The sequence below is a fragment of the Jaculus jaculus genome, chromosome 4 (assembly GCF_020740685.1).
Source record: "Jaculus jaculus isolate mJacJac1 chromosome 4, mJacJac1.mat.Y.cur, whole genome shotgun sequence".
Classification (NCBI taxonomy): domain Eukaryota; kingdom Metazoa; phylum Chordata; class Mammalia; order Rodentia; family Dipodidae; genus Jaculus; species Jaculus jaculus.
Window position 1 is genome coordinate 38,814,640 of NC_059105.1, and position 144,179 is coordinate 38,958,818.

General features: G+C 43.4%; 2 protein-coding genes across 4 annotated transcripts; one reads left to right on the plus strand and one right to left on the minus strand.

The window, feature by feature from the left end:
* Positions 1-4,330: 4,330 nt before the first annotated feature.
* On the plus strand, positions 4,331-35,744 carry Flacc1 (flagellum associated containing coiled-coil domains 1). The gene is made up of 15 exons (XM_045148187.1): positions 4,331-4,547; positions 9,758-9,950; positions 10,442-10,519; positions 13,072-13,120; positions 14,158-14,300; positions 16,644-16,737; positions 18,781-18,842; positions 21,954-22,051; positions 23,377-23,429; positions 25,134-25,233; positions 28,069-28,172; positions 33,267-33,329; positions 33,960-34,049; positions 34,557-34,666; positions 35,615-35,744. The coding sequence occupies exons 2-15, from the start codon at positions 9,838-9,840 to the stop codon at positions 35,715-35,717; spliced, it is 1,260 nt and encodes a 419-aa protein (XP_045004122.1). The 5' UTR covers positions 4,331-4,547; positions 9,758-9,837; the 3' UTR covers positions 35,718-35,744.
* Positions 35,745-49,362: 13,618 nt separating this feature from the next.
* Positions 49,363-101,034, minus strand: Casp8 (caspase 8). 3 transcript variants are annotated; one of them, XM_045147546.1, is made up of 9 exons: positions 100,567-101,034; positions 64,195-64,532; positions 59,101-59,206; positions 56,804-56,960; positions 56,640-56,702; positions 55,304-55,389; positions 54,481-54,613; positions 51,637-52,138; positions 49,363-49,993 (listed from the first exon to the last, which is right to left on the minus strand). In XM_045147546.1, exons 2-9 carry the CDS (start codon positions 64,497-64,499, stop codon positions 49,858-49,860), a joined length of 1,488 nt encoding a protein of 495 aa, XP_045003481.1. In that variant the 5' UTR covers positions 64,500-64,532; positions 100,567-101,034; the 3' UTR covers positions 49,363-49,857. The 3 variants fall into 3 exon arrangements, with proteins under 3 accessions (XP_045003481.1, XP_045003483.1, XP_045003482.1); XM_045147548.1 differs by having other exon boundaries at positions 55,304-55,368; positions 100,567-101,032; XM_045147547.1 differs by lacking the exon at positions 100,567-101,034 and adding an exon at positions 78,152-78,220.
* Positions 101,035-144,179: the final 43,145 nt, after the last annotated feature.

Below are 144,179 nucleotides of genomic sequence, written 5' to 3' on the forward strand. Positions count from 1 at the left end.
CTTTCCATATTATATCATCATTTCTAGCCACTATTCACCCAAACTCTACTTTTTTTTTGTTATTGTTGTTGTTGTTTGTTTTCAAGGCAGCGTCTCACTCTGGCCCAGGCTGACCTGGAATTCACTATGGAGTCTCAGGGTGGCCTCGAACTCACGGCAATCCTCCTACCTCTGCCTCCTGAGTGCTGGGATTAAAGGCGTGTGCCACCATGCCTGGCTCCTACTTCTTTTTGATAATCATAAGACATGGTTCAAATATTTTAATAATTAAATATTAAATTAATAATTAATAATAAATATTTAAATAAATTCCATAATAAACAGAGTCAAAGTACTCTCAATGGAGATAGCTTTGCCTCTACCAAATTTATCAATATTCCTCTGTAATTTTCTCCTTTAAAAAAAAAAGCGTGGAATGTCTGTGTCCTTGTCTATTCATGGCACTTGGGGTCTCGGCAGCCACAGGTCACTATGAGATTTCCCTCAATCAGCACAAAGACTGGCGTGGCTGAGCCTGGTTGCCTAACGAGGAGGCTGGGTCTTCCCACTGGCTGACTGCGTGTCTCTGGATTGTCTGTCGCACAAAACTAACAGACCTCCTTTGGCTTTAAGCCACTCCTAACGAACAGTATGTGTTTCTTCATGAACTCAACTTGAGAAACAGTTGGAGTCTTTTTATTTTGCTTTGTTTTGTGTTTTGAATTTTTGAGATAGGGTCTCACTCTAGTCCAGGCTGGCCTTAAACTCACAATGATCCTCTTATCTCTGCTCCCCAAGTGCTGGGATTAATGATGTGCACCAGCACGTGCTGATAAAATGGTTGCTGTTTTTTGTAGTTGTTGTTTTAAAGAATTCTTTTTATTTATTTATTTATTTGACAGAGAAAGAAGGAGAGAGAGACAGTGGCCTCCAGCCACTGCAAACAAACTCCAGACATGTGCACTCCCTTGTGCATCTGGCTAATGTGGGTCCTGGGGAATTGAACCTGGGTCCTTTGGCTTTGCAGGCAAACACCTCACCCTCTAAGCCATCCCTCCAGCCCGAAATGGTTGTTTTTATAATTCTACATCATCTTGATCGCATCTCCCTATGTGAATTTACCTACTCCCTTCACCTAAAATATACTCTGCTGCCTAACCCTGTTTCTAGCCCAGAGTCATCTTTGAACTCCTGAAACATGGAGCAGACACCAGCACCTGCTTGTCTCCCAGCACCTCAACACATTCAGAACTGAACTATGCTCTCTACCTGAACCTGCTTATCCCCAAGGTGTGCCTAGCTCAGTAAATATCAATACATTTCACCACCACAACTTGAGATTTAGCCACTGGAGCTAGAAATTCAGTTCCCATGTCCTCACTTTCCCCTCGCCTCTGACATCCCAACGATCACCCAGTCCCAATGTGTCTTCTGTCCATTCCTACTGCTGCCCTGGACAGAGGGTGAGGACACCAGCAGGGCACATCCTGCTTCTGCCACAGACTCCTACCAGGGTCCCCCGCTTCCAGTTTTGCTTCCTCCACCTGTTTTCGTTCTTAACTGCCAGTGAACTCTTTCATGCAGTTCCAGTCAGCTCCCTTCTCTGGTAAACTCTTACCTGACTCATGAGAGTCAAAGAATAAGCCAGATGCTCAATTGGTGCACGTGTCTGGACTTTGTTTGCAGTGGCTGGAGGCTCTGGCATGCCCATTCTCTCTCTCTCTCTGTCTCATAAATAAATATAATTTTTTAAAGGTTTGGCTCCGTTTGCTTTACAGAATACAACACCCAGGTGAAAGTAAGGTCACAGCGACATATGACAGATGGGCAATGGTGTGACTGCAAATGTCCGAATTCTACGCAAAGCCCAGATGAGCCTTTGAGAAGCAGAAATGTGTTTGTGGACATGACTGCCAATGAGCTGTGGGAGTTCTTCTGTCATTCCCAAGTCACTCAGGGTTTTTGCCCTTGTCACACCTGCAGGTGATCAGGTGGCTCAGTCTCTCTGTGGCAAGGACACGATCATTAAAGGACTCAGTGTGCATACAGCTAATGCCAAACCCAAGCCCAATAGCAACAGACAGTTAGAAAGAAGCAGATTTGGTGGTGATCCAGTTCATCTCATTTCAATGCTTACGGCAGAAGCACTTCATTGAAAGGGAGCTGTAAATAGTCTGCCATAGGAACACTTCTGTCTACATGCTTTCTCCTCCAGGAATTCATCATCACTCTATGCAGGCTGTGTCTTTGATGGTGGGTGTTCCATCTTTTTTTAACGTTTTATTTTGATTTATTTATTTACTTGACAGAGAAAGAGAGAGAGAGAAAGAGAATGAGCATGCCAGGGCCTCCAGCCACTGCAAACAAACTCCAGACACATGTGCCCCCTTGTGCATCTGGCTAATGTGGGTCCTGGGGAATTGAACCTGGGTACTTTGGCTTTGCAGGCAAACACCTTAACCGCTAAGCCATCCCTCCAGCCTGGATGTTCCATTTTTATCCACTACTCTTTGTTTCATGGAGTCATAGCAATGCTATGAACACAAGGTGTTCATATGCAAGGCAATGATGGAATCAGAAGGCTGTTTGAACTTTTGAAACCTTGTGTGGGATTGGTGGTGGTGCTGAGGCATGAAAGGCTAGATTGAGCGAGAAAGGGAGGAAGCAAGAAAGGGAAGGAGCGACTTGGTGGTGCACCAGGGGTATCTTTCAACTTGGCGAGATGTGTCACCCAGTCCTGTGGCTTTGGTGAGAGAGTGTGTGGGGAGGAATGACAGCAAATAATGTACGAAGGTTTTTGCATTCAAAGGACATCACATCTGTTGGAAGACTTTGAGTTCTGTTCTTAGATAACCCACATTAGCTGAATGTGTTAAGTGAAACGGTACTTGTACTTTCTGTGCCTCCTTGTCAATGCTGTGGGTGCTGTATGGTGTGTGTTCTCCTTTGTTTCTTTCTTTTTTTTTTAGAGAGAGAAACAGATAGAGAGAGAGAATTAGGGCACCAGGTCCTTAGCCACTGAAATTAAACTCCAGATGCTTGTGCCACCTAGTGGGCATATGCGACCTTGCGCTTGCCTCACCTTTGTGTGTCTGGCTAACTGGGATCTAGATGGAGGGTAGAGCATGGGTCCTTAGGCTTCACTGGAAAGTGTCTTAACCACTAAGCCATCTCTCCAGCCCTGTTGTCCTGTGTTTCTGATCCAGAAGTGTGGCAACGTGAACTGAAGTGAAGCTGAGGGGCTGAGAACATGAGCTTCATGGTGTGTTTCCCAGGAGAACTTGGAAGCTGTCTTCACCAGTGAGCTCAGGTATCTCAAAGAAGGGTCGAAGTTATCATGTCTGGCAGCTACCCCATACAAATGCTGCTCACTGCAGTTCTGAGTCCTGTGCTTGAATGCTTTTCATAAGAGTTGCCACCACTAGAAATTCTTAAATAAAACTGATTTCATTTTTAAAATGCATGTTATTAATGAGTTACAATAAAAATCTAAAAGAGGGCTGGAGAGATGGCTTAAAAGTTAAGGCACTTGCCTATGAAGCATAAGGACCCAGTTTTGACTCTCCAGATCCCACGAAAGTCGGATGCACAAGGTAACACAAGTGCGCAAGGTTGTGCATGCACACGAGGTGGCACGTGCGTCTAGAGCTTGGTTACAGTGGCTAGAGGCCCTGTCATGCCAATTCTCTCTCACACTGTGTGGGTCTTGCTCTCTCTCTCTCTCTCTCATAAAAAATATTTAAAAATCTAAATGAATAAGCAAGTACTATTTTCTTTTTTGTGTTTTTTTTTTCTGTTGGTTTTGGGCAAGTACTTTTAGTTTAGAAAAAAACTATTGGTAACTGAGAAAAGACTCCTCCCTCCCCAAGGGATTCAGAGGCTTAAGTTCAGTTTCTGGGGGCACATGACAGAGGAACTGCAAATCCTCCAAAGACTCTGTCATAGGCGGATGAGGACTAGAAGAACAGCTTCATTCTGCTTGCACTGAAAATATACCTTAAGCTTATTTTATCTCGTGACAAATAGTGAAAGTGAATCCGGCTGCTTCGGGACGACATTGATTTGAGTCTTTGGAGAGCTCCACAGGCTGCTGCCCGGCTTTCTGCTGTTGGGAATAGAGTGTCTCCAGCCAATGGGGTGTTACCATTCTGTTTCCATGGCAATAAAAGAAACAAGCCCTCACCTGCCATCTCCCTAAAACAAACCTCACAAGTCAGGCCAAGTCCAAGTACTCTGAGAGGAGGGTGACTTTCTCCTCTGGCCTGACGTTCGTTGAAATACCAGGGGACAACCGGCTTATCTTCAGAGGGGAAGCCCGTAGCCATGCCAGCTCAGCCTTTGTAAGAGCATTCACTGGTCTCTGCACGCCGCACTATGGATTTCTGCTTTGGCATCTCGACTACTGGGGATAACTGCTGAAGCCCTGAGTTTGGGAACCTCTGGATTTGACCTAAGATGAACTCTGATGTTATGTTCATGGGGAATCATTTCTCAGTGACTCAGGGGTTTCCTTAAGACTCTCAACTTGGAAAGGGACCCGTGAGACAAACAAATCTAAGCAACCTAAGGTAAGTTCTTTAGCACAGATGTTTTGTATTTTTTAAATATTTTATTTTTATTTATTTATTTGAGATAGAGAGAGAATGGATGCACCAGGGCCTCCAGCCACTGCAAATGAATTCCAGATGCATGCACTATCTTGTGCATCTGCCTTATGTGGATCGTGGATCCTGGGGAATCGAACCTGGGTCCTTTGGCTTTGCAGGCAAGTGTCTTAACCACTAAACCATTCTCCAGCCCTCTTTTTGCTTTCTGCTGGTTGTTTATCCTACCTAACCAGTGCCTCTGAAGCCTCTGCTGGCTCAGTGGTGACCACAGTGTCATTGCTGTCTTCTGGGACTCAACTCATCAGAGAGGACTGCAGGGAAGGAGCAGAGGAGGGGGAAATCCTAACCACACACACCCTGTATTCTGAGAGCCCTGCAATGCAATGTCAAGTCACTACAAGCATTGTGCTCAATGTGTGCCAATAGGGAAAGAGCCACTAGAGGTCCTGTGACATGAAAAGATCACGGGGCAGCATCAGGTACAGATGCACTGAGTTATGGGGAGGAATAAGGACTTGTACACACATAAAGGCATCCATTTATACACAACCATTTCTGAAAGAATATCCTTTAAAAACTATTAGCCATGGTCCCCTCTATAGAGGGTACTAAAAGTCAAGGACTGACACTGAACTCGTGTGCACCGTTATATGAAATACTCAAATGCTGTCATACTCATCAGTGAGTAGCCATTGCCCAAGGGCCTCAGATTCCTCCTTGCCACCTTGTTTGTTCCTCCCTGACACCCCAGACTGCCTCATCGTTTAATAACGGGGTGGGAGTAGATAGCTTCAAGATTCTGTTCCCACCCTAGAGCCCATGTCTATGCTGATGGTCCCTAACCGTGTGTTACTGGTTTTTAAAAACTCTCACTACAGCCAGGCATGGTAGCACACACCTTTGATCCCAGCACTCGGGAGGCAGAGGTAGGAGGGTCGCCGTGAGTTCAAGGCCACTCTGAGACTACATAGTGAAGTCCAGGTCAGCCTGAGCTACAATGAGACAGTACCTTGAAAACAAAAAACAAACAAACAAAAAAATCTGAGTATGGCTCCAATAAGTCCTTAAGGAAGAGAATTTTACTTTTTAAGAACAAATAAATAAACAGTAAAGCATATTTTTAGAATAAGAAAAAGAACCAACTAAACACTTATCAATACTAAAGTGGTAAAAAATGTAAAGGAAATACATTGATAGAGTGGAAATTTATAGTCATGATAATGTGGAAACTTTCAGACTTGCTTTAAAGATTGTTTTTCTTGTGATTAACTTTTTATTTATTGATTGAGAAAATGAGAGAAAGAGGCAGACAGAGAATGGCCATGCCAGGTCCTCCAGCCACTGCAAATGAACTCCAGACACATGTACCACCTTGTACATCTGCTTTATGTGGGTACTGGGGAATTGAACCTGAGTCCTTAGGCTTCTCAGGCAAATGTCTTAACTGCTAAACCATCTCTCCAGCCCTAAAGATTGTTTTCTTAAGTTTGTTTTAAAATACTCGGCTTGGGCTGGAGTTAAAGTGCTTTCTTGCAAACCCTGCAAGGCTGAGTTTGATTCCTCAGTACCCACATAAAGCCAGATGCACTTTAGTATTTGTTAAAATTTCTCCATTATGAAAGCTTGAGTTTTAAAGATGATTGCAAATGGGCTGGAGAGATGGCTTAGCAGTTAAGGCACTTGCCTGCAAAGCCGACAGACCCAGGTTCGATTTCCCAGGACCCACATAAAGCCAGATGCACAAGGTGTCACATGCATCTGGAGTTTGTTTGCAGTGGCTAGAGGCCCTGGTGCACCCATTCTCCCTCTCTCTCTCTCTCTCTCTGATTTTTTCTCTCAAATAAATAAATGAAATAGTTAAAAATATTTTTTAAAGCAATGACATATATCTACTATCATCTGCATAAAAGAAACTTATGATGTCCAAAATAAGGTTAGCCAGGATATAAATATAGCTTGTTCGCTTTTCTGAGAAATTTTATAAATTTATTTCTTTAGCACATAGATAATTCTGAAAGGCATTAACCAAAACGTTTTTAGTGGTCATCTGTAGGTGTTAGTACTTTGTGTGTGTGTGTGTGTGTGTGTGTGTGTATATAAAATATTATATATATATATTTAACATTATCTATATATATATATATATATATATATATATATATATATATGTATATAAAATCTCCGTAGGGTTTTCTGCTGTGAGTTTCTTTATAATGAGCCTATTTCAATTTAATAAACATATACACAAAAACATATCCTTTTAAAACAAAGAAGGAAAAAGCAGTTCGTGATATTTCTATCCCCAGTCACAGATTTTTACGAACCTGCTGCGTGCTGGCTAGTGCACCGTGAGCTTTCTTGCATGGTCTCCTTTAATACGCACAGCACAATGCCCCTGAGATGTCTAGTGATTAGGATTCAGGGGTCTCTCTAGTATGCCCAGCAGAGCAGCCCCCACCCCCACGAAATCCCACTGCTCCCCTTTTGCAGGTGAAGAAACAGGCTCAGAAAAGGTTTCTTGCAGTCCCACATCTAAGGAGAGGAGTATCTATGAAAGGCCAAGCCCACCAGATTTCAAGGCCCAAGTAAAATGTTACTAAAAGATATCGTGTGTAGGGGGATCATAATTCTGACATTCTGGAACAAGTTTTATGTTTTTAGTGTGTTGTTTTCTAACACTTGTCCACATAGATACATACTTTCACATGATTGTAGCCATTTGCATACATGTGACTCTGTATGATTTTATACACAGTTCTTATTTCCACAAGCTTTGTTTTGCACTGCTGGGTTTTGAATCCAAGGCCTCATGCATACAAGGCATGAACTCTACCACTGAGCAACACCACCATTCCTTTCACAGATTGTAAACAGTGTATGTAAATTACTATATAAAAAAATCCTGTAAGATTTTACTGAGTTATTGCATCACACATACAATTTTGAATACATTCCGGTTTTAAAACATTTACTATCTATAATATTGTAATGACAGTTACAACATTTTGATAGCTTTCTCCTTGCTGAGCTATTTCCTGTGGTTACAATCACCTAGTTTATTAGTGAGGTAACACTGGGTCATCGCACACCCCTTGGGGACAAATTGCAATGCCAAGCTCAGTGGAGGGCATAGAGTGGGTCATGGGGTGGTTCTGGCCTTTAAGAACCAAACAGGCCCTTTGGTCAGGTGAGCTATGTGTTTGGGAGGGCAGTTGCTAGGAGCTGACCGCCCCGGACTCTCACTTCCTGCTAAATCTCCCAGGTTCAGGGTGGATGCCTTGCCTCACAGGACCTAAGCAGAAGCAAACGTTTTTCAAGCTACCGCGCAGCCTCCCTTTTTAGACTCTCCCATGGACCCGAGGCCCTGTGGCCACATGTCACCTGGTTGGCTCAACCCCATCTTCCTCCCTTACCTATCTCCTTGAAACTCCTGACGCACGATAACCCCCAACAGAGTCCCCCACACAGCAGACTCCAGATAGATGATGTTCATCTGGTGGCTCTGTCACCTGATATCCAGGCCTTAGGTGCTTCCTCAGTCTACCAGCCTCGCTTCTAGCACCTATTCCACATGACCTCTGGCCCAGCCTACCACCCCCTCCCCCACTGGTACACTTTGCCTTTCTTCCAAGGTTGCATCTACCGCTCCAGCCCCATAGCTCACTCAGCTCTCCTGCTGACTGCCCAACTGGCTGCAGGCTCTCAGGACAAGGCTCAGGTCTCCAGTATACATATGCGTTTAGCCAGCAGTCATGGGGTGAGCCTGTATTTGTGCTGTTAAATGAGCATTTTCAGAAGGGTAAGTAACTAGCCATCTCAACTTTGAGTGTCAGTGCCCTCCTCAACAAAGGAGATTACTCCCCAGGGCATCCCCTTTACCTCTACAAGGCATCAGTCCACAGACCTGGATTTCTCAAACATCAGTCATGTTATAAAAAAGGCTTACTATGTCCTGACTCTTAAGCAAGTTTATTCCAAGACAGAATTGAAACCAATCACTGACTTAGAAATTGAAGCTATCTATCATTGCAATCCTTCTGTTAAGTTATTGATTTTCATGATTTTTTGGGGGGTGTTTGTTGTTATTTTTTTTTTAATTTTTATTTATTTATTTGAGAGCGACAGACACAGAGAGAAAGACAGGTAGAGGGAGAGAGAGAGAATGGGCGCGCCAGGGCTTCCAGCCTCTGCAAACGAACTCCAGACGCGTGCGCCCCCTTGTGCATCTGGCTAACGTGGGACCTGGGGAACCGAGCCTCGAACCGGGGTCCTTAGGCTTCACAGGCAAGCGCTTAACCGCTAAGCCATCTCTCCAGCCCCTGTTGTTATTTTTATGAACTGACTTGATATCATTTAAAAGTCAAATAACATGAATGAGATGACATTAATGAGTTCATTAGGAAAAGTCACAGCTTCGGTGTTGTGCTTCATACCTGAGAGTTGTACTCAAGATTCCGTAGAGGCAACTATTGCCAACACCTATAGCTAGTTCTTTTAGAATTTAACCCCAAACTTCTAAATAATTTGCCTGTTTTGTTATATTTCTCCCCCCCCAAATAAATAAATTAAAATCCCATAAAATATTTTTAAAAAAATCTTAATTCTAGACCTTCATTGGGGTGGAGGTGTGGAAAAGAGGCAGATAAGCAAGTGTGACCAAGTCTTCAATGTACCTGGTGGCTGTCTCTCCCACAGCCCCTGAGGGTGGCGTTTCATCTTGAGGCACTGGGAAGAAGCGCTCTCCTCTGTAACTCAGCCAGGAGACCAGGACTGAGAAGCCAGGGGAGTCATTTGGACTATAGTGAGAGAAACATAGCTAGTTTTTCATGAGGTTCTTGTGCTGAAGCTTCCAGGGATTTCTTTTCATCCAGGGAGAGTTAGTTGTGGATCAGTGAAGGAACCAGGCTTTAGAAACCTGGACAGTGTGTGCTCCCAACTCTGAAATGTTGTGGCATCTCTGTGTATCCTCAACTGTAAATCTGAACTAGCAATAGTTGAGCACTAATTGTATACCTGGATCACAGTAACAGCTCAATTACGGAATGTGTTTAATTGCTTTCAGATCTGGTAGCAAGCTGTGAGTCTCCTTCTATACAGCTCAGCCTCCTCCACTGTTCTTCGGGCCTTCCCTCGTCCTTCCCAATTTGTCTCTATTTTTGCCTTTATTCTAGGTGCCTCAGCTCTCCGCTCTTGCTTTCTCGTATCAGTAACGGCCTCCTGACCTAGCGACAGGACTGCTCTGCCTGAGACCATGTACCCCAACCCTCTCGTCTACTGTACCTGCTGGGACCCCTGGAACGTGGGACCGCGGAAGCTAATCAAGACTCCCAGGACACTCACGAAGACCTCCTCAGGGAAATCCAAGTAAGTTATCTGGCCTGAACTAGCTAGATGTAAGAGGCATGAATTTTGCTTATAACTTTCTCTGTCCTACAAGTTTTCCCAGTAATCAAGCAGTAGGTTCCCAATGGGCCGGAAAGTCTCGCTTTCTCTGCCTTCCCTGCCAGCCCGAGGGCTCACCTGGCCTTGCCAAACCTGCTGACTTTCAACAGGGAAGTCTCAGCATTGAAGCGTAATGGGAGGTGCAGCTCCCAAATAGAAAGACCTAGAGACAGCACTTCCCATCCCCAGAGACAAGAGCACTGGGACCTGGGAGGCCAAGCTCTGCCTGTTCGGACAGTGGACAAGTTCCAGGGTCTTGGCCCTGGGGTCTCAAAGTCTCAGATGTTCAGGATCCCAGTTGTCACACTATATATTTCAATTTGGGGTAACCATAGGGATGTCCTTATAATGCAAAGTGGAGACAGGTTTTTGAATCTCTAGGGTCCTCTTATTTGTTTATTTTTCATTTTCAGGCTAACTCCTCTGGCACCAACTTCAAAAGAACACATTTACCTCCCACCCCAAACAACAAAACCTGCTGTTGCCCCAAAGTAAGTATCTTTAGGCAATGAATAACATCATCTAACACATGCACACATGAATTTCCAATCCCTGCCTGACTTGAGATAATTTGCTTCCAGGGATGTCAGAGAAATGCTGAAATCTAGTGATTTCCTGAAAACCAAACCCATGGTGATTCATAGCCCTACGTGCAGAGTCTATGTCTTCTGCACTCAGCACTCACGTCGCTACAAATAGTTCCAGGAGAGACTAAGGCTTACCACAGCTGTGGAGCCTGGGCAAGCTGCCCACATATATTGGTGGTGACTCACCTTAGCGAACTGGTCTTTCTGTGTGTGTGTGTCTAAGATTTTCTGTCAATTCCATCTCTGTTTTAGGGCATGTATGATTGGTGGGGTGCTGGTAACCAAGCCCAGGGCTCCATGCATGCTACGTAGACACTCTACCAACTAACCTATTTCACTAGCTGCTGCAGTCAGATTCACGTTGCTGGCAGAAAACACCTGTCCAAGCACAGCTTGTGGAAGAACAGGGTTTATTTTGGCTTACAGACTCTAGGGGAAGCTCCATTATGAGCAAAGGGTGGACATCACTTCCTGGCCAACATCAGGTGGACAACAGCAGCAGGAGAGTGTGCCAAACACTGGCAAGGGGAAACTGGCTATAACACCCATAAGCCCACCCTCAACAATACACTGCCTCCAGGTGGATCTAATTCCCAAATTGCCATCATCTGGGGACCTAGCTCCCAGTATGCATAAATGTGTTTAGGTATCAAACCACTACATTCTGTCCAACTGGTCTTTTAACTGAGCCATAATACCAAAATACAACTGAATGGACAGAAGTTTCTGCCCAAAAATTTCATTTCTGTGTCATATCCCTCGGTTCACACCAGTCCATTTCTATGCAATGCAGCCCTGCATGAGTTCTCAGGACACAGACCTAGCAGTAAGCCTCATACACATACTGCTGCTAGCCCAGTCCAGGCAAAGCTCTTTCTCACCTTCCTAAGACAAACCTCACAGTGCATACTTCTTACTGCATTCAGGTATTTCAACTCTCACCAGAATAGTGCATGAGGCTATACTTAAAGCACTGCAAGGCATCTCTTAGGCCAAGGTTTCAAATTTGTCCACAATCCTCCTGCAAAGCAGTTCCAAAAGTCCAAAGCCACACAATCAGGTTTCTATCAGCAACAACCCACCCCAATTCTGGTACCAATTTTACTGTTGTAGTCAGGTTCATGTTGCTGGCAGAAAAGAGCCAACCAAGAGCAGCTTGTGGAAGGAAAGGGCTTATTTTGGCTTAGAGACTTAAGGAAAAACTCCATGATGGCATGAGCAAAGCCTGGCCAAAATCAGATGGACAACAGCAAAAGGAGAGTGTGCCAAACAAGAGGCAAGAGGAAGCAGGCTATAATACCCATAAGCCCACCCCCAATATTATACTCCCTCCAAGAGACTTTAATTCTCAAATTGACATCAGCTGGGGACCTAGCATTCAGAATACATAAGTTTATGGGGGACACCGAAATCAAGTCACCACACCAGCCATATCTCTATTTTAGTCACAAATTAAAAATTTTACTCACATTTGACAAACTTAGAAATATAACTTAATTTTAGGTCTTTTAGTGAACCCTATTTCATTCATTTATTTATTTGGAACATATCTATTGAGAATCGATGTCTTAGGCGCTGTTTCAGTTATGTATGTCTAGCAGGGTGAGAGGTAACTGTAAACAAGCTTGGCAAGTGCCACGTAGGAAAGTAATGCACAGAAAGGGAGTGGGGAATGTAAGCCTAGGTAGCTGTTTTTTTACAGGGAGATCAGAGCAGGTCCCTGTGTGGAGCAGCTGGTCTGGAACAGGTGACCCTCACAGTGGCGGTGGTGGGGGGTAGGGAAAGACAATGAGACTGAGGTCCCTGAGCAGGAACTGCTAGGGAAGCCAAGAGGCCAGGATGGCATGAGTGGAAAGAGTGAGGAGAGAACTGTAGGAGATGAGGCCAGAGAAAGTGGCAAGCTCTCTGGCATGGTGGTGCACACCTTTTTCTTTTTTTTTTTTTTTAATTTATTTATTTGAGAGCGACAGACACAGAGAGAAAGTCAGACAGAGGGAGAGAGAGAGAAAGGGCGCGCCAGGGCTTCCAGCCTCTGCAAACGAACTCCAGACGCGTGCGCCCCCTTGTGCATCTGGCTAACGTGGGACCTGGGGAACCGAGCCTCGAACCGGAGTCCTTAGGCTTCACAGGCAAGCGCTTAACCGCTACGCCATCTCTCCAGCCCGGTGCACACCTTTAATCCCAGTACTTGGGTGGCAGAGGTAGGAGGACCACTGTGAGTTTGAGACCAACCTGGGAATGTAGACTGAGTGTCATGTTAGCCTGGTCAGAATGAGACTGTACCTCAAAAGATTTCAACCTCTTTAGAGCCCTCTGTCAGAGGGTTTCCCAGCTATCTAGGGGTTCCCCTAAGAAGGTTGAATGGCCGAGGTCAGGGATGGTGGCATCAGGGTGTAGCCCCTAAGCTTTGGCCTTCCTAATGCTCCCATTGATCTGAGTACATCTTTCTCTTGCAGAGAGAAAGTGCATTTGGGAAGGCAAGAGGAGAACAGTAAACTACCTTCTGTGAGTAAAAATGGGGAGAGGGCAGGGGACATTGATCCAGCACTTGTCTGTCACACACTCTCACCTTGATCAACCTTAACAATGATGCTAGGAGCAGTTCTTGTGCTGTTAGTGGTGCATGTTATATGCGGTCGTAAGTAACCAAACCGTGACTAACCCCAGCCACTTGGTCCAGCCTCGTCTGGAGCCTGGGAGTGTCACCAGGAAGTCCAGATGGTGCTATATGGGAACGCCGCGAATCCTGGGGCAATTGGTGTCAGGGCTCCTGAGGCGTGCAGGGGTGAGAGGGAGCTGGGGAAAGAGCTGAGGAGAGAGCCGTGCAGGTGGTGCACACTAACCCAACACTCCAGAGGCAGGGGAAGGAGGAGTACCATGAGTTCAGTGGCTCAGTACTGCCGGGTGTCTATCCCACACACCTCCAGAAGCTATAGTCTCATCCCGGTCCAGCCAGCCAGTGGTCCCACCCGGATTCTGACTTATCATCTAGTGAGGGAAAGAAAATAAACATTTGACATTTTTTGCACGCATCCTAGCCATTTCCTCACATGTTTTTTTTTTTCTTTACAAAAGCACTTTGAGGAAGAATTAGCATTCTGATTTTCTGATGGAGAAACTGAGTCACAGAGACATTAAATATCTACAGGCTGATGGCAGAATTAGAGATTGACACTTGAACCTTCCCAATTCTAAAAGCTGAGAAGTTCCCACAGTGGCTGGCTGCCCGTGGAGTGGAGGGTGTTCCTACATGGCTCTGGTTGCATTGGGGGAATGTGGGAGAGAAACAGGGCCAGGGCAGTGTGGGGTCGGTGGTTCAGCTTGGTACTGATGACCTTAAGTGGTCACTAGGGACATCCAGGTGCCCGTCGAATGTGGGAGTTGGATCTGAAAGAGGCGAGAGGGCGTGGTGGCTAGACGCGGATGCAGAAAGGACTGGTGTCTTGGCACTGTAGTTTTGCTTTTATGAGGTTAAGCAGTCGTAGAAGGTCTGGAGCCATCTCAACCCTCCAGGTCTACAATTTTACTTTACCTCCCACAAGCGGAGCCAGGAAGTAATCAACGTGTCACCTGGCTATCAACTTGTTCGAAATCGGGAGCAGATTTCAGTCACCTTGGGAGATGAGATGTTCACTAAGCCAAAGCAGCTGGACTCTGACATTCTGAGCAAAGACACATTCTCCAGGTAAGATCTTTAGACTCACACCTCCTAAGAGCTGGCTCTGCCCAGCCAGTCTAGCCTGGCCTGGCCTCAGAAGTAAACCCCTGGCATTCACACCCGGAACACAGAGCCCTGCTCTGAAGTTGCTGCAGGGATGAGAACCAGCTAGTGTGACCCTTGCTGAGGAGAAAATAAAATCCCTCCTGGGTCTGAGGAACAAGCGATCATGAAACTGTGGATTTGGAGCGTGGGAACGAAGAGTGAAGTCAGAGTTTCTGGAAGGCTGGAACAGGCATCTCCCCTCTCACTATAAGCAGTCCAAAAATGCCACTCAGTTCATGCCTCCGGGGGATGCCACATGGGAAGTTCTGGCCCAGCTTCATCTAGCTGAGCCATCTTCTCTTTCTCAGAAGCCCAGGCCTGTTGGCTATCCTCCAGTGCCAGGCGGAGTTTGTCCCCACACGTCAGGCCTACCACCTGACCTTTCATTCCTGTCTCTACTTCCCTGAAATCCTGCTCTGTCGAGCACTGCCAACCACCGCCTGGAGCCTTCAGGAGAGGGGCCTGAGCTGCCAGACACAGCCAAGGACCCCTGGGCTACAGGAGGCCACTTCCTCTCCAAGCTGGGCACCCCTGAACTTAGGCTGTGCCCATAGCCCTGTGACCTTTGGCCAGTTGCCTAAGAAACTCCTTATCAGCCAGCACCTCCATGCAGCCCATCCCCCTGAGACCCTGGATCACCTGACACCCCCTCCCCCCCCACGTGCTGGAAAGAACGACCCTAGGCATAGGTCAGCAGCATTTAAACGCACCAATCCCTTTAGGGTCCTCTCCCCCCATCAGATGCTTATAAACCCATTTCCCTGACAATAAACAGAGAGAGCTGTGCACATTGAAATCCTCCCGAAACTCGTTTTCTTTCATGATCTCACCCACCCCAGTTGCCTGGGTGCCTTCAGGGTACCCTGGAGCCTTCAGGGGGACCATGGCCGGCCCCAAAACGAGGATCCAGGAACCCACACTGCTGCACTTCAGGCCTTTTGTTCCTGACCTCCACTACTGAAGTCGTGCCCTAGAGGCCATGCATTGCCCCAACCTGAGCCAGTCAGTGCCCCGTGTCCCTGTCTTCCCATCCAGTGGTGGCATTCTGCCTCCATTTTCTCTTCCCTCCTCAAACCCACCACTCTCTGCAGGAATGAACCGTGCATCCATCATCAAGATAGCGCCACAACTACCTCTTGGCTTGCATAAGAAAGTTGTACCTTTTGTGGGGTAATGAAACACAATAGCTCATGCTGATTTTGTTCCCTGGTAATGCTGTGAATATTGCTTCTAGTGAAGGTCATGTTTAAAAGACAAGGGTTGGGCTGGAGAGATGGCTTAGCGGTTAAGCGCTTGCCTGTGAAGCCTAAGGACCCCGGTTCGAGGCTCAGTTCCCCAGGTCCCACATTAGCCAGGTGCACAAGGGGGCGCACGTGTCTGGAGTTCGTTTGCAGAGGCTGGAAGCCCTGGCGCGCCCATTCTCTCTCTCCCCCTCTATCTGTCTTTCTCCCTGTGTCTGTCGCTCTCAAATAAATAAATAAAAAATGAACAAAAAATATTAAAAAAAAAAGACAAGGGTTCTCTGTCTGTTCAATTTCCCCATACCCTGTCTCTCTCTTCCCTGGCTTCTTCTGCCTCTAGTCTCCTCTTCCCTGGGTTTCTTTGAAGTTAAAGCCTTCCTCGAGGCTCGGCTGTACACAGTGTTACATGTTACCCTGCCTACTCTGACTGATATTGTGATAGCCTGATGCCAAGGAGCACAGAAAGCCCTTATATATTCTGAAAACCACTTATTTTTTGTTGTCCCTTGTTTGGTTGTTGTTGGTTTTTTGCTTTGTTTTGAGGCAGTATATTGCTGTATGCCCCAGGATAGTCTCAAATTCATGGTCCTCCTGCTCTTGAGTGTTGGGGATCACAGGTGTGTGCCTCCACACTCAGCTGAAAGCCACTCATGGCCCCATCTACAGCCTGTTCCCTGGCTGTGATCCAGTGCCAGCTTAAATACTCCCCGCCTCCTTGTTCCCTAGTCCTCTAAACAATTATCATTACCAAGCCAGCCCCCAATAAATCGTCACATACTCCCGTTTCTCTTCTACTTAAAGGACACCTCACTGCCACACCATCCTGGTCACTTCTGGATAGCTTGCCCTAACAGCCAGATCTGAGTGCAGCTGCCCACTATGACATGCTTTAATCCAGGCCACCTGACCAGTCCAGAACATGGCATAACTGTCCCCAGCCCTCGTAGTCAGGTGGCCCAGGGGTCTGGCTGGTACGGAACAGCAGCTTCTGAGAATGATGGAGGTCTTCCTTTCCCCCACCCAGGACTGGTATCATTTCTGACCTCGAAGAGCAGATCTCAGAGCTGACAGCAATAATAGAACAAATGAACAGAGACCACCAGTCTGCCCAGAAATTGGTGAGTGATTCTTGTGTCAGCCTGTTTTCAGGTCATCCATGTGTCAGGGCAGACTCCAGGGACTTCCCTCCAAGAGCCCTGCTGGCCAGGCGACAGGACCTTGCAAATAGAGCTGTGCACCAAGTACTATTTCCCTTGTCAGTAAGTGCAAACACTCACGTGGTAAAAGTCCATTTCCTAGAGCAGCTCTTCAGAGGTGCCTCTAGCCTGTCTCTGGTCACCAGTCATTCTTCCTCGGTGGTCAGGTGAGTTTCCAAGGTTACCAGGCTGTCACTAATGGCACAGGCATGAAGAAGTGTCCCTCCAGAGCCACGCCAAAGCTTCCTGGAAGCCCAGGGCCCGACTGTGACTGCTAAAGCCGCCAGAGCCCCCTCTTCAAAATTGCTGGGGTCCCTTCACACTCTGCATGCTTCCTGGGGGCCTGAGTAACCCTGGTCCCCATGTTTATGATTAGTTTCATCTTGGATCCTTCTCCCTCAGTTCGGGCAGGTGGGCTTGGTGGCCTGGGCTGGAACAATAGGCAAGAGCTATAATCAAAAACATCTTCCCTGGTGTTACTGAAACCTAATGTGTCTCAGGCATGTCTGAATCCATCTATAGTGACCTGGCTCATGACTGAACCCTACGCCCCACAACCACCACCACCAATCCTTTATCTTATTTCTGTGAAAATCCTGCCAGGTTGATGCCTCCTATAGAGGGGAAATTAAAATTGAAACTTGAAGATGGTGCCTCATTTGCATCAAGTCGTTAAGCTCAGCAGTGGGTGGGACATCAGGCAAATTTATTTATTTATTTATTTATTTTGGTTTTTCAAGGTAGGGTCTCACTCCAGCCCAGGCTGACCTGGAATTCACTATGGAGTCTCAGGATGGCCTCGAACTCATGGAGTTCCTCCTACCTCTGCCTCCCCAGTGCTGGGATTAAAGGCATGCGCTGCCACACCTGGCTCAAATTTACATGTTGACTCCCAGGCATGGATCCTACGGAAGACAGCTTTAGAGAGTATTTCTGCGGAGGGTCCTTGCGTCTTGAAAACATCCCCACTTGTAGTGTGGCTAGAGGAGGAAGAAGCATTGGCTGGTGTTGCAGTCCAGTTCGCATTGCTGGTAGAAATCACCCAACCAAGAGTAGCTTCTGGGAAAAAGAGATTTATTTTGGCTTACAGGCTCAAGGGGAAGCTCCACGATGGCAGGGAAAAACGATGGTATGAACACAGGGTGGACATCACCCCCTGGCCAACATAAGGTGGACCACAGCAACAGGAGGGTGTGCCAAACACTGGCAAGGGAAACTGGCTATAAAGCCCTTAAACCCGCTCCCAACAATACACTCCCTCCAGGAGGCATTAATTCCCAAATATCCATCAGCTGGGGAGCTAGCATTCACAACACCTAAGTTTATGGGGGACACCTGAATCAAACCACCACAGCTGGCAAGACCCCAGTCAGTGGCTGGGGCTGACTTCTTGGTTGGGCCAGGACCCCTCTCCTCCCCCTCCTCCTCAGAGAGGGACAGGACAAACCCTGAAGTTGTATCCTAGCTGACTGTGGGCCCTGACCAGCTTTGAGGTCTCCCTTACCTCTGAGACACTGGCCAGAGGATCTGATGTTGTGCAGCAGAGGGTCATCTGAAAAGGGAAAATCCTGTCTGCCAGAGCCCAGCCTGTAAGGATTGGCTTATACTTCCTTGAAGGCAGAGTCTGAGCAGCATTATTATTATTATTATTATTATTATTTGTGTGTGACCTTTTGCTCAGTGATTGCCCAATTGAATTATGTGAAAGACTCTGAAGGTCATGAATGATAGTCTACCAGGAAACCAGATGTAGAGGCTAATGAGTAGAAGAGTTCTTGCCACGCACCAGCAGGATGAGCTGACTAGGTGTAGAACAGTGGAGCAAGGTCCGAGTTGTTCATTCCTCACCGGTAATGTGGGAGAAGGAGGGGAGCACGCTAGTGTGGGAAAGGCTTCCCAGACGATGCAGATCGCAGCAGCCTGGGGACCTCGCTTTCGTATTGTTAACGCTGGTCTCGTTTCCAGCTCTCCAACCAGATGGACCAGCGCTGTGCTGAGCTGAAACAGAGCTTTGAAGCGGTGAACAGGTACGTTCTCTGGCGCAAGTCCTGTGCACTCAAGAGCCCGGGCCTCCTGCCCCCTGGTGGGATTCCAGGGCTCTGGGACTTCAGGTTGGTGCCCAGTAGAGCTGGAGGCCTATGCAGGAGAGGCAGAACTGTTTCCAGAACAAGATGGCTTCACTCAAGATGGAGCAGTTTAGTGTTCTGTAGTCCTGGTTTTATATTTTATCATCCATACTTTCCATTTTATTTTTTTGTAATTTTTTTATTCATTTTTATTTATTTGAGAGCAACAAACAGAGAGAGAAAGAGGCAGACAGAGAGAGAGAGAGAATGGGTGCGCCAGGGCCTCCAGCCCCTGCAAATGAACTCCAGATGCATGCGCCCCCTTGTGCATCTGGCTAACGTGGGTCCTGGGGAATCGAGCCTTGAACCAATGTCCTTCGGCTTCACAGGCAAGAGCTTAACCACTAAGCCATCTCTTCAGCCCCATTTTATTTTTTTAAATTTGAGAGACACAGAGAGAGAATGGGACACCAGAGCCTATTGCCATTGCAAATGAACTCAGATGCATGTGCCACTTAGTGCATCTGGCTTTATATGAGAACTGGGGAATGGGACCTGAGCCATCAGGCTCTACAAGAAAATACCTTTAACCACTGAGCCATCTCCCAGCCCTCCTTTTTCATTATAATCTTTCTTCTGGTTGATTGCTAAGAAGAGCTTTATTTATTTATTTTTTTTTGTCTCCATAATATTTGTGATGCATGACTTTCTCAGTGTATTCTCTTCTTCCTCCCCTCCTTTACTGTTTTACCTCTACTTACCCTGGAAGCTAGGTTAGGATTGGACAACAAGGGGAGAAGAGATGGAAGCAGAAAGAGCATGACATACCATGGGAAGTGAAAGGGAGGCGTTGTGTGTGTGAGTGCGAAGACTTTCAAAACACCCTTCCAGGCTGCCTGCAGAGTCTTTGGCAAAACTGAACAGGCAGTGTGGTAGTTTGAATATGACAGTTGGAATGTATGGCCCATAGACTCAGATGTTTCATCAAAATTGAGCTTGCAACTTGAGCCCCCCCAGCAGGCAGGTCCCTGATACAGGGGACGTGTCACTGGGGGGTGGATCTTGTAGTCCAGCCCTACTAAGTGTCTTGAGAGCAGCTTGAGTTTGGCTGTTCAAGTTTGCTGGCTTTTTGGTGTCTGCTGGCTGTTTGATGGTGTCTCTCTGCATGGCTCTATTGAAATGAGACAGCCTCTTCCTGCACTGATGGCGTTCCCCTGGAGTTTGTAAGCCTGAAATAAATCCCTTCATCCTATAGGCTGCTTTTGGTCAGATGTTTGTCCAGCAACTCAAAGCTGACTGCAACAGGCAGTGTGAACCTCCATATTCATGTACTCAACAACTGATCGCACAATCAGCCTATGCTCCGTCCACAGGTGCATGGGTAAAGAGATCGCTACCCTGCCGTTTGTCACATGATCAACTGGAGAACGTTATGCCGTGAAATAAGCCAGGCACAGACAGATAAATCCCACACGCTGTCCCTCATTTGGGGATCTAAAGCAATTGAACTCATAGAAAACAAAGAGTAGAAAGTAGTAACTGAGGCTGCAGGTTGGGAAGATGATGGTCAAAGGGTACAAAACCTCAGACAGGAGAAATCTGTTTTTCAAAGAAATGTGCAGGGCTTAGAATAGTTATTAATAGAGTACAGTTCATTTTAAGGTTGCTTAGGAGAGTAAACTTCAAATGTCCTCACCACAAAAGGGACCATAGACATGTCCACTAACTGATTTAACTGTTCCACACTGCATATTTCTAAATCATAGCATCACTTTCCTCCCAAATATCTACAATTGCAAATTATCATTTATTTAAAAAAAACAGAAATCCTGATGAAGATAGTACCTCTGTTGGCATAGAACCTCTTCAATATACATTTATTTATGTACTGATTTGATTTGATTTTTAGAGGTTTAAGTTTACAATAAAGTTGACTGGAAAGTATACAGAGTTTAGCCCACCCTCACTGCATTCAATATCCCCATCGAAATGACACTTGTGGCAGTTGATGAGCCTGCACTGGCAGATCATTATCACCCGCCAACATCACTTAGGGTTCACCCCGGTCTTGTCCATTCTAGATGTTTAGAGAAGATATATAGAGACATGTATGTGTTCACCGCCGCAGTGACATGCGGGGTAGTTTTACTGACTCCAAAGTCTGCCAGTCTCTGCTTTCTCATGCCTCCCCCTTCTTCAGTGCAACCTCTGGCAACCATCGGTCTTTTCACTGTGTCTAGTTTTGCCTTTTCCAGAATGTTGGAATAATAATGATAATGTATATAGCCTTTTCAGTTTGGCTTTTTTCACTCACTTATATATGGTTTTCTTTTACTTCTTTGTATAGCTTGGTGGCTCGTAGACACTTTCTTTTTATTTTTTACTTTTTTTTTTGAGGTAAGGTCTCACTTTAGTTGATGCTGACCTGGAATTCACTATAGAGTCTCAGGGTGGCCTCAAACTCATGGCGATCCTCCTAACTCTGCCTCCTGAGTGCTGGGATTAAAGGCGTGGGCCACCACACGCCCAGCTGACACTTTCTTTTTAACACTTCTTTTAAACATAGTCAACAGCTGCTCCTGGAATAGAGGCTAGACCTTGAGTTCTGAACTTATCTGGGTGAGTTGTGAACAAAGACTGTGGGCTGGGGAGATGGCTTAAGGTTAAAGGCACTTCCTTGCAAAGCCTACAGACTAGCTTTGATTGCCCAGGACTCATGTAAAGCGAGATGCACAAAGTAGTGCATGAATTTGGAGTTCATTTGCAACAGCAAAAGGCCCTGGCTTGCCCATTCTCTCTGTCTCTCACAAATAGGTAAAAAATTATTTTTTACAAAAAAGAAACCCACAAAGACTGTGTTGACTTTTAGAGAGAATCTATGGTCCTGTTCAAAGCAGTGGTTGTAGGAAACACGGGCACACTCACGTCTTTCTTGCTAGAAAGTAGGAGAACTCTTCAAGAAGTGAGGCTCCACATCCAGTGTGAAGGCAGAGCAGGAGGAAGGCACATGAGTGTGCTAGCTTGACTTTCGACTCCTTTTCACTGACTGTTGTGGCTTCCTGGGTCCCACAGGGAACTCAAGAAAGCTCACAAACTGGAGCTTGGGAAGCTAGAGAACAGCTACAAAGAAGCCTTGAAGGCTGAGAAGTCTGCTGTCCAGCAGAAACTAGGTACTGTTGGGCCTTGGTGAAGAGAATCTGGCAATGGGTGGAAGTCTGACTGTATCTAGGGCCTAGCAACAACCTTGGCAGTGGGCGGGCATGATCAGAGCTCCAAGCTCCAAGCTCCTTTTAAAGCTAAGGAGGGAGTAACTGAAAATGAACTTGAAAGACAAAGACTGTGTCTACCAATGACCTTCCTCTTTAGTCTTTCCACTGGGGAATTAAGGACAAAAATACTTGCCCTAGCTGGGTGTGGTAGCACACATCTTGAGTCCTAGCACTTGGGAGGCAGAGGTAGGAGGCTACCCTGAGACTACATAGTGAATGCCAGGTCATCCTGAGCATTCACTGTGAGGTAGAGTGAGACCCTACCTCAAAAAAAAAAAAAAAAAGCCTGCCCATACTAGTAAATTGAGAGTGTTCGAACCTTTAAAAAAATATTTTAAAACTTCAATTACTATTATTCTGCCAGTTTTCTCCCCTGTAAAATGACAGGATTTTATTACATTCTCACTGACGCGCTGTGATTGTATGACCACATAATAACCGCATAAGGGTCGTACCAGCCAAATGCCATTGCTCACAGTACCCTTGGGAAGAGCTGAGTGTGTACCCTTCAAAAGCTTGGTTTATAAACAAATCTCTACTGAGAAAAAGCAGAAGCTCTATAGCCCTCTTCCTTTGTTTTAATTTTGTAAAGAGATTATCTAGACTTGGCTCATTTTCCAATTTTCTAAAGAAAATATGTATAGTTTTCATAAACATTGAAAAAGAAAAAGTTAAAAAGAAAGAAAAGGAGGAAGTGCTACTGAAAGGAGAAGAGCAGATGCACCTAAGAGGTTTTGTTCCTCTTTTCCCCCCCACAGACAAACGGTGGCCCCTGGGGAGTTTAGAAAACAGAGCTGATCTGAACCGAGTTGGTGGACATGAAAATCCCTGAGAAGCATATTCATCAACAAAACACTGGCATTAAAACTCATCAGCAAATGCTGGCCCCTCCCTAGAGGTCCCTTGGTTCAGGAGATGAGGGTAGAGCCCAGTGTCTCATTCTAGCCTAGGCTGACCTGGAATTCACTATGTAGTCTCAGGGTGGCCTTGAACTCTTGGTGATCTTCCTACCTCTGTGGGCATGAGCCGCCATGCCTGGCTCGGTGTTAGAGTTCTTAATAAGCTTCTATCGTGAGTTGGGAATGGGAGGGAGGTTCATACAAAGGTTGCACCACTTAGGGGAGGACTCTGGGTAGGAAGGTGTACAGAGCAGCTCACATTTCAATCGAAAAATGTTTATGTCAGAGGCATAACAATGACCCTGTTGTTGCTTTCCTTCTGCCCAGAGGAGATGGGGAAAGAATACAAGTATTTGAAGAATATGTTTCATATGTACCAGGTGAGGTTCAGAGCTATGTGGTGGACTGTGAGAATGAGAGAAGCAAGGCTCTTTCCTGGCTGACAGTGGTGGGCTGAATCTAGAGCTCTAGAGACTCCAGCAGCCTTGGGCAAGAGCATTGCTAACAGTTTCCAGGAAGAAGCTGGCAACTTCTGTGTGTGACAGACCATCCTCCCAGACCTCAGAGAGGCCCACTGGAACACATGTTTACAGTTACATATTGTTTTCTTTTACTTCTTTGTGTAGCTTGGTGGCTATACAAACTGTTCACCGTTTTTTTTCAAAATAATTGAATAACCAACCATGTTAACAACAAAAAGAAATATCACTCACCACCCATGGGCAAGCTCTAAATATTTGTATGTTGTTAAAACTATCATTGGGATGCTGCTTTATCAAATCTGTGAATATTTTTGCATCCTCTTTGCATAGGGCATAGTAGGAGTCTTTCCATATTTTTTAATCACTAGATATTATCATAATGAAAAACATACGGGATTTTCACTATATTCCTCCCACTAACCATGTGCTGTTCTTGCTATAACAGGAAATCTCACTTTGAACACCTTTGTTTTTTTGTTTTCTGGGTTTTTTTTTTTTTTTTTTGCATTGGCATGTTGGGTCAACATGAATGGACATATTTAAATCCTGTGACAGATTTGGCCAAATTATCATCCAAAAGGCCTATATCACACCACACTACATAAGCTAAGAACAAACGTACTGTAGCTAGCCCAGAACAGAACCCATCCCTCAAATCAACAAACTTGATTAAGGGCCAGAATTAGAGCAGAACATTTTATGGGAGGAAGAGTCAAGTCTCAAGTCCCAAGAGCCCTCTTGATCCCAGGCAAGCAAGGATAGTTGGTCCCCCTGTCAAAGGCTAGACACTAACACCATCTCTGACATTCTATATCCTACTCAGTTTCAGTTTTGAGCTTCTATAACCCATTTTATGTATTTTTTATTTGAGACAGAGAGAGAGTAAGAAGTATTCCTTGGGCTGGAGGGACGGCTTAGTGGTTAAGGCACTTGCCTGTAAGGCCCAAGGACCCATGTTCAGCTCTCCAGATTCCATATAAGCCAGATGCACAAGATGACGCAAATGCCCAAGTTTGCACATGCACACAAGGGGGTGCTTGTGTCTGGAGTTCAGTTGCAGTGGCTGGAGGTCCTGGTATGCCACCTCTCTCTCTCTCTCTCTCTCTCTCATGAAAAAATACCAAAAAGTATTCCTTGATTTTATTTAAAAATAAAAGGCATCATAGAATCAAGCTAAAGAAGCATCAGGCTTATGACAAGATGAGCTACTCACACTTCCCAGATATACTTTGGGATTGCTTCATTGACCTCTATGGCAATGCAACTACCTACAAGTCATGAAGCAGATGAAGAAAAACCCCATCCAAGTAGCCACAGATAAGCAGTGATGTCCAGCTGGTGTGAATCCTCTGCTAAGCCCAATTCTAGCACAGCCATCACTCTGCATAGCTTGTCCTGCTGACCTCCACCAGCTCTCTGCTGAGCTAGGCTGAAATTCATCTCCCAGGCATCACCTGCAGAAGAGGGCCTCTCAGGGAGAGCCTGGTGAGGGGAGCACAGGTTCCCAGGGCTGGGCTGTGAGGGCCCTGGGGTGCACGCACACTCTCTGCAGTTCTCCCATGTTGGGACACTTGTCCTCATGGTGCCTTTGTGCCTCCACAGGACAGCATTCACGATGAAATGGAAGACAAGTGGTCACGGCGGAAGGCGGAGTGGGAGAAGGATGAGAAGTTGGAGCGGGAAAAGATCTTGCTACGACAAAGTGAGTGTGATGGAAACTCCCGGCTTTTTGACACGGGACCAGAGCGCTGCTATTAAGCTTGGCCTTGGCTGGAGGGAAAGGGCCTTGGGCTTACAAGGGTGACAGACCAGATGCTGAACTCCTGAATGGAAGGTGCCTAGAGGGAGAAAGAAAATAAAGGATACTTAAAAAATAAAAAAACAAACTTAATTTCAGACCTATGACCTAGAGTCTAAGCCTTATAGCCTGACAAATATCACAGCTTCCAAGTTTACCTATCATGCCTGTAACAAGGGTTGGGGCCACCAGAGGAATGTAGCCTTGGTATCTGGATATAGGTAATCCCAAAGTTAAAAGAGAAATTCTTGAATTAGAATTGGGAATATTAATTCATTCATTATTTGGGTTTTTTTTTTAATTTTAGAAAGAGAGAGAATTGGTATGCCAGGGCCCAGCCACTGCAGTTGAACTCCACACATAGGCGCCCCCTTGTGCACATGTGAGACCTTGCTCTTGCCTCACCTTTGTGTGACTGGTTTATGTGGGATCTGGAGACAGATTGAACATGGCTTCACAGGCAAGCGCCTTAATCGCAAAGCCATCTCTCCAGCCCTGACACATTCATTTTTGTGTGTCCATTACACCGGAAACCTCCATACCCCCTCGTCTTCCCAAGAGGAGCCATGTTTGATAAGTATTTAAATATTTCCAACACTTAACCTGGAGTTTGGGTTGTGCAAAGTACTACATAGCTACAGCTCCCACACTCCACTGAGCATCTTCAAAAAGGAGAGGTAAATTTGTAAAACACCTGTTTATCAGGTCTAGAGAAATAGTCAAATCTCTGCATATCTATCACACATCCTAGGCCAATCCTGTTCAACATTGTATTTAGTTGGGTCAAACCAAACCCAAAGGCTGCTGAGAAAGTCTTCTGCCCTCCTTGGGGGGCTCTGGCCCTGTGGATGGCATTAGGGTGCTGGTTTTACTGCTGGGAAGGAGATAAGGCACTGCTTCTAGTCAAGGCTGGGCCTAGAATCCTAGAGCCCCAGAAGCCTGGCCATCTGGCAGCCTCTCTAGCCACTCATGAACTCATGAATCCCTTGTTGCCAAAGTCAAAATTCAGGTGGAGCTATTATTTTGAAGAGCCAAAAGTTAGCTGCTCATCATGTAGCCCAAGCCAGACTTGCCTTGTGACCCCAGAGATGCCCACTCATCCCCAAAATCAGACTCTGGGGAACTTGTGCTTGCCCTTCCCTTCCCTCCTCCTGATTGGTACTGGAACTCCACTAGAAGATCTCCCAGACGTAGAAACAGTGTAAGCCTACTGACTGCCCAGGTTAGGCACAGAAAGAGTATGATCATGAACAGTCAGGCTGTCCAGGAGCTTTATTTTAAGATGAAGAACGCCCAAGATAGCAGAGTGCTCACTTCAACAGAGGGAATAAACCCAAAGCATTCACAAAGATACAAAATGGTTGGGTTGCTAAAGTGTTTGTTGCTGCAGAAAGAAGACCTGTGTTCAGAACCCCAGCACCCACACGAAAGTTAGGCACCATGGGGCACGCCTGTAATCCAATCCCTAGAAGTTTCTTGGCTAGCAGAATCAGTCAGCTTCAGGTTCAGTGACAGACCTTTCTTAAAAATAGGGTGGGGGCTGGAGAGATGGCTTGGTGGTTAAGCGCTTGCCTGTGAAGCCTAAGGACCCCTGCTTGAGGCTCGATTCCCCAGGACCCACGTTAGCCAGATGCACAAGGGGACACACACATGTGGAGTTCATTTGCAGTGGCTGGAGGCCCTGGTATGCCCATTCTCTCTCTCTCTCTCTCTCCCTCTTTCTCTCTCTGTCTATCACTCTCAAATAAATAAATATAAGTTTAAAAAACATTTAAAAAATAGGTGAGACTGGAGAGATGGAGTAGTGGTTAAGGTGCTGCCTGCAAAGCCAAAGGTCTGGAGTTTTTTTTTGCACAGGCTAGAGGCCCTAGCATGTCCATTCTCTCTCTGCCTCTATCTCCCTTTCTCCCCCTCTCTTTCTCTCTCTCAAATAAATAAATAAATAGGGTAGAGAGTGATTATGGAAGATACCAATGTTGATGAATGTAGCCTATACACACACACACACACACACACACACACACACACACACACATGTACATAGAGGCAACAATAAAAGAAATCACACACAAATGAATTAAGATGGGGCTGAAGAGATGGTTCAGTGGTTAAAGACAATTACTAGGGCTGGAGAGATGGCTTAGAGGTTAAAGCGCTTGCCTGTGAAGCCTAAGGACCCATGTTCAACTCTCCAGATCCTATGTAAGCTAGACGCACAAAGATGAGGCAAGGGCAAGGTTCCACATACCCACTAGGTGGCGCAAGCATCTGGAGTTCTATTGCAGTGGCTGCAGCCCTGGTGCAACAGTTCTCTCTCTAAAGAGAGAGAGAGAGAGAAAGAGAGATACTGATAGCCTGGGTCCTATTCACCAGTACCCATGTAAGTGGCACATCATCTTCAGTTCATTTGCAACTGCTGGAGACCCTGGCATGCCCATCCCTCCCCCCTCCCCTTCTCTGCTTACATATAAATTTTTTTTTTTAAAAAAAGAGCTAAAGCTAGGTCAAGCCTGGTGGCACACAAACCTTTACTCCCAGCACTCAGGAGACAGAGGTAGGAGGATCACTATGAGTGCAAGCATCACTTTGTGCATCTGGCTTTATGTGGGTACTGGGGAATTGAACCTAGGTCAAGTGCCTTAACTGCTGAGCAAACTCTCCAGCCCTCTTCTGGATTCCTTACTGGGCCTGCTCCTCCCCCACTCCCGCACATATAGAAGTGCGCTTTTTCTTCCACAGAATATAAGATGACAAAAAAGTTTGAACAAGAGTCAGAAGAAGAAAAGAAGAAACTAAATGAATCCTACAGTGCTGTGTTTGAGAACTTTGTTCGAGAGAAGGAGGTAACTGAGCTTGAAGCTTTTAATTGGTTGAAAGTGTAGTCCAGGGGACACTGCTGATTGGATAATGCATAGCTATTCATAAAGAAGAGTAACTTTCTATTTTTTTTTTTAAGTTTAGAGAGAGAGAGAGAGAGAATTGGCACACCAGGGCCTTGGCCACTATAATCAAACTCCAGACTCTTGCACCACCTAGTGGGCATGTGCAACTTTGTACTTGTCTCATCTTTGTGCATCTGGCTTATGTGGGATCTGGAGAGTCAAACATGGGTCCTTCGGCTTTGCAGGCAAACGCCTAAACCACTAAGCCATCTCTCTAGCCCAACAAGAGTGACTTTCTATGAATTAAAGTGTTAGAAAAGGTTATTTACTCTTTCTAGCCAATGAGAAAAGCAGATCTTGGGTGAAATTTTCCCAAACATATGGACATTTCCTAACCAAATATGAATAGAGTAAATAGGGCCAAACCAGTTGATACCACCAGATCTTTAAGCTTTTAGGTGTGTAAAGGTGTACCAGTAGGTAGAAGTGTCATTTCAGTGGGGGAAGCCAAACAACTGCTGTGTCAGCATCAGGGACAGAATAGCCCTGAAACGGCAGAACATCACCCCTAAATGTACAGACCACAGGCTTTCTTAGATCCCTGTGTCTTTTCTGTGTGAAATATAAGGGGTGTGTGTGTGTGTGTGTGTGTGTGTGTGTGTGTGTGTGTGTTACAGTATTTGGCATATTTTGAATATTTCATTCCTGTGTCCATTTCTAACTATTGTACTAAATTAGAATTTTATTTTCACCAGTAAAAGCTCATTTCTAATAATTTCTATCACAACTAAGCAAAACAACAGTGAGGACCCGAGGCATGCTCTGCACTGTGTGTAGGGGAGTGTTTCTGGTTTAGTCCTCTGAATAACATGTGCCGGTTCCTCTTGTGGCGGCGGATTGAGCTGCATACACCCACTTCTTCCTTTTCCTGTCATTTTTTCCACTGCTGCTGGCTGCGAGTGGGATCTCTCTCTCTCTCAATTTACTTAATAAAATGCACAGACATAAGTATAATGGACAAGTGTATACATCCATGTAAGCAACTCTCAACTCAAGATTTAGATCCTAGATTCTAGAACATTTCATTCATCAAGCAGTCATCATTAATGTTCCTTTTCCATTTAGCCCGTTTCCCCCAAACCTGTTCCCAGACAATCACTCTTACTCTTTTCTTTTTCTTTTCTTTTTTTTTTTTTTTTTTTGGTTTTCCAAGATAGGGTTTTACCCTAGCTAAGACTGACCTGGAATTCACTATGGAGTCTCAGGGTGGCCTGGAACTCACAGTGATCCTCCTACTTCTTCCTCCCAAGTGCTGGGATTAAAGGTGTGCGTCACCACCCCTGGCACAACCACTCTTTTTTATTTCTACCACCATAGGTGAGTTTTACTGCTATTTTTCCCAGGAAAACTGTTGGTTTTTTTTTTTTTTTTTTTTTTGGCGGGGCGGGGGGAAGGTATTATAGTATACTTTTAGTATAAGCTAAACACAAACACAGTTGCTAAATAGTCAGTTATCCTTAAAATATTGCGAGATAAACCTTGTAAGATTTGGCTAAAAATAAAAATGCAGAAAATACCTTCCTCAATTAACCCTATGAACAATGAGAAACGCAAAACACAAATGCAAAAATAGATACTTCTCAGCCTGAGCAAGAGTGAGATCCTACCTCAAAAAAATAAAACAACAATAAAAACCACCACTGTCTATGAACTCTATCCACTTGCTTTTCCATGTTTATAAATTTCTTTTTCTAAGAAAGGATGTTTTTTTGGAGGCATTTTCTACTTCTGTAACCTAAGCTGGTACAGCCAATGCTGACCATAAATTCCTGATCATCCTGCCTCCATTATCCCACTGCTAAGGCCACAGGTTGGCACTACCAAATCCAGAATGTCTTTATCTTTTTTAATTAAAAAAAATTATTTATTTGAGAGAGAGACTAAGAGAAAGTGGCAGACAGGGAGAGTGGGTATGGGTGCACCAGGGCTTCCTGCCACTGCAAATGAACTCCAGACCCATGTGACCTATTTATGTGGGTACTGGGGAATTGAACCCAGGTCGTCAAGCTTTGCAAGCAAGCACCTTTAACCACTGAGCAATCTCCCCATCCTGTCTTTCTTTCTTTTTTTTTTTTTAATTTTTATTTTATTTTTTATTTGAGAGCGACAGACACAGAGAGAAAGACAGATAGAGGGAGAGAGAGAGAATGGGCGCGCCAGGGCTTCCAGCCTCTGCAAACGAACTCCAGACGCGTGCGCCCCCTTGTGCATCTGGCTAACATGGGACCTGGTGAACCGAGCCTCGAACCGGGGTCCTTAAGCTTCACAGGCAAGCGCTTAACCGCTAAGCCATCTCTCCAGCCCCTGTCTTTCTTTTTTTAAATTAAATTATTTATTTATTTAAGGGAGAGAAAGAAAGAGGCAAATAGAGACAGAGAATGACCTACTAGGGCCTCTAGCCATTGAAAATGAACTCCAAATGCACGTGCCACCTTGTGCATCTGGCTTTATGTAGGTACTGGAGAAATGAACTCTGGTCCTAGACTTTGCAGTCAAACACCTTAACTGCTGAGCCATCTCTCCCGTCCCTACATTTTTCTTTCTATTGCTCAGGAGTATTTCTTTGAACAGATATCTCACAGTGAGTTTTTCTGGTTGCTGACCTTTTGGTTATTAACTTGTAAATGAAGTAACTCTAAACATTGTTGGACAAGCATTTTGTAGACAAAATGATCTTATTTCTCTTGGATATATGCCTGAGTGTTATATTACTTGGCACTAGGGAAGTATGAGTTTAACTTCGTAACAAATTGTTGAGCTATTTTCCAAAGTAGATGTATAGATATTCTTGGATCTTAAGTATGTGAGTTCTGATTGCCCACATCCTACACAGCAGTTAATATTGCCAATCCTTTAAATAATTTCTTTTTATTCATTTGCGTGTGTGTGTGTGTGTGTGTGTGTGTGTGTGTGTGTGTGTGTGCATGCACGCACCAAGGGTCTCTTGCTCTGCAACTGAATACCAGATACTTGCACCACTTTTTTAAAAAATTTTTTTGGTTTATTTTTATTTATTTATTTGAGAGCGACAGACAGAGAAAGAGGCAGATAGAGAGAGAAAGAATGGGCGTGCCGGGGCCTCCAGCCACTGCAGATGAATTCCAGATGCATGTGCCCCCTTGTGCATCCGGCTAACTTGGGTCCTGGGGAATCGAGCCTCGAACCGGGGTCCTTAGGCTTCACAAGCAAGTACTTAACCGCTAAGCCATCTCTCCAGCCCCTCGCACCACTTTTTGCATCCAGTTTACATGGATGGCTTGGGAATTAAACCTGGGCTTTGCAAGCAATTACCTTTAACCACTAAGCAATCTTCCTAGACCTAGTATTAATAAACTTTTAAAAAGTTTATTTATTTATTTGAGAGAGTAAGAGAGGGAAAGAGGCAGAGAGAGAGAGAGATTGAGGGAGAGAGAATGGGTGCACCAGGTCCCCCAGCCACTGCAAACTAACTCCAGACACATGTGCCACCTTGCGCATCTGGCTTACATAGGTTCTGGGGAATCGAACCAAGGTCCTTTGGCTTTGCAAGCAAACGCCTTAATTACTAAGCCATCTCTCCAGCCCCCAAACTCTTTAAAAAGATGTTTTATTTGTTTATTTGAGAAAGACAGAGACAGAAGGTGGGAGCTTGACAGGGTTTATAGCCATTGCAAATGAACTCCAGATGTATGAGCTGCCTTGTACATCTGGCTTATATGGATTCTGAGGAATCAAACCTGGGTCCTTAGCTTTGCAAGCAAGTGCTTTAACTGCTAAGCCATTGCTCTAGCCCTATTACCAAACTTTTAATTGTGGCCATTCAAGTGGCATTTCATTTTTGCCTTAGTTTCCCTGGTGACCAATTATATTGGACAATTCTTCAGATGTGCATTGAACCATTGATGCATCTTTCATATTATGTCTGCTCAAGTCTTTTGGCATTTGAATAAAATGAAAATATGAATTCATTCTCAAATTTGCATTTTCATTTTGCAAATGTGATCTTTCAATATTTATTTATTTATTTTTGAGATAGGATCTTGCTCTAGCCTAGGCTGACCTGGATTTCACTGTGTAGTCTCAGGGTGGCCTTGCACTCACAGAAATCCTCCTACTTTGGCCTCCTGAGTGCTAGAATTAAAGGCACCACCATGCCTTGCCAAATTTTTCTTTTTGAATAAAGGAAACTGATCAATATTTTCCTTTTATGACTAAAAGTCTCTTATAGCAGGACATGGTGGCTTATGTCTTTAATCTCAGCACTAGGAAGGCTGAGGTAGAAAGATTACTGTGAGCTCAAGGCTAGCCTGGGCTACAGAGTGAGTCCCAGGTCAGAGTGAGACCCTGCTTCAAATGAACAAACAAAATAAAAAGTCTTTTACATCCTCTCTACAATATATTTGCCTATTATAAGACCACAAAATATATTCCATTTTTAGAAGCTTTATGATTTTAGCATTTCTGATTCTATGATCCATCTTGAATAGTTTTTGTGTGGAGTGAGGCAGAGGTCCATATGCTGTAGTTCCTATACCATTTTTTGAGAAAACAAACACTTCTCTTTCTTCACTGCATTGTCTTGATGTCTGAGGTGAGGCTCAGAGTCTCTGTTCTGCCCTGCTTGACTGTTTGCACGTTGTCTTAACTGCTGTAGCTTGAAACCAGGTAGTAAAGATTGTCTGACTCTGCTATTGCTTTTCAAGACAATTCTGGATTTCTTCATCTTCCTGTTTTCCCTCAGGCTGCTTGGTAAGCATGCTACCATTGAGCTACACTCCCTAGCCCAAGTTCTGAATTCTTAACAGTATTGCGTCTGTACACTGACTTAGGAAAGGTTTTCACTAAAGTATAATTTTTCATAAGATTTTCCTCATTAAACTTCAAAATTCCATCTCCTCGTTTTATAATGTGTAAGCTTTAATGAATATTATATTCCAAACAAACAGGCTTCTTGCTATTCTGAAAGAAGACCCAAGACTACAGGGTTGACCTTTTTCCAAATAAAATTATTTTTAGGAGCTCATGAAGCAACATGAAAATGACACCTTACAACTAAAGGAGTTGAAAAAGACCAAAGAGGTGAGCTTTCTCATTGTTCTCTGCGGACCTACTGTCCTGGAAATACATCAGGAAAATATGCACTTTCAGTAAGTGGGGTCTCTTTCAAAGATTTGAACAAATATATCAGTAGTAGGCTGTGTGATCACCAATGTGGAAAATCTGTATCTAGCAAGGTCTAAACCACAGAAGGAGCTAGAATTCTAAAATATCACGTTCTTCCTGAAAAGTCCACGCTCCTTTGTGGAACTTTGTCTCCAAGCCTCGCATGAAAACACTGGCTGTACCTCACTCGTAAGGGCTTCTGCAAGGGACTCTTGTGCGGGGACACCCCTGAACAGTTTGCATAGACAGTTGAAGAGATACTATTTAAACCCACAAAGAGCCTGTGGCTCCTTCACTGAGAATTTCATTGGATCCAAAGTGGATATCTGGGGGAAAGTTTGGCCATTTGAACAACATCATCACCAAGTCCTGAGGGTTTACAGAGCCCTGGCTCTGATCCTCAGTGCCGCATCCCCCATGCATGGTGTGCACATGGATAGTCTCAGATCTCAGGAGTGGAGGCAAGTTCCCTAAAGAAGAGAATAGTCCCTTCTTCTCTTCTGTCTCATCAGCACAGTGTCCTGAGACCTGTTTCTTCTTGTACAGATTCTGGAGGAAGAGTTGCAAGCACAAGCCACTATTCTGGAGTCACTTAACACAAACCTCTACCACACCCAGATGGAACTCCAGAAAGAGGTGAAAGTCTCGGTTGGAATGAGGATGGAGCTGGCTGTGTTCCTCTGCTCTACAGCGTCACCCCAATGGCTCTGGAGGAGACAGCTATTAGAATTTATGTCTTGGGACTGAGCAGGCAGCTCAGCACATTAAGTGCTGGCTACAAAAGCATTAGGACCCGAGTTTGTGTTTAGTTTCAGCCCTCCACTCTACCAGCTGAGCTATCTATCGAAGGGTACACAGGACCTGAGTTTGGATTTCCAGCCCCCACATAAAATGCTAGGCTTGGAAGCCTGCGCCTATAATCCCAGGGCTGGGAGGTAGAGGTACCAGGATCCCTAAGACCTGCTCCCTAGCTGGGCTAGCCAACCCGGGGAGCTCTGGTCTAGCAAGAGGCCCTGTCCCCAAGACTAAGGTGGAGAGCAACTGAGGAAGACAGCCGTGTCAACTTCTGCCCCCCAACACATGTGTACCAGCAGGCACACATACATGTACCCCACAAACATGTCAAAAAATTATGTCTTTCAGAAAACTATGGTGGGTAATTTGGAGAAAATGTACCAGAGCAAGCTTGCTGAAGCTGAGGAAAAGTACAAGCACACCATACAGATCCTGACCGAAGAAAACAACAGCCTAAGGTGTGAATGCTCTTTCTCAAGCAAAAGAAGGCCTTTAGGAGTGGGCAGCGTGGAGGGCAGGGATGGTTCAAGAAGATAAACGAGGCACTCCCCACATCTGTCAGGGTACAGCACTTTCACTTTCAGAAGGTGGTATGTTTGTTACAGGGCCTGGACACACACCTATAGGGGTAAATTGTTCACTTGTGGTAGGCAGTTTGTTTGGGATGTGTCTAAACTTCTCTCTCTTTCCTGGGTCAGTTTTGATGCAAAACAACACAGGAAACTTACCTGTGAATTTCTGAACTTGTTCACTCTATGAGTGAGTGTTGGTTTTTTGTTTTTTTTTTCCCAAATAAGTGTTTTCCCTGCGAGTTCTCAGTCGTTTCAGTGTTAGCGGTTTTTACCCCCAGATGCAGGTGCTTTTAGTGCCCATGGGAACCAACATCAGTCCAGAAATTATACTGTTTCCTGAAAGCACTTCTTAAATCTTTAAGCTGGAATTTGATCAGTACTTCTTTTTTTTTTTTAACAGTAAACACAGATTTTTAAAAAAAAAATTTTTTTGTTCATTTTTTATTAATTTATTTGAGAGTGACAGAGAGAGAGAAAGAGACAGAGAGAGAGAGATTGAGAACGGGCGTGCCAGGGCCTCCAGCCACTGCAAACGAACTCCAGACGCGTGCGCCCCCTTGTGCATCTGGCTAATGTGGGACCTGGGGAACCGAGCCTCGAACCGGGGTCCTTAGGCTTCACAGGCAAGCACTTAACCGCTAAGCCATCTCTCCAGCCCCTCACTGGAAACTTTTATAGCCCAAATACCATATCTCACCAGATTAATCCCTGCAAGCAATCAAAGTAGCTTTTCCTTAGGAAGGAAGAAAGCTCTGTTTCTCTGTCTGAATATCCCAAATATCTTGTACCTTTTTCTACCCTGTGGTCTATAGAGCTGCATCTTTCTTTTTCCAGGGAAAAATTAGCTGCCAAGAATGAAGAAACTCGTGGAGACAGTTCTGCCAGGCTGACCTCCGCCTGTGAGTCTGACATTCAGGAGAGCAAGCAGCATGAATGAAGCGTAGTCCTCCGGAGCTGAAGAGCGCAGCCGCGCTGGTACTGTGGGCGTCAGGAGCGCCTGCACAGCTTGCTTGAGAAATGCATATGAACAGTTGAGTTATCGGATTGTTCTGACTCTATTTTTGTCTCTTCACAATTTGATTTCTGCTGAATGGTTGGAAATGTTTGAATTTTTATCTCAATTGTATCTTAACTCTTCTTTGAAAACGGGTGTTCTCTACACTAGAGCTGGCCCTTCGGTGGGCTCCGACCTGTTTTCTACTATTACAGACTTTATTGACACTGATTTGAGGACCTGTTGAATGTTGCCTGCATTTGGGGGTGCTCCTTTTGTCCCTCTGGTACATATAGTTAACAAGACAGATAATTCATGGATTTGATTCCAAAACTTTCCTCTCTCATATGTCGTCTCCCCTAGCCTATGACTTAGGGAGTGCCTGGCAGCTCTTGCTACTTTTTTCTAAGCCATCACAAGAAATCAAATTCCCACAGAGCAGGCAACATAAACATGGAGATGGGCTGGACATGGGGAAAACAGTCACAAGCACAGTGACACACGGCCACTGAGCACAGTGTGGTAGAAGGAATTGGAGGGAGGACTGTGGGGGGTGGGTGAGCTCAGAGTCACACCTCTGTCCAATACACTTCTCAGAGTCACTTCAATGTTGCCTTTCCCACATGGGATCAGTGCTTCAGGCATTCTAAATTTTCAAAAGAAGATATTCTGGTTTTTATGTGATAGCACTCAATTTTCAAATGTTGACAACAATCATTAAAAATATAACAGTGGCCAGGCGTGGTGGCGCACGCCTTTAATCCCAGTACTTGGGAGGCAGAGGTAGGAGGATCGCCGTGAGTTCGAGGCCACCCTGAGACTACAGAGTTAATTCCAGGTCAGCCTGGACCAGAGTGAGACCCTACCTCGAAAACCCCCAAAAAAAAAAAAAAAAAAAAAAAAAAAAAAAAAATATATATATATATATATATATATATATATATATATATATATATATATATAAAAAACAGTGGAGGGCTGGAGAGATGGCTCAGTGGTTAAGGCACTTGCCTACAAAGACTAATGACCTGGGTTTGGTTTCCCAGTACACACGTAAAGCCAGATGCACAAAGTGGAGCATGTGTCTGGAATTGGTAGCAGTTAGAGGCTCCAGTGTGCTCTCTCTTTCTCTTTCTCTCTCCTTGCAAATAAATAACATTACACACACACACACACACACACACACACACACACACACACATATATATATATATGTATCTCAGGGAGCAACATTAGAACTTGGATGCTTTCTACTTGGGAAGATGCCATTTGTAACACCAACAAAAACTAGGGAAAAAAAAAAGCAAAGACAAACAAAAGAATTTTGAAGGAACCTAGAGACAGTAAGATAAGATTATATTTTATTTTTATTTTGTAAGAGTGAGAGCAAGAGAGAATTGGCACACTAAGGCCTCCAGCCACTGCAATCAAATTCTAGACACATGTGCCATCTTGTGCGCATGACCTTGTGCACTTGCATCGCCTTGTCTGTGGGATCTGGAAAATGGAACATGGGTCCTGAGGCTTTGCAGGCAAGCGCCGGAACCACTAAGCCAACTTTCCAGCTCATATTATATTTTATCTTTTTTAAACTCAGCTTTTTTCCTCCTCTCACTGACAGTTTAGAGGTTGGGAAAAAAAATGTAAAATGATGCTGTTAGGAGGAAGTCAGTAAAATCTATAGTGACAGACAATTCCAGAGGACCAACAACTCAATTTAAAAAAAAAATTACATGAAAAAGATGGACATGGTGGCTCAAGTCTTTAATCTAGTACTCAGGGGACTGAAGTAGGAGGAATGCTATGAGTTTGAGTCAACCTGGGCTACAGTGTGAATTCCAGGTCATCCTGGGCAAGACTCTGCCTCAACCAAAAAAAAAAGGAAGAAGAAGAAGGAAAGAAAACTTGAAAAATAGAAAAGCCTGTAGATTAAAATAAAGCTCGAGGTAACAAAAAAATGCAAGATAGAGAGCTTTTTGGATACTGATACATACCTGGATACTTGGATACTGATACATACCTGATATTAAAGGTGTTTCTGCTATCTTAAACTGTCTCATCTTTAGACACATTTGGGTATATCTCTAAAACATACAGACAAGCAAGAAATTGCAGAAGACACTAGAAAGTGGAGAAACATCCCTTGTTCCTGGATTGGAAGAATCAATATTGTGAAAATGGCAATCTTACCAAAAGCAATCTACACATTTAATGCAATCCCTATCAAAATTCCAAAGGCATTCTTCATGGAAATAGAAAAAACAATCCAAAAATTCATTTGGAATCACAAAAAACCTAGAATATCTAAAATAATACTGAGCAACAAAAGTAAGGCTGGTGGTATCACCATACCTGATTTTAACCTATACTACAGAGCCATAGTAACAAAAACAGCATGGTACTGGCACAAAAACAGACATGTAGATCAGTGGAACAGAATAGAAGACCCAGATGTAAGTCCAGGTAGCTATAGCCACCTGATATTCGATAAAAATGCCAAAAATACTCATTGGAGAAAAGACAGCCTCTTCAGCAAATGGTGTTGGGAAAACTGGATATATATCTGCAGAAGGATGAAAATAGATTCTTCTCTCTCTCCATGCACAAGAATTAAGTCCAAATGGATTAAAGACTTTAACATCAAACCTGAAACTCTGAAACTGCTAGAGGAAAAAGTAGGGGAAACCCTTCAATATATTGGTCTTGGCAAAGACTTTCTGAATACAACCCCAATTGCTCAGGCAATAAAACTACGGATTAATCACTGGAACCTCATGAAATTACAAAGATTTTGCTCTGCAAAGGACACAGTGAAAAAAGCAAAGAGGCAACCTACAGAATGGGAAAAAAATCTTTGCCAGCTATATATCTGATAGAGGATTAATATCTAGGATATACAAAGAACTCAAAAAGTTAAATAATAAGGAATCAAACAAGCCAATCAAAAAATGGGCTATGGAGCTAAATAGAGCTTTCTCAAAGGAAAAAATATGAATAGCATATAAGCATTTAAAAAATGTTCTACGTCACTAGTCATCAGGGAAATGCAGATTAAAACTACATTGAGATTCCATCTCACTCCTGTCAGATTGGCAACCATCATGAAAACAAATGATCATAAATGCTGATGGTGATGTGGAAAAAGAAGAATCTTCTACACCGCTGGTGGGAATACAATCTGGTCCAGCCATTGTGGAAATCAGTGTGGAGGTTCCTAAAACAGCTAAAGATTGCTCTTCCATGTGACCCAGCTATAGCACTCCTAGGCATATATCCTAAGGACTCATCTCATTTCCTTAGAAGTACGTGCTCAACCATGTTTACTGCTGCTCAATTTTTAATAGCTGGGAAATGGAGCCCGCCTAGATGTCCCTCAACTGATGAGTGGATAATGAAGGTGTGGCACATTTATACAATGGAGTTCTACTCAGTGGTAAAGAAAAATGAAGTTATGAAATTTGCAGAAAAATGGATGGATCTGGAAAGGATTATACTAAGTGAGGTAACCCAGGCCCAGAAAGCCAAGTGGCACATGTTCTCCCTCATATGTGGATCCTAGCTACAGATGATTGGGCTTCTGCGTGAGAAGGAAAATACTTAGTAGCAGAGGCCAGTAAGTTAAAAAGGAGACATAAAGGGAAGAGAAAGGAAGAGAGGAGGGTACTTAATAGGTTGGTATTGTATATATTGATTGAGATGGGGAGGTAATATGATGAAGAATGGAATTTCAAAGGGGAAGGTGTAGGGGGGGGAGGTATTACCATGGGATATTTTTTATAATTATGGAAAATGTTAATAAAAAATGTGAAAAATAAAATAAAATAAAATAAAATATACAGACATGAACATATTTTGCCTGCAATGGGACTCAACCCAATTCCCTGTTGGCAGGCAGGTAGGGACTTGGGTAAACAGGACTCACTCCAAGGCAGCTGTTGAAGTTAGAGGAAGGGGACACCTGGATTCGTCATACTGGTACCATTTTCTTTATTTTTGTGTATTTGTGAGAATTTCCACAATAAAACTTTTTGAGCTGAGTTTTGTTTAGCTACTATTATACTATAAAACATCATTTTTTTCTCTCTCTTATGAAGACTTCCAGATTTTCTGATGGACCATTGACTAGTACAATAACTCCTATTAGTTTCTTAGAAATTGACAAAGGAAAATAATTTTTATCTTTTTCTTTCAGATTCTGAAAACCCTGTCACCTGATTTATTTCTGGAGAAGGATAAAGGGAAAAGAAAAATATTCACTTAATTTGATTGGCAGCTACATTTGAAGTAAGAGTAGCAATAGTTTAGGCCTTTGGCTTTCTCTGGTCTATAAGGGAAAACTTCCTTGCCTGAACATTTAAAAGTTCAATTTTTCCCTAGTGCAAGACCATCCATTTTGCTAGGATAAAAGAATAAAGAAAGGGCTGGCGAGATGGCTTAGCAGTTAAGGCACTTGCCTACAAAGCCAAAGGACCAAGGTTTGATTCCCCAGGACCCACGTTAGCCAGATGCACAAGGTGGCACATGCATCTGGAGTTCTTTTGCAGTGGCTGGAGGCCCTGGTGTGCCCAGTCTGTCTCTCTCTCTCTTGCCCTCAAATAAATAAATAAAAATAAAATATTTTTTTAAAAACTGTACTGTGGTGGGTAGTTAAAAAATAAAAAAAGAAAGCAGGGCATGGTGGTTCACGCCTTTAATCCCAGCACCGGGGAGGCAGAGGTAGGAGGATCGCTGTGAGTTTGAGGCAGCCCTGAGACTCCATAGTTAATTCCAGGTCAGCCTGGACCAGAGTGAGACCCTACCTCGGAAAAAAAAAAAAAAAAAAAAGAATTCCAGGTTGACAGTATTAAAAAAAAAAAAAGAGCCAGGTGTGGTGGCGCACACCTTTAATCCCAGCACTGGGGAGGCAGAGGTAGGAGGATTGCTGTGAGTTCGAGGCCACCCTGAGTCTCCAGAGTGAATTCCGGGTCAGCCTGGGCTAGAGTGAGACCCTACCTCAAAAAAAAAAAAAAAAAAAGAAGAATAAAGAATAAAGAAAAACAATAGCAGCAAATGGGGTTTAACACAGAACATGGGGCTGGTTTTCTCCTTTCAAAATGGAAATTTCTACATTGACGTTTATCTGTCATATTTAATGTTACATTTTCTCTTGATTCAATCTTTCTACCGCCTTTACTAGAGCGCCAGGAACCCAAACAGCAAGTGCAATACTCATCAGACATAAAGCCAGCCACCCCTTCCAAACCATATCTGATCACTAGTGGACTGAGTAGACTCAAAGCTACCCCGAGGTCGGGCTAGGGGAAGGGATGGGAAACTATAGGTGGGCTCTCAGAGAGAAGGGAAGCTGCCGTGGCCAGCCTCAAACCACGCAACTCTGCGCGCTGGGTCGGGAGGACTTGAGTACCCTGGACCCTGCACAGGCTGCAGCGCCAGTCTGGGTTGGTATACTGAACGGTAGGCTGCAACCGTTCCATACACTTGCCCTTTAATCCAGGAGAGTCTTTTTTTTTTTAATTTAATTTTTATTAACATTTTCCATGATTATAAAATATATCCCATGGTAATTCCCTCCTTCCCCACCCCCACACTTTCCCGTTTGAAATTCCATTCTCCATCATATTACGTCCCCATTACAATCATTGTAATTACATATATACAATATCAACCTATTAAGTATCCTCCTCCCTTCCTTTCTCCACCCTTTATGTCTCCTTTTCAACTTACTGGCCTCTGCTACAGGAGAGTCTTTTTTGAACTTGAATTCCCACATTGATTCCTGACTGATCCAAAAAAAAAATCTTTCTGCACCAGAAAAGAAAGCACTTGGAATTCTTTACGGCGCTGGGAGTGCTTTCTGGGATGGCTGGGTTCTTGGGGACTCTGCTCAGGTGCTTGGTGCAGAGATCGGATCGCACAGGCCCGGGGACACTGTGGGCACAGGCACCGCAGGCACAGAAGTGCCTTCCGCACAACCTGGTCCAAAACGCAGCAGTGCGCGTGACAATCCAGGCACTTACAAATCAAGGAGAAATCAAAAAACGTCCTCAGGGTGGATGTAGGAGGCCAACAGCAGCCAAATATCCATGGGATTCTCTTCTCCTCCAGTCGGGGTCACTGGACCCAAGCATGCGTCGTGGGTAAGGCTGGCCCCGCCGGTCCGCTCTGAGAGCCGAGAGCCGGCTCCGCCAGGCTCCGACCGAGGCCCTTCCATACCCAAAGCGCTGCTCCCGCGGTAACTTAGGATCCATTTTTACTTCTTTGTTTGATTTTGAGACAGGATCTCGTGTAGCTCAGGCTGCCTTAAACTCATGTAGCTATGGATGACTTTGGCTCTTCATCTTCCTGTCTCTCTCCTAAATGCTAGGGTTAAAGGTATGCGCCGATATAGCCAGCTTCATGTTTGGTTAGTATTACTTTTTTTTATGTAGGATCTCACTCCAACCCAGGCTGGCCTTACACCCACTCCTACTTCTGACTCCAAAATGCTAGCATTAAAAGTGTGCACTAAGGGCTGGAGAGATGGCTTAGTGGTTAAGCGCTTGCCTGTGAAGCCTAAGAACCCTGGTTCGAGGCTCAGTTCCCCAGGACCCACATTAGCCAGATGCACAAGGTGGCGCACGCGTCTGGAGTTCATTTGCAGTGGCTGGAGACCCTGGCGCGCCCATTCTCTCTCTATCTGCCTCTTTCTCTCTGTGTCACTTTCAAATAAATAAAAATAAAAAGGTTTTAAGAAAAAAAAAAAGTGTGCACTACCAGGCTGGAGAATGGCATAGCAGTTAAGTGCTTGCCTGTGAAGCCTAAGGACCCCAGTTGGAGGCTTGATTCCCCAGGACCCACGTTAGCCAGATACACAAGGGGACACACGCATCTGGAGTTCGTTTGCAGTGGCTGGAGCCATGGAGTGCCCATTCTCCCCCCCTCTCTCTCTCTGCCTCGTTCTCTCTCTGTCTGTTGCTCTCAAATTAAAAAAAAAAAGTGTGCCCTACCACACCAGGATTTTACTTTTTAAAAAAAATATTTATTTATTTATTTGCAAGCAGAGAAAGAAGAGAGATGACACAGAGAATGGCTTGCCAGGGCCTCCAGCCACTGCAAACAAACTCCACATACATACTCCACTTTGTGCACCTGGCTTTACATAGGTACTGGGGAATTGAACTCAGGTGGTTAGGCTTTGCAGGCAAACATCTTAACCACTGAGCCATCTCTCTAGCTCTTACTTTTGTCTTCATACCAGAACCTTACATAAGTTTATTTCAGATATTACAGCAATGTTAAAATTGACAGGTTGAATTTTTTTTTGTTTTTTGAGGTAGGGTCTCGCTGTAGCCCAGGCTGACCTGGAAATCACTATGTAGTCTCTGGCTAGCCTCGATCACAGTGATCCTTCTATCTCAGCTTAACGTTGGGATTAAAAGCGTGTACCATCACTCCCAGGCAAGTTGGAATCTTTTTTTTTTTTTTTTTTGGTTTTTCGAGGTAGGGTCTCACTCTGGCTCAGGCTGACCTGGAATTCACTATGTAGTCTCAGGGTGGCCTCGAATTCTCGGTGATCCTCCTACATCTGCCTCCCAAGTGCTGGGATTAAAGGCATGCGCCACCACGCCCGGCCAAATTGGAATCTTAACTGCACCAAGTAAACTTAGCTATTTAAAGATTTTTAGTTATTTCCTCCAAAAACAGAGGGAGCTTGTCTTTTCCACCACTGTTCTCTACTTGAAAGACTTTCAGTGGGTGAGTAAAATGATTCAGAGATACTTCCAGAACTCCTTTCCTCAAAGGAAGACCAATCGGGACAAATTACATATAGCAGAGAAAAATAATTTTGTAAAGATTGTATAAATTGTTGCATGTTAAAAGACCATTAACAGTTGGAATTTCAAGTCCAAAGCAGAAAAGTTAGAAAAATTTAACATCAGTGCTACATAGTATAAACTCTGAAGGCAGGAAAGTCTGGGTTTGTATCCCACATCTGCTGTCTATTAACTCAGTCTTCTTAGCAGATAATTTAATTTCCATGGGCCTCAGGCTCCACATCTGTAAAGTGGGAGAAATAAAATTTCTTGACAAGCAAAGCACAGGTGTGGCATGTGGTAAGTAAAGGATTCCCAGCACTCGGGCAGCAGAGGTGGAAGGATCACTTTTATTGCTGTCATTATTGGAAATACCAGTCTGGAGGGCATGCACTGGGATTTCCAGGTCCTTGTGTACCCAAACAAAACACTGGAAAGAGAAGTGTGGATCATGACAGAGGCAGCTTATTAAGAAGGAATATGGCTGAAGAGATGGCTTAGTGGTTAAGATGCTTGCCTTCAAAGCCAAAGGACCCAGGTTCAATTCCCTAGGACCCACATAAGCCAGATAGATGCACAAGGTGGTGCATGCATCTGGAGTTCATTTGCAGTGGCTGGATGCCCTGGAGCACCCATTCTCTCTCTTTCACTCCCTCTGTCTGCCTCTTTTTTAAAAAATATTTTATTTATTTATTTGAGAGAGCCAGAGAAAGAAGGAATATACTGCAATGGCAGAAAGAATATAAGAGCCAAAGATGGTGAGGAGTGCTTTGAAACACTGTTTTCCAGATACAAAGTGGCTGTTACAGTGGCCTCACAGTGGCTGACACTACACAAGATCTGCGTAATATGAGGTCCAATACATATATATCAAAATGCAAGAGGGACTAGTTGTAACGAAGGGCTTAAGTGGAGGTGGAATGGGGGAGACAGGGCAGAGGAGGGTGGTGGGAGGGGATTATGATCAGATTACACTGCGTATATGCATAGAGGTTGTCAATGAAATCCTTAAAAAAGAAAGAAAGAATATACTTCTAAGAGAGGAATTCCGTGAGTCAGTGCTGGGAAGCACCTGCTTTGGCTTATAGTTCCAGAGGATAGAGCCCTTCGTGGCAAGAAAAGCAGGCAGCAGGGGTGTGGCAGCTCCTCCATTGCATCGGCAATCAGGAAGTAGAAGGGATACATGGAAGCGCTCAGCTCACTCCTACCTTTACTCAGTCTGTGAAGCCAGCCCGAGCGTGGTGAATGTAATATGTTCCCCCACAGTCTCGTGTGTTTATGACTAAGCTTCACACATCAGCCTAGATGGTGGAGCCTTTGGGAGGTGGAGCTTTGCAGGAGGTGTGTCGCTGGGGATGGACGTCTGGGTGTCATAGTCCCGCCTACTTGCCAGTCACTCTTCCTCCCAGCTGATGTGACTAGATGTGATACCTGCTGCACTTTGCCATGATGAAACGTCCTCACAAAGCTTTAAGCTGCAATAAACACTTTCCTTCCTTATTCAAGCTGCTTCTGGTCAGGTGTTTGGTTCCACAGCGAGAAGATAACTGCTGCCCCACGGAACTGTGCTGCCCGTATTCAGGGTGTCTTCCCACCTCCATTAACCCAGTCTAGAAGCTCTCTCATAGACATGCCCCAGAGGCATGTTTTCCTTGGTGGCCATTCTAAACCCAGTCATACTGACAATGAACACTGACCATCAGAGGCCCCATGTCTAAACAAAGGGAAGAAAGAAGGCTGGGAAGATGGCTCGGTGGCTAAGGAACTGGCTATGCAAGAATGAAGACTCAAGTTCCGAACACACATAAAGCTGGACACAGTAGTGAGTGTGGGGTGGAATCCCAGCCCTCCTCCTACAAGATGGGAGACAGAGACAGGAGAATTCCAGAAGCCTAAAGGCCAGCCAGCCAGCCTGGCATTAACAGCTATCTCAAACACGAGGAAAGGCAAGGACCAACACTCAGGATTGCCCTCTGACCTTCACACAGGCACCGTGGCATGGACTGTGTTCTCTCTCTCCCTTTTGAATTTTTTTTTTTAAAGAATATTCTTTGCTAGCTTGTTTTGCTCATGGTCACATTGCATCACAGTCAGAGAACAGATGAAAACTGGTGCTCAGCTTGTCTTTTCCTATTGAACGCAGTCTATCCCATACAAGGGGCCATGTTCAAAGAGGGTCTTCCTCTCTTAGCTAAACCACTCTGGAAATGTGCTCACAAATCATGCTGAGGTATGTCAAGTTGACATTGACATTAGCCATCACAGGTAAACACTGAGGGCTCTGAAGATCTAAGCATGGGGCTGGAGACATAGCTTTGCAGTTAAGGCACTTGCCTGCAAAGCCAAAGGACCCAGGTTCAATTTCCCCAGTATCCCTGTAAGCCACATATACAAAGTGGCACATGTGTCTGGAGTTTGTTTGTGGTGGCTGGAGGCCCTGGTGTGCCCATTCTCTCTATCTGTCTCTCTCTCTTTCTCTCTCAAATAATTAAATATTTAAGTTTTAAGAAAGATCTCAGCAGGATATCTGATAATTTATGAAAAAATGAAGGTTATTTTTCAGTGGTCCTTTTTTATTTTTTTGCTGTTCATTAGTTTTCACAGTAATAGACTGAACCCCAGCTTTGTGCAGGCTAGGTATGGAAGTTTGAATAGATGGCTCCCAATACATTCAGTGTTTTATTAGTTTGTAGTTTGGATCTTCAGCCACCTGGCTGGAGGAGGAGGGTCCAGCCCTAAGGTGTGGTGGAAGATTTACAATTCCAGTCGAAAAATACACAAAGTGCCTGGAGTTCCTAAAGTGTGTTTGTTGTGGTGTGGCCTTTGGATTTGCTCTTGTTTCTTCTTTTTTGGCTTGGGGCTTTTCTCTCTCTACTTGGACCTGTGAAAATACACCAGCCTCTTCTGCCATTATGGAACTTCCCTTGGATCTGTAAGCTTCAATAAATCCCTTCCTCCATAACTGTGTCTGGCCTGGAAGTTGATCTCAGCAACCTTAAGTTGTCTACTACAGGAACTGGGACCAAAAGTGGGGCAGAGTGCTGAGATAAATCTGACCATCTAGATTTTGGTCTTTTAAAACATTTTTGGGAAAAAAATGTACATAGACTTGGTGCTTACAACTAAAAATACCTTCTGAAATGGTAAGCCAAGTAGTATAGACTATTCTTGTAAAAGTTTTAAAGTGCTAGATACAAAAAAAAAAAAAACAAAAAAACTTAAAGGCTTGGTTTATGAACTTTCTAAGAAAAAAAAAGAGGACTTTATTAAAACTGGGCTACTACTTGGGGGGAGGGGTGGAACAGGGAGGAGAGGAGATGGACAGGATGAATGTGGTTAAAATAAGGGGCCTGACTGGGGAAATGGTGAAGCAATGGGAAGAACAGCTAACCTATGATTTAGTTCTAGGTTCAGAATTCTTTACCTTTTCAAAATACTTCACCGGCACCAGAAAGGTGGACTGTGGAGACTGCCTCAAAGCTGTGATGTTTCCTTCCTGAGAGTCATGTTGCCCATCAAGGAGAAAGCCAGTTCCTAAGTTAACCAAAGCTGACATTTTAAAGATGGAAACTGAAGCAGTAAAGTCTTTAATTGGAGAATATATTCAGGCAGATCATTTTGCCTCAGAGGTGCTAATATTGATGTTAGGAGGAAATAAAAAGACCCTTTCATTTCCAATCATGGAGTTATAAATACCGGTTTGTCCATCCAAGCCACTGGCTGAAGCACTGTGGGAAGGGCGGAGGGTGGCATAGGAGGTGGGAGAGCCTGTTCTTCAGGTGGAAAACTCTTGAAGCCTGTTATTTCAACTTTGAACTCTGACACTTAGTGGCAGCGTTCAATCACTAACAGCACAACTTCATTGAGTCAATTCAAAGGTTGAATACTTCAAAAAGCCCTGATCTCAGGAGACAATTAGCTTTCATATTGGGGTAGAGATTGACTTGAAAACACAAAATAAAATCTTCAGATTGGCATACCCTAAATGCTCTGTCATGAACCATAAGACCCATCAATTCTTGGTAATGTCTAGACCTGCATGTAGAGCTACATTGTCAAGTTGTTTTAGGCATGTGTTAGATGTCTGAAATTTTTGTTTAAGTGTAAACTTCATACCATATTGTCAGTTTTTGTCTTAAAATAAAACTGGGCTACTGAAATAAGGGCTGGCAATGATCTACTTCCCAGGCCCAGAGAGTTTGATCAAGGTTAAATTTATAATAAACTAATATGCTTGGCTAAAAATATTGAACTAAAAGATTTAAATTTTAAGTTAAAAAACCTCAAACAAGTTAAAATTACGGACATTGAGACTGGTTTTAGGTTACTAAAGCTACTGTTGTCAACTCATTAACAATCTTTAAAAAAAAGCCCAATTGCTTTACATTAAAACAATTTTAAAATGCCTTTAAAAGACTATGATAAAAATACAAACTCATAAAAAGAAGTTAACCTGAAAAAAAAAAAAAAACCTACTCAAGGTCATGATTTGTTTTGTCCCTAAATTAAAAATATGGCTGTATCCTACACACCTGGTATTGGTTTCAAAAACATAAAAAACACATAGAGTGGTCATAAAATATAGTTTCAGGAGCCACTGCTAAGATGGTACATATAGACAAGACAAGATAACCCTCATGAATAGGGTTTAAAAAGCCTTTAAAAGATAAGCTGTGGTTTACATAGAGACCCAAAAGTGTTTTAGATAGAACAAGACTAAACAAGGACTATCATAAATGCTGTTGGCTAGGGATAAAAGTTTCTCCTGGCTACTCAGCCCAGCTGGAGGGGCAGAATTACAAAACCCAGAGACTGTTAGTCATTGGTTATACTGGACTTAAACTACAAAAGTTTGATGTTTGCTTGATGGTTGATGAGTTCACATTATTCCTGTCTCTCCCTATTATGCCTTATAACACTTAAAGATGTTTACTCTGTGCCTTTAAATGTTAAATATCTTTAACATTATAACTTGTTTGATTTTACAGCTAAGAGACATTCTTAAATCTCAAAAGAGACTTGAGACTTTAAAACTATCTTGAGTTGATAAAGACTGTGAAGACCTTTAAAATTATACTAAATACAACTTACAATGTGAGATGTTATAAACCTACTGGAGGCCTAGGGTGGAAAGTAGTAGCTTGAATAGATGGCTCCCAATATATGCAGTGTTTTATTAGTTTGTAGTTTGGATCTTCAGCCACCTGGCTGGAGGAGGTGTCACTGGAAGGAAGAGTATCCAGCCCTAAGGTGTGGTGGTGGATTTACAATTCCAGTCTAAAGATATACAAAATGCCTGGAGTTCCTGAAGTGTGTTGTGGTGTGGCCTTTGGGGTGGTGTTGTTTTGTTTGTTTGTTTTTTGGGGTTTTTTTTTTGGCTATAGCTTTTCTCTCTGTGTTTGGACCTGTGAAAACAAGCCAGGCTCTTCTGACATGGAACTTCCCCTGGATCTGTAAGCTTCAATAAATCCCTTCCTCCATAAGTATGTCTGGTCTGGAAGTTCATCTCACTGACCTAAAGTCATCTATTGCACTAGACAAATATTTTACTGAGCTACATCATCGACCTGTATTTTGTGTTTTAAAATTTGTTTTATAGCTGTTGTCTGGAGAAATAACTTAGAGAGGAAAGAGATCCATTATATGTATTCTTGTGGAGAAAAGCAAAATAAACTTTAAGGGAATTAGGTAGTACTGGGGAAATATAAGGAAAGAAATGTTTTAAATTTTAAAAAAGATAATTTAATTCATAAATATTTACATTAGAAGCCAGACATAGTGGTGCATGCCCACAATTCCTGGCTTCTTGGGAGGCAGAGGCAGAAAAACAACTTTGTCACAATTTCAAGGTCAGAGCTATAGGAGATAGGACCATAGGAACATACAATAAAGAACTTGTAAAACAACTTGATTTTTACAAAAAAACTTTTACACTAAAAGTATTTTCAGTTTTCTATCTTCTAGATTTCTTAAAAGTAGTGTAGGGCTGGGGAAATACAGTGCTTGCAAACAGGGCCTTGGATTCCACCTCCAGCACTACATACATGTAGTCACACATAATTAATGGGAAGTAGTGTGAAGGGTGTCTTAGAAAGAAAGTAATGATGTAATCATAACTTTCAAATTACACATTTGTGTATTAATAAAGCCACAATTAAAATAATACTGAATTGTACATCCAAATCCAGAGATGTGGAATTGAATTAAAATGGATTTAAAATAAATTAATTCTATTTTCCCTTAACAGACACACAACAGTGAAAGCCTCTTATCACAGATATCTAGACCCATCAGCTATGAGGGAAGAACAGTTTCTTCCTTAGTGTGAAGGTGGGCTGTGGCATCTGTTTTCCCATGTTCTTTATGTCGTCTTTACTGCTGACTTCATAGTTCACTTCGGTCAGGATGGTCAGGACATCATCACCTCTGAAAAACAGAGCATCACAACATGATACCCCCGAGGAGGAACACAGACCCACCAGCTCAGCCCTGGGCTGCTGACAGTTCCACAGCTCTTCTCAGGCTGGCGAGAGGGCTCAGTGCGCAAGCCAGATCATCCCAGTTCAGAACCCTGGCATCCACACAAAAAGCCAAACACTACAGCAGGCACTCTTAATCCCGGCCACATCCATAAGCAAAAAGAGAGGCAAAGACAGGAGAATCTGCCCGAAACTTGAAGGACAGCTAGCCTGGTGGAAAAGCAGCAGTAAGCGACTTGAGACCTTGCCTGAAAGAAGATGGAGGGCAGGGACTGACCCCCAAAGTTGTCCAATGGCACACACACTCTCAAAACATTAAACATTTAAAGCCATAAGTTGCCAAGCCAAGATCTATCACAGCTTTCTTTAGTACCTTTTGTTTATTCAGGATCTCCATGGAGTACACGAAGCCTCCCCGCCAGCATCTGATCTTCCCTCCCTGCCTGTGGGCACCCCACCACACTCTGCCTAAAATCAGCATTCCTTTGTGGGTTCATTTACAGTACAACCAAATGACAGGCAAGTAGAAGTCATGTCTCCTGCGTCATTAACAATCTTGTTGGCGACCACTTTGTCTGGCTCCATAGCTAACCCCAGAACCCCGCAGGACTCATGGTGTGCATTACAAAATGAAAACATTGTACTGAGACTAAGGATCTTTCCACACACCAAGGAAAATTCTGGCTCTTTATACACTCAAAACATCAGAAGAAATAGGGCTCAGAGGATCCTGTAGAAGGTCCTTTGCCCTTCATCTGTCAGTGACTATGCATGTGGAAAAAATTGAAATTCTGGAGCCTAATTTAACTAAAAGAAGCATATGATGTAATAAAGAAATAATATTGCCCTGGGCTAGAGAGATGGCTTAGTGGTTAAGGTGCTTGCCTGTGAAGTCTAGGGACCCACGTTGGATTCCCCAGTACCCATGTGAGCCAGATGCACAAGGTGGTGCATGTGTCTGGAGTTCACTGGCAGTGGCTGGAGGCCCTGGTGCACTCATTCTCTCTATGTCTCTCCCCCACCCCTTCTCTCTCTCAAATAAGTAAATACTTTAAAAAAGAAAGAATATTGGCTCATATTTTGTGGCTAAATTAGTGGAACAGTAAGGATTTCCTATGCTTTGCTACCTACTTCCCACAGTATACCAAGAAGGCGTGAGGTTAGTTAGCTATTATATGACTTCCGAGAGAATCAGAACATGTTAAACATGGAAGGTGGTTAGTGCCATCTTGGAAGACTCTCCAAACTAGTTGAGTTGGCACTGCCATGTTGTTGCCTAAAGACAGAACTGGAGCACGTGGTGTTAGTTGGCATCCTTTCCAGCCCCGTGGTACCCTAGGTGCTGACTACAGGAAGTAAGTAAGTACATTAGTTATCAGAAAGGATATTAGTTTTCCCATCTCTCCCACTTTGTAACTGACCTGGGAAGCTCAGTTATGCACTCCAAGCTAGACGTTTGCAGAAGGAACTCATACGCTCCTCTGATCTCAACCATAAAGCACTTTCGAATGGGTTCTGACTATGGCTGTGTGGTCAGGGTCATGAGGAAGAGGGTGAAACCTTAAGGAGAGTTGAGTAGGAAACACTTACTGAGGACATCTTTCCCTCAGGTTTTGGCAAAGTGACTGGATATACCAGCTCCCCCTCATGGGTTCTCGGTAGGAAACATAACGGTTCACAGTAGCCATCCCCAGGAGGAAGTCAGCCTCGTCCGGGATGTATCTCTTTGGAGACGATGAGTCTGCTTCTAAACTGAAGTCCTTCTGCTCCAAGTCAGTCTCAACGGGAATAGCTTTCTGGAAGCTATCCCCCTGACAAGCCTGAATAAAAAAGACTTTGGGTTTTCCAGCCAGGGAAGGGCACTGTGAACCAGTGAAACAGGAGGTGATGTCATAGATGGAGGCCTTTTGCCCATCTGTGCCATAGATGACACCCTGGTCTCCATGGGAGAGGATACAGCAGATGAAGCAGTCTTTATTATTGTGGTCCATGCTTTGGTACAATTTCAGAACCTCCAGGATATTGTCTGCTGTGTGGTCTTGGTAAGATGCTACCTCAAAATGAAGATCCTTAAAGGTCTGGCTCAAAGCCTCTGAAAAGTCAAACAGGAAAAGTCATATTTCATTGCAAGGGTACCCAACACAGTGCCAGAGATAGAACAACAGACGGCTTAGCACTGACAGACAGGCTTTGGACAAGAACCAAACTGTCTGTGTTAGTAGCAGGGTTTTATAGGCTTCCATTGTTTATTGCTGTTGGCTTAAAATGTTCTCTAACCTTGAGGCAAAGGAGAAAGGGGGAATGTTACTGTTCAGCTGCAGTCTCTCTTGGACTAGTTTATAAACTAGGTAAGCTGTTGTTTTAGGCTTACTACCAAAATAATTTTTTTAAAGTGATTATGTTTATGATCCAATTTTAAAAACATATTGGGCTGGAGAGATGGCTTAGCGGTTAAGCGCTTGCCTGTGAAGCCTAAGGACCCTGGTTCAAGGCTTGATTCTCCAGGACCCACGTTAGCCAGATGCACAAGGGGGCGCACGCGTCTGGAGTTCGTCTGCAGTGGCTGGAGGCCCTGGCGCGCCCATTCTCTCTCTCACTCTCTATCTGCCTCTTTCTCTCTCTGTCACTCTCAAATTAATAAATAAAAATGAACAAAAAATTAAAAAAAAAACATATTAACTATAAGAACAGGAAAAAGCAGGGGGCAGGGCAGGCAAAGTTAAATACCAACAATAGACCAGTCATTGAGGGCCAGGTGTAAGAAAAATGAACTGTCAGAAGAAACTAGCCAGGCATGGTGGTGCATGCCTTTAATCCCAGCACTCAGGAGGCAGAGATAGGAGAATCGTGAGTTCAAGGCCACCCTGAGACTACATAGTGAATTCCAGGTCAGCCTGGACTACAGTGAAAGCCTACTTCCAAAAACCAAAACAAAAAAGAGAAAGAAGAAGAAGAAACTGTAATCAAATGTAATCTTTTTCCTTCCTTCCTATCTTTTTTTCCTGACAGGGTTCCATGTACCTCAGACTATGAAGTGAACAATGATCTTGAACTCCTGATGCTCCCCTTTCTATTCTCCCTTCCCCAGTGCTGGCGTTACAGGCATGTGTGACCATACCTAGCTTCAAATGTAATCTTAATAGAAGTCTTAAAATATTAAATGAAGAAAAAAATCAATGGCTTGAGCATTTTTTCAATACCTAGGACATGATGACAATCCATGCTTTCTATGGCTTTAAGTTCAGCAGCTTTCTAAAGCTTTAGATGGTTTGAAACAAATCAAATGGAAACAGGCCATCACAAGATCCTGATATGTATGGTCAATCTACACTAATGTTTCCAAACTTCATTCAATTTAAAGAATAAGTCAGTAACTAATGTTGTGATTCATAAATTACGTTTTCAAAAGACCTTCAATCAAATAAAAATGTTAATATCTCAGTAACTGAGTTGAATGATTTGTTATTATTTTAGCTGTTTTTTATTCCCATTTCACAAATGATTGTTTCATTTAACTTGTAAGTTTTCAATCTTAATATAAATAGACTGAGCAAAAGAATTTCAGCCTACTTTAACATGTGAAATGTCAGTTTTGTGCCATAATTTCTCTCTTCATTGGTGTTGGACTTTAATCTGTTGAAATGTATTTCTGCACCACAATGTAAGCTTCAGTAAAAATTTGTTTAATTTAGGCCGGGCATGGTGGCGCACACCTTTAATCCCAGCACTCGGGAGGCAGAGGTAGGAAGATTGCCATGAGTTCGAGGCCACCCTGAGACTACATCATGAATTCCAGGTCAGCCTGAGCTAGAGTGAAACCTTACTTTGAAAAAAGAAAAAAAGTTTGCTTAATTAAAAAAAAATTAGATGTTAGCTTTGTTAGGAACTCACAATTCCTGCGGCACTTAGTAGTTCCACTATTGTAAACACCATTCCTATTAAACCTTTGATGTGACAGCAATTTTTTTCCACTAATATATTCTACAAAGCCCCATTCATTTGGCAGAATTAAAGTTCATTGCTGCTCTTCATTAAAAGCCTTTTAGTAATAGCTGTCATTTTATCATTATGCATATATTTCTTTGATTTTAACAATTAATTTAAAACAAGGCAGCAAACTAACAAATATATGAGAATTCTTCTTCACCTCCATGAGGCAATATAAATGAAATAAATAAAATGACTAAAAATCAAATGCTTAAGTTATCTTCTTGAAATATATATATATGTGTGTGTGTATATATATATATATATACACACACACATATATATGTATACATGCATGCATGCATACATACATACATACATAAATACATATACATTTTCTTAAAATATATGCCCCAGCAGGCATAGCCTTGGCTCTTTCTCTTTTGATTAAAAAATACTCATAAGAATAAGAAACAATTCTCTTTTCTCTCTTGGATTCTATTGTACCTTCATCGAAGTTTGTTCCTTTTCTGTTCTTCATATTGGGAAAGTTCTTCCGTGCCATACTAAAATCATAATTGTTGAAAATCACACAGAATCCCCGAGGTTTGCTTTTCATTTGGTAAACTTTATCTGATGTCTGAAAAACAAAAGCCCATCCAAGGAGCTTGCTCTGCTGGTCAAACCCTGGAGAAGTGAACAAACACCTACCCAGGAAGAGGTCAGTGGCCACCTAGCACCCTGGGAAGCGTACTCCCCATTGTTTCACCCCAACTTAGGCCATTTCTTTGAAGAACTTTCTGCCTACTCTCCTTCAGCCTCCTGCCTCATGCTCAGCTGTAAAGTCGGCATTCCTGAGGACTTTACTCCATCATCATGATTCGCATTTCTGCTTCCCTCGCAGGACAGAAGAGCCTTCAAGACAGATGATCTCTCTGCCATCAGCAGGGTCTAGGGCTTTGTAACTTCTGAGCAATCGGTCAAGAGTAGCTGAACAAATAAAAGTCTTGAGCTGCTCCAGAGGTCTTCCTACCTCCACTTCCCCAGTGCTGGGATTACAGATGTGGGCTGCCACACCCAGCCTTTTACATGGATGGATGCTGAGGATCTGAACTCAGGTCCTCATGTTTGCACAGCAAGCACTTTACCAATAGCATCTCCCCAGCCCCGTGAGTTACACCATTAACTGGTCTTCTGGCGGATTTTTTTCTACAGTTCTCAAAATGTCCAGTAAGTTTCTTCCCCTTATTGGCTTAACTAGCAGCTTAAAAAGAGCTAAGGAACACAAGCACCAGAATCTCCCACGCACAGGGAAAGAGGTGTCCATTACCTGTGGCTCACTATCTTCTTGTCTTGGGGCATCCGACATTGTCTGCACTTGGAGGCATTCCTCCCCTGCAAGCAGCAGAGACAAATCTGAAATGAGAGCCGTGGCAGGAAAGATTCTTTGTTGAAGAAAAATGTAGCATCTGGTCCTTTTCAAAATAAAAACTGGGGGCTGGAGAGATGGTTTAGCGGTTAAGCGCTTGCCTATGAAGCCTAAGGACCCTGGTTCAAGGCTTGATTCCCCAGGACCCATGTCAGCCAGATGCATAAGAGGTGCACATGTCTGGAGTTCATTTGCAGTGGCTGGAGGCCCTGGCACGACCATTCTCTCCCTCTCTCTCTCTCTCTCTCTCTCTCTCTCTCTCTCTTTCTCTCTCTGTCTGTAGTGCCCAAATAAATAAATAAAATAAACCAAAAAAAATTTTTTAAAAGAGAAAATTAAAACTGGGATACCCCTGAACATAACCTTTCAGTCGGCAGAGATCTGGAAGGCATGCTTCTGGAACACCAGAGAAAACTCATAACCAAAGGGAAAATCAGGAACAGGGTGAATATTGTGGCATTTGTGAAATAGCCATTAATAAAACCACAAGCTCAGGATGGCGAGACACTGATTTCAAAAGTACAGAAAATGGAAAAGCCTGGGGCATGGGGAGTAGGGAAGAAATAAATCCATAGACATCAGTCAGATTTAATCTTTAAAGGTTACACATGAAGAATGAGAGTGAAAGCCCAAGAAAACTATTGCTAATGTTAATATTTTAGAGTGATGGCATTGCTTAATTTTCTCCAAATTTAAAATAACCCTCAGTGAGCATATAAAATTTTCATCACCAGAATATTTGATTAATTAAAATTTTGAAGGAGAACCTCAGGAGTTCCTTCTGCTTGTGTAGACTAGCTTCTCTAGTGAGAAAAGGGACAGAGGATTTGGCTGAAGCAACCCCAGAATGAGGCAGGCAGGTAATGGGGGAGCTCAGGTGCTATGTGGATTGGGAGCCCACACATAACAAGCGATGAAGAGGAATTACACACAACTGGTCAAGGGGTGTGTGACCAAGACAGCAGTAACTTTAGGAAGTGACTTGTCCAAGAACACTCTGAAAAACACTTTGAATTGGGCTAACTGCAGTCATGGGCAAAAGCAAACAAAGAACTGAAAGACTAACTCTGCACTTAATTCAAACGAATGGTCAAAGTCTCTGTACATCTTTCAGAGCATTTTACCACGGAGCCTCCTTCGGTGGGAGGACGTGGCAGAGGGTGGTGGGAAGGAGGCAGGAGGAGCTTGTGGGGTCCAGGAACTCGGTACATCTTGAGAAGGTATCTGACAGAATTACCGTTTGAAAATGAACTTCTTTCTGAATCTGAACTGCTTTCGAGGCTCATTCTTCTCTCTGGATCTAAAAGAGAAAACACACCCGCCCCACCACCACATGTGATCAGAAATGTCTGTGAAACTGAGGGACTCGCCAACTCCACAGCACATCTTGCTGACTCGCACCTGAGAAGCTCTTGCAACCTCTACTTGACTCTTCAAAATGACTGATGGTCACCAGCAGTCTCCGGTTAACATGCTTGCAGATTCTTTTCAGGGTGTCCAAGTTTTCCGTTCCTAGAATAACCCTCTTCTCCATCTCTATGAAAATATCAAGCAAGCTCTGGGGCAGGAAGACAAAGTGGGAGTGGAAGATTGGATTGAGCAACACTGATTTTCAGATTTGATTTTTTTTTTTAATTTCTACTTTTTTCCAAATCCAGGACCCAGCCTCACTTCCTAAGCAAACCCCTCCCCACTCCAGAGCACATGCTGATCTCCTGTAACCAAAAGACAACCAGGGAGGCCATTCTGTATTTTCTGGCCCCAAAGGACAAAAGTGAGAAGATACAGGAGAAGTCATGTCAGATGTCACCAGGTTCCCAGGCCCTGTCCTCAACTGCATGTAGATGCCTTTCTCCAGCCTAAGATGTATGGAAAGCCTTAGCATGGCCTTACACCTCTGGCATTTAATACACTTCCATACCTGAATTAACATAGAGAAACACACACACACACACACACACACACACACACACACACACACAAAGGGAGACACACCACACCAGATACACAGAAAGAGAAAGCACACACACACACACCATGCATACAGAGAGACCACATACAAAGACACAGATACTACACATGCGCCAACACTCATGGACACAGCACACATAAGGTACCCATATATGCCACACAACACAGAGACACACAAAGCACACACATACAGACAAACCACAAAGATACACATTCCTGGGGCAGCAGAGATTGTCCAGTGGTTAAGGCGTTTGCCTGCAAAGCTTAACGACCCAGGTTCGATTCCCCAGTACCCATATAAAGACAGATGCACAAAGTGGTATGTGCATCTGGAGTTCAATTGCAGCAGCTGGAGGACCTGGCACATCTATTCTGTCTCTTTTTTATTTCTCTCTGCTTGAAAATTTAGATAATTTTTTAAAGAAAATTCACATGCTGTGGCTGAAGAGATGGCTTAGCAATTAAGGCACTTGCCTGCAAAGCCTAAGGACCCAGGCTTGACTCCCTAGGACTCACGTAAGCCAGATGCACAAGGTGGAACATGCATCTGGAATTCGTTTGAAGGAGCTGAAGGCCCTGGAACAACCCATATTCTCTCTCTCTCTCTCTCAAATAAATATTTTTTTAACACAAATGTCTTTAGTTATTTGAAAATACAAAAACAGAAATGGTATAAAATAACTTTTATTTACATAAATTTATCTATAGAACATAATTGCTTTCTTTAGAACAAGAAAATTTACAAATGACAAATATTGCTTCTTTAGTCAAAAACTTCAAGCAACAAATACATATTTTTTTAATTCACATGTTCCACATGAAACACATGCACTAGATACACACACATAACATGTAGACACAAACACATATCCCACACAACACACCCAAAGAGACATACTCCACATGCTGAGAAAGAAGCACACATGTTATTTCAAGGGATACAAGAGTGGGGTCACATTACCCCAGGCTACCACTTCCTTCCTGTCTCTGGTGGGTCCACAGTGCATTGTGTTCACGGCACAGCCAGCCTTCTCCTGTGGCTCGTGACTACACGGAACAGTAATTCACAGTGCAAAGGCATCAGATCTACAATATCCCTGCCTGACTACTTTGTTCTTCTCTCTGGCTAAGAAGTGAGACTACAGGGGCAGCAGTTGGAGCTCATTTGACAGAGTGCTTGCCTAGCAGGGATGAGGCCCTGGGCTCTATCTCCAGCATTGCACAAACCAGGCGTGGTGACAAAAGCATGTAATCCCACCATTCTGGAGGTAGAGGCAGGAGCATCAGAAGTTCAAGGGCATTCTTGGCTATATAGCAAGTTCAAGGTCAGCCTGGGTATGAGATCATGTCTCAAAAGAAACGAGTGAGAACTGGAGAGAGGGTTTAGCAGTTAAGGTGTTTGCCTGCAAAGCCAAAGGACCAAGGTTCAATTCCTCAGGACCCATGTAAGCCAGGTGCACAAGGTGGTGCATGTGTCTGGAGCTTGTTTGCAACAGCTGGAGGCCCTGGCATGTCCTTCCTTTCCTTTCCTCCTTCTTTCCTTCCTTCCTTCCTTTCCGTCTTTCTTTCTTTCTTCCTTTCTCTCTCTCTCCCCTTCTCTCTCAAATAAATAAATAAAAATATTTTTTAAAGAAACAAATGAGAATATAGGTTATTATTAGCAGACCAGCCTGTTTTTAGTCTCAAAGCCCAGTGGTAACCAGTCTCAAGGAAATGCCAGGTCTTACCAGGTCATCATCCAGCTTACACTTGGGGAGTTCCTTTTTCAAAAAAAACTTAAACTCTTTCAGTTCATCCTTACTTACTTCTTCTGAAAGTTGAAAAAGCATGACCCTGTGGTGGGAAATGAAGACACTTTAGAAACATTTTCCTAGATCATTTCCACTGGTTATGTGGCATCCCAGTGGGCCTGATTCCAATGGCCTTCCCTTCAAAAGAGAGCCAGTTAGTTCCATGACTGAGTCATGGCTAGGATAGTGACTGAAGTCTACGGACTCATGCCTACACCACCCTACCCTGAAAGAAGTACTGTCAGCTTTGTCTTCCAATTAGCTTCAGTTAAAAGACCCTCACTTTCCCTTTGTCTGGTTCTAGAAAGCCAGTGCGGCAGGCGCTTCTGTAATGATGCTTTCCGCGGTACAGGTCAGAGCATCAGTTCCCTTCTGAAAACGGTCAGTGCTCTCTCAGCCCTCTGTTCTCTTCAGGAGAGCCAGACATTTGGTTCTAGAACACAGGGCTCTGGACACACCCACAGTCCTCACAGACCTAGCCAACACCCCAAATCCTGAAGCTCCCATGTCCAACCACACGCACAACCCCAGTAACGCCATTCCCTTTTCCGCTTGCACGTGCCCACTCGCCCACCAGCCATCATGCCTCGGGGCTCCATTCTCCCAGAGATCCTTCACGGAATTCTCTCCAGAGGACTAACTGACATATTATAGCCATCTGTTTATATACTGCCCGAGTCCCCTAACAGCCTAGCCCATGCCTTTTCCGCTTTCATAAGCGCTGAGGGATGGGAGGTGCAGTGTTTGAGCATCTGTGTTAGAACTTGGGTCACACCATCCTTGAGCTCTGCGCCTTTAGCCAGGTTACTTGTTCTGAGCTCATGTATAGACTGGAGGTAGCTGTATATCTATATAAACGGCACATGTTGAAGATCACATGAATACATTTATGTGAACTAATGCCATGCGTTGCTTCATGATGGGGATATAGTCTGAAATATGCATCATTTGGTGATGCCTTCATTTTGTGAATATCGTTGTGTTCTTAAACTAAGACTATCGATGGTGGCAATGATATTACATTGACACATTGTACAATGTAGTACATCACTGACAATAACATTACATGACTGGACTTATACCAACCCTTGGCAAATGCAAAGAGTTCAATAAGTGACAGAGGGGCTAGAGAAATGACTTAGCAGTTAAGGTGCTTGCCTGCAAAGCCAAAGGACCACAGTTCAATTCTCCAGGACCCACATAAGCCAGATGTACAAGGTGGCACATGCGTCTAGAGTTCATTTGCAGCAGCTGGAGGCTCTGGTGTGCCCACTGTCTCCCTCTCTCTCTTTCTCTCTCTCTTTCTCTTTCAAATAAATAAATTTTAAAATATTTAAAAAAGAAAGAAAGAAAAGAAAAGATAGCCAGGTGTGGTGGCATACACCTTTAAAAATAATAAGTGACAGAGGCATTATTAATTCCTGGTACATGCCTGGCTCATCTACAATCTTGGAATATGCTTACTGAATGAATGAACAAATGAATGTTTTATAAGTCAGTAAAACCTTTCCACATCATAATGTAATGGAAAGTAACTTTAATATAAAAATGTCATTGGCTAGGGAGATGGTTCAATGGCTAAAGAAGCTTGCTTGCAAAGCCTGACAGACCCCTAGGTTCAATTCCCCAGTGCCCATGTAAATACAGATGCACAAAGTGATTCATGCAATTGGAATTCATCTGCAGAAGCCAGAGGCCCTGGGGTACCCATGCTCCCTTTCTCTCTCATAAATAAATTAATTAATAAAATGGTTTCAAAGTTAAATTAGGAACTTAAAATTCTGAAAACAAACCTAATGTAGAAACAGAAATGACTTACTTTCATCATTTGCCCTGCCCATCTTCTCAAGAAATCTCTTATCCCGAACATACTTCTCTAAAGCATCCTCAGTTTAGCCAAGTTTAGACACAACCAAAAGCTACCATGACTCTTTTAGTTTTATTTGTCTTAAAGTGGACAGGTTTTACCCTTACTTGCTGGAGAGTTTATGATATATTTATAAGCTATAAGTTGAAAATAAAGCACTGGAGTTTTCTTATAACCATAAGTCACCACACATCTCCCAGCTAAGATTCGATGGTGCTGAGCAGGCGACGGCAGGCGAGTGTGCTGATCCGTTTGTGTGCAAGCCAAAGCATTCAAGACTGACAGGTCCCATCCTGGCCAGGGAACGCTGAGCCCTCCACCAAAAGGGTGAAGATCACCACCTGCCATTGTCTGCCTCAGCCTGGCTCACTAGGCAGGAACCTTCAGAAGCCCAGGGTGATGGCTCAAGGTGAGGACACACATGCAACCTGCGCCCACCCACCACCCCCACCTGTTCTAGTCCTGGGGCTACTTCTCGTTTCTTAAGCTGAAGCATTGCCTTAGTAAATAAGCTCCTTATAAATACTTCATAATTTTAATAAAAGCTACCCATGGTACTTAATTGACTACTATCCTCCTATCTGCCCAAAGTCACTATCTACTTAGACCATGAGAACCTGATTTCATTTGGGCAAATGATCTTTGCAGGTCATTTACATTCACATTAAACTGAGATCATACTGCATCAGGGCAGGCCCTTATCAATGACGGATAACCTTACAAGAAAAAAAAAAAATTCAGGGACGGCAACGTAACAGTGAAGTGCTTTCCATACAAGTACGAATGAGGACTTAAGCTCAGATTCCCCAGCTCCCAAGTAAAAGGTGGATGTCACAGCCCATGTCTGTAACTCCGGTGTTCAGTTGGCAGAGACAGGGCAATCTTGGGGTCATGCTCGCTAGCAAGTCTAGCTGAATAAGTGAGTTCTGGGTTCGGTGAAAGACCTTGTTTCAAACCATAAGGTAGAGCCATTGAGGAAGTCACCCCATGTCAACATCTGACCTTCACACACACACATAGGGGACAGTATCCCTCAGAACTCCAAAGAAAACTCTGGCTACCATCCTGGCTCCTTAGTTTAAGCCCTAGAACTATGAGAGGATATAATTCCTGAACTATTTTAAATCACTCAATTTGTAGCAATTTTTTACGGCAGCCCTAGGAAATAATACACCCAGAATACTTATTTTCTCATTTAAAATCCACATAGTCAATCCTCAGGTAGGATGACATATGGCAAGGAAGCTTATTGGCTGTCAGCCCTGGCTATAAAACTGTTCCACGCCACAGCCATCAACAAACAAGCAAAGATAATGAAGTGGACAAAAGCTAAGGTTTAAGGAGGGAAAAAAAGAACTAAAATTTAAAGAGTGTCTGAATACAAAGTATGTTGAAAAAGAGAAGGTGACAAAATGTTGCTGTTTTTTAAAGTCTTGTCAATAGAACCACAGAGTTATAACTGCTTGCAGCTTGTTACCACAGCTCATGGTTGGCCACTCTTCTCAAAGTGGGGAGAAGTTGCATTTACAGCTTTGAGGATAATCAAGGCCTGTTCTCTTGAGGTAGCCTAGCATCCATCAGAGTTCAGCTATGTTCCCAGGAATGAAGCAGTCTGCTGGGGGTCAGGCCTGGCAGCATACATGTCATTAGAGAACAAAGCCTTAAATCCTTGGTCAACCATGGTGGGGCACACCTTTAATCCCAGCACTAGGGAGGCAGAGGTAGATGTAGGAGGATTGCTGTGAGTTCAAGGCCAGTCTGGAACTACAAAGTGAGTTCCAGGTCAGCCTGGGCTAGAGTGAGGCCCTACCTCAAAAAAAAAAAAAAAAAAAAAGGGCCTTAAACCTGTCAAAAGTTTCCATATACATCCTCAAGCAGGTGGGAAGGGCTACAGAGTGGGAAGCAGGAAAGCTTTACCTAATGGATAGGCTAAGTGAGCCCATGATGCAGGCACCAGAAAGCCGAATCCAAAATGAAAGAGAAGGAGGGAAAGAACTAAGGACTCAGGTTCAATTCCCCAGGACCCATGTAAGCCAGATGTACAAGGTGGCCCATGTATCTGGAGTTCATTTGCAGGGGCTGGAGGGCCCTGGCATGCCCATTCTCTTTCTCTCTCTCTTTCATCTGCCTTTTTCTTTCTCAAATATTTTTTAAAACTCTATTTCTATGTTAGCATACTTATATGTGTTGAGTGATATTTATTTTTATTTATTTATTTATTTGACAGAGAAAGAGGAAGAGGGAGTGAAAGAATGGGTGCACCAAAGCCTCCAGCCACTGCAAACGAACTCCAGATGAGTGCACCACCTTGTGCATCTGGCTAACATGGGTCCTGGGGAATCGAACCTGGGTCGTTTAGCTTTGCAGGATTTGCAAGTGGAGACAGAGAGAGAAAGAGAGAGAGAGGAAGGGAGGGAGGAAGAGATAGGGAGAGAAGGGACACACCAGGGCCTCCGGCCACTGCAAATGAACTCAATACATGCACCACTCTGTGCAGCTGGCTTTACATGGGTACTGCAGAATTGAACCAGGGCCTTTAAGCTTTGCAGGCAAACACCTAAACCACCGAGCTATCTCTCCGGCCTCCCAAAAATAATTTTTTTTGTTTGTTTTTATTTTTGTTTTTAGAGGTAGGGTCTCCCTCTAGCCCAGAATGACCTGGAATTCACTATTGAGTCTCAGGGTGGCTTTGAACTCATGGCAATTGTCCTACCTCTGCCTCCCGAATGCTGGGATTAAAGGCGTGTGCCACCACGCCCAGCTTCAAAAGTAAATTTTTATTTATCTTTTTATTTATGACATACACACACAGAGAGAGGGGGGAGGCTTCCAGGGCCTCTAGCCACTGCAAATGAACTCCAGACCCATGTGCCACCATGTGCATCTGGCTTATGTGGGTTCTGGGAAATCAAACTTGGGTCCTTAGGCTTCACAGGCAAGTGCTTTAAGCCCTAAGCCACCTCTCTAGCCCTAAATTTTTATTTTATACTTTTAGTACTACTTCCTTCTCTGAATTATACATTGAGCTCCTACATTTCTCAGTCTAGCCTGCGCAGGATATTTTCCCAAAGCCTCCCAAGTCATATTACACAGCAACCCCATCTGCAGCATTCACAGCTTTGTGTCCCTTCAACCCATAACCCCAGTGTGAGGTATTTACACACCTGTAAGGAGAAACCTGAGCCCTGTGTGGATCCTGGAGCTCCAACTCCATCTCCTCCTTGCTGCTGCCTAGGACCAAGGTCAGCAGGTCCAGTCGATTAATCCGATAAAGCAACTCCTTCAGGAAGAATATATTGCCTTCCTCCACCATTCTACTTTCCTGAAGTCTCTCGAATAGCATCAGGGCATCCTTGATGGACTCTTGTTTCTTCTGCGGGATATGTTCCAGGGTCAGAAACTTGAGGGAGGCCAACTCTTCGCTGCCCAGTTGTTCCCCAATATTGTAAAGACGACTGATGAAATCCATCCTCGTCAAGAGGTGAGAGAGGGCAGTGGTGACCTAGGTCAGGACAGAAGGCCACGTTCAGGTTAGGAAGAAAAGGACCATCTCTTGGTTTGCTTCTTCACCAAATACCATTGCATCTACTACATGCCAGACATTCTCCAAGGAAGGAGGAGGAACTGTTTAGGGAGGTGGGCATACAGAAAGCAATAACAACATGTGAAGGAAGCTTTAGGGAAGAGGCAAGACAGGACAAATTGTTTCTAAAGTTTTTTATTTTTATTTACTTATTAGATACAGAGAGAAGGAAAGAAAGAGAGCAAAAGATAGAGAGAGAAAGAACGGGCATGCCAGGACCTCCAGTCACTGCAATCAAACTCCAGATGCGTGCGCCCCCTTGTGTGCATATGCAGCCTTGTGTGCTTGTGTCATTTTATGCATCTGGCTTATGTGGGATCTGGAGGGTCAAACATGAGTCCTTAGGCTTTGCAGGCCAGCGCCTTAACCACTAAGCCATCTCTCCAGCCCAAGACAGGACAATTCTTGAATTAAAAAAAAATATGCAAAAGGTAGAGTCAAATTGAACAGACACACAAAGTTCAGTAAAGTAATCCAAAAGGTATGGAGTGGATAGAGGTGATTCCACCAGAGGAGGTCAGGCACTGCTGAGGCTGGGAACACAGGCTGTACCTTGGGTAAAGCTGGCTGTGACACTGGCCATTCAGCCTTGGGAAACCGGCTTCCTTCAAGCACTACCCTTCTCTCCTACACAATGGGGATTGGAATATTACCTGTTTCCTAAAGTTGTCATGACTCTCAGATAACACCTCTAATGCACTTAGAGTGATGCCCAGCAACCAATGAATGCCAAATAAATGCCAAGCTTCATGGAGAAAGTCCTGGCTATAAGCCCAAACACTAAGGGCATGAGAAAGGGCCATTGGAAGTAGCCTAGCCCTGAAGAGGTGATTTTGGATGGCGACTGTTTGAGAACCTTGAACTAAAAAAACTTTTACATTTCTACCCAGCTCCATCATTTCTTTATTTTTACTTATGTGTGTGCATGTGGAGTGTACGTGTGTGTCTGTGTGCTTGTATATGTGTGGGCACAGACGTGTACGAGTGGGTGTGTACGTACATGTGTATGGGGAAGACAACCACAGCTGTCATTGTCAGGTACACTGGTCTCCTCTCTTTGAGACAGGGTCTCATGTTGGCCTGGAGCTCACTGATTAGGCCAGTGAGCTCTAGGAGTCCTCCTGTTTTTATTTCCATAGCTCTGGGATCACAAGGTGCACCACCACGCCCGGCATGTATGAGTACTGGGGATGGAACTCCGATTCTCATGCTTTCAATACAAACTCTTTGCCAACTGGCCTATCTCCCCAGCCCCCCCCCCCTGCCTTGCCCCGCATTCCATCATTTTGTTTTCTTTTTTTTTTTTAACAATTTTTTTGTTCATTTTTATTTATTTACCTGAAAGTGACAGAAAGAGAAAGGCACATAGATAGATAGATAGATAGAGAATGGGCGCTCCAGGGCCTCCAGCCACTGCAAATGAACTCCAGATGCAGGCGCCCCCTTGTGCATCTGGCTAATGTGGGTCCTGGGGAATGGAGCCTTTAACTGGGGTCCTTAGGCTTCACAGGCAAGCACCTAACCACTAAGCCATCTCTCCAGCCCATTTTGTTTTCTTTTTAAATATTTATTGATTTATTTGCTTATCTGAGACACACATACACACACACACACACACAAAGAGAATGAGTTGCCAGGGCCACTAGCCATTACAAATTAACTCCAGATGAATGAGCCACCTGACTTTACATGGTTACTGGGGAATTGAACCTGCGTCCTTCAGCTTTGCTGGCAAGCCCCTTAACTGCTAAGCCATCTCTCCAGACCTTCATTTCAGTTTATTAGTGTGTGTGTTGTATGTATGGGTGCACGCGTGCCACTGAGTATGTATGGACGGTGAACACACCTGTAATCTGGCTCTTGGGATGCAGAGACAAGAGGATCATTGTAAGTTTAAGGATAACTTGGTTTACGTAGCAAGTTCCAGGCCAGCCAAGGCTCCCTGGCAAGACGATTTCAAAACACCGAAACAGGCTGGGGGGATGGCTCAGTGTATGCAGCGCTTGCTCCACAGGCATGAGTCCTGTGCTCAGATTACCCCCTGAAACCTACGTGAAGCTGGACGCTGTTGCACAAACACTTGTAATCACAGTGCGGCTAGGGTGAAAAGGGAGGCAGGGACCGAAGAAGCACCCAGAAGCTCACTGCACAGCTAGCCTGCTTGGTAAGTGCAGTGATGAACAATGAGAGACGCTGCCATCGCTTCTCGGCCTTTCCGCCAAGAGCAAGTGGAGAGACACTGCCTCAAACAAGGTAAAAGGCAAGGACCAACACCTGAAGTTATCCTCTGACCTCCACATGTGCGCTGCTGCACGTGTGCACCTGTATTTAGTACCTACACGAACAAACACACACACACACACACACACACACACATACACAAAAAGTACCATTTTGGATTTTCACATTAGGAGACATCTTAGTGAAATGGCCCAAAGACTTTTCGTTTTCCCTTTCAGAAAGGCTTTTCCCCTGCCTTGCTACAGTATCAGCTTTTGTGTATAAAAAGAGAGAGAGAGAGATGGAGAGATGGCTTAGCAGTTAAGGTGCTTGCCTGTAAAGCCAACAGACCCAGGTTCGATTCCCCAGGACCCACGTTATCCAGATGCACAAGGGGGTGCATGCGTCTGGAGTTCATTTGCAGTGACTAGAGGCCTTTGGAGCACCCATTATCTCTCTCTCTTTCTGCCAAATAAGTAAATAAAATATTTTTAAAAATACAATAAATGACAATATGATCACAGTTCTAATATATCACACACATATGCTGTTAAAAGATTAGAAAAAGGCTCATATTCAGATATATGCACCCCCTGTTGGGGATTTTTCCACTTACTATTTATAACAAACATTTACCCTGAACCACTAAACATTCTCCTATAGCACATTTTTATGTTTCTTGACTCATAGCATGTGGATATATCAAAACTCATTGGAAAAATATTCTATCTTTTAACTGCCTTTTTGAGACAGTGTCTCACTATATAGCCCAGGTTAGCCTGGAATTCACTATGTAAATCAGGCTACCTGGAACTCACAATAATTCCTGCTTGAGCCTCCCAAATGCGGGGATTAAAGATAGTTTATCTTTACTGTTAAACTAGTATCATAGGCATTTTTTTTATATATCCTATACATGCCCCTGATTATTTTCTTAAGATAAATTGTTGGAAAATGGCAAAGAAGTCATCAGTAATACCAACCAGTAGTGAATCCCGTATTGTAGAATGCTGACCCACAAGGCAAGAAATGTGCCCTGGTACAATTTGCACCATCATATGGTAACTGAGGAATTCATGCTGGTACTAAAAACCCGGTCAAAAATCCATGGCTGGAGAGACCACAAGGCTTAATGAGCCTCCTATTGTTTTGACAAATAGATGTGCTGTCAAACTGTCTCCTAAATATCTCTTTATACCCACAGATTAGTTCTGTTCTCAGACCTGGTCAGAAAAATTTTGTTGTCATTTTCCACAGTGGGAGGAGGTTAATGCAGACACTCATGACTGGCCAACATGCTGAAAATAAGTGACTGAAGAGTGCTTGCCCTGCGCAGGACATACACATCAGCTCTTCCAGGGCTCAGGGAACATTGCAGGAGACAGGACAGGAAGAATGTGAGAGCTGGAGGATGGAGAAGGCCTCCGAAACTGTTGTCCCGACACGACAAGGCCACTACACTCATGAAAAAGATCAGCAGCTGTGGCCACCTGCACAGGGGGCGAGGCAACATTCTGTTATGGATAGGCGAGGGGTTTATGAAGCCACCACTCTCCTGAAGTTTGATTGTAGTGGCTAGAGGCCCTGGTGCACCAATTCTCTCCCTCCCTCTTCTCTCTCTTTCTCTCTCTTCCTCCCTCTCAGGGAGAGAGAGAGAAATACAAATAAATAAAAGAAAGGCTGTGCTGGAGGGATGGCTTAGCGGTTAAGGCATTTGCCTGCAAAGCCAAAGGATCCAGGTTCAATTCCCCAGGACCCACATTAGCCAGATGCACAAGGGGGCGCACACATCTGGAGTCTGTTTGCAATGGCTGGAGGCCCTGGTGTGCCCATTCTCTCTCTCTCCCCCAGCCTTTCTCTGTCAAATAAATAAAAATAAAATATAAAAACAAGAAGGTATTGTGGACATATGGCCAGCACCTAACAGCACACGTTCAAAGAGCAACAAACAAAACCTGCTGGGCACACAGGGAAAAAAACTGGCAACTCTATTCTTTAGGTACACTCTATAGAAACACACGTACTCAACAAGACACATCTTAGAACCCCACAGACCACAGCATGATGCAGAACTACAGCTAACAAGCCAATGTCCTAGCTGCACTAAGGTGTAGACACACAGCAGCCCAGCGTGTAGGGAAGAAGGGTCATCACTCCATCTTCTGAAGTGCAAATGAAAAGACATCCAAGATGGGTTGATAAAAGTGCCAATAAGTTACAATCAAGCAAAACCATACCAGCTACTTTTTAAAATTTTTATTTAAGACAGAGAGGAAAAGGCAGACACAGAGAAAGTGAGGATGGGTATGTCAGGCGCTCCTGCCACTGCAAACTCCAAACACATGCACCACATTGTTCCTCTGGCTTTATGTGTGTACTGGGGAATTGAACCAAGGCTATTGTCAGGCTTTGCAAACAAGCACCTTTAACCACTAAGCCATCTCTCCAGCCTCCATCTACTTTTTAATAATATTTAAGCTGGGCATGGTGGCGCACGCCTTTAATCCTAGCACTTGGGAGGCAGAAGTAGGAGGATCACTGTGAGTTTGAGGCCACCCTGAGACTACATAGTGAGTTCCAGGTCAATCTGGGCTACAGAGGTAGAGATTCTACCTCAAAAAATCAAAAAAAAAAAAAAAAGAAAGAAAGAAAGAGAGAGAGAGAGAGAGAAAAGAAAGAAGGAAGACAGGGAAGGGAAGGGAAGGGAAGGGAAGGGAAGGGAAGGGAAGGGAAGGGAAGGGAAGGGAAGGGAAGGGAAGGGAAGGGAAGGGAAGGGAAGGGAAGGGAAGGGAAGGGAAGGGAAGGGAAGGGAAGGGAAGGGAAGGGAAGGGAAGGGAGAAACAAAGAAAGATTTTTAAAAAAAAGAAAAGAAAATATTTAAAAAATACACTGGGCCGCATGTGGCAGCAAATACCTTTAATCCCAGCATTTGGGAGGCAGAGGTAGGAGGATCGCCATGAGTTCGAGGCCACCCTGAGAATACAGAGTGAATTCCAGGTCAGCCTGGACTAGAGTGAGACCCTACCTCGAAAAATCAAAAATAAATTAATTAATTAATCAATTAAATTAAATAGATTTCCATTGATTTTCTGGAAAAGTAGAGAGAGAGTAGGGTTGGAGAGATGACTTAGCAGGTAAGGCACTTGCCTACAAAGCTAAAGAACCCAGGTTTGATTCTCCAGGACCCATGTAAAGGCAGATGCACGAGGTAGTGGAGTATCCAGAGTTCATTTGCAGTGGCTTGAAGCCCTGGCACACCCATATTCATATTCTCTTTCTGTCTTATAAATAAATAAATAATATCTTTAAGTATAAAGTAAATATTAGGGAGGTTCTTCATGCAGACATACCAAACTCATAATATTGTCCCATCTGGGAACTGGGGACAAAGACCAGGATTCAGGGGAGAAGGAGTGAGGAAGAGAATTTGCCTTTCTTTTCTATGTGGTATTAAGAATTATATGCAGGAGCTGGGCATCTTGGCACATGCCTTTAATCCCAGCACTCGGGAGGCAGAAGTAGGAGGATCACCATGAGTTTGAGGCTCCCTAAGATTACATAGGGAATTCCAGGTCAGCCTGAACTAGAGTGAGACCCTACCTCGAAACACCAAAAAAATTTAAAAAAAAAGAATTATATGCAGATATTATTTTGCGAGTGAAAATGCTGTCTTAGAGGCCAGGCATGTTGGTTCATGCTGTAATCCCAGTAGTTGGAGGGTAAGGCAGAGGACCGCCATGAGTTTGTGCCTAGCCTGAGCTACAGTGTGAGACCCTGACTCAAAAAAAAAAGTTGCCAATAAAATTAAAAGAAAAAAAAAATAAAATAAACAGGGCTGGAGGGCTGGAGAGATGGCTTAGCGGGTAAGCGCTTGCCTGTGAAGCCTAAGGACCCCAGTTCAAGGCTCAGTTCCCCAGGTCCCACGCTAGCCAGATGCACAAGGGGGCGCACGCGTCTGGAGTTCGTTTGCAGAGGCTGGAAGCCCTGGCTCGCCCATTCTCTCTCTCTCCCTCTATCTGTCTTTCTCTCTGTCTGTCACTCTCAAATAAATAAATAAATAATGAACAAAAAATATTAAAAAATAAAATAAAAAATAAACAGGGATGGAGAGATGGCACAGTGGTTAAAGGCGCTTCCTTGCAAAACCTGACGGTCCTAGTTCAATTGCCAAGTAGAGCCACATGCACAAAGTGGCACATGCGTCTGGAGTTTTTATGCAGTGGTAGGAGGTCCTGGCATGCCCATTCTGTGTGTGTGTGTGTGTGTGTGTGTCTTGCAATAAATAAAAATAGTTTAAAAAACAGGTGTGTGTGTGAGAAAGAGAGAAAAGTGAGGGGAATGAGAACAAATGCTTAAATGCTGGTTTGTGTGTGTTCTTGCGGTGAAAGCTGTGTGAGAAAGGAAGTGGGGAAGAAGACTGGAAGCAGGCTTCTGGGAAACCCAGAGTCAGGCACACAGGGCCTCCCAAGCCAAGTCAAGACCAGACTGCATCACCATCCCATGACACATATACACTTAAATCCTTAACAGAAGTGAAAACTTATCTTCCAAAAAAATAGCAGAAACTTTCACACAACAGACTAAACAGAAGAAAGACATAGGGTTAGTAAAGTTGACAAATTCTATCCAATATCTATTTCCTCTCAGAAAATAGATATCCTTTTCAAACACATGTGAAACAATCACAAAAAACTGGCCTCAATAAAAATCTTTGTAGACTTCCAAAAAGAAAAAATAAAACAAAAGCAATTCCCTTTCTATGACAAGGCACTGACACTAGACATTGTGACCTGAAATTCCAGGATACGGCTTCACCTACAAGGCTGATTGACTGTGGGGAGCTGCAATGAAACAAGTTGGAAGCTAAATTATTTTGGGCTACCTTTAGTCTCCTAAGAAAATATTTATTGCTCACCTCTGTGTGTGACCTAACATCCTTGTGACTATTGTGTAAAATCTCTTGGAAGTGCAAACAGACCCCCCTAGCTTCAACCAACTCAAAGACTAAGAATATCATCAGGTAGAATCTGAGGCCAGTAGACTCCCTGCTTAGCTGGACTTGCCCACCTCATGCTTCTACCAATGTATGTTAAGATTACCTTGATTTATAACTTCCCTTGCTCTATATCTAATAAAAACCTCATGAAACTGTTACCATGTTGGAACACAGTATTTAGGATAATGTGAATCTATATTAGTGGGCCATGGTCACTCATATTTGGCTCCAAAATAAAGTATCTCTTATTCCCCTTCCAGTGAGAGCCAGGGGTTTTTCTGTGGTTGTGTTTTGTTGTTATTGTTGTGTGTGTGTGTCAACAACATTAATAATGAAGAACAACCCAAGCCTCACACTGCAAAAGGATTATCCACCTGGAAGGGGCTTTTCTAACAGTGTTAGAACAACTAAGCTGGAGAGCAAGAAAGAGAGAGAGAGAAACATTTATGATGCTCTTGTATTGGTAAAGAACTTTTGTAAATATAATAGAAAACCTGGAAGGTATTAAAGAAAAGACTGAAAAATGTCATTAAATAAAATGCTCTGCAAAAAAAAATAATAATAATTCAAACATGGGCTAGAGGGATGGCTCAGCAGAAGGTGTTTGCCTGCAAAGCCTAATGGCCGGGGTTTGATTCCCCAGTACCTCATAAAAACAGATGCACAATGTGGTGCATGTATCTGTAGTTCATTTGCAGTGACTGGAAGACCCTGGCACACCCATTCTCTCTGTCTCCTCCTCCTCCTCCCCCTCTTCCTCCTCCTCCTCTTCTTCTTCTTCTTCCTCTCTCCCCCCCAACTCTCTCTCTCCTTGCAAATAAATAAATAAAAATATTTTTTTAAAGGGTATTTTTAGCCAGGCATGGAGGCACATGCCTTTAACCCCAGCACTTGGGAGGCAGAGATGAGAATCGTGAATTTAAGGCCAGCCTTAGACTACAGAATGAGTTTCAGATCAGCCTGGGCTACAGTGAGACCCTATCTTGCAAAACCAAAAAAAAATTTTTTTTTTTTTTTGGTTTTGCAAGGTAGGGTCTGCCCAAGCTGACCTGGAATTCACTATGGAGTTTCAGGGTGGCCTCGAACTCATGGCAATCCTCCTACTTCTGCCTTCTGAGTGCTGGGATTAAAGGTGTGTGCCACCATTCCCGGCTCAAAAAAAAAAAAAAAAATTTAAGGGTATTTTCAAAAATAATTCAAACATAAAAAAATAATAATTCAAGCATAAACCGGATGTGGTGGTGCACGCCTTTAACCTCAGCACTCAATAGGCAGGGATAGGAAGATCACTGAGTTCGAGGCCAGCCTGGTACTACAGAGTGAGTTCCAGATCAGCCTGGGCTAGTGTGAGACCCTACCTTGAAAAAGCAAAATAAGGCCGGGCATGGTGGCACACGCCTTTAATCCCAGCACTTGGGCGGCAGAGGTAGGAGGATCGCCATGAATTCAAGGCCACCCTGAGACTCCACAGTGAATTCCAGGTCAGCCTGAACTAGAGTGAGACCCTAACTTGGGGAAAAAAAAAAAGAAAGAAAGAAAGAAAAAGAAAAATAATAATTCCAACATAATTTTAAAATAAACTTAGCAATGTCGGGGGGGGGCAGTAATACACATGATTTTCTAAAAGGAGGAGGAACTACTTAGGTTCCCCATACGACAGTCTTTAAAAAGAACACTGGGAATGACAGCGTGTGCATGCCTGCCACTCCAGCACTCGGGAGGCTCAAGTCAAGGGAGCTCAGGTTCCAGGTCAGCCTGGCTACACAGCACAGCAGGACCCTATCACGTGCGTGCGCGCGCGCGCGCGAGAGAGAGAGAGAGAGAGAGAGAGAGAGAGAGAGAGAGAGAGAGGGGGGGGGGGGAGAGACCAGTAACCCAGCGCTTAAACAAACACAAGAGGAAAGTACCAGTGACTTTCTATTTGAAGACTAATAGTGTTGTTGTTGTTTTTAAAGAATAACAGTTTTCACTTACTTGAAAAGAGCAAGAAAGAGAGAGAGAAAATTAATGTTCTTGTAGTGGTAAAGCACTTTTGTAAATATAATAGAAAACCTAAAAGGCATTAAAGAAAAGGCTGAAAAATGTCCTTAAATAAAATGCTCTGCAAAAAAAAAAAAAAACAAACAAGGGCTGGAGAGACGGCTTAGCAGTTAAGCGTTTGCCTGTGAAGCCTAAGGACCCCGGTTCGAGGCTCGGTTCCCCAGATCCCACGTTAGCCAGATGCACAAGGGGGCGCACGCGTCTGGAGTTCGTTTGCAGAGGCTGGAAGCCCTGGCGCGCCCATTCTCTCTCTCTCTCCCTCTGTCTTTCTCTCTGTGTCTGTCACTCTCAAATAAATAAATAAAAATTAAAAAAAAAATTAAACATGGGCTGGAGAGATGGCTCAGCAGTGAAGGTATTTCACTTCCAGGGAAAGAAAAGTAGGTGCCCAATGCCAATGACAGCCATTTTCAACTACTAAGCTGGCAAACTGCAATGTACCATGTGTGAGACCGTGGAAATAAAAGATTTGTCACCTCCCTGTCAAACTATGAAATGAGGGCTGGAGAGATGGCTTAGCAGTTAAGGCACTTGCCTGCAAAGCCAAAGGACCCAGGTATGATTCCCCAGGACCCACATTAGCCAGATGCACAAGGGGGAACATGTGTCTGGAGTTCATTTGCAGTGACTGGAGGCCCTGGTGCATCCATTCTCTTTCTCTCTCTCCCTCCCTCTTTCTCTGTCAAATAAATAAATAAAAATAAAATATTTTTCAAAACTATGAAATGAACTTTAGCCCCACAAATTAATTTCCAAGGTTTTTCCTATTTAAATGTAATTGTCCTCAAAACTAGGTAGAAGGGAATTCAGGACAGTCGTGCTTGAAAAACCAAAAGAGCAGGAACCACTGTTTACCAGTGAAGATAAAGTGAGTTTCAATCATACTTGATCCAACTCTACTCAGCTACTTAGTAGGATAAGGAAATCCTGTGTTTCCATATGTGTGAGCTACATAATGTTTTCATCAGTGTGTTCACAGAGCATGTGTGCACTTGTGGATTCACAGAAGAGCTCTCTCCCTCACAGAAATCTGCTTCGCAAAGACCAAGGACCATGCCCCTGGATTAGCCGTACTAAGTGTACATGTGCTTAAATTTAAATCTCTATTTTAGGGCTGGAGATGTGGCTTAGTGGTTAAGGCACTTGCCTACGAAGCCTAAGGACTCATGTTCAACTCCCTAGATCCCATGTAATCCAGACACAAAGCGACACAAGCGCACAAGGTGGCACACGCACCCAAGGGGACACATGCATCTGGAGTTTCATTACAGCAGTCTGTTGGGCTTGCCTCAAAAAAAAATCTCCATTTAAGATCCATTTTCAGCCCTGTAAACATGCCAGGCATGGTGGCACACACCTTTAATTCCAGCACTGGGGAGGCTGGGGTAGGAGGATCACCATGAGTTTGAGGCCAGCCTAGAGGCTACAGAGTGAATTCTAGGTCAGCCTGGGCTAGCGTGAGACACTGCCTCAAAACAACAACAACAACAAACAAACAAAAAAAAAAAAAAAAACTAGGGTTGGATAGATGATGGTGGCTTATCAGTTAAGGCATTTGTCTGCCAAGCCAAAGGACCCCGGTTTGATTCCCCAGGACCCATGTAAACCAGATGCACAAGGAGAGCACATGCATCTGGAGTTCATTTGCAATGGCTGGAGGCCCTGGCGCACCCATTCTCTCTCTCTCTCTCTCTCTCTCTAATAAATAAATAATAAAAGTTTAAAAACTAAATAAAATAACTATGATTCTTATATTTCCATGTTCCTGAAAATTGTTAATGTAACACTTACCTCCTAAGAGAAAGTGTTGGAAGCATGAGAAAAATGGCTGGGGAGGTGGCTCAGTGGATGATAAAGTGCTCATTGCTCAAATTTGAGTTCTCAAGTTCTATCCTCAGACCCCATGCAAAAAGACAGAGGCCATTGTGAGCTTCTGCAATCCCAGCATCCTGACAGCAAGATGGGAGGTAGAGACAGGAGATTTTCCCAGAAGCCCTTGGCTCATGCAGCAAAAAGAACATCAGCAGAGTGAGATTCACAGAATCCCTGCCTTCAATGTGGTGGATGGAGAAGACAGTGGTCCTTTGATCTCCACATGCACACGGTGGCACATGCGTCACCACACTCACACACAAATGAATAAATAAACAAATAAGTGTAAAGAAAAGTATGACAAGAAAATAAAATTCATTTGAAATCTTATCAGTCTAAAATAATTCTCTTATGTTTGGTGTTTAATTACAAATTTTACTTATTCACATCTCTCTATATAAATTGTATATATGTATAGACAAATTCGAATATCTTGTCACATCATGCATATATTTTATATAACTGCTATCAAATAGTAAATCTATATATTTCCATTATATAGTTTATAAGGACACTTAACCTTTTATATATACATGTAAGAACCAAGATATATACATGTGAATAAATGCTTATGATATATAAATGTTCATAATCTATCAACATAAACGTAAAGTCATTTTCCTTATCTCATTTTACTAGAAGCCTCTGAAGAGCCAGGCATGATGGTGCACACCTTTAATCCCAGCACTTAGGAGGCAGAGGTAAGAGGACCGCTGTGTGTTCAAGGCCACCCTGAGATTACATAGTGAATTCTACGTCAGCCTGGGCTACAATGAGACCCTACCTTGAAAAGAAAAAAAAAAAAAAAAGCCTCTAAAGAAATTGCTACTATTGTCCTCATTTTACTATTGTGCTAAGTCACAACTCAGAAATCAACGACTAAAACAGACTTAGGCTCAGATTCATGGGTCTTACTCAAGGCTTTCAATCGCAGGCACAGTAAAGATTTTGGTTTTATTACTGTTGGAAGGCAGTGGGGAAATTCAATGGAGAAAGACACAAAAAAAGATAATATGTTTAAATGGTTACAAGTACAAATAAAAATAAATAAAAAACACCTTAAAAGCTCCCCTGCCTGCTAAAGCCACAGGAGAACAGGAGAAGGTAAGGGGTCCTGGCGGTATGTCAGAGGGAGGGCCAGAGCCGCCTGCATTGAATCCTAGCTGCCACTCCAGATTCCCAACTCAGTCATGGTCTCCCAGGCCAGGCTCTATGCATAGAGTCACAATTACCAGGCAGCACTCAGGCAGCATTCCAGGTCCTACAATGATTTAGATAAACTACCTCAAAGTCAGAGAAAACAAAGAAAAACTTTCATGAACCTTTGGGGACCGTGGTCTGCACATCTCAGCTAGGGAGATGGCTCAAATCTGAGTGTCCCAGTTCAATTCCCCAGACCCCACCTAAAAAGCTCCGAAGCCATGGTGGTCTGTGACCCAAGCACGCTGACAGAGAACTGGAAGGTGGAAACGGGAGAATTTTCCAGAAGCTAGTTGCAAGCCCGGGAAAGGAGGACAACAGAGTGAGAATCCAGAGAGAAAAACTTTCTTGATGTCCATACACACACACACACACACACACACACACACACACACACACACACACGTCTGCATGTCATTCAAAGCTTGAAAGTACCTGGAAGCCTCTCTCAGGCCAAATCCTAATGGCTAAGTGCTGCAATTTCCTCCAGCCCAGCCTGTGCCTCAAATTACCCACCTAGTAAAGCGGTTCAAACAAAATGTACAGTCAGCTCCACCATTCTCAAATTGAATTTAATTAATAACTTCACCTGTAAAATGCTTAGCCTCAAGAGTACAGATCTCTGACTTTCAAACGTATGCTTGCTGTTGTACCTTTTTAGTTTCTCAAAAATACAAATAACTGGCCGGGGATGTAGCTCAGTGGTAGAGTGTGTGCCTGGCATGTGTAAGGTCCTGGATTCAACTTCCAGCACTGTAAATCAAAATAAAGGACTGAATTACTAAGGTTGCTTTGTGTGGTGAGTGTGTGTGTGTGTGTGTATCAACCGATGTGAACGCATGTAGTGGTTTTTTTCTTTGTTTGCTTGTTTGTATTTTGGGAGGGGGTGGGGAGCTGTAGCAGCCAAATCAGTTGAAATTTAAATTCTGTCTTCTGTTCCTTGATGGGCTTGGTCAGGAAAATAATGAGGGCACCATCCAGATGGCTGCACTTGGAACATATAAGAACTGCCCCCAGCGACCTCAGTCCAAGCTGGGGACCTGAGCATCAGAACTTGATGTGGCCCTCCTAAAGGCTCCCAGAGGAACAGAGATAAGACTCCTTGTTTCCCATCTATACTCAAATACCTGGATCCCCTCCATGACCGTGTGGCTGCATATCCCACATTCAGCACCCTAGAAAGCTCTAGAATTCTAAAATTCTTCCTGACCTGACCAGAAACAAATCCTGGGGTGCTCACAATGGCGGCGCCTTCCTCACAAGGCTCTTCTCCGGTGTCTGTGCCTGCAAACGCTGAGTGAGGAACTGAAGGCAGAGCCTTCTTATACTTCCTGGTTTTGAAACTTCTGAGTCACAACAGCTCAGCGGGAGGAGGGGCAGAGGAGGAAGAGGGCTGCTGCTGGTGGCTTACTTTCTAGTCACTGAGACCAAAAAAAAAATCCAACCAAAGGAAGCAGCTCACGGGAGGAAAAGGCCTTGAAGGCTTCGCCATGGCACAAAGAAGCATGGTGTGGGCTGGAGAGATGGCTTGGCGGTTAAGCGCTTGCCTGTGAAGCCTAAGGGCCCCGGTTCGAGGCTCGGTTCCCCAGGTCCCACGTTAGCCAGATGCACAAGGGGGCGCACGCATCTGGAGTTCGTTTGCAGAGGCTGGAAGCCCTGGCGCACCCATTCTGTCTCTCCCCCTCTATCTGTCTTTCTCTCTGTGTCTGTTGCTCTCAAATAAATAAATTAATTAATTTAAAAAAAAGAAGCATGGTGTGAGCAGACCGCTGGGCAGCATGGACTCTGGATGGAAGAAGTGTGAGCAAGCTAACTCTAGCAAGGGGGCGCTCTCCAGGCCCACCCCCCCAGTGACACCTCCTCCAGCAAAGCTCTACCTCACCAAGTGCCACCAGCCAGGGCCTCCTAAGCACTGACAACACATGAGCCTATGGAGGCCATCTCATTCAAACTGCCACAGTTCGCACTGGCTAAAAGGTTTTGTTTCGGGCTGGAGGGATGGATTAACAGTTAAGACAGTCGCCTGCAAAGCCAAAGTATCCAGCTTCGATTCCCCAGGACCCACGGAAGCCAGATGCACAAGGCGGCACATGCATGCATCATCCTCTCTCTGTCTCTCTGACTCTCTCGCAAATAAATAAATATTTTTTAAGTTTTTGTTTCAATTGCCATATATGTATATATTGTATGTTGAGAAAATTCATACTCACACCTCCCCACCCTCCCTGTTTTTAATGTGACTACACAGAAACCACAAAAGAGAAGCATGTATGACTGGCTTAATTCATTGAATGTAATTATCTCCAATTGCATCCATTTTCATGAAAATGACACAGCTTTGGTCTTTATGCCTGAGAAAATACCAGGGCTTGCTTACAAAGCCTGTCAGCCCTTGTTCAATGCCCCGACATCCAAGTAAGGCCACAGATAAAGTGGTGCATGCATCTGTGATTCCAAGGTGCTTATGACAATAGGAAATGATACCAGAAAAATTCCACAGCTCAGAGGCTGCCTAGTCTGACAATCCTTTACAGGCTGGTAATTCATTTGCAGCAACAAGAGACCCTGTCTCAAAGAAGGTAGAGCACATATATCTCCAAGTAATCCTGTGACTTCCACATATATGCCAAGGCACGTGTGCCAATAAACATGTGTGTCCATAAACACATACCACAAATAATAAACAAACAAATAAACAGGATTCATCTATTTGTTGCCTAAGAAACACTTCACCATCAAAGATGCTACTTTAGGGTACAAGGATGGAAAGGTATATTCTAAGCAAATGGAAACTGGAAACAAGCAAGTTTTTCTGTTCTATTATCTGGAAAAAAAAAAAACAAAAAAAAAAACCAGACTTCAAAACTGGTCAGAAGAGATAAAGGTCAAATATATATGAAAGAATAATCCACTGAAGATATAGCTTAGTAGCTAGAGTGTCTGCCTAACAGTAGAAAGCCCTGATTCATCCCTAGTACTACAGAAAGCAAGGCATGGTGGTACATGCATGTTTGTAATCCTAGCACGTGGAAGGTAGAGACAGGGGTCAGGAGTTCAAGGTCATCCTCAGCTATAAAGGGAGTTGCAGACAAACCTGGAGGTATGTGAGACCTCAAGAAGGAAGGAAGAGACAGAGAGAGAGAAGGAGGAAGAGAAGGAGGGTGGGAAGGAAGCCTATCATCAAAAAAAAAATTACAATTCTAAATATATTTACACCAAATATAGGTGCATCCAATTTCATCAAATACTACAGAATAATCCCAGTACCCACTAATACCCACTCTCACCAAAAGACAGGTCATTCTCACAAAAAAATAAATTAAATAAACAGAAAAACATAGGAGTTGAATCACATCATAAGCAGGGTGTGGTGGCACACACCTTTAATCCCAGCACTCAGGAGGCCAAGGTAGGAGAATCACTGAGTCTGATGCCACCCTGAGACTACATAATGAAGCTAGAGTGAAATCCTACTTTGAAAATCCAAAACCAAAAACAAACAAACAAAAAAAGACATCACATATCAAATGGACCTAACAGACACTTATAGAACATTCCATCCAAACGCTGCAGAATACACATTCTTCTCAGCCTATAAACCTCTTCCAAGGTATATCATATATCATATAAGAGGACACAAAGCATTTGAGGTAACATCTTATGCTTTTCTCTGCCTACAATGAAATAAAAAAATCAACAACAAAATAAACTACAGAAAATATACAAACTCATAACGGTTAAACAATACACTATTGAATGATGAATGGGTCATCAAAGAAATCAAGAAGGAAATTTAAAAAAGAAAAACTTCTTAAATCAAATGAAATAAAACACAACATACCAGCCAGAGAGATGGTTCAGAAATTAAAGGCACTTGCTTGAAAAACCCAAATTCCCAGGCTCAGTTCTCCAGGACTCATGTAAACCCAGATATACAAAGTGGTGCCTATGTTTGGAGTTTGTTTGCAAACTAGCAGTACTCTGCCCTGGTGTGCCCATGCCCATATTCACACACCCCTTGCAGATATTGATTTTTAAATTTTATTTTTAAAACTTATTTATTTAAGAGAGAAAGAGGAAGACAAAGAGAGAGAATGGGCACACCAGGGTTTTCTGCTGCTACAAACTCCAGACACATTGCCTCTGTGTGCATCTGGCTCTATGTGGAAAGTGGAGAATTGAGCCCAGGCCATGAGGCTTTATAAGCAAACATCTTTAACCACTGAGCCATCTCCCCTTGCCCAGTATCTATTTTAAAAAAATACAAGGGCATACTAGCCACACCAAAGCAGCCTAGGGAGGGAAAAAAAAACAGAGACACAGCAAAATACACTCTTCTGCTAAAAAGTGAAGTTGGGACTTCCGGCTAAGATGGCAGCATAGGAACCATGCCAAAGCAGCCTAAGGGAGAAAAAGCCATATAAATCCCAGCAAGATACACTCTTCAACTAAAAAGTGAGGTGTATAAGAAATTACCAATGGCAGCAGAGAAGTAGGAGAGATCCAGAGCATCCAGAGACCACACAGGCAGCAGAAGCGGCTCCAGCAGCAGTGGCACCAGGTCCACGGGACCTTAGCGTCTGGGCCAGCCAGCCACCAGGCTCAGCCTGAGCCACAGGAAAAGCCAGGTGAGGGATTTGCCACTCACAGCAGAGCTCTTCACAAACTCAAGAAACAAGGAGAACCTCAGTGAACAATGGAGGAGCAGAGTAGGAGGTACAGGATCATGTGGACCAGTGGGAGAACTAGAGCCACCATTCAGAGCCTCTCCTCCCCCAACCACCAGCGCAAGCCTCAGCAAGCACCAGAGACTGGGGAAGGGAGCTCACAGCACCCAGCACCAGTGACCAGAGCAGCAATCCAACAACCCAGCCAGCCTACTTGAACCCACAGTGCACCAAAGAGGGACCCAAGCAGGAGCACAGTATAACTGAGACCAAAATTATCCCAAAAAGTAACTGAGATTACACCAGGTCAGTAACCGCAAAATAAGCCTGGTATATAGGCCTGAACCAGAAGTGCTAATTGCATCTTCCATATCAGGGTAAATTATATGTTAAACCTAATGGATGGTCAGATTTGCCATTCTTAAATAAGCTGTATTTTGGGCTTGTTATTTGTTACTTCTTGATTTATAGTGGCGTTGTTTCCTCTTCTGTTGTACATTAGGGAAGGGTCTCACTTGGCCACAAGCTGACTTGGAACCCTCAGAAGACCAGAAATCTTAACCTCCTTGTTGACAGGATTAAGGGTGTGGGGAACCACACACCCTAAGGGACAGTGACTTTGTTAGAGAAGCTGGTTGTCATGATACCTACTGTTGCATAAATACTCTGCTGTTTTCATTGAGTGTGTATAGCATTTAGTTAAATTTTAGAATCTGCCTGTATTTTGTTCCACTCAGCCTACTTGAATACTCTCATAGCAGGCAAACCCAACACCTAGGGTCACTTTTGTAGATACTCTGAGAGTCTTGAGAGCCACACCTAGCACCTTAAGCTCCTACCCTGAATATATATAACATCAGATTGCTTGATACATTTAATAATACTGCAGCTAACTAGAAAATCCAAGCATTAAATTAATCTGAGATGCAAAAACATATTTATTATAACACAAGAAACACCAAAAATCAACACAATACAAATCCACCAAAAATTATTAATGCATCAGAAATTACCTCCAGTGAGAATGAGTTAGAAGAAATGCCTGAGAAAGATTTCAAAGAATGATTATAAATATGCTCAAAGAAGTCAAAGAGGAAATCAAAGGAATCAAAGAAGACACAGGACACCAATTTAATGAAATAAAGAGGTCAATACAAGACATACATAAGGAAATAGAAATAGTAAAGAAAAACCAGTCAGAATTACTAGCAATGAAGAACACAGTTGATGAAATAAAAAAACTCTGTAGAAAATCTCACCAGTAGAATGGATGAAGGAGAGGACAGAATATCTAAGCTAGAAGACCAGGTGGTAGATCTAATACCAGGCCCTAGCACGCTCATTCTCTCTCTTTCTCTCTCTCTCTCCTTCTTTCTTTGTCAGATAAATAAATAAAAATAAAATATTAAAAAAGAAAATACTTGGCAGTTTCTTCCATGCTGAAGAGAAAGAAAAGCACACAAATAAGAAACCTGGAAAAAACAAACCATACTCAAATACTAGATGGCAAACAAACAACAACAACAAAATTTCCATGAAAAAAAAAGTCAACTCTATGATTAGATAAACACAAAGCCAAACCTACAGAGAATACTTGAGGGAATACTCCACACAGAACAATCAAACAATCAATTTCATGAGCCAACAAGAAGAAGATTACAATAACCAAAATAAACCAGGCACAAAACAGTACATAACACAAGAAGGCACCAAACCCCATAAAACACCTCATTGTGGCAGGAATTAATTCAAACCTCACAGTAATAACCTTGAATATTAATGGTCTTAACTCACCCATCAAAAGACACAGGTTATCAGGATGGATCAAAAAATTGGGCCCCTCTATCTGCTGTCTTCAAGAAACCCACCTTACCAATAAAGATAGACACCTCCTCAGGGCAGAAGGTTGGAAAATGATATTCCAAACAAATGGAAATAAAAAACAAGTGGATGTTGCTATCTGACACAAATAGACTTCAAACCAAAAGTAATTAAAAAGGACAAAGAAGGCCATTTCTTCTTCATCAAGGGAATGATTCAACATGAGCTTATCACAATCATAAATATACATGCACCAAATACAGGGGCACCACAGTTTATAAAACAAAATCTATTTGACAATAAAACAAAAATAAACACCAACACCAACGTAGTTGGAGACATCAATACTCCACTATCATCAATAGACAGATCATCCAAGCAGAAAATCAACTGGGAAATAATAGAGCTCAACAATATCATCGATCAATTAGACCTAATGGATATCTACAGAACTTTCCACTCCAACTCTACAGAATACACATTCTTTTCAGCAGCCCATGGAACTTTCTCCAAAATTCACCATATATTAGGCCATAAAGCATCCCTTCATAGGGTCAAGAAAATTGAAGTAACTTCCTACATCATGTCAGATCACAATTCTTTAAAGCCATAAATTAACAAGCAAAACATCAAGAACTCCACCAACTCCCATAGACTAAACAACACACTTTTTTTTAAGAGCGACAGAGAGAGAGAGAGAGAGAAAGAGAAAGAGAGAGAGAGAGAGAGAGAGAGAGAAATCAAGAATGGGCATACCAGGACCTCCAGCCACTGCAAATGAACTCCATACATGTGTACCCCCTTGTACATCTGGCTAATGTTGGTCCTGGGGAATCGAGACTCTAACTGGGGTTCTTAGGCTTTACAGGCAAGGGCTTCACTGCTAATCCATCTCTCTAGCCTAAACAACACACTTTTAAACAATGAATGGGTCATGGAAGAAATTGTAAAATTCCTAGAATTCAATGATAATGAAAACACAACCAACCAAAACTTATGGGACTCAATGAAGGCAGTCATAGGGGAAAATTCATAGCCCTAAGTGTCTTCATTACAAAGACAGGGAGATCGCAAATCAATAACTTAACTGTCTACCTAAAGGCACTGGAAAAACAAAAAGAATACAACCCAAACAACTCCAGATGGAAATAAATAATCAAGATTTGAGCAAAAAATAATGAATTGGAAACTAAGAAAATGATTTTAAAAATGGATGAAACAAAAAGTTGTTTATTTGAAAAAATAAACAAGATTGAAAAACCCCTGTCCAAACAGATCAAGAAAAAAAAAGAAGTTTCAAATTAACAAAATCAGAAATGAAAAAGGAGAGATCACTACAGACATCAATGAAATTGGAAGAATCGTCATGGCATACTTCCAAAACTTCTGCTCCACAAAATTAAATAATATGGAAGAAATGGATGAATTCCTAGACACATACCACCTAACAAAACCAAACTCAGAGCAGATTAATCTCCTAAACAAACCTATCACATCCATGAAGATTGAAAATGTAATCATAAACCTCCCCAAAAAGAAAAGTGCAGGACTGGATGGCTTCTCAGGTGAATTCTATCAAACCTTCATAGAAGAACTGAAAACAATTTTTCTCAAACTATTCCACATAATCGGAGACCAGTGAATCCTCCCAACTCCTTTTATAAAGCTAGCATCAACCTAATACCAAAACCAGACAGAGATGCAACAAGGATAGAAAACTATAGGCCTGTATCCCCAATGAACTTAGATGCAAAGATCCTGAACAAAATCCTTGCAAGCCAAATTCAACAACACATCAAAACCATTATCCACCTTGATCAAGTAGACTTCATCCCAGGGATGCAGGGATTGTTTAACGTATGAAAATCAGTCAACATAATACACCACATAAATAAACTGAACCATAAGAACCACACAATTATCTCAATTGATGCAGAGAAGGCCTTTGACAAAATACACCACTTCATGATCAAAACACTGGAAATAATAGGCATGCAGGGTTTATATCTCAACACAATAAAAGCTATATATAAAGCTCCTAGAGCCCAAATAATTTCTTTTTTTCTTTCTTTCTTTTTCTTTTTTAAAAATTCTTATTAGCGTTTTCCATGATTATAAAAAAATATCCCATGGTAATTCCCTCCCTCCTCCTGCCACACTTTCCCCTTTGAAATTCCATTCTCCATCATATTCCAAATAATTCTTAATGGGGAAAAAAACTCAGAGTTCCCACTTAGATTGGAAACAAGACAGGGGTGCCCACTCTCACCACTGCTCTTCAACATAGGACTAGAAGGTGATAAATTCCTTCACCAAAGTGGCAGGATACAAAATCAATGCACAAAAATCAGTAGCTTTTCTATATGCAAAGGACAAATATACAAAGAAAGAAATCAGTGAGGCTGTCCCATTTTCAATAGCAAAAAAATATGAAATACCTTGGAATAACTCTAGCCAAGAATGTGAAAGAACTATATAATGAAAACATAAAAACACTCAATAAAGAAATAGAGGAGGACTTGAGAAGATGGAAAGACCTCCCATGCTCCTGGATAGATAGAATTAATACTGTGAAAATGGCAATTCTACCAAAAGCAATATACAGATTTAATGCAATACCAATAAAAATATCAGCATCATTCTTCACAGAGATTGAAAAAAAATGATCTCAAAATTCATATGGAATGGCAGCAGGCCACTGATATCCAAACATATACTCAGCTAAAGAAAGACCTCTGGTGGTATCACCATACCTGATCTAAAGCTATATTACAAAAAGCCATAGTGACAAAAAAAAAAAAAAAAAGCATGGTACTGGATAAAAACAAAAACATAGACCAATGGAACAGAACTGAAGACCTAGACCTTAAGGCAAGCAACTACAGTTGCTTGATCTTTGACAAAGGTGTCAATAATGTAGACTGGAGAAAAGACAGAACCTTCAACAAATGGTGTTGGACAAATTGGATGGCCATATGTACAAAAATAAAATTAGACTCACCCATTTTTCCATACACAAAAACCAAGTCCAAATGGATTAAAGACCTCAATATAAGACCTGAAACTCTTCAACTACTGGAAGAAAAAATATGAAGCACTCTCCCAATACAGGACTGGGAAAAGACTTCTTGAAAAAAAAATCCCCAGTAGCCAAGGAAATTAAACAAGCACTCAACCAATGGGATTTCAAGAAGCTAAAAAGCTTTTGTGCAGACAAACATACCATAAGCCAAGCCAATAGATTACCCATTGAATGGGTGAAAATCTTTACTAGCTATACCACTGACAGAAACCTAGTATCTAGAATCTACAAAGAACTCAGAAAACTGAACAACAGGGATGGAGAGATGGCTTAGTGGTTAAGTGCTTGTCTGTGAAGCCTAAGGTCCCCAATTCAAGGCATGATTCCCCAGGACCAACATAAACCAGATGCCCAAGGTAGCACATGCATCTGGAGTTCATTTTCAGTGGCTGGAGGCCTTGGCATGCCCATTTTCTATTTATCTGCTTCTTTTTCTCTGTGTCTGTTGCTCTCATATAGATAAACAAACATAAAAAAACTAAGCAATAAAAAATCAAGCAACTCATTCCAAAAGTAGGGCAGAGGACTAAATAGGGAGTGTTCAGAGGAAGAATTACAAATGGCTAACACATACTTAAGAAAATGTTAAACATCCCTAACCTTTATGGAAATACAAATTAAAACAACTATGAGATTCCACCTTACTCCAGTAAGGAGAGCAAACATCAAAAAATCAAATGAAAACAAATGTTAGCGAGACTGTGGAGAAATAGGAATACTCATTTACTGTTGGTGGGAATGTAAGCTGGTACAACCACTGTGGAAATCATTTTGGAGACGCTTGGAAAGGGTGAATATAGAATTACCAACAAACCCTGTTATTCCCTTACTGGGCATTTACCCTAAAAGCTCCATATCTCAGTGCAGAAATATTTGCTCAACCATGTTTATAGCTGCTCAATTCATAATAGCTAAAAACTAGAATCAAACCAGATGCCCATCATTGGATGAATGGATAACCAAGATGTGGTATACCTACAGTAAGAAAAAATGATACATTGAAATTTGTAGAGAAATGGTTGAACTTGGAACAGATCATTCTAAGTGAACTCACACTATCACAGAAAGACAAAGACAACTGTCACATGATCTCACTCAACTGCAGTTCCTAACCTGGATCAGCCCAAGTTGCTGACATAACTGAATAGCATCTTGAGGCTTGGACAACATGGAGGGTGGGGCTTGGGGGAAGGGAAAAGGTGGGGAGGACACAAAACTGAACCCAAATTGAACTGGTATCACAGAATCCTATATCCTGGAAGTCAGACTGAAAAAAGGTGGAACCCTCAAGAGGATCTTGAGGGAGCACCTGAATCAAAGGGCCTGGAGACAGTGAGATGAAACATAACCTCAAATTTCTCCAATTTCTCTTTCTTCTCTGGCTTTTTCTTTTCCCTTGGTGCTGGTCTGTAATTCCCTGTACCAGGATGTGGTCTACATCCACAATGAGCTGTTGACCAGAGAGACCTACTAGATCTCCCAAAACAAACAAGACAGACTTATGTCAGAGTAATTGATTACCTATCAGAGGTTAATGGTAAGACCCTACTGCTGAAGACAACAAATGCTGTTGGCATTTACTATGGAGAGACCTGTTTGGAATCTGGAGGACAGCCAGTCCCCAGAAAATTAGCCCATCTAGTGCTGGAAGGTGCTACATGAGCTACCAAGGGAAAGTGGCCAATATCTGCCAAAGAGGAGGCAGAAAGACTGTTAGAGCCACAATTTGGGACATTTTGCATAGAAACATTGCCTATCCCCCAACAACAATCCATGACCCACAATCCCCATGGAATTGACCTGCACCCCAATGAGGAAGGCCTTTTCAGAAAAAGAGCTGGACACGTATGCAACAGCAAAGAGCTTTATTTTGGGCTTAAGCTAGGGCTCCAGACTTCACCAACACAGTGGGTCCGTCCAAGAGCCCCGAATGGCAGTTGGGAGAGGCTTTTATTGCAGTTTAAACAGGGAAAAAGGGAATTTCCAGCTTGGCAGTTACATGATTGGTTGACATTTAGCAAGAATATACATGTTACAAACTAACTGGTTACATTGAAGCTGAGGAACATTAAGCAAACTTATCTATGACCACAAGAATGTATAACATCTACTTGGTCCTTTCTGATTGGCCCGTACTAGGGGTGTGGGGCAGTTTGTGGTTTTACCAGTAACTATTATGTCTTGACTAGGAAACAGAAACTAAGGCCTACTAAGATTCTGAGGCCCATCATGATGTCACTCCAGTTTGGTCCTTCATTCCTCCCTCTTCTGGGAACTATAGGGAGCCCCATTGTGGGTCCTTGTTAGGGAATGGCTTCTAAGGGGTGATACTGAGACCTAAGAACCATAAGCTGTACCACACTGAGGCATTCCCTGTTAAAGGCAAAAAGTCTGTTAAGTGTACATGGTCTGAATGTTAGTAATAAAATAAGGAGAGGGCCCAGTAAGGTGGAAATTAGAGGGGTAAACCAAGGTGAGGAATTGAACCATGACTCAAACCATCCTTGGGCCTGCTCATGTTCCTGTTTGCTTGTGATTAACCCCTCTCTGACTTTAGCCATTGATTCTTTTATTATTCCTGAGTGATCTATATAGAAACAACATTCTTCTCCCAGAGCTACACAGAGTCCTCCTTGTAGGAAAATGAGGTCTAGGCCTCGCCTATTCTGGGAGAACTACTTCTGCCAAAGATGTGAGGGATTCTTGGAGGTGGGAAACTGAACTTCTAAGTCTTTCTATGTCCACATCTATTGTGGCCCTTAGGTCATGATGATGTTTGCTTTGGAGAATCAGTGATGAAATGCCAGTTCCAGCTCCTGCCATTCCTAATCCCAGTATGACAGTTAGGGTAATGGCTCCTTTTTGGTCCAAATTGAAACTTTTTCTAAGCTTTGGTACATCTCCTGGTCTGAATGATAAAGGACTTTAGATACTAGCTGCACCAAGACACAAAAATCCTGGGTATTATTAAATATTTGTCCATGAACACAAGGAGTTAGCATGGTCGAGCAAACCCACCAACCACTGACTGGGGGCACAAAATATTTTTGGGAACTTACTTGCACAGTTTGGTTACATAGGTGCTGATAGGCAAGGGGGAGGGGTTCCTAGACATAATCCGTGGCCAGTGACAGACTTCAAAGTCAGTTTTGCTGTCCCTTTCTGTTGTCATCTATGTTGTTGAAGTTCATTAGTCTCATATGAATCATTAAAGGTGATACCCTTGAGTAAGGGGTCTAATGTCATAGCATAACCAACAAGACTGAGTGAGATCTGGCCTGGAAGTATTAATGACCCAATAAGTGTGGGTCATAAGGTTCCAGAGGGGATTGTGATTTTCTTGCCTTGGAGTTGACCATGGCCTATGGGTGCCTAGGGAAGTCGAGATTTGTGGAGCCTCAGTGGTGGATGTACAAAAATATTGGATTTGGGTGCCAGAACCTGGTTGGGTCCTATAGGGACTTGGGGTCCCTTCCTGACAGGTTCAACTTCTAGTTCAATGCTAAGTAACAGGCCATCCTCATAACCAGACTTATACAGCCTGAGTCTCCAGGTCTTACCTGCTTCCCAACCAGTATCTGCTTTACCTTATTCCATAAACTTTTATCTGGACAGGATTGCACTGGAATTGTGTACATCGCCCTTATAGGGGGTTGGTAGATAATTGTGCCTGTGGTACTTCAGAGACCTGAAACTTGTCAGCTGTAACTGGTGGGCTCCATGAGATACTCCCTGTAGATCTACATCCCCATTTGTAACAATAAAATTGTGCTGCCCCTCCACATTTCTGGATTTGTTTTCTAGATCTACCCCATCCTGGACAGACATAAAAAGGGGTCTGTAGAAGCCTGGCTCTCTTAATTACATGCCTACATCCAGCTCCCCCCCCCACCAACAAAGCTGGCAGTTGTAGGGTAAAACCCTGTCCTATTTTACCATTTTTATTACATTTGGGTCTCCCTTTTGTTTCTTAATCCCAATTTCCTATGTCCCAATTGCCAGTGGCCAGCTGGCACAAATCAAACTGTAGGGTAGGCCACCAGGTACCCTTCAGGGACACTCGGGATGAACTATTAACAATGTCACCTGTAGAGGTACTAATAATTAACCAAGTGAGGTTAAGAGGCTAGTTTGGGTTGCCTACCAGCAAGGGCAGCTCAAGCATAAGTAGAAGAATTATTGCAGTCCATCTCGGCGAAGCTTTAATTTGAGTGGGGTGTTGCGTTCCTGGTCAATCTTCCATTGTGGCTTGTAGTCTTCAGGTTGAGCCAGTGGATCTGCTAAGCAGACATGGGTGTGATGAATCCAAGTGGCAATGCTGCTGACTTTAACAGCTGTGGGGGTGGTCAGGATGACAATGTAGGGTCCCTTCCAGAGAGGTTCGAGGGTCTTGTAGCAATGGCAAAGCATGGCGACGCACAAAGACCCAATCCCCCAGTTGGTAGTTGTGGGGCAATGGTGGTGGATCAGTCTCATACATGGCCCTTAAGCATGGCCACAGTTCCTTATGTGCATGGGCTAGCATTTCAAGAGAATCAAGCAGATGTCTGTTATCAAATTCAGCAATTAATTCTGCTTTTTTTTTTTTTTTTGGTTTTTCGAGGTAGGGTCTCACTCTGGTCCAGGCTGACCTGAATTAACTCTGTCATCTCAGGGTAGCCTTGAACTCATGGTGATCCTCCTACCTCTGCCTCCCGAGTGCTGGGATTAAAGGCATGCGCCAACACGCCCGGCTTAATTCTGTTTTTAAATTAGGTAAGATGGGGGGGTGGTCTACAAAACATAATTTCATAAGGGGTTAGTCCCATCATGTAGGGTGTATTTCACACCCTGTAAAGGGTGAAGGAGAGGAGAGCCATCAAGTCCCCACCACTCTCCATGGTTAATTTAGTAAGGGTCTATATTAAAGTCCTGTTCATTCTCTCTACTTGTCCTGAACTTTGGGGTCTATATGCACAATGTAATTTCCAATTTTCCCCCAGAATCTTAATTACCTCCTGCGTTACCTTTGAAATAAAAGCTTGTCCATTATCTGAACTCAAGAGAGCTGGCATGCCATACCTGGGGACAATGTCCTCAAGAATCTTCTTGGTTACTACCTGTGCCATCTTGTGTTTGGTGGGAAGGCTTCAGTCCACCCTGAAAAAGTGTCTACACAAGCTAGAAGATATCTATAACCATACTTTCCTGGTTTTACCTCAGTAAAGTCCAATTTCCAGTGGGCTCCTGGTTTGGAGCCTCTCAGCCAAGTTCCTTGTTCCTTAGGTTTGTTGTCAGCATTAGTGAGTTTGCAGCTCAAGCACTTGTTAGAGATATCTTTAAGCAGTGGCCTTAGATTTACTATTTTAAGATGAGCATTCCTGATGAGGTCCTCTGTCTTCCTTACTCCCAGGTGGGTAGTCTGATGAATATGGTTGAGGAGGGCTTTCTTTAGCCAATTTACAGTCTCTGCTTTCACCAATGGTCCAATTTTTGAGCCATAGAAAGCTTGTATATTGGTTTTAAGTCCTTTGAATAAGATGGGGTCTCTGGGAGTATTGGATTAAGACCCCCTTTGCAATGCCTTTTCTTCCATCCAAATCTTCATGTAGGGCCTCATCAAACAGAGTAGGAGAATTCTTAAATCCCTGGGGTAATCTCATCCAGGTCAATTTTCCATCAAATCCTTTCTCTGGATCATGCCACTCAAAGGCAAACAGCAGTTGGCTCTGAGCAGCCAATGGCAGGCTGAAGAAGGCATCTTTTAGGTCTAAAACTGTGTACCAGGTTCAAGAAGGGGGCAGAGAATTTAAGAGGGTATAAAGGTTAGGCACAGTGGGATGTATGCCTAGCACCCATTTGTTGATTTCTCTAAGTCCTGGATTGGCTGGTAGTCCCTGTGTGTGGCTTCTTTATAGGGAGAAGGGGTGTATTCCAGGATGAAGAGCAAGGGATAAGCACCCCTAAGTCGTGGAGCCGCCTAGTATGGGGTATGGTTCCCATATGGACTTCTTGTGACATAGGGTATTGCCTCACCCTGATGGGGGTTGTTCCAGGCTTTAGGTCCAACCAAACAGGTGGATGATGTGAGGCTAGTCCCATTCCCCTGGTCTCTGCCCAGGATTTGGGAAACTTTTGCAGCCATTGAGCAATGTCCGTCAATGGGCCAGGCTGTTGATGGAGTGTATATTCATCTTCTAATTTTATAGTTAGGACTTGTACAGGATGTCTCCATTTGTCAGCAAGGTGGAGACCATCTGGGTCAAAAGAAATTTGGGCTCCCATTTTAGTGAGCAAGTCTCTCCCCAGCAAGGGATAGGGGCACTCTGGTATGACCATGAAGGAGTGAAATACCTGGCCAGAGTTGGAGGTCCACTGTTCTGCAGGTAGTCCATGAATATTGGTTTATTCCAGAGGTCCTTGTACCCAGGACTTCTTGGCAGACAACTTGCCTTAAGGTTCAGTCAGCACTGAATGCTGTGCCCCAGTATCTATTAGGAAATGTATTGGTGTCCCCTCTACTTTTAGGGTTACCCTGGGCTCAGGGAGGGGGGCCAAACCCCATCCCCCCTAATCACTGAGTTCCTCCAGGTCTAGGACTCATATACGGTCCATGCTCCCATCTCTTTATGGAGGCTTCTTAGGACAGTCCTTAACCCAATGTCCCATTTCTTTACAATAGGCATACTGCTTGTGTTGGAGCTTAGGTCTCTCTTGTTGACTCTTGATCGGTGGTGACTTTCTTGAATTTTCAGTTCCATTCTCCCGAGCACTCAGCAGTCACTGCCAGAAGAATCTTGGCTAAATTGCAAGTGTTCTTTTCATTGGCTGAGGCTAAGATACAAGCTTGACGGTCTTCTGGACTTTCCCTATTGTTATAGACTTGCTCCACCAAGGCGACTAGCTCCTGAAAACTCTTGTTTGATAACCTATCTAATTTCTGTATTTTTCTCCTGGTATCTAGTGCTGCTTGGTTGACAAAACCAAGTATGACTGCAGTTTTATTTTCAGGTCTGTCTGGGTCCATGGGCATTATGTTCGGTATGCTTCCATGAGCCTTTCTGAAAAGGCAGCAGGCAATTCATCTTTTCCTTGCTACATATCACTAACTTTGGCCAGATTGGTGGGCCACTTAGTGGCCTCTCAGAGATCCCCCCATTGGAGTCTGGCGGTAGACATGGAGTCTCTCCTTACCTTTAGCCATGTTGAAATCCTAGTCAGGTCTAGTGAAAGGGAAGCTCACATCTATTATAGCCTGGTTGTTGGTTGGGGTCCCACTGACTCCTGGGACCAGTTTACGAGCTTCAGTCTGGATTCTTTCTCTTTCTTCTGTGGTAAAGAGGATCTGCAAAAGCTGTTGACAGTCATCCCAAGTTGGCAAGTGGGTGAAAATTAATAAATCTATTAAACCCCCAGGTTTCTCAGAGAATTTTGGGGTCTGCATCTTCCAGTTATAAAGATCACTAGTAGCAAAGGGCCAATAGTGGTGAGTTTAATTGCCATGTTGGTTAGGGGGCCCCAAGACTTTTAAAGGGAAGGCCTGGGTGGTTAAGTCAACCTGCTGGTTCCATTGGACCCTACTTCAGGTATGAGGGGGACTGCCCAGAGGGGGCTGAGCCACCTGGCCAGATGGTAGGGGTTGTGGTTGTCCCCCTTGGTCTGGTTCCTGGGGAAGTTCTGGGAATTCAGGCTGGGGATAGGGTGGAGGGAAAATAAGATCTCACCCTGAGGGCTCCTGAAAAACAGGGTAGAGATGGGCAGAAGGAGTAGGGGTGAGTTTCTTCTTTTCTTATAGGACCAAAACAGTAGAACTGCTGGTCTGAGGAGGAATAAAAGGTTTTAGCCATGGAGGAGGGTTCTCAACAAGTTCTCGCCAAACAACAATATAAGGTACTTGATCTGGGTTGCCAGGTCTGCCAAAGATGATTCCCTGGACCTAACAAATGGTCGGTGAGTCAAAAGTGCCTTCAGTCGGCCACCCAACATTGAAGGTTGGCATTCACGCTTGCAAAAGACATTTAACTTTCCCTTTCTAACTTCTATGCTCAAGTTATGAGTGCAGCCCTTGACTTCCTTGAAATGGTCCTCTAGGAGAGAAAGGGGTGTGACCTGCGTCTGTCCAATTTCTTTAGCCATAGTCACAAACGTGACACAACTGACAAAATCATAATGAACACACAGAGAAAAAGTACAAATCCTCCTAGCCACCAGAGGCAAAACTGAAAGTGAGACACTAGCCTCTCACTACACTGCAGGAGTGACCTGCTTCGTCTCTGCAAATCCACTGAATCCCCTCCAGATGGGTCTAGGGCACCCAGGACCCACTGTCCAGGCAGGGTGGTCATCAGTGGTGCATCTGCCTTACCATGAGGGCAAATCAGAATTACAGGGCAAGCTTGCTTCTATACTGACTGAAAGTAAAACAAAACACGTCAGGGGTCTCAGTGGTCTTGAGGATCCCGGATGAGCCCCCAAATATTATCCCCAGATCACAGAGTCCCCAAAGACCACCAAGAGAGTCGGACACGTATGCAACAGCAAAGAGCTTTATTTTGGGCTTAAGCTCCAGACTTCACCAACACAGTGGGCCCATCCAAGAGCCCCAAATGGTGGTTGGGAGAGGCTTTTATTGGGGTTTAAACAGGGAAAAAGGGAATTTCCAGCTTGGCAGTTACATGATTAATTGACATTTAGCAAGAGTATACATGTTACAAATTGATTAGTTACATTGCAGCTGAGGAACATTAAGCAAACTTATCTATGATCTCATCTACTTGGTCCTTTCTGATTGGCCCATACTAGGGGTGTGGGGCAGTTTGTGGTTTGTCCAGTAACTGTTATGTCTTGACTAGGAAACTAGGGCCTACTAAGATTCTGAGGCCTGTCATGGTGTCACTCTAGTTTGGTCCTTCACCAACATGTGATGTTTACATATAAAATATGTACATATCTGATAATTACATAAATAAAAATAGAAAAGAAAGGAATCCTACCAAACTCCTTCTATGAAGCCAGAATCACCCTCATACTAAAATGAGACAAAGATAGAACAGAAAAAGAAAATGACAGAACAATCTCCCTCATGAACATAGATGTAAAAATTCTCAACAAAATATTGGCAAACAGAATACAAGAATATATCAGAAAGATCATTCACCCCGACCAAGTAGGCTTTATCCCAGATATGCAGGGATAGTTCAACATACGCAATTCAATAAATATAATACATCATATAAATGGACTTAAGGACAAAAATCACATGATTATCTCAATAGATGAGAGAAAGCATTTGACAAAAACCAACATGTCCCTTCATGATAAAAGTCCTACAAAAACTGGAAATAGAAGGAACATATCTCAATATAATAAAGGTTATTTATGACAAACCTAAAGCCAACATAATACTACATGGAGAAAAATTTGAAGCTTTTCCACTAAAATCAGGAACAAGACAAGGGTGTCCACTGTCTCCACTTTTATTTAATATAGTACTTCTGCACTGTTGGTGGGAATGCAATCTGGTCCAGCCATTGTGGAAATCAGTGTGGAGATTCCTGAGACAGCTAAAACTAGATCTAGCATTTGAGCCAGCTAAACCACTCTTAGACATATATTCTAAGGACATGTCTTACTACCTTAGAGATACTTGCTCAACCATGTTTATTGCCTCTCTATTCACAATAACTAGGAAATAGAACCAGCCTAGATGTCCCTCAACTTATGAGTAGATAATGAAGATGTGGCACATTTATACAATGGAGTTCTACTCAGTGGTAAAGAAAAATGAAACTATGAAATTTGCAGTGAAATGGGTATATCTGGAAAGGATTACACTTAGTGAGGTAACCCAGGCCCAGAAAGCTAAATGTCACATGTTCTATCTCATATGTGGATCCTAGCTACAAATGATTGAACTTCTATGTGAGTAGGAATAAAAGTAACAGAGGCCAGTAAGCTAGAAAGGGAATAGAAAGGGAGGGAGGGGGAGACTTAATATGATGATAATGTTTATATGTAAGTAGAAGAACAGATTAATGGGGGTGGAAAGGCCTAAGTGAGGTTACTGAAAGAGATTGAGCAAGGAAAGGTGGAGAGAGGACTAATCAAAATCTAAGAGGATATAAATAAGTCATATGGAAATCTACTTTTTTGCACAATGGAACTCCCAGAAGCCATAGATTGTTACTAGAAAATTTTCAGTGCCAGGGATGGGATACCTTCCAGTGAGTTGTTGGCCATGGAGGTCCCTGATGCCCCCAAAACATTACAGATAATCGCTAAGGCTCTTGGTTTCCCACTAGGAATAGATGGCAAGACCCTACTGCTGAAGACTCCACATACTTGGGCTGCAAGGTCACTGAGAAATCCTGCTGGATCTGAGCTGAGAACTTCCTCCATGTAGACCAGCTGACAGAAAGCTGGAAAAAGCTACATTGCATGCAGATCAAGGGGAGAAAGAGAAATAACCAGTGGAGATACTCAACAATAGACACTGAAAGCCCTAAATTTTGCCAGCCAGGCCAATTGGGACAATAGGTATAATAGTGGTACCTCTGTTATGGGGGAAACAACTGTTCTCTAATTGGACTGGAGGCCCACTCCATGGGAGGAAATACATGCCTGATACTGAAATTCTATGGCATGAGCCCTAGTCTAGTCATCTAGTCCTGAGCCCTAGGGGTGTAACGTCTGCTGTTGCCTGGCTAAGTGTTTATATTATGCCCAATGAACTGCCCGGTAAGCACTTCACTTAATGTTCACACTCATATATTAATGCTACTTTCATTTTTGGCTAGAGAAGCTTCTCTTTTCAGATGGCAGTGACCTTGAGATGACTCAGAAGACACCATGGTGCTGAGAAGAAGTGATAGAGGAGTGCTCGGCACTGAAATATCTCTATCACACCTTCCAAGACTTGGGGTCCATTGCAGAAGAAGTGGCAAAAAGAATGTAAGAGCCAAAGGAAGGGTAGGACTCCTTACAAAGCACTCCTCCAGACACAAAATGGCCTGAATATCCATGACCTTGCAGTACCTGACACTACCTACATAAGATCATCATAATAGAAGGAAAAGATGACGACATCAAAATAAAAGAAAGACTGAGCGGGGGAAGGGATATGATAGAGAGTGGAGTTTCAAAGGGTAAAGTAGAGGGAGGAAAGGAATTATCATGGGTTACTGTCTATAATTATAAAAGTTGTCAATAAAAAATTAATTTAAAAATAAATAAAAATAAAAATAAATCCAAAAATTTATAGGACACCATAAAAGTAGTCCTAAGAGGGAGATTTATACCTGCAAGTGCCTATGTTAAAAAAATCAGAGCCAAGGCTGGAGAGATGGCTTAGCAGTTAAGCACTTGACTATGAAGACTAAGGAGCTCAGTTGGAGGCTTGATTCCCCAGGACCCACAGAAGTCAGATGCACAAGTTGGCACATGCATCTAGAGTATGTTTGCAGTGGCTAGAGGCCCTGGCACATCCATTCTCTATCTATATGCCTCTTTCTCTCTCTGTATGTCGCTTTCAAATAAATAAAAATAAACAAAAATAATTTTTAAAAGTCAGAGCAGAGCTAGAGAGATGGCTTAGCAGTTAAGGCACTTGCCTGCAAAGCCTAAGAACCCATGTTCAATTCTCCAGATCCCACATAAGCCAGATGCACAAGGTGACACAAATGTACAAAGTGGCACACGTGTCTGGAGTTTGATTACAGTGGCTGTAGGCCCTGGCATGCCAATTCTCTCTCTCTCATGAGAAAAAAAAGGCAAGCATAGTGGCACATGCCTTTAATCCCAGCACTCAAAAGGCAGAGGTAGGAGGATTGCCATGAGTTCAAGGCCACCCTGAGACTACATAGTGAATTCCAGGTCAGCCTGGATTAGAGCAAACCCTACCTTGAAAAACCAAAAACAAAACAAAAAAAGCAAGTCAGGTGTGGTGGCACATGCCTTTAATCCTAGTACTCAGGAGGCAGAGGTAGGAGGATCACCCTAAGCCCAAGGCCACCCTGAGACTACATAGTGAATTCCAGATCAGCCTGGGCTAGAGTGAGACCCTATTTTTAAAAAGAAAAAGAAAAGCCGGGCGTGGTGGCGCACGCCTTTAATCCCAGCACTCGGGAGGCAGCGGTAGGAGGATCGCCGTGAGTTCAAGGCCACCCTGAGACTACAGAGTTAATTCCAGGTCAGCCTGGACCAGAGTGAGACCCTACCTCGAAAAAAAAAAAAAAAAAAAAAAAAAAAAAGAAAATATAAATAAAATAAAATTTTAAAAAAGATGAAAAGTATCCCTCTTCTTTGAAACTGCTTTTTCTGTTTCCCACAATAGAATATAAGTTTTCAGAGGAAAGGGCGTCAACATACAACAGAGAAGATCGACTGAGTTATCTGGAGATGCCTCTGTACCCAGGATGGCTTGGTAAAGGGGCCATAACACGAGTATCTTTAGCTGACATTTGATTCTGCCCCAAAATATGAGCAAGATCACAGCAACAGAATCAAATGCAGCTTGTGGTCAAATGCAGCCGCGACTTCCGATGGCTTCCCCTGCATTCCCCAACCTGCTTTGTGATGACTTCCTATCCTAGACCATGAACTTCCCAAGAGCAGTGACTTTAGATTTCATTGGGATGTCTGGACCAGACAACAACTGCATGCAAAACAGCAAGAAACAAAGCTCTGAAGAGGGGCCATAGGATGAACAAGGAGCTCCCTGATACTTGGATGACTAAAGCCTAGGAAGGTGTGCTCAAATGAATTAGCAATTTAGGACATGCGAAATAAAGCAGGAAAATCCCTGCTTTTCCCCTCTAGTCAGCCAAGGTTTTCAAGTTGGGACCGGCAAACTGGCAGGACAGGGAGCCCATGCACCATGCTGGGGAAGGCGCAGCAAGTCCCACGGCAGATTTAGCTACAAACCATATTTGATTCTGTTGCTGTGGCCTTGCTCTGATTCTTGGGCAGAATCAAATGTCAGCTAAGGGATCTGATATGATAGGGTCACCTTTATCTTTGTCCTGATGGACAAAGAGGCACACGAGCCATTATCAGCAATCTTTCTGGTTCACACACCATTCACATTCTTGTATTACCCTTAGATGGGATCTGGAAAGAGATGGAGTGCTAATCACCCTGATTTGATCAGTAAATGTAATCCTCAAACTGGGGAGGCCGAGGCAGGAGGATCACAAGTTCAAGGCTAACCTGAGAAACAAAGTAAGACTAACTCTAATAAATAATTTTCAGAAAAAGAAAAAAGAAAAGCTTTGTATCCACGAATTATCAGTGTACAACAAAGATATCTGATTATCATGTGTGGAGGAGGAGGTAGAGAAGGAGGAAGAGTGGATGAGGCGGTGGAGGAGGTGATGGAGGAGGAAGTAGAGGAGGAGGAGGAGGAAGAGGTGGTGGAGGAGGAAATGGAGGGGAAAGAAAAAGTGCAGAGTGCTCTCCTCTGTAAGGCCAGTACCTGGGAAGAGGATCAGTAATTCAAGGGAGAGCATCCTAGCAAGTTTCAGACCAGCTTGAGCTACATGAAAACCTGAAGAGAGAAAGATAAGAGAACGGGAGGGAGAAATAAAGGACGGAAGGAGAAAAAGAAAGAAAAGAAAGGATAAAGGGAAAGAAGGAAAAGGCTACAGATAGATCTCAAAGCACTAGGGGATTGTTCTTACAGCTTGGAGAGGACCACCTAAAACTCCGGAGTGGAGACGCTGCCGGTGAGCGGGCAGCAGGGACTAAAGAGGACTCCGGGGTCCGTCCGGGGATGCCACTGAATGATTAACTCCCGCCAACCCCGCACCCACCCCAGAGCCAAGGCGAAAAGAAAGCAAACATGGGTAGATGAAGAGTTTTCTGCAACCTCGATGGGGCTGGGAGACAGCAGGTCCGAACCTGTGAGCACAGACAATGGGCAGGGCACAGAGGGTCCCTGCGGCGCACTGCAGCTGAGCAGCGGCCGTGATTCCAGCAAGCGTCCCGGGGAGACCCGGGCCCCGAGGTGCAGCCGAGCCGCCCGCTGAGCGAGGGGAGGCGGGGGAGCCTGCACGCCCGCGCTCCCGGCGCCGCGCTCACCTGCCCCGGGCTCGCGGCCCCGCGTCCGCGCGCAGCGCCCCAGCTCCTCCAGCAGCAGCCGCCGGGCTCCGAGCTCCCAGACCCCGGCTAATCGGCGTGGGCAGGGCCGGGCCTCCGGGAAAAGGTTCTTTTACTTTCGGTCGCCGGGCTCACCCCACCCTCCGACTCGGGCCTGGGCGCGCTCGCTTCCTGTTCCCCCGCCGTCTTGCTCGGAACTCAACTGGGGGAGACAAACACGGTCCTCCGCAGAAACGCGGGAAAGCGCAAAGTTCTCAGCAGAAAGAACTAGAGAGCGAACTTTATCCCGGGAGCAGAAATGACAATGACTCACTCCAAGAAGGGCCTGGAGGGCCACGCCTGCAATCCCCGCTGCGGGGGCGGGGCGGGGGGAGCTCAGGCTCCCAGGGAAACCTGGGCACTTCTGTGAGTTCTAGCCAGGCCCGCCTGGGCTACGCGAAGTCTTGGCCCAAAAGCAAATCATGCTCAAAGGAGCCAATGCCCAACTTCCAAAGAATCGGTAAAGGCAAAAGGAGCCACACATACATACACACAGGAAATGATTACAGGCAATGAAAATGATTAAAAACACAACTTCCAACCAGTCAGAAGAAGAAAATGAGTTCACAACATGCAAACTACCAGCCACAGAGCCAGAAATGCCCTGTGCAAAACATTCATACTGACTCCGTGCCAAGTCACGGAACTCTCACACACAGGGCCCCTCCCCAAGGTCAGATGTCACGGGCCTGTTCCTGAAGGGTCCGGCTGGCTGCAGCTGAGGGGTGGAGAAATTAGTTGGTCACATGCACACGCAAAAAGATTGTCCTGGCTAGTGGCCACATTCTAGGAGCTGATACAAACCAGTGCTTTTGCAGGACCTCTCACCGTGCCCGCTCCTTCCTGCTGTGAACTTACCTGCCGCAGTGATAAACACGGCGTGGCTCTGACACAAGAATAGGCACATAATATACAAAGAACTCAAAAAGTTAAATAATAAGGAATCAAACAAGCCAATCAAAAAATGGGCTATGGAGCTAAATAGAGCATTCTCAAAGGAAGAAATACGAATGGCATATAAGCATCTAAAAAGATGTTCTATGTCACTAGTCATCAGGGAAATGCAGATTAAAACTACATTGAGATTCCATCTCACTCCTGTCAGATTGGCCACCATCATGAAAACAAATGATCATAAATGTTGGCGGGGATGTGGAAAAAGAGGAACCCTTCTACACTGCTGGTGGGAATGCAATCTGGTCCAGCCATTGTGGAAATCAATGTGGAGGTTCCTAAAACAGCTAGAGATTGATCTACCATATGACCCAGCTATAGCACTCCTAGGTATATATCCGAAGGACTCATCTCATTTCCTTAGAAGTAAGCGCTTAACCATGTTTATTGCTGCTCAATTTATAATAGCTGGGAAATGGAGCCAGCCTAGATGTCCCTCAACTGATGAGTGGATAATGAAAATGTGGCACATTTATACAATGGAGTTCTACTCAGCGGTAAAGAAAAATGAAATTATGAAATTTGCAGAAAAATGGATGGACCTGGAAAGGATTATACTAAGTGAGGTAACCCATGCCCAGAAAGCCAAGCGCCACATGTTCTCCCTCATATGTGGATCCTAGCTACAGATGATTGGGCTTCTGCGTGAGAAGGAAAATACTTAGCAGCAGAGGCCAGTAAGTTAAAAAGGAGATATAAAGGGAAGGGAAAAGAAGGGAGAAGGGTACTTAATAGGTTGTTATTGTATATATGTAAGTACAATGATTGAGATGGGGAGGTAATATGATGGAGAATGGAATTTCAAAAGGGAAAGTAGGGGGGGAGGGTATTACCATGGGATTTTTTTTTATAACCATGGAAAATGTTAATAAAAATTAAATGAAGAAAAATAAAATAAAGAAGAAATAAAAAAAGAATAGGCACATAGAGGGCTGGAGAAATGGATGGCTCAGTGGTTAAGACACTTGCCTGCAGTGCCTAATGACCTGGGTTTGATTGCTCATTGCCCATGAAAAGCCAGATGCACAAAGTGGTGCATGCATCTGGAGTTCATTTGCAGTGGTTAGAGGCCCTGGCACACCCATATTCCCCCCCCCTCTCTCTCTCCCCCCTCCTCCTGGCTGAGCACCTACACAAGAGAAAGGGCCTGAAGGGACTTGAGGCCACCTGAGTTCAAATCTCCAGAATACACGTTAAAATAGCTGAGTGTAGTCATGTGCCTATAACTCCAGTCCTATAGGAGAGCAGAGACCTGTCAATCAATGGGTCATATATATACAGCAAGCTCTGGGATCATTTGAAGACTCTGGCTCAAACAAGAACTGGTGGAAGCAATAGAGTGATGGAGGTGATGGAGTGAAACATCTGACATTCAGGTCATCACCTCATCACAAGTGAGGGGCACCCAGTCACAGGCAAGCACAGGGACACTGCAAAGGCACATGCAGGTACATACACTATACACATACATACACAGGCAAACACACATGCCAAACAACAACAACAGATATTTGTACACCAAAGGAAACAAAATCAAGTGAAGAGGCAGCCTACAGAATGGGAGAAACCCTTTGCCAGGTATATAGCCCACAGCAAACTAATATCAAGAGTATATAAAGAACTCCAAAAAAAACTACTCAAGGAAACAAATAGTCCAATCAAAACATAGGCTATCGGGGGTTGGCGAGATGGCTTAGTGGTTAAGGCACTTGGCTAAGAAGCCTAAGGACCAGGTTCAGTTCCCCAGGACCCAAGTAAGCCAGATGCACAAGGTGGCATATGCATATGGAGTTCGTTTACAGTAGCTGGAAGCCCTGACATGCCCATTCTCTCTCTCTCTTCCTCCCTCCCTCTTTCTTTCTCTCTGTCTCCAAGATAAATAAATAAATAAAATATTTAGAATAAAACATAGGCCATGGAACTGAAAAGAAGAAAAACAAATGGCTCATAAATATTTTTTAAAGTATTAAACATCCTTAGTCGTCAGGAAAATGCAAATTAAAACTACTTTGAGATTCCATCTCACCCCAGTCAGAATGGCTAGCATCCTATAAACAAATGATAACAAATGCTGGTAAGGATGTAAAGAAAGAGGAATTTTGGTTCACAGTTGATAGGACTATAAACTTGTGCTAGTAATAGGACTGGAGAGAAGGCTCAACAGTTAAAGGCACTTGCTTGCAAAACCTGGCAGCCAGGGTTCAAATCCCCAGTACCCATATAAAGCAAAATGCAGAAAGTGGAGCATGCATCTGGAGTTTGTTTTCAGTGACAGGAGGCCCTGGTGCACACATTCCCTCTCTAATTCTTTCTCTTCCTCTCCCTCCCTCTCTCTCTCTCTCTCTCTCTCTCTGCAAATAAATAAATAATTTTTTAAAGCTAAAAATAAAACTACCATATGAAACAGTAATACAACTATTGGACATATACACAAGAGACTTCATCTTATGACAGAGATACTTGCTCATCCCTCCTATTGCTGCTTATTTATAACCACTAGGAAATGGAGTCAGCCTAGTTGTCCATCAACTGATGATGAAAACGTGGGACATATACCCAGTGGAATTTTATTCAGCAGTAAATAAAAATTAAGTTATGAAATTTGCCAGAAAATGAATGGAACAAATACCACATGTTCTAATGTGCAGATCCTAACTTTGAATTTGTAAATTGGTGGTGAGGTTTTTGTTTGTTTGTTTGTTTGGTTGGTTGGTTGGTTGGTTGGTTTTTTTTGGTTGGTTGTTTTTTTGAGGTGGTGTCTTAGTAGGCCAGGCTGACCTGGAATTCACTATGGAGTCTCAGGGTAGCCTCGAACTCACAGCAATCCTCCTACCTCTGCCTCCTGAGTGCTGGGATTAAAGGTGTACGCCACCACACCCAGCTTAGATTGGTGTTTTTAAGAGTGTTTGTAGAAGCCAGGAAGCTAGAAAGGAATCATGGAAAGAAATGGGGCAGAGGTTTGGGGGGGATAGTAGAATAGATGTGATATGAAAGTAGAGGAGGGGAAATAATGGGCAGAAAAAGTTAAGTAGGCATGGACAAGATCAATGGGATGGAGGGCAGGAGGGAGTCTGGGGATGTATGAAAAAGCTAAATGGAAACTTACTACTTTGTAAAGAGTTTGAACAAAGCTACCCTATGTGTGTAGATCAAGTTTGCTCCCAGAAGTCATAGGTAATTAAACAAAAATCCTAGTGTATGCCATGGTGGTACACACCTTTAATCCCAGCACTTGAGAGACAGAGGTAGGAAGATTGCTGTGAGTTCGATGCCATCCTGAGACCACATAGTGAATTTCAGATCAGACTATGCTAGAGCAAGACCTACCTACCTTGAAACCTGCCCCCCCCAAAAAATATAGTGCCTATGAGTTGTTACTCTGGGAGGCCCCCAGAGGTCCTCAAAACAATATAGACTATTGCCATTGTTCTTGGTTACCCATCCAAACTAGGTGGTAAATCCCTATTGCTAAAGACACCACATGCTTCAGTTGCAAAACAGAGAATCAAGTTAGAACTGAGTTGAAGCTTCCTCCCTGCTGGTTAGCTTTCATTGTATTGGAAAGTAGTATCCAGGTTGTTGAGAGGAAAGTTATCAATCCTGAACGCAACACTACCCGGCTAGGTACAATGTACCACTGGTGCAGTAGTGGCATGACTGTTATGAGGGTAACCAACCACTTTCTGCTTGGATTTGAGGCCAGCTCTACGGGACAGAATTCATATTTTGTGCTATCAACCTGACCCAAAGCCCCCAGTTGGGGAGGTCATCAGCCCTGAGTTGGAGAGAACCTATTCCTATTATTTTTTTTTAAGGCAGGGTCTCAGTCTGGCTCAGGCTGACCTGGAATTAACTATGTAGTCTCAGGGTGGCCTTGAACTCATGGCGATCCTCCTATCTCTGCCTCCCAAGTGCTGGGATTAAAGGTGGGTGCCACCACGCCCGGCTATCTTCTTATGTTAAATGCACTGGCTGTCAAACTGCTTTCTACATATTTATGTTTTTACCCAGAGATTAGTGCCGTTCTCAGCCTCATGTACAGAAGCCTCTTCTAGCAGGGGTCAGATGTTAATGCACACACATGGAGCTGGTGAAAATGCCGAGAATGCTGGGAGCTCTGTCCTAACAAGGACATCTTCAAGGCTCAGGAAACATTGTAAAGAGGGGGCAGAGGGGCTGGAGAGATGGCTTAGCGGTTAAGCGCTTGCCTATGAAGCCTAAGGACCCCGGTTCGAGGCTCGGTTCCCCAGGACCCACATTAGCGGGATGCATGCATCTGGTGTTCGTTTGCAGTGGCTGGAAGCCCTGGCGCACCCATCCTCTCTCTCCCTCTGTCTTTCTCCCTGTGTCTGTCACTCAAATAAATAAATAAAAATGAACAAAAAAATATAAAAAAAAAAAGAGGGGGCAGAGAAAATGTAAGAACTGGAGGGTGGGGAGGGTGGGGAGGGTGGGGAGGGCGGGTTGTTGTCTTCTGGACATAACTTGACCACTAAATTCATGAATGCACAACAACTGTCATTTCCTGTACAAAATGGAACTTGTCAACATTCCATCATGCTCATGTAAGCAAACCCTAACCGAGCTCAGAGAGTTGCAACAAAAGAAAAAGTTGGGCTGGAGAGATTGTTTAGTGGTTAAAAATTGCCTTCAAAGCCAAAGACCCAGGTTCAATTCTTCAGGACCCACGTAAGCCAGCTGCACAAGGTGGCACATACATCTGGAGTTTGTTTGCAGTGGCTAGAGACCCTGGCTCACCCATTCTCTTTCTCTCTCTCTTTCTCAAATAAATAAAAATAAATACTAAAAAAAAAAATAATAAAAAGATAGGAAAATAGAAGGGAGAACTATTTAGGAAGAAGCAAGGGTTTAGGGAGAGTAGGAATGGGATAAGAGAGGCTAGTGAGTGAATATGATCAAAACATACTATGTGTGTCTGTCTAACTGTCCAAGACAAAAAAAATAGGTTAAAAAGGTGTCTCTAAAATGAACAAACCAATGTCTGTGGCTGTTAAGAGAAGGTTGCTATTAGCCTGGGCTCCCACCACAAAAAAAGAAAAGGTAATTCATCCTCATTATCACGTATACAGAATGTCATTCCTTTTATCATGCTGTGAATAGTGCTGCTTTGATTATAGAGTTTAATTGTGGTGTTTGATTCAGGTGTTCCCCATAAACTTAGGTGTTCTGAATGCTAGATCCCCAGCTGATGGAGATTTGGGAATTAACGCCTCCTGCAGGGAGTGTATTGTTGGGGGCAGGCTTATGGGTATTATAGCCAGTTTCCCCAAGCCAGTGTTTGGCACATTCTCCTGTTCCTGTTGTCCACCTTATGTGGGCCAGGGGGTGATGTTCACCCTCTGCTCATGCCATCGTTTTCCCCTGCCATCGTGGAGCTTCCCCTCAAGCCTGTAAGCCAAAATAAACCTCTTTTTCCTACAAGCTGCTCTTCGTTGGGTGATATCTACCAGCAATAGAACCTGACTGCAACAGTAAAGTGGTACCAAGGAGTGGGGTTGCTGCTAGACACCTGACTGTGTGGCTTTGGCCTTTTGGAGCTGATTTTCAAGAGGAATGTGGAAGGATTTGAAACCTTGGCCTAAGAGATGCCTTGCAGTGCTATAAGTACATCTTGATGGACTGTTCTGGACAGAGTTGAAAGACCTGAATGCAGTAAGAACTATGAACTATGAAATTTGGCTTATGAGGGTGAGAAAGAGCTTTGCTTGGACTGGGCTAGCAGTTTGTGTGAGAAGCTTGCTGCTATGCCTGTGTCCTGAGAAGTTGTGCAGGGTTGCTTTGCATAGAAATGAACTGATGTGAGCAGAAGGATATGGCACAGAAAAAAAAAAAAATCTTTGGGTGAACTGCTGCCTGTTCAGCTGCAACTGAGAGATTACAACCTTTAAGACTGGGACATCTGGGCTGGAGAGATGGCTTAGTAGTTAAGCACTTGCCTGTGAAGCCTAAGGACCCCAGTTTGAGGCTTGGTTCCCCAGGACCCACGTTATCCAGATGCACAAGGGGGCACACACATCTGGAGTTCATTTGCAGTGGCTGGAAGCCCTGGTGCGCCATTCTCTCTGTCTACCTGCCTATTTCTGTGTATCTCTCTCTCAAATAAATAAATAAAAATAAAATATTTTTTTAAAAAAGACTGGGACATCTGACCTGTGCTGGGGCAACAGGACAACAGAATGTAGGCTCTTTTGAAGTGGCCTGAGTGCTCAAGGAGTGTCCTGTTCTTCAAAGTCTGCTTTATTCCCCCCTGGATTAATAAATTGGCACCCTACCTGGTATTGTAGAGTATAAGAAATGCAGGAAAGAGAGGGTCATTGAGTTTGCAACATGGTCTTGTATTTTGGAAATGGCCATGGGCAGTGTGAAGCAGGCTTGCTGGATACCTGCATGGAGACCCCGTGGGGCCATGAAGATGGGCCATGGATTGCAGTGGAGACTCTATCTATCTATCATACTATCACTAACTATCTCTCTCACACAGTTCTGCCATCTGGCTATGACTTACCAGGATCTCTCCCTCTTGCACTAAATTCAAGCCATCTCACTAAATCAAATACTTCTTTTTTTTTTTAATTTTATTTATTTATTTATTTGAGAACGACAGACACAGAGAGAAAGACAGATAGAGGGAGAGAGAGAGAATGGGCGCGCCAGGGCTTCCAGCCTCTGCAAACGAACTCCAGACGCGTGTGCCCCCTTGTGCATCTGGCTAACGTGGGACCTGGGGAACCGAGCCTCTAACCGGGGTCCTTAGGCTTCACAGGCAAGCGCTTAACCGCTAGGCCATCTCTCCAGCCCCAAATACTTCTTAAAGAAACAACTGTCTTGGGCTGGAGAGATGGCTTAGCAGTTAACATACTTGCCTGTGAAGCCTAAGGACCTAGATTCGATTCTCCAGGTCCCGTGTAAGCCAGATTCACAAGGTAGCATATGCATCTGGAGTTCTTTTGCAATGACTAGAGGCCCTGGTGTGCCCAATCTCTCTGTCTCTCTCTTTCCCTCTCTCTCCCTCTCTCTCTGTCTCAAATTAAAAAATAATAATAATAAAAGAAGAAACTCCTGTCTTTCCTGGGCCTCTTTAACTTCTACATATGGATATCTAATTTTTCCCTCCTTGCTAAAAGCTAAAATCACTAAACAGCTTCTATTTATTTTCCTTTCTTTTCCTTTTCCTCATTCTTTTCATTACAAGCCACCAAAAAAAAAAAAAAAATCAACTTTAAATTCAAAACACTGGCTGTTGCCCTGCTTAGATTAAGTTCTTATCAATTTAAAACATAACTAAAATCTTTTTAAAAAAAAAAAAAACACATTTTTTTTGTTTATTTTTACTTATTTATTTGAGAGCGACAGAGAGAGAGAGAGAATGAGCACACCAGGGCCTCCAGCCACTGCAAACGAACTCCAGACACATGTGCCCCCTTGTACATTTGGCTAACGTGGGTCCTGGGGAATCGAGCCTCGAACCTGGATCCTTGGGCTTCACAGGCAAGCGCTTAACCGCTAAGCCATCTCTCCAGCCCCATAACTAAAATCTTAAAAGGTTGTCTCTCCATGTTTCATGTTGTCATGTCTGATGTTGGCCGACCATGTCATGTCATGTGTTGTATGTTTCATATAGTCTTGCCTTATGTTTGGCTAAATTTATGGTTATTAATTATTCCAATACTTATGGTCATTGAATACTCATATATTTTAAGATAATGTTAAATTATTAAAACCAAGTTTACAATATATTTAAAATAATTAAACTCAGGGCTGGAGAGATGGCTTAGCGGTTAAGGCTCATGACTGTGAAGCCTAAGGATCATGGTTCGATTCTTCAGGTCCCACATTAGCAAGATGGACCTGGTGGCGCATGCGTCTGGAGTTCGTTTGCAGTGGCTAGACACCCTGGCGCACCCATTCTCTCTCTCTCCCTCTCTTTGTCTCTAATAAATAAATAAAAATAAAGTAATTAAACTCTATGTTTTTGACAACATGTTTGTTCATGATTACTACAACAATAGACATATTTGTACACCAAATTCTAATCCTGCTTCTACAAAAAGAGAGTGTTTTTGGATCAGAAAAGCCTTTTAAGGTAAAGATTGTTAAAAGGTATGTTATTAAAAGTATATGAAAATGATATGAAAAGGTTGTGGAACTTAAACTAAAAAAGATTTAGTTTGCCTGTGATAAAATGGATTAACTTAAACGTTTTCATGCTTCATATTTTTTCTCACATTAATTGTGCATGAAGTTCAGACTCTACTCTTTGTAAAAGGTTGATAAATTTATTTGTATTGTCATGTCTCAAATCAAAATTAAATTGAACTATACCTATATTTCCTACTGTTAAACTCTGACTACTAAAACAACTGTTTAACAAAATCAAGATTCATTTTAATGAGTTTTTGCTTGCTCATTTAAACCTTATCTAAATGTAACATAAAAGCAAAAAATATGAAATTAATATAACTGACCTTCTAAATATTCAAAAATATAAAAGAGGGCAGCCTAGGGGACTGCTGACCCAGGGAAATGGGACAACAGACAATCAGAATCCAGACAAGCTATTTATAATTAACCATAGGGACAAAAAAAAAAAAAAAAAAAAAACCACATTAAAAACAGAAGTAAAAAAAATTCAATGGTCATAATAAAAGTCTTACTGTAAGGACAATGAAAGTTTTTGTTGGTAATTATGAGATGAACTGATGAGAAAACTTTAAATGGTGGTAAATGTTAGATAAAAAAGATTGTTACAGAGTGGTTATATAGATTATAAGATAAAAGTATATAAATGAAGGTATGAGTAAAGTATATGGCTGAGAGGTATGAGTAAGCTTAAACAAAAGGTTAAAGACAAAGTTGATTAAGTCTTAAAGTATTTAATCAGATTACAGACTCCTTGAGATATATAAGATGACTATTAAACTAGGGCTTATATCAGATTAACAAAGGATGGTCCTGGCTGGTAGCAGGATGCTATGGCATTCAGGTGGTAAACTTAAACAACTTTAACTCATTGATATTAATCTGGTCATGATAATGGTTATGAAAGACTGATTTTAAAGATCTTAACCAAGTTTGCTATGTTCTTCTATTGGTCAATCTTCTACTATTTAATAAGATTATTATATATTAAAAAGAAAAACAAACACTGTAACCTTAAGATGGCTCCTGTCTTGTTCATACTGTTTTACTGGGTGATTATCACTGAGATTACTGTTTAAGTCTTATAAAAGATGACTTAGTCATTGTGACTTTGTTCTTAGGGAAATTGAAGAAACTCCTTCTGTCCTAGGAAAACATACAATATGCAAACAATGTTAATATAGTTTGTCTGGGCGTCATATATTCCACCAGTCATAAATATTGCCTTATGTTAAACTTAAAAATGATTCAATGATTAAAGGTAATTGATGAAGAAATCACTTTATGTCTACCATGTCTTTAATGCATTTTAAAATCACACTAATTTAGCTCAACAATAACCAGGTTTGGCTTTATTCTTAGGCTATGTATAATCCGTCTCAGTCAAGGCTTTACTTAAGTAATTGTCTCATTTCTTGTATCTTAAGTTCATTGCTTATATATATATTGATACATAAGACATGTTCCCTGCTCTAGAAAAATGATCTTAAATGCTGTTGTTCTGCTTCCCATTTGTGGGGAAATTGGTGCCCACACAGGTATCTAAACTGATCAAAGATGTTACCAAATGCAAATGCCAAAACTTTATTCTGTCTTACTTGACATGTTCTGCCTGTACTTACAACTATTAGATATTTAAAGAACAAGATGTACCTACCTTCTGAAAAGCTGTTTCTCTGTATTTCTCTTGCCTTAATTGTTTACATAGTTCAAAGAATTCTCTATAATAAGGTGATAACTTTATTTATAATGTCATATCTCCTACTACGATAAAAGAAAAGTTAAGGGCCTCTGGCCCAAAGTTATATGTCTTATAACTGTGATAAACTTTCATGCTAATTATGTCCCATTCTACACAGTCTTTTGTACTGACACTGTAATTTTTGTACTCTTTCAAGGCCATAGTTTGTATTACAGCTTCTGGCTAATACTAAACATAACACAGTTACAGATAGCTCTCTACAAATTAACCATTTTTTCAGGCTTTGTAACTCATGGACTCATACCAGCGTAAAAATAGACTGATTCTCCACTCCATCTCTGGTGCTGGTTCTGTAAGCCTTAGTTTCCCATATCAATATCAAGGTTAACAAGATCAAGATATTTTAACAAGTTTTGTCTATATATTAAAACTCTATCGGAGTGTGACATAAAAATCAAAATTTGTTACATAGGACACCTCTTTACAACAATAGGTTTATTAAGTGTTCTACTCATGTGTTTTATTATTAGGTAAGACTTTTATTTATTTGCTATAAACTTATCCTAATAAATTAAACTGGGCCTAATTATATAAAATATATTTCATTGTTTATATAATTGGTACAATTATATAAAACATAATTTTATTATGCTTATAAAATAAACAATTGGTAATAACAAATTATCAAGACTAATCAAAGTTTTAACCTTTTAAACTAACATACTTTCATTCTCCTACAGGTAAGATTTTTTGATCTTTGGACCAAATAAGTAAAGATCATAAAACCTCTATAGTGGCTGGGCATGGTGGTGCTTGCCTTTAATCCCAGCACGTGGGAGGCAGAGGTAGGAGGATCACCATGAGTTCAAGGCCACCCTGATACTCCATAGTGAATCCCAGGTCAGCCTGGGCTAGAGTGAGACCCTACCTCAAAAAAAAAAAAAAAATTTCTATAATAAAGACTTACACACAAAAAAAAAACCCCTGTAAACCTAAACTAATTAGTTAATTTCTTAATCTCTACAATATTTAAATTTGAAATAACTTAAGATATTTAAAATATTGCTTTAATATTAATCTCTTATACTTCCTACCTTGCCTAAACCAAATCTTTATATTTCCACAAACTCCAATTAACTTCCCATCCAAGTTAACAATTCCTTCTTCCTTACTTGTCACCTGTATTATTATTTTTTTCAACCTTAAATATAATGTTCATTTCACCTGTAACTGTCATGTCACATGCATGAAAATTCATACATGAATAATAACCAGACCATAATGGCTAATAGATTCAACATGATCTAGGTGTGTTTTTTTTCCTAATGGCTCTGATAACTATCACTCTCCTGAAGAGCAGGCCTCCTTGCCTGTTCATAAGATCAACATGAGATAATAGCCTACTATGTACACAAACTACAAAATGAAGTTTGGCAAATGTAAAGCTAAAAGCTGAAACTCCCCAAAGCCACACCTGTGTGACTAAGACTTCCATGACAGACTACAATGATTGTGGAGAGGTAAATGTTACCAATCCAGAACCAACAATATTTTGGGATATATTAGCCTTTAGTGGCCAATAATATTATTTCTCAACATGTGACCTGATATCTCTCTGTGACCAACTAAGATATCTATTGCTATAAGTTAAAAAAATCTCAGTTATACTCCCTTCAAGTTAAACTCATCCTGTCTCTGACATGTACTTTATTCCCCTGACTATAATGTTCACCCTCTCTTTTGGTCCTTGCATATTCAGATGCCTCACTGAATTCCTCCAAGGCAGAATCTTTGCCTTCACTTCACAGCCAGTCACTGAATTCTTCATGGCCGCTAAATATCAGCCCCTAAATATCCAACTTCCACAGGACAGCATGGGCCACCCTAAGAGATCTACTGCCCCCCCCCCGAACTTGAAGTAGCTGAAGATGAGTCATCACCCCCCATTCCAGCCCATGCAGTCCTCCCCTCGCTGCCCCACACATCCCCAATTCTCCCCAATCTTTTTTTATCTTTCCAGAGTCCATACTGAAGGGTTAGTAGCCTTCCCTGAAAACTAGAGGGAACTAAAGAGGTAATAACTCTCCCCAAAACTAGCAGGCAATAAAGAAGTCACAGAGACATGCAGCCTTGACAGGCTACTCCCAAGTGATAAACTTCCCTTAGCTCAGAACACCTTGAGGGAACAGAAACCAGCTGGTGGGATATCCTCCCTAGACAATTTGGCTAAAAAAGCTTATTCTGAGCAAGGACACAAATAACTACAGTTCCTTATCTCTTCCCTTGGACCTGCAGCTGATACAGTCTGTTTTTCTTAGGATCCTCCTTATAAGCTTATACCCCAGCCTGGCCCAGAGCTTCAGCCTTCATCCCATGGGAAGGCTGCTGCCCCTCGCTGTTTCTCTCAATAAACAGTCTGTCTGTAGAGATCAAGTCTGATGTTCTCTTTTGTTTTTCTCGTACACTTTCCTTATATAGCTCAGACCCAGATCAGCCAGAACCTCTCCCATCAGCCCCTATGCTCCTTGCTACTACCCTTCTCTAAAGTCTGAAAATCAGTCTTTCTTCAAGAAGTTCACAGACCCTCAAAAAGTCAGAAATTGTCTACTCAGCCCCAGATTTAAAAAAAAAAAAAAAAAAAAAAAAAGAACAGTGCAAGCCAGGCGTGGTGGTGCACGCCTTTAATCCTAGTACTCGGGAGGCAGAGGTAGGAGGATCACCATAAACTCAAGGCCACTCTGAGACTACATAGTGAATTCCAGGTCAGCCTGAGCCAGAGTGAGACTCTACCTTGGAGGGGGGAAAAAAAAGGAAAGCAAAGGACAGAGCAGCCGAGAGAGCAATTTTACCTGGAGCAGTGCAGTGCTCTTGAATGTACCATGTCAGCATCAACTGGGAACTTGGTCAATACACAAAGCTGGTGCCATACCCAGGCTCTGAATCAGAAATTCCAGGTGTGGAGCTGACAGCCTGTGTTTTCACAAGCTCACTCACTCACATGCTCTCTGAAGTACGAGAGCTACAGCTCCAGAAAAGCCCCAAGAACTTGCCCTAAAGTCTGCCAAGGAGCTCATCAGACAGGGCTTGCCTGGGCAGAGGGCCCATACCACTTGCCTATCGCTATTATCCAAGCTCTCTATGACTCATGACTTCTGATATATGTTTAATAATCTTGGAATAATGATTGCATTCATATTATATTGTTTAAAGTAAATAGCAGTGTTTTTTGTTGCTGTTGTTTTGTTTTGTTTTGAGGTAGGGTCTCACTGTAGCCCAGGCTGATCTGGTATTCACTATGTAGTCTCAGGGTGGCTTTGAACTCACAGAGATCCTCCTACCTCTGTCTCCCCAGTGCTGGGATTAAAGGCATGTGCCACTATCCTGGCAAGATTGAGTTTTTAAAATTACATTGCTACTTGGCACATGCCTTTTACCTCAGCACTGTAGAGGCAGAAGTAGGAGGGATCACCATGAGTTCAAGGTCACCCTGAGAGTACATGGTGAATTCCAGGTCAGCCTGGGCTAGAGTGAGACCTTACCTCAAAAACCCAAAACAAAGAAACAAAAATAAATAAATAAATAACAAAAACCTCAAGCTACATTCTGTTTGAGAAAATGTGTCTTTGGGTTTTTATTTTCTTTTGGGTTTCTCAAGGTAGGGTCTCGCTCTAGTCAAGGCTGACCTGGAATTCACTATGAAGTCTCAGGGTGGCATCAAATTCATGGCAATCCCCCCTACCTCTGCCTCTCAAGCACTGAGATTAAAAGCATGTGCCACCATACCCAGCAGGAGAAAATGTTCTTGACTGGTCTTTATTTTGACCCTTAAATTTAACTGAAGGTTGTCTTTATTAAAAGTTTGGAAAGTCTGTCACATGTAGCTGAGGAGCAACTCAGTATCTTAGCTTGGCTTCTTTAAAAAAGTATAAGCTGGGCTGAAGAGATTTCTCAGTGGTTAAGGTACCTTGTCTGAAAAACCTAATGACCCTGGTTTGATTCCCTAGTACCCAGGTAGAGCCACATGCACTAAGTAGTGCATGCACCTGGAGACTGTTTGCAGTGGCTGGGGGCCCTGGCATACCATTTCTCTCTCTCTCCCTTGTAAATCAATCAATCAATAAATAAATAAATAAAAGCATAAGCTAGGCCGGGTATGGTGGCACACGCCTTTAATCCCAGCACTTGGGAGGCAGAGGTAAGGGGATCACCATAAATTCGAGGCCACATTGAGACTACATAGTGAATTCCAGGTCAGCCTGGGCTGCAGTAAGACCATACCTAAAAAAAAAAAAAAGTAGCATAAACTGGGTTGCACAGATAGCTCAGAAGTTAAGGCACCTGCCCAATAAAGCCTAACTTTTGAGTCCTTGCCCATTCTCATTTTAATTCATTCTCCCTCTGTCTCTCTCCCTCTCTTCATTTCCTCCTCCCTCTCCCCTTCTCTCCCTCTCCCCCCACCCACGCCCAGGCATAATGGCATATACACCTTTAATCCCAGCACTCAGAAGGCAGAAGTAGGAGGAACCCTGTGAACTCGAGGGATTCCTGAGACTACATAGTGAATTCCAGGTCAGCCTGGGCTAGTGAGAGACCCTACCTCAAAGAACAAAACATAAATGAAAAATAAAAGAATTGGCTTCTACCACAAAGATTCTGTCCACAGGAATAAGAAATGGACACTTAAAACACTTATTGAAGACATTTTCTCCTCGACACTTATTTTCTCTGTTAACTTATTTCCCCTGCAGTCTAACTACCCATCCTGTTGCCTCTCCTTCCTGGCTAGGAACAAGAAAATGAGGTAAACCAGTTAAAGTTGTACAAAACTAAGGATAAGGCTCCAAGCAAGAAGCTTTCCTCCTTAAGCGTGCTCTCAGGTTTGGATGCCACTCTGAAGCTTCCTGACATAGTGAAAAAACACGTTTGGAGTCAAAGTGAGGTTCAAATCCTAATTCTGCCTCTTGCTAGCTAGTCACTGAACTCTGTTGCCTTTTCTCCTTGGCTACTTCATGAAGCTAAAACTACATTGTCAGTGTTCAATGGAATAATGTGTAAAGTAGCCAGAACTTAACAAGTACTTCCTGAGCTAAAACAATGATTATTATTTTGTTATTTCTTCTATTTACTTAGGGCTTAGTTCTTATTATACTAGCTCCTCTTCTTCCTCCTCCTCTTCTTCTTTTCTTTTTCCTCCTCCTCCCCTTCTTTCTCTTCTTTTCTTCTTCAGCAATAAAGTTACTTATCTGAACTCTTTCTTCTTTTCCAATGTAAAGATTTATCACAAACTTCCTTCTTGGTACTACTTGAGGTGCATCCGTAGGTCTTGGTACATTATTGCTGCAGAATTCTTGAGGGTGACCAGGCCTTTCAGCTCCCATGGGCTTGACTCAGAGATTAAAGTGCTAGAAAAATCAATGGTCACCAAAAGCCAATTTGGGGGCTTATCAGGGGCTGAATCAATGAGGATCCTGCATGCTTCTGTCATGTCCCCCCAAGTAAGAAGATGACCACACTCTGCTCACTGCTCACCCAGTAAGAGGGGTGGTCAATGCATTAAAGCCCCCCTCTGCCCCTCTCTGACTTGTTAGCTGTTGACCTTGGCTCATTCTGCTATCCACCAACTTTGGGCAAGTGCTGGCTGGTCACCAACGTTGACTTGTTTTGCTGTACATTGATTAAACTTATGTTCTCTCTGACTGACTGTAGTGGTTTGATTCAGGTTTCCCCTATAAACCTAGGCGTTCTGAGTGCTAGGTTCCCAGCTGATGGAGATTTGGGACTTAATACCTCCTGGAGGCAGAGTATTACTGGGGGCAGACTTATAGATATTATAGCCAGTGTCCCCTTGCCAGTGTTTGGCACACCCTCCTGTTCCTGTTGTCCACCAGATGGTAGCCAGAGAGTTATGTCCACCCTCTGCTCATGCCATCGTTTCCCCTGCCATCATGAAGCTTCCCCTCTAGGCTGTAAGCCAGAATAAATAGTTTTTCCCCAAAAGCTGCTCTTGGTCAGGTGATTTCTGCCAGCAACGCGAACCTGACCGCAACACTAACCATGTCAGCTGTGCTCACTGTTTCCCAGGCTATGAGACCGGCGTATAGTTTATGAAGGACCCTGGCCCTCGCTGCCTGCAGGGATCTGACTCCTGCTTTAGTCCCTCACTCCAGAGAGGGGTGATGACCAGCCCTACTACTTCCTCATGGTCAGGGGCAAGGAAGAGGCAGCAGCCAGGAGTGTTCCCTGCAGGGCCAATCCAGGGGCTCACGATAAAAATCAGGTGATAACCTCATAGCAGCTTCCATATGCAGCACCATCTGGAGTGTAATTTGGTTTAATTTAGAAGAGATAAAACAGGTTATGAGGTTGGCCATGTATAGGTCAAGAAGGAACAAAGAGGGGCTGGAGAGATGGCTTAGCAGTTAAGCGCTTGCCTGTGAAGACTAAGGACCCCCGGTTTGAGGCTCGATTCCCCAGGACCCACGTTAGTCAGATGCACAAGGGGGCGCATGCATCTGGAGTTCATGTGCAGTGGCTGGAAGCCCTGGCATGCCCATTTTCTCTCTCTCTCTGCCTCTTTCTCTCTCGTATGTCATTCTCAAATAAACCAATAAAAATAACAAAAAAAATTTAATTAAAAAAAGAAGGAACAAAGAACAATGGCTGCCAGGGACCCAGGAAAAAGTGGGGTTGATTTGACTTAGGTATACTACAAGATGGTCAAAGAACTCAAGAGCCATTGTCTGACTGGCTTTTGGTGACCACTGCTTTTTCCAGAACCTTAGTCTCTGGATCAAGCCCATCTAGGCTGAGAGAAAGGTTCCATCATTCTGAACAAGTTTGCATCATTTGGAGGTTCCCCATAGACTTGAAGGGTGGGTGAAGTGGACTTACTTTGCCTAACCCCCTCTGACTCTCTCTCTTTTCTCTCTCATCCTGCCTCCTCTGTTTTGTTCCAACTGCTTTTTTGAGCTTTCCTGTCTGGCCCCTGTCCAAGGTTCTGCTCATTTAACTTCCAAGGGAAAACATATTACATGCTGTTGCAAGTGGCCCCCATAAACTTAGGTGTTCTGAATGCTAGGTCCCCAGCTGATGGCAATTGGGAAATTAAAGTCTTCTGGAGGCAGTGTGTTATTGGAGGCAGGCTTATGGGTATTATAGCCTACTTCCTCTTGCCAGGGTTTAGCACACTTTCCTATTGCTACTGTCCATCTGATGTTGGCCAGGAGGCGATGTTCACCTTCTGCTTATGCCATCATTTTCCCCTGCCATCATGGAGTTTCCCCTCGACTCTGTAAGCCCAAATAAGCTCTTTTTTTCACCACAAGCTGCTCTTGGTAAGGTGACTTCTGCCAGCAATGTGAACCTGACTGCAACATGTGCCTTGTCAGTCTCTCTCTTCCTGAGGACAATGTCCTCCTCAAAGTGCGTAGGGAGAGCCCAGACTCCTGATCCTTCTCTACCGCTGCGGCCCAGCATGTCTGTTTCACCTTCTCCCTTCTCTGCCCTGAGGACCACTGACTCTTCTCTTGTGTGGTTTCCGTTTTTGTCCAGGGACCCTGCAGGACTGAGTCCTAATGAGCTTGATCAGAAGAGCAAACTTCAGATCCCACAGAAGTGAAATAAAATCCCAGCATGGCCCCTGGCACACTTATAGACCACTGATGAAAGATGGTCTCTAATGGTTCTTCTCCCCCATAGGAGAACTAGCTATGAAGACCTTTGCCCTTGGTGTGGAGTCTTTGAAAGGCTTCTATGAACCCCAGGCCCCTGAGCAAAATAGGAACAATGCCCCCTTCTGACTAATGTTTCCTGTCTCATTGTTGGATGATGGGTCCAGGACATTAGCATTCTCCAATACTGGGTTTATATCAACCGGAAAAGGAAAACCTCATTTTCATCGGGAGAGAGTCAGAAACTTGTCTTGGAATTGGACCAACATAGTCCAGGAAAATGGCCCAAATATAGCAGTGAAGAAGACAAAAGATACAGCGATCTGGCAGAGGTGATTCAGAGAGACTGGCCGCTGTTGGATCACAGAGATGCAACTTCTGGAGACTTATAGAGGCTTCTGGGGCTTCCCCTGGAGGATAGACCATGCATGGAAGATAGTCACACCCTATCATGGTCAAAGGTAACCTGATATGGGTTGGAGAGATGACTCAGTGGTTAAAAGCTCTTGTTTGCAGTCTGATGGTCCAGGTTTGGTTCCCTAGTATACCCAGATAAAGCTGGATACACAAAGTGGCACATGTGTCTGGAGTTTTTTTGCAATGGCAGGAGGCCCTGGCATGCCCATTCTCACTCTCCATCTGCCTCTTTCTCTCTCTCTCAAATAAATAAATATTTTTTTTAATTTTTTTTAATTTTTATTTATTTGAGAGCAACAGACACAGAGAGAAAGACAGATAGAGGGAGAGAGAGAGAATGGGGGCGCCAGGGCTTCCAGCCTCTGCAAACGAACTCCAGACACGTGCGCCCCCTTGTGCATCTGGCTAACGTGGGACCTGAGGAACCGAGCCTCGAACCGGGGTCCTTAGGCTTCACAGGCAAGCGCTTAACCGCTAAGCCATCTCTCCAGCCCAAATAAATAATTTTTTTTTTAAAGTTAATATGAGAGGACCTCAGGTACCACCTCTCTTGCTGATTCTTTTCCCTTCCCCTTACAGACAGGAAATCAAGCCTTTCCTCATTTCATCAGATGCCCCATTTAACCTAGACACCCAGAAAGAAAGACTTGTTCATAATTACCGCCCTCACTTCTATCCTCCATTCAGTCACAGAAATGAAAAAGAAACGACTGTCTTCCTACCTGCACTCCTGCACTGGAGGAAGGATGGGTCAGTGAAACCCTGTCACCTAAGAGACCAGAAAACAAGTGAGTCCCGCCCACCACCTCTGTTTTTTTCATGAAAGCACAGAGGGTCTCCATGTCCGGTTATTTCAAGGGTATGAAGTACCAATAAGGGTGAATATGCCCTCTCCACCACCACCTTTTCATGAAAGTGAGTCTTAAATGCAGCTCCCAAGGGTACCGTTTTGAGGGTATGGGACAAAGTTCAGGTAAGAGTAAATAAATCCTAACTACTGCAAAGAGTATAAAACCCTCCTTCCTTGGGGATTTTGTCGGTGTGATGGTTTGATTCAGATGTCCCCCATAAACGTATATGTTCTGAATGCTAGGTCACCAGCTAGTGGCAATTTGGGAATTGGAGCCTCCTGGAGGCAGTGTATTGGTGGAGGCAGACTTATGGGTATTATAACCAGCTTCCCTTTGCCAGTGTTTGGCACACTCTCCTGGTGCTGTTGTCCACCTGATATTGGCCAGGAGATGATGTCCATCCTCTGCTCATGTCACATTTTCCCCTGCCATCAGGGAGCTTCCCCTTAGTCTATAAGCCAAAATAAACCCTTTCCTCCCATAAACTGCTTTTGGCTGGGTGTTTTCTGCCAGCAACATGAAGCAGACTAAACAGTAGGGGAGGGACCTGAGATCAGGCAAGTCCCACTAAGCCCGGTCCCTGCCTCTTCTCCTATTGGGAGAAAAGTCAAGGTCTGCTCCCTGGAGAAGCCAGCCTTTGGGGTTGGGAATGCCTTCCTGAGGGACACCTCAGCCCAGGCATTAGAGATGAGGAAAAGAGAAATGGAGGAGAGATGGCTCTTTCTCTCTTTTCCCTAGATGGCTCAAGGACCCATCAGAGGCATATATCTCCTTAGAGTAATCATTAAAATTTAGAACTAGCCAGGTGTTGTGGCACACACCTTTAATCCCAGCACTTGGGAGGCAAAGGTAAGAGAATTATTGTGAGTCTGAGGCCATCCTGAGACTATATAGTGAATTCCAGTTCAGCCTGGGCTAGAGTGAGACACTACCTCATAAAAACAAAACAAAACAAAAAATCTACAACTAGTCAGGTAGAGTTGCACATCTTTTAATCCCAGCATTCAGGAAGTAGAGGTAGGAGGTTCACCATTATTAGTTCAAGAGCAGTCTGGGACTACAGTGAGTTCCAGATCAGCCTGGGCTGGAGTAAGACTGTACCTTGAAAAAAACTGGGGAGATGGTTTAGTGTTTAAGACACTTGCATGCAAAGTCTAAGGACCCAGGTTTGATTCCCCAGTACCAACATAAGCCAGATGCGCAAAGTAACTTATACATCTGAAGTTCGTTTGCAGTAGCTAAAAGCCCTAGCATGCTCATTCTTTCTCTCTTTATCTGCTTCTTTCTCTGTCTCTCAAATAATAAATAAAAATAAAAGTTAGAACTAGTTTGTCCCCCAGAATGAAGTAAAAAGACTGGGCTACAGAGATAGTTTATCAGTTAAGGCGCTTGCATGCAAAGCCTAAGGACCCATGTTCTACTCTCCAGATCCCATGTAAACCAGATGCACAGGTGAAGAAGGTCACACATGCCCACAAGGTGGTGCATGCATCTGGAGTTCAATTACAGTGACTGGAGGTACCAATTCTCTCTCTCTCTCTCTCTCTCTCATAAAAAAGGCCAGTCTGTTGGGCTTGTCTCAAAAAATATTTTTTAAAAGACTAATCTATTTTAGGGCCTAATCAGAAATATAAAAAACATAATGTCTCTAAGTCGTCAGGTGATTGAGCTCATTTCTTCATGGTACAATGCCTTCTCACAAAGTATAGTTTTCAGGGGAAAGTGGAGGGAGGGAGGGCATTACCATGAGGTATTGTTTATAATCGTGGAAGTTGTTAATAAAAAGAAAAAAGAAAAAAAAGTATAGTTTTCCATCTCTTGTCAACCATCATTCCCAATGTACAACACAACAGGTGATGAAACTCATCTGAGCGAAATGTGCATGGTACCAACAGGACAGCTGATCATAGCCTGCTCTCACTGAACTTAGCGGCAAGTCTCCTGTCTAGCCTAACACCACTGGACTTTTTTCTCTTTCCCTGATCCTCTAGGAAAAGGCAACCATGTACTGTCTCTCTGTTCTTCAGAGGAACAAATTTACCTGTTCCAAAGCTACAGTTACAGAGGTAACATAAGAACAGTTTTGGAAAAAAAAAAATAAAAAGAAAAAAAATAGTTTGGGCTATCAGCAGTTTTTCTCTTGCCTACATTTCTTTACAATATAATTCACTGTCCGAGATCATTGGAACTCTGTTATCTCTTGTTGAAATGTACTTTTCAGGCTTTTGTGAAACAGAAAAAAAATGTGTTTAAAAAAAAATTTTTAGAAGCTGGGCGTGGTGGCGCAGCACACCTTTAACCCCAGCACTTGGGAGGCAGAGGTAGGAGGATCACTGTGAGTTCTAGGCCACCCTAAGAATACAGAGTGAATTCCAGGTCAGCCTGGAGTAGAGTGAAACCCTACCTCCGGAAAAAAAAAAAAAAAAAAAAAAACTTTTAGGGCTGGAGAGATGACTTAGCAGTTAAGGCACTTGCCTGCAAAGCCTAAGAACCCAGGTTTGATTCTCCAGGTACCATATAAGTCAGATGCACATGGTGGCACATGCGTCTGGTGTTCTTTTGCAGTGGCTAGAGGCCCTAGCATGCCCATTCTCTCTTTCTCTCTCATTCCCTCTCTCCCTGTGTCTAAAATAAAAATAAATAAATTCAAAAAGACTTTTATTTAAGCCCTTTCAAAGCAAAGGTTGACAAGGTCACAATACATGGACAGACCAGGTGTGATTTAACGCAGCGCTCGCGAGACTGAGATAGGAAGATCACTGTGATTTTGAAGCCTTGGCTACAAAATGAACTCCAAGTCAGCCTAGACTAGAGTGAGACCCTGCGTTATAAGGGGGCGGGGAGCAGGCATGGTGGCAAACGCCTTGAATCCCAGCACTTGGGAGGCAGAAGTAGGAGGAACACCACTGAGTTCAAAGCCACCCTAAGACTATATAGTGAATTCCAGGTCAGCCTGAGCTAGTGAGACCCTACTTTGAAAAACCAAAAAAAGGGGGGATGGGGCTGGAGAGATAGCTTAATGGTTAAGGTACTTGTCTATGAAGCCTAAAGACCCAGGTTCAATTCCTCAGTACCCACATAAGCCAGATGCACAAGGTGGCACCTACATCTGGCATTTGCAATGTCTAGAAGCCCTGGTGCACCTCTCTCTCCCTCTTTCTCTCTTTCACATAAATGGATGAAGAGATGGGTCAAAGGTTAAGGCATTTGTCTGCAAAAGCCAATAACCCAGCTTTGATTCCCCAGGACCCACGTAAAGTCAGATGCATAAAGTGGTTCATGCATTTGTAATTCATCTGCAGTAGCTGGAGGCCCTGGCATGCCCATTCTCTCTCTCTCTCTCTCTCTCTCTCTCTCTCTCCCTGCAAATAAAAATATATTTGAAAAATGTTTTTAGACTTCTGGTTAAGATGGCGGTGTTGGTGCCACGCCAAAGAGGCTTTGGGGGGAAAAGACCAAAAAAACTCAGCAAAATACACACTTTTACTAAAAAGTGAGGTGTATAGGAAATTGAAACAGCAGGGGGAGAAGTAGGAGAGATCCAGAGCATCCAGAACCCGCACAGGCCGGCAAAAGCGGCCCCGGCAGCTCCACCGACTGTGGCAGCGGCAGCCATGCACCAGAAAGCCACTAGGCTTGGCTCCAGCCACAGGAAAAGCCAGGTGAAGAGAGCTTCCACTCACCCCGCGCTCTCCGCAATTCAGGAAACGTGAAGGGAGAGCGGCAGTGAGCAGCGGAGGAGCAGACCACGAGGTAGAAGCACACGTGGAGCAGCGAGACAACCAGAGCAGCTGCGGCTCCCTCCCCTCCCCCACCGCCTGAGCCCAGCTCCAGCGAACAGAGCAGCGGCCCGGGACTGGCCACGCCAACTTGGGCTGACAGCGGGACCCAAGCAGGAGCAGAGTCTGGCAGCAACATCAGCTGCTACAGCACCGGTAACAGTGGCCCCAGCAGTGGCAGATCCAGTAGTGGCAGCTTCAGCGGCAGCAGCAGCAGCTTCAGCAGCAGCAGTAGTGGTTCCAGCAGCAGGGGTGCTGATCTGTAGGGCCACAGGTGCCATGCTCAGATTGCCCCACAGGAAAAGCCAGTGCCCAGCTCCAGAAATCAGAACAGCAGCCCAACAACCCAGCCAGCAAATTGACTGAGACAAAAATCATCCAAGGTGGGCTGGAGAGATGGCTTAGTGGTTAAGCGCTTGCCTGTGAAGCCTAAGGACCCCGGTTCGAGGCTCGGTTCCCCAGGTCCCACGTTAGCCAGATGCACAAGGGGGCGCACGTGTCTGGAGTTCGTTTGCAGTGGCTGGAAGCCCTGGCACGCCCATTCTCTCTCTCTCCCTCTATCTGTCTTTCTCCCTGTGTCTGTCGCTCTCAAATTAAAAAAAAAAAAAAAATCATCCAAGGTAACTGGAATTGCACCAGGGAAGGGTCACACTTGGTCACAAGCTGACTTGGATCCCTCAACAGACCAGAAATCTTAACCTCTTTGTTGATAGAGGATCTGGTTTTTATAATAACTACTCTTGCATAAATACTTGGTGCTGGTTTTGATTGAATGTGTACAGTGTTTAGCTAAATTTTAGAATCTACCTGTATTTTATTTCACTCAGCCTATTTGAATACCCCCATAGCAGGGAAACTCAACCGCTAGGAGCACCTTTGTAGATATTCTGAGAGTCTTAAGAGCCACACCTAACACCTTAAACTCCTACCCTGAAGATATATAACATCAAATCAATTGATACAGCTAAGAATACCCAGCTAGCTAGAAAATCCAAGCATTAACTTAATCCAAGATGCAAAAATATATGCATTATAACACAAGAAACACTAAAAAGCAAGATGATATAAATCCACCTAAAAGTATTAATGCATCAGAAATGACCTCCAGTGAAAATTAGAGGAAATGCCTGAGAAAGACTTCAAAAGAATGATTGTAAATATGTTCAAAGAAGTCAAAGAAGGGCTGGAGAGATGGCTTAGCGGTTAAGCGCTTGCCTGTGAAGCCTAAGGACCACGGTTTGAGACTCGGTTCCCCAGGTCCCACGTTAGCCAGATGCACAAGGGGGCGCACGTGTCTGGAGTTCGTTTGCAGAGGCTGGAAGCCCTGGCGTGCCCATTCTCTCTCTCTCCCTCTATCTGTGTTTCTCTCTGTGTCTGTCTCTCTCAAATAAATAAATAAATAAAAATTTTTAAAAAAAAAGAAGTCAAAGAAATCAAAGGAATCAAAGAAGAAATCAAAGGAATCAAAGAGGAAATCAAAGAAGATGCAGGACACCAATTTAATGAAATAAAGAAGGCAATACAAGACATAACTAAGGAAATAGAAATAATAAAGAAAAGCCAGTCAGAATTACTAGTAATGAAGAACACAGTTAATGAAAAAAAAAACTCTGTAGAAAATCTCACCAGTAGAATGGATGAAGGAGAGGACAGAATATCTAAGCTAGAAGACCAGGTGGCAGATCTAATACAGTCCAACAAAGAGAAAGACAAACTTATAGAAAAGTATGAGTGGGAATTTCAAGATATTCAGGACACTATGAAAAGATCAAATAGGGCTGGAGAGATGGCGTAGTGATTAAGCGCTTGCCTGTTAAGCCTAAGGACCCCGGTCCGAGGCTGGATTCCCCAGGACCCACATAAGACAGATACACAAGGGGGCGCACGTGTCTGGAGTTTGTTTGCAGTGGCTGGAAGCCCTGGCGCACCCATTCTCTCTCTCACTCTATATCTGCCTCTTTCTCTCTCTGTCACTCTCAAATAAATAAATAAAAATCTTTAAAAAAAAAAGATCAAATATAAGAATTTAGGGCATAGTAGAAGGAGAAGAATTCCATTCCAAAGGCATATTAGGTGTCTTCAACAAAATCATAGAAGAAAACTTCCCCCAAATTCGGAAAGAGGTGCCAATGCAGATACAGGAAGCCTTTAGAACCCCAGCCAGACAAAACCTGGAAAGAACATCTCCTCACCATATTATAATCAAACTACCAAACACAGAAACCAAAGAAAAAATATTGAAAGCAGTTAGAGAGAAAAATCAAGTTATCTACAAAGGCAAGCCCATCAGGATTCCAGCAGATTATTCAACACAAACTTTAAAAGCCAGAAGGGCTTAAATTGATATATTCCAAGTTCTGAAAGATAACAATTGTCAACCAAGGTTACTTTATCCTGCAAAGCTATCCATTCAAATAGATGGAGAAATAAGGGCATTCCATGACAAAAGCAGGTTAAAGGAGTATTTGAAGACAAAACCAGCTCTACAGAAAATATTTGATAGAATCCTCCATGCTGAAGAAAAGGAAAAGCACACATATAAGGAACCTGGAAAAACAAGCAATACTCAAATGCTAGTTAACACAAGAGACCAAAGATAGAACCAGAACCATAAAAAAAAATATGGCAAACATCAATACACACCTTTCAATAATATCTCTTTTTTTTTCCTTTTACATCCACTCTTTTTATTTTAATTCTTTTTTTCATTTTAATTCTTTTTTTTTAACTTTTATTAACATATTCCATGATTATAAAAAAAACCCCTACACTTTCCCCTTTGAAATTCCATTCTCCATCATATTACCTCCCCAACTCAATCATTGTACTTACATATATACAATATCAACCTATTAAGTACCCTCATCCCTTCCTTTCTTTTCCCTTTATATCTCTTTTTTAACTTACTGGCCTCTGCTTCTAAGTATTTTCTGTCTCACACAGAAGCCCAATCTTCTGTAGCTAGGATCAATAATATCTCTTAATGTCAACGGCCTCAATGCCCCAACCAAAAGACATAGGTTTGCAGACTGGGTTAAAAAGCAGGATCCTACAATTTGTCATCTCCAAGAAACTCACCTTTCTACAAAGGATAGACATTATCTTAGGGTGAAAGGTTGGAAAACGGTGTTTCAAGCAAATGGGCCTAGAAAACAAGCAGGGGTTGCTATCCTAATATCTGACAAGGTAGACTTTAGTCCAATGTTAGTCAAGAAAGATAAGGAAGGCCACCTTATATTGATTAAGGGCACACTCCAACAGGAGGACATTACAATCCTAAACATATGTGCACCTAACATGGGGGCTCCCAAATTCATCAAACAAACACTATGAGAACTAAGGTCACAGATAACACCAAACACAGTGGTGATGGGTGACTTTAACACCCCACTCTCATCAATTAACAGGTTGTCCCAGGAAAAAAATAAACAGAGAGGCATCTGCACTAAATGAGGTCCTAGAAGTAATGGACCTAACAGATATATACAGGACATTTCATCCAAAGGCTGCAGAATATACATTCTTTTCAGCAGCACATGGAACATTCTCTCAAATAGACCATATATTAGGACACAAAGCAAATCTTAACAAATTCAGGAAAATTGAAATAATTCCTTGCATTCTATTTGACCACAGTGGTATTAAACTACAAATCAGTAACAAGAAAGGCTATAGAGCATACACAAAATCATGGAAACTAAACAATACACTACTAAATGATGAATGGGTCAATGAAGAAATCAAGAAGGAAATTAAAAAATTTATACAGTCAGGGCTGGAGAGATGGCTTAGCAGTTAAGCGCTTGTCTGTGAAGCCTAAGAACACCGGTTCGAGGCTTTATTTTCCAGGACCCACGTTAGCCAGATGCACAAGGGGGCGCACGCGTCTGGAGTTTGTTTGCAGTGGCCAGAGGCCCTGGCATGCCCATTCTGTCTGTCTCTATCTGCCTCTTTCTCTCTTTCTGTCTGTCGCTTTCAAATAAATAAACATAGACAAAAAAATTTATAGAGTCAAATGATAATGAGAACACACCATACCAAAATCTCTGGGACACATTGAAGGAAATTCTAAGAGGTGAATTTATAGCCTTAAGTGCCTATATTAAGAAATTAGAAAGGTCACAGGTAAACGACCTAATGCTTCACCTTAAAGCCTTGGAAAAAGAAGAACAAGGCAAACCAAAACTCAGTAGACAGGAAGAAATAATAAAGATTAGGGCAGAAATTAATGAAATAGAAACAAAAAAAAACAATTAATGAAACAAAGAGTCGGTTCTTTGAATGGATAAACAAAATTTATGAATCCTTAGCAAATCTGACCAAAAGAAAGAGAGAAGAGAAACAAATTAATAAAATCAGAGATGAACAAGGTAACATCACAACAGATTCCAGAGAAATTCAAAAAATCATAGGGACATACTATAAAAGCATATACTCCACAAAGTATGAAAATCTGAAAGAAATGGATGATTTACTTGATTTATATGACCTACCTAAATTAAATCAAGATGAGATTAAGCACTTAAATAGACCTATAACAAACATGGAGATCCGAACAGTTATCAATAATCCCCAACTAAAAAAAGCCCAGGCCCAGATGGATTCACTGCTGAATTTTACCAGACCTTCAAGGAAGAGCTAACACATTGCTTCTTAAGCTTTTCCAGGAAATAGAAAAAGAAGGAATTCTACCAAACTCCTTCTATGAAGCCAGCATCACCCTGATACCAAAACCAGGCAAAGATAGAACAAAAAAAAGACAATTACAGACCAATCTCCCTCATGAACATAGATGCAAAAATTCTCAACAAAATATTGGCAAACAGAATACAAGAATATATCAAAAAGTTCATTCACCCTGACCAAGTAGGCTTTATCCCAGAGATGCAGGGATGGTTCAATATACACAAATCTATAAGTGTAATACATTATATAAATGGGTTGAAGGACAAAACTCACATGTTCATCTCATTAGGCACAGAGAAAGTGTTCAACAAAATCCAACATCCCTTCATAATAAAAGTCCTACAGAGACTGGGAATAGGAGGAACATATCTCAATCTAATAAAAGCTATTTATGACAAGCCTACAGCCAACCTATTACTAAATGGGGAAAAACTGGAAGCTTTTCCACTAAAATCAGAAGACAATTTGTATCCCTTTTATGTGTGTCTCTTACCTTATTTGTATGGCTAAGACTTCTAGTACTATATTAAATAAAAGTGGGGACAGTGGACACCCTTGTCTTGTTCCTGATTTTAGTGGAAAAGCTTCAAGCTTTTATCCATTTAGTATTATGTTGGCTGTAGGCTTGTCATAAATAACCTTTATTGTGGCTACAGGCCCTGATGTGCCCATTCTCTCCCCCCCGCCCCGTCACTCTCAAATTAAAAAAAAATATTTATTTGAGGAAGAGAGAGAAAATAGGTATACCAGGACCTCCAGATGACCGCAAATGAACTCCAGATGCATGTGCCACCATATGCATCTGGCTTCATGTAGGTACTTGGCAATGGAACCCAGGTCCTTGGGCTTTGCCAGCAAGCACCTTATCCACTGAACCATCTCTCCAACCTGAAAAAGGTTTTCTTTTATCTTCTTCACCTTTTTCTCTCTTTTGGGTTTTTTTTTTTTTTATATCTTTTGGTATGGTTTGAAACAATACTATGATTTAAAAGAATAGGAGCCAGGCATGGTGGCACATGCCTTTAATCTCAGCACTTGGAAGGCAGAGATAGGAAGATTGCTGTGAGTTTGAGGCCACCCTGAGATTCCATAGTGAATTCCAGGTCAGCCTGGGCTACAGTGGGACCCTACCTTGAAAAACCAAAAAAAAAAAAAAAAAAAAAAAAAAAGACTGAGAAAGATAAATATTAAATTATTATATTTATTGAGAGAAGTAAAGAGCCAAGGAAAATCACCCATGTGGCTAGAGATCCCACATGGAGGGCCTGGAATAGAGAAAAAGTTCAAGAAGCTTGTGCCATGTGGGGAGCTGGATGGGATACAGAACCCATGTGAAGAGTAAAGCCTAGGGGACCCTCTCCTGGCTCAACCCGGCTGGGCCCAGGACTTGGCCCAGTTGAGGGAAAAACTCACCCACAGCTGGAAGTTCCCAAGCAGTCAGAGAGCCTGCCCTCCCCTTGAAAAAGTATTTACAGCCTTATAGTGGTGGGCTTTTTTACAGCTCAGGTGCTAGGGGCTGTCTTTAGAAGAGGCTAGCCCTGACACCAAATTCCAGGAACTGAACTTGACCAACCACAATGTTTAAATCCTATGAAAGACCACCCTCCTAGGAGGGGTCCTGGTTGTTTGTGGAAAAACAGGTCTAGGCAAGAGATAAGAAGTCAGAGATCGCTGGGCATGGTGGCACATGCCTTGGATCCCAGCACTTGGGAGGCAGAGGTAGGAGGATTGCCATGAGTTCGAGGCCACCCTGAGACTACAGAGTGAATTGCAGATCAACCTGTGCTAGAGTGAGACCCTACCTTGAAAAACCAATTAAAAACAAAGAAAAGAAATACTGCTGTACTCTTCCTGTAAGCCTACATCTTTATTAGTTAACAAGTCACTTATTGATATTATGTTAGGCATTATGCTAGATGCTTACAATAAGATGAATAAAATCTTTTCTGCTCTCAAGATGTGCACAGACTGAAAAGAAAAATAAATATTTTTTAGCTTATGTTTCTCAGCTCAGGGTAAAACATTTTTAATGAAATATTAACTACTACTATCACTAGTAGTTTGAATGGATGACCCCTAATATAGTTAGGATTTTTTTTTTTTTTCTTGGTTTTCCTAGGTAGGATCTCGCTGTAGCTCAGGCTGACCTGGAATTCACTATGTAGTCTCAGGGTGGCCTTGAACTCACAGCGATCCTCCTACCTCTGCCTCCCAAGTGCTGGGATTAAAGGGGTGCGCCACCATGCCCTATGATTTTGTCATTTAGATCTGCAGCCACCTGGTTGGAGGAAGTGTCACTGTGGATAGATCCTAGGGTCCAGTGTTGCGCCCCTCCCGCCAGCAGGAAGAACGACAACAACAGGATTCTTCTCAAGCACACTTTATTGGGAGCTCCAAACTGAAAGAGAGAAGGACCCCGACCCTACTGAGCGCCAAGCTTATATACTTATGGTCATGTGATTGTATAGCGTCGTCTGATTGGCTTAAGTCTCATCAGATGATTTTGCATCACCCAATCGGGATGGGTGAGCAACCATATTAGAATAACATCATGTGCTCATGCGCAGACAATTAGGATACAAAAGCAGTAAACAAGCTGACATGGCAAAGCCTGACGAAGCCAGCATGGCTTCCCACAGTTCCCCCTTTAAAAAATTGTTTTGAACCTCAGGATACCCGATCAAGGACCAACCCTCATGATGGCCAGTCCGATCGAGGGTAGAGCCTAAGACCAAAAACTTGCTTAAGCACCTTCCCGAGTGCAATGAGAAAAATCCCTTCGGGGTGCAAAGGCTGCTCATGCAGGGATGTAAGCCTTCCAAGGTGCAATGACAACAAGGTCACTTGGTGTACAAAGGCCTTACATAAGACAGGGTGAAACTAACCATTACGCAGGCTAGCCAGCCATACTTGTGAAGATGCTCCTTGATCCAAAGCCATAAGTGCCTGAACAATCTTTATGTTATCCTGCTTACATTGTCGTCTGATTCGACAGATAAGCCAGAGACAGAACACCATACCACACAAAAGGGCTGCTCCAAACATAGCCACCCCCACCCATTCCTTAAAGAAAGAAAATGCAGAAGATAGCCAAGAAGTAAAATCTCCCAAAGAGATTGGCTCCAGATGAGTTCCATTCAGCTGTACAATCTGGAACAATAACTTCCGAGATAGCTGCTCTCCTTCAAGTGTCCAGTTTCCTGCCAAAAATTCAGCTAGCTTGCGACTCTGATTAAAAGAAGCAGTAAAATTAAATTGCAAAGGAGTAATACACAAATGTTGATACTGGGAAACACATCCAAGTTGTATTATTTTATATAATTCCTCTACTTGATTCTGCACCAGATCTACTCTTTGATTAACTAGATGAATACCAGCAAGAAGGTGCTTATTAATTGCTTCTTGTGTTTCTAATGCTGCAGAAGTCTTTTCTACTATGTTATTAACAACTTCCACAGTTTGAGCTTGAGATGTCATAGCAAGAGCAGCAGTAGTTGCTGCTGCAGCTGAAATGACTATGGCTGAAATGATTGCTGCAGTAATACCAAAATCTCTTTTATGATGAATAAGTCCTACTAAAGGAAAGGTAGTTGGATCCGCCTCTACTGGAATGGGGACAAAAGTAAATTAGTTGTTCCACAAGTGGCATGGCTTGGTCAGCATCACCAAAAATACGACCAGCTGCTTCCATCATGAGAGCTACAAAGTCTGAAAATGGTTCAGTAGCTCCCTGAATAATTTTAGTAAGGTTGCCTGATACTTCCCCTCTATTTGGCAATGCCCTCCAGGCTCTGAGAGCAATAGCATTTATTTGCTGATAAACTTGAAGAGGATAGGCAATCTGATTATTAGCCCATTGTCCTTGTCCCATAAGCATATCAAAATTCCATACTGGCTGATTATTTGCTGCATTTATTCTGGCTTGACTTTGAGCAGCATCAGTATATAGAGATTTCCAATCTAAATACTGTCCTAGGCTTAAACAAGCCTTTGATACTCCAAACCAATCTGCTGGAATCATACAATTGCTAGAAAGACGTTCTAACAAAGCCATAGTAAAAGAAGCATTTATCCCATAAGTTCTAGTAGCTTCTGCAAGATCCTTGAGTTCCTTATATCCTATAGCTTCATGATATCTAGTATTGGTATTAGTGTCCTCAAAAACTGGATAAGCACTAGCCAACTTTCTCCAAGTCTCTGGTTTTATCAAACTACATCCGGACGAAGGACACGCCCCGAACGGAAGTCGGCCATCTTGTTGTTTACATTTTTTACTTGTAGAGGCATAAGCTGGAGGAGGAGTAAAGACGCCATCTTGTCTGGGTCTAGAACATTCCCAAACATACTTGGTCTCTACTTCCTCAAAATCCTGTTCTTCCTCTGGAGTTAATTCTTCTCCCTCAGATTCACTAGAACTTTCTATATATAAATTTGCAAGTTCCGTTAAATCTGGATATAGCTTCGGACCTGAATGTGGCCCTTCCTTTTGTGATTTACTTTTATTCTGTGCACATTTATTCTGTTCTATCTGAAACCTAGGTTCACTTTTCATTTTAACCTTTTTTTGTTGTCCCCTTTTACTTTCTTCAGACTCTGACATACTATCTTGATGATGTGCTAATATGCATTGGCCTTCCCTGATCACTTCTTCACAACGTTTGTCCTCCAAACATGATCGCACCAAGCGCCATAAGGGCTGTGTACCTGCGCGCAACTTTCGCGTTTCTGACTCACGGTGGATGTCTCTGCCTAACTTATCCCAGCAGGTCAAATTTAAACCCCCAGTCAGCTCAAACCAAGGCGCTATCATATCCACTTCTTCCAAAAACCCTTTAAGAGTTTTATCTGAAATCTTAAGTTTATGTTGTCTTAATACTTCCTGAAGTGGCTCCAAAAAGGTAGAGTGGTGTTGTCCCATTTTGCAACCTTATATACGTTACTTATAGATCAGTTACAGGCAAAAACTTATCATATAGCACCAGGGGACTTACCGGTACCGCCGCTCCGTGTGTTGAGTTCTGAATCCTCCCTCGGAAGTATCCTCAGGGGTCCTCTCAACTGGCCGTTTGCTGACAAATTCCTGGGTTTCGGCACCACTTGTTGCGCCCCTCCCGCCAGCAGGAAGAACGACAACAACAGGATTCTTCTCAAGCACACTTTATTGGGAGCTCCAAACTGAAAGAGAGAAGGACCCCGACCCTACTGAGCGCCAAGCTTATATACTTATGGTCATGTGATTGTATAGCGTCGTCTGATTGGCTTAAGTCTCATCAGATGATTTTGCATCACCCAATCGGGATGGGTGAGCAACCATATTAGAATAACATCATGTGCTCATGCGCAGACAATTAGGATACAAAAGCAGTAAACAAGCTGACATGGCAAAGCCTGACGAAGCCAGCATGGCTTCCCACAGTCCAGCCCTAAATTGTGGGAGCGAATTGGAATTCCAGTCTAAAGATATGCAAAGTACAGCAGCTCTGTCTAGAGTTCCAGTAGTGGGCTTGCTTGCTTGGGGTGGCTTGTGGCTCTTCTCTCTGCTTGGACCTGCCAAAGTGAACCAGCTTCTTCTGCCATTATGGAACTTCCCCTGGACCTGTAAGCTTCAGTGCCCCTTCCTCCATAACTGTCCCTGCTGAGGGAGTTCATCCCGGTGACCCAAAGCTGACTACTACAGTGTGGAGAAGCATGTTTCCTACTGTTCACATTAACTGTCACCTTCTCAGACCAACTTTCACCTTCATCATAGTGTGAAGGGACAGAACACAAACACTGTTGCTACCGACCCTTCAGTCTGTCTGAGGCACTGTTCTGTTTTCTCAGTAAGGTGTTTCCTGAGTATGAACCACACAGCTTGCCACACACGAATGTCTGAATCCTCCCAGTCCATTCAATATGGAATGTATTCCCTGTGTAGCATCTTATTTCTCATGTAGAAAAAGAAATAACATCAAGCAGAAAATTGTTCTCTAAGATACAGTACTAAATTAACAAATGTGTTCTGCTTTTGAAATGATACCGAGAAGCTCACCTGCTACGTGATCATTTGGCACAATTCTTCAATTCTGGCCACTAAATTACATCTTGAGTTAGGATGAAAACTATGCAGTTTAAGGTTTTAAAAATGGTTACATTGAGCCAGGCATGGTGGCGCACACCTTTAATCCCAGCACTCAGGAGGCAGAGGTAGGAGGGTCGCCATGAGTTTGAGGCCACCTTGAGACTACATAGTGAATTACAGGTCAGCCTGGGCTAGCAAGACTTTACCTCGTAAAACCAAAAAAATAAAAATAAAAAATAAAATAAATTTAATTTAATAAAAAAGAAAAGAAAAAAAGACTAAATTTAAACTTCCAGCCCAGAGGCTATGGGGGACATTTTCCATTACAGAAAGTGACATTTGGCATGTCAAAGAGAGAGACATAACCCCAAAGCAGCCACTGCCACGTTAAACAGAAGTCAGCCAAAATGACTCATGCGGAGTGTCTTAAATGTTTCTGCTGAGCAAAGTGATTTCACTGGTTCTGCTTCAAGGACAAGGCTGCAAAATATTGTATATGAATCCTTTGGACATTTCAAGATTCTGGACAGCTTCTTCCATGTGAGACTTCTTGAAAGATAATACTTTTGTTTCGGTGAGTTACTCGAATGAATTGCCAGTCCTTGTTAATTTAATGGGTCTGTTAACAAAATGTGGTCATTGCATTCTTGAGATTTGCAGAATTCAGAAGGAAAGACAATGACAGCTGTAGACCCCAGACAAGGACAACTCCTGCAGCGAAGTCGGCTGCGTCGCAGGTGGATTTGTAGCAGTCTGTGAGGCTACAGGCAAAGCGGTATTGGTTGCCCCTGAGGTATGAGCTGTGGGAGAAGGCACAGGAGAGGAAGGCTGGGTTGTAGGGTTAGCTGTAGAGCTAGTTGGCACTGGAGCAGCAGTAGACCCAGGACAGACGTCAGTTCTATTCACCTGGCTACAGTGATTAACTGTCAAATTATGTGAACAGTAGCTCTTTTTTTTATTAAATCCATTTTTATTGACAATTTGCATAAATGTAGACTATAACTCATGGTAATTCCCTCCCTCCCCCCACTTTCCCCTTTGAAACTCCACTCTCCATCATATCCCCTCCCCCTCTCAATCAGCCTGTCTTTTATTTTGATGACATGATCTTTTCCTCCTCTTATGATGGTTTTGTGTAGGTAGTGTCAGGCACTATGAGGTCACGGATATCCAGGACATTTTGTGTCTGGAGGAGCATGTTGTAAGGAGTCCTACCCTTCCTTTGGCTCTTACATTCTTTCTGCCACCTCTTTTGCAATGGATCCTGAGCTTTGGAAGGTGTGATAGAGATATTGCAGTGCTGAGCACTCCTCTGTCACTTCTTCTCAGCACCATGGTGCCTTCTGAGTCATCCCAAGGTTACCGCCATCTGAAAGGAGAAGATTCTCTAACCAAAAGTGATAGTAGCATTAATATAAGGGTATGAACATTAACACAAGTGCTTACTGGGCAGTTTGATGAGCATAGTATATGCATTTAGCCAGACAGCAGCAGTTGTTACACCCCTAGGGCTCATGACTACACCTGTTGTAGGTTTTCAGTATCAGGGATGTATTCCCTCCCATGGAGCAGGCCTCCAGTCCAATTAGAGAGTGGTTTGTTTCCCCCATAACAGACATGCCACTATTGCACCCACTGTTCTGATTGCCTGTGCCAGGTGCTATGTAGTTGAGTTCCCTTCCCCAGGTCTCTGATGCTCGCTGCTGTTTGTATTGGTGGTGGGGGGAGGAGAAGCTATGGATGGTGGCTGAAGTTCTCCTGCTGGTCCTCATGATCCAATTCCTTACAAGCCACTCCATTGGTCCCTGCCATTCTCCCTTCACATTTCTTGAGTTTGCAAGGGGGCTGATGTGAGTGGAAAATCCCCTCACCAGATTTTTCTATGGCTCAGGCCAAGCCTGGCAGCTATGGCCCCACAGACCTGCACTGCTGCTGGAGCCGCTTCTGCCTTCTGCCTGCTTCTGTGGTCAGTAAACGCTCTGGATCTCTCCTACTTCTCTGCTGCGTTTTGTTGTTGTTGTTGTTGTTGTTGTTTTTGCTTTCGAGGTAGGATCTCACTATGTAGTCTCAGTGTGGCCTCAAACTCACGGCAATCCTCCTATATCTGCCTCCCGAGTGCTGGGATTAAAGGCGTGTGCTACCATGCCCAGTGATAATTTCTTATACACCTCACTTTTTAGTAGAAGAATGTATTGCTGGACCTTTTGTTGTTGTTGTTATTTGCTTTTTCTCCCCTAGGCTGCTTTGGCATGGTTCTTACGCTGCCATCTTAACCGGAAGTCCCTGAACAGTAGCTCTTACCTACTTTACATTCTTTCCCAAAGCAGGGAGTGTTGTTGAGAACGGGTGGCATTCACATAGGAAGCACAGCTGTGGTAATATTCACGAATGTCTGGTGCAACTTTGGGGGGTGTGGATGTGGGCTTCACCGTTCTCAGGACTGTAGTTATGCTGGAGGGTTCAGTCATGTTTGGGGTCACCATGGTGTTTGGCTCCAGGGTGACCATGTAGATGATCTCCCAAAGAGCCTGTGGGAGAGACCTGGCATCATGGGCTGCCACATGCCCTCTGATTGGAGGCTGAACACCACCTCCCAGACAGAAGGCATCTTTTATCTAGAATTGTGAATCACTTAGTTTCATCATGCATTTGTGGCAGCAAAGTGTTTATGGATGGAGACTACAGCCATATATAGTAAAGGTCCTATACTAGTCTCCGGTCCCAATTAGGCTACTTTTTTTCCAATTTTTCATGAGAGAGAGAGAGAATTGATGTGCCAGGACCTCCAGGCACTGCATTTGAACTCCAGATGCATGCATCACCTTGTGCGCATGTGTGACCTTGTGTACTTGCATCGCTTTGTGCATTTGGTTTATGTGGGATCTGAAGAGTCGAATATGGGCCCTTAGGCTTCGCAGGCAAGCGCCTTGACCAATGATCTATCTCCTCAGCCCTCCCCCCCATTGGATTTTGAACCCTTAGTATGAGGGTGTTGCAGGGATTATTGCAGGGTTTTAGGAGACCTGTGACTAACGTTTATTTATTATAATTGTTTATCACTGTTAATCCCTTTTGGATTTCTGGCTGGAGAGTGTTGACCTAGACCAGAACCAGGACCACCCGAGGGGCCATGAAAATGGAAGACAGAGAAACCAACCTTGATAGCAATAGAATGTTCTTTACTCAGAGCAAAGAACAAAGAAGGGCAGGCAGTTTCTCTGCAGAATTTGAGACACTGATGAGCTGGGTTTTTATAGGGCCAGGGATGGGGAGAAGCAAGCAGGAGTGAGGATTGGGGAAGATAAAATGGGAACAGGGTCGTTTCTTTTGCTTGCTTGTTTTCTTTGTGAACCATTAAGGGTGGGCCAACTTCTTTACTTTGGGGCAATGTAAAAGAAGCCTGAAGGTGAATCCCACTCGTAGAGGGCTCAAGCTAGTAAGAATACAAATTCTTTTGAAAGGAGGTGGCTGGAAGGAAGGCTGGTGAAACAGTATCTTCAAGGTCAAGATTTATTTCCCCCCTGAATTACAAATCTGGCTATCAGCTGGTGCTTGTTCTGAAAGTATGAAAAATGCTGGAAAGGATCATTGAATATTCAACATGGTTTTGGTTTTTGGAAATGGCCCCTGGGCAAAGTGAGGCAGGGTTATAATGCTGGTGTGAAAACCCAGTAGGGCCAGTGTGTGGAACTATGATGATGAACCATAGTTTGTAGTGTAGACCTGAAGGGTTTTGTTTGTTTGTTTGTTTGTTTGTTTGTTTGTTTGTTTGTTTTTGATATACCAGGACTGTGGGATGGCTGCTATGGAGAGATGCTGGCTTAGGATGAAATTTTCCCCTGGCTCCTCAGCCCAGCTGGAGGGATGGAATTGGAATCCAGAGACTTCTTCATTTCTGTTTATGCATGATGGACTTGGAACTACAGTTGTTTGATGTTTGCCTACTGGTTATTGATTTTGCATTGGTCAAGTCTTTTCTTGTTAGCCTGTTTGCAATGGAAATGATTGCTCTGTGCCATTATGTCCTGGAAGTCTATAACTTGTGTTTTCATTTATGCAGAGCTCACAGTTAAGAAGCAGTCTTAAATCTCAGATGAGACTAGGGATTTTTGAACAATGTGAAGTTGGTAATGACTATGGGACCTTTGAAGTTGGACTGAGTGCAAGTTACATTGTTAGATGATCATGAATCTATGAGGACCAGGGGTAGAATGTGGTTACTTGAATGTATGTCCCTCATAGCCTGAGGGTTTTCTTCATTTTTTAAATTTGAAAGCAATAGATAGGGAGAGAAAGAGGCAGAGAGAAATAGAAAGGGAGAGAGAGAGAGAGAATGGGTATGGGCACACCAGGGCCTCCAGCCACTGTGAAAGAACTCCAGATGCACACACCACCTTGTTCATCTGGCTTACATGGGTCTTGGGGAATAGAGCCTTGAACTGGGGTCCTTAGGCTTCACAGGCAAGTGCTTAACCACTAACCCATCTCTCCAGCTCTGTTTTTGTTTCTTTGAGGTAGGGTATCCCTCTAGCTCAGGCTGACCTGGCATTCACTATGTAGTCTCAGGGTAGCCTTGAACTCACTGAGATCCTCCTACCTCTACCTCCCGAATGCTGGGACTAAAAGCATGTGCCACCATGCCCGATATAGTCTGAGGTATTTTTGATTGAGACTGACCTTGCAGGCTGGAAATATAGCTTAGTGATGAAAGCACTTGCCTGCTAATCCTAAGGACCCATGTTCGACTTGGCAGGTCCCACATAAACCAGACGCATGGTGACACAAGTGTGAAAGGCCACAAATGCACACTAGGTGGCGTATGCATCTGGAGTTAAATTACAGTGGCTGCAAGTCCTGGTGCACCAATTCTCTCTCTCTCTTATTACAAAGAAAGGCCAAGCTGGGTGTGGTGGTGCACACCTTTAATCCCAGCACTCGGGAGGCAGAGGTAGGAGGATCGCTGTCAGTTCAAGGCATCCTGAGACTACATAGTGAATTCCAGGTCAGCATGGGCTAGCGTGAGACCTACATCAAAAAACGGAGAAGAAAGGCCAGTCTATTGAGCTTGCCTCAAAAAAAAAAAAAAAAAAAATGAGCTTGCAACTGAAGTCTCTAGTAGGCAGACCCCTGCTGGGGAAGAGGTGAGTCACTGGGGGTAGATCTTGAATCTAGTCCTACTAGATGTGTGGCGAGCGAGTTAGAGCTCTTGCTCTGCATGCTTGCTGCTGTGGGTTTTGGTTTCTCTGCCATTGATCTAAGGGAGGGTGTCAGCTTCTTCCACCATGACGGACTTTCCCCCGGAATATGTGAGCCTCAAATAAACCCTTTTCTCCCACAAGCTGCTTCTGGTCAGGTGTTGTCTCAGCAACAAGAAGGTAACTGCAACAAGGCTGTTGATAACTTTTCTCCCCCAACAGGCTGCATAGCTTGGTCTAGCATTATGACAGCTAGTCAACAGGAAGGAGGCTGCCAGCTCAGCTCCAGCTTGATTTCTCAGTGTCCTACAGCCCAAGAAAATGGTGTCTTCAGCCATAGGGGCTTGCCATCTAGTTCTGGTGAGCAACCATGAGCCTTGGCAATAACCTGTAATATTCTGTGGCATCAGGAACCTCTTTCATCAATAACTCACTGAAAGGTACCCCACTCCTGGCTCTGAAATTTTCTTGTAACAATCTATGGCTTCTGGGAACAGCATTATCTACCCTACCAGGTACTTCTGCCTAGACTCTTTCTTTTTTAATTTTTTAAAAATTTTTTTTTAATTTTTTATTTATTTATTTGAGAGCAACAGACACAGAGAGAAAGACAGATAGAGGGAGAGAGAGAGAATGGGCATGCCAGGGCTTCCAGCCTCTGCAAACGAACTCCAGACGCATGCGCCCCCTTGTGCATCTGCCTAATGTGGGACCTAGGGAACTGAGCCTCGAACCGGGGTCCTTAGGCTTCACAGGCAAGCGCTTAACCGCTAAGCCATCTCTCCAGCCCTAATATTTTATTTTTAATTATATATTTGAGAGAGAGAAAGAGGGAGAGAGAGAGAGAGAGAGAGAGAGAGAGAGAGAGAATGAGAATGGGTCTCTAGCCAGCAAACAAACTCCGGACGCATGTGTGACCTTGTGCATCTGCTTTACATGGATCCCAGGGAATTGAACCTGGGTCCTTTGGCTTTGTAGGCAAGCACCTTAACCACTAAGCCATCTCCAACCCAGACTCACTCTTTTTTAACATGTATATTATCTACCTGGCAAGGAAGTAGGTTTCCATATGGGTTGTTCATAGCATATTAAAATTTGGGTACCAGCCAGGCGTGGTGGCGCATGCCTTTAATCCCAGCACTTGGGAGGCAGAAGTAGGAGGATTGCCATGAGTTCAAGGCTACCCTGAGATGGCAGAGTTAATTCCAGGTCAGCCTGGACCAGAGTGAGACCCTACCTCGAAACCTCCCCCCCAAAAAAATTGGGTACCATAAAATTCTACTTCGTAAAAGGCAGACCAAATGGCTGAACCTTCACCAGGCCCTTAGAAGGAACACCTGAACCACAAGACACTGGAGAGGGTATGATAAAGACTAACCTTAATCTTCTACAGCTTCCCGCCCTCCCTCTCTCTCTCTCTCTCTCTCCCTCTCTTCTCTCTAGCTCTTGTATATTAGTTATCTTTTTCCTCCTTTTCTTAGTGGGCACTGACCTATAACTCCCAGTACCAGCATGTGGCTATCATTCACAATGAGCTTTTGATCAGAAAGACCTACAAGGTTTCCTAAAAGAAAGACAAATTTCTGTCAGAGTACTTGATGACCCACCAAAGGTTAGTGGTAAGACCCTACTGCTGAAGACACCTTATGTGGTTGACACGTAAAATGGAATGGCATGGCTGGAAGTTGGAAGAGAGTCAGTCCCTAGACAGTCAGCGTGTCCAGTGCCAGAAGGTGCTACATGGGCAACTGGGGGAAAATGACCAATATCTGTCCAAGCAACTCATGGTGTAACCTACTTAGCAGCAAATAACCTGTTGTGATGCCCACACAAGTGCAATAGTGGCACACAGCCATGGTGGGGAACCAACTGCTCCTGATTTGGCTAACTGATCCCCTCAATGGTACGGGACCCATAGCTGGAGCTGGGAAACAAGTCAGAACCATATCCAAACATAAGCCCGCTCTCCATTATCAAGCTACCATCAATCGTGGGCTACAAGAGGGCCTACACCTATTAAATTCTCTATAAAAAAAGTAAATTATCTCATTTTTCCTGGTACTAACTTACTCTCCGTTGGAGAATCTGCTTCTCTTTTTTTCAGATAGATGTAGATCCTAAGGAGAGAGCCACCCCATCACACCTCAAAAGGGCCCTGGCTGAAACTAAGAACAATTGGCGAAACAAGCAAGGATACTGTTTTCCTGGTGAACCGGGTACCAGCACAAGGGTGAAGGAGATCAACACAGAGAAAAATCAACTCCTACCAAATCAGAGAGCCAGAGACCCAGAGGCCCCCAACACCTCATCACTGAAGCAGACCAAAATTGAACCCTACATTGCTCAGGGAAATTTTGCAGAAGAGGGTGCGGAAAGAATGTCGGAGCCACATGTTGGGTCATGATATTCAGAGACATTTATCTTACCCATAACTGTGGGCTAACTCCACAATGCATGACCCATATACCTCAACAAGGAGGGGCCAAGGGGAGGGGTTAATAATGTACCAAACCGACTATATTTGCTGAACCCACTTACATCAACATAAGCTATTTTAAAAATGCCAGAAACTCTAAGAATATTAAAGTCAGCAGCAATCTCTTTACCCATAGATATCAAGTATGTAGGTGTGAAAAGTATTAGACAACAATTTGTACAGAGATTTGTGTGAACTTTTTTGTTGTATTTCATCCCAACCTCCTTTCCCCATTTCTCTCTCTCTCCTCTTTACAAGAAGTTGCTGGGTCCAGTCCACTCTGTCAGCTCCTCTGTCTCTCAACAGCCTGTTCATGTCCACTTGCTGCCCTCTGGTGGGGTTATTAAGACTTTTCTCACAAATGAAATGAAATTTACTCTTGCCATAACTGACATCCATGGCTCTGAAAAGGTAACCTGGCTTTATACAGCCAGGAATTTGTTACAACAGGAAAATCTTCTAAATACTCAGAAATGAAGTAACACATTTGTAAATAATCCATGGGTCAAAACAGTAAACCATAGTCATTTTTAGTGTAATTGAAAAAAAAAATGCCAGGTGTGGTGGTGCACACCTTTAATCCCAGAACTTGGGAAGGAGAAGTAGGAGGATCACTGTGAGTTGGAGGCCAACCTGAGACTACATAGTGAATTCCAGGTCAGCCTGGGCTAGAGCGAGACCCTACCTGGAAAAAAATAGAGAAAAGTAAATTGATGTGGTAAGAAGAAAAGTGGAAAGATAGGTTAAGTCCAACCATATCAAAAAACAAAATATACTAAGCACTATTATAGTTTTACTGAGAACACTTATCAGGCTATATTTTTTTTTAATGAGCAATATACCACTTAACAATAATGTAAGGACACTGACCATTGGTGTCATTTGCTAGTGTTAAACAGTAGACAAAAGCAAAAAGGGATCAGAACTGAATGAGGATCCGGCTAACTGCAATCACAGCAGGAGAAATTTATAAGCCTCTCCCAGTAACTTCTGAGATAGAAAAGCATGTGGATATAGAAGACTTCAACCACACATTAATGGTCTTGACTTAAACAATGGTATGAATTGACTACTCAAGAGACAAGAGTATAAGTGAAGTGAGAAAAGTCAAAGCTCCCAAGTCTGTTTGTCTTTCTCAGAAGGTAGGGAGACCCCAGGAGATAAATCACCCCTCACATTTCAGCCAAGGCCCACGTGAAGCCACAGAGGAACTGGGGAGAAGAGCCAGGGGGCTGCTTCCACAGTGATCCTGACAACCTGCGCCAAGGTGAAGGAGACAGACACTGCGGACACTCACCACCTACCAAAGCAGAGATCTAGAGGCTCCTAAGAGCTCATCACTGAAGTACACTTAAAACTCACCCACCAGGCTCAGGGAATTTTGTGGAGGAGGGGACAGAAGGATTGTAGGAGTCACAGGTGGGGATATCATATCCAAAGGCATTGCCTCCCGCCAATAACTGCTGCTCCCACAACAAATAGCCTAATAATCCCATGGGGAATACCAGCAACCCCACTAAGGAGGGACCCCATTGAAATGGGGACAGAGAGGAGGGAAAAGATAGTATCAACACATGATGTATCCATACAAGGTATGCTCTTTTT

Coding starts and splice junctions, on each gene's coding strand:
- Flacc1 (XM_045148187.1), top strand. CDS start 9,838: ATGTACCCCAACCCTCTCGTCTACTGTACCTGCTGGGACCCCTGGAAC. Junction 23,430..25,133: donor ATATGTTTCATATGTACCAG/GTGAGGTTCAGA, acceptor GTGCCTCCACAG/GACAGCATTCACGATGAAAT. Junction 34,050..34,556: donor AGATGGAACTCCAGAAAGAG/GTGAAAGTCTCG, acceptor TATGTCTTTCAG/AAAACTATGGTGGGTAATTT.
- Casp8 (XM_045147546.1), bottom strand. CDS start 64,499: ATGGATTTCATCAGTCGTCTTTACAATATTGGGGAACAACTGGGCAGC. Junction 56,961..59,100: donor GTAAGCTGGATGATGACCTG/GTAAGACCTGGC, acceptor TTCCTGCCCCAG/AGCTTGCTTGATATTTTCAT. Junction 54,614..55,303: donor AAGAAGATAGTGAGCCACAG/GTAATGGACACC, acceptor TTTGTTTTTCAG/ACATCAGATAAAGTTTACCA.